The sequence below is a fragment of the Lagenorhynchus albirostris genome, chromosome 6 (assembly GCF_949774975.1).
Source record: "Lagenorhynchus albirostris chromosome 6, mLagAlb1.1, whole genome shotgun sequence".
NCBI classification, from domain to species: Eukaryota; Metazoa; Chordata; class Mammalia; order Artiodactyla; family Delphinidae; genus Lagenorhynchus; species Lagenorhynchus albirostris.
The window spans coordinates 106,976,726-107,120,904 of NC_083100.1; positions in this window are offsets into that span (position 1 = coordinate 106,976,726).

Sequence of the window (144,179 nt, forward strand, 5' to 3'; positions counted from 1 at the left end):
CGCGTGAAGGGGCTTCCTAGTGTGTGGAAACCTTTCCTCCTTCACAGCTCCTTCCCACTGGTGCAGGTCCCATCCCTATTCTTTTGTCTCTGTTTTTTCTTTTTCTCTTTTGCCCTACCCAGGTACGTGGGGAGTTTCCTGCCTTTTGGGAGGTCTGAGGTCTTCTGCCAGCGTTCAGTAGGTGTTCTGTAGGAGTTGTTCCACATGTAGATGTATTTCTGGTGTATTTGTGGGGAGGAAGGTGATCTCCACATCTTACTCTTCTGCCGTCTTCGATCATATGATTTTTTATTCAATTATTGTGATGGACTACATTGATTACATTTTTCCAGTGGTAATCTTGCAGACCTGAAATAAACTCATTTTCACTGTGATTATTTACCTTTCCTCCGTATCACTGGAGTCTGTTGTCTAAAATTTGAGACAAAAATTTTTACGTTAATGGTTACAAATGTGAGTGATGTCATTTTCCCTTCCTGCAGTGTCCTTCAAAATGAATATATATTATCATGGCCTAGTAAATAACTTAGTGTTTCTTTTGTGTAAAAGAAGACTTTGTGTAATATTCCTGTCCTCCCTTGTTGTTAGGAAGAATTCACTGTGGAAATCATCTGTGCCTGGTATTCTGTTTGCTTTATTCTGAGTTTTGTTTTAAATGGGAAAATTTATGGATGCCATTTATTTACTAGATATTATTTACTAGATTTCAATTTCTTCTGTGTCCAATTTGGTAAGTTGGTTTTTTTCTAAGAAAGTGTACATTATATCTACATTTTTCAAATTGTATTGATATTGTTGATAATATAATATTAACTATTTAATGTTTTGTTTCAGTGCACCACTTTTCATTCCTGACATTTGCTGTGTGAACCTTCACTCACACTCTTTTACTCTCTTTTCCTTGATTAATGTTATCAGGGGTTTATCAAATACATTTTTTTAAAAAAATCAGTTTTGGGCTTTGTGGATTGCCTCTAGTACAGATTGCTACTTCATCAATTTATCCTTATCAGTTTGTTTCCTTTTACTTCCTTTTTGATTTAATTTTCTCCTTTTATTTTTCAGTGTTTGGAGAGATACTTAGATTATGATTGTTCAGCCATTCTGCTTTTCTGACCTGCCTCTAAATATAGGAATTTCCCTATAAGCCCTGGTAAATTGGTAATGAATGCAACCCTATTAATAGTTTATTGTTTAAATGAGAAATCTTCTTGTAATTTACATCAGTGGCATAATTAATTTTGATATGTCATAGCTTCATAATCTTTCATTTCAAAATAATTTTATTTTCTTAAGATTCTTATATGATCCATGGGCTATTTTTTTTTTGGAGTTTTTTTTTTTTTTAACATCTTTATTGGGGTATAATTGGTTTACAATGGTGTGTTAGTTTCTGCTTTACAACAAAGTGAATCAGTTATACATACACATATGTTCCCATATCTCTTCCCTCTTGCGTCATCCTCCCTCCCACCCTCCCTATCCCATCACTCCAGGCGGTCACAAAGCACAGAGCTGATATTCCTGTGCTATGCAGCTGCTTCCCACTAGCTATCTACCTTACGTTTGGTAGTGTATATATGTCCATGCCTCTCTCTCGCTTTGTCACAGCTCACCCTTCCCCCTCCCCATATCCTCAAGTCCATTCTCCAGTAGGTCTGTTTCTTTATTCCTATCTTACCCCTAGGTTCTTCATGACATTTTTTTTTCTTAAATTCCATATATATGTGTTAGCATACAGTATTTGTCTTTCTCTTTCTGACTTACTTCACTCTGTATGACAGACTCTAGGTCTATCCACCTCATTACAAATAGCTCAATTTCGTTTCTTTTTATGGCTGAGTAATATTCCATTGTATATATGTGCCACATCTTCTTTATCCATTTATCCAATGATGGGCACTTAGGTTGTCTCCATCTCTGGGCTATCGTAAATAGAGCTGCAATTAACATTTTGGTCCAGGACTCTTTTGGAATTATGGCTTTCTCAGGGTATATGTTCAGTAGTGGGATAGCTGGGTCATATGGTAGTTCTATTTGTACTTTTTTAAGGAACCTCCATACTGTTCTCCATAGTGGCTGTACCAATTCACATTCCCACCAGCAGTACAGGAGTCTTCCCTTTTCTCCACACCCTCTCCAGCATTTATTGTTTCTCGATTTTTTGATGATGGCCGTCTGACTGGTGTGAGATGATATCTCATTGTAGTTTTGATTTGCATTTTTCTAACGATTAATGATGTTGAGCATTCTTTCATGTGTTTGTTGGCAGTCTGTATATCTTCTTTGGAGAAATGTTTATTTAGATCTTCTGATCCATGGGCTATTTTTAAAAGTATTTCTTAAATTGAAAAATATGGGCATTTTCTAGTTATTTTTTAGTTACAGATTTCTACTTAATTTCTAGTAGGGTAAGAATACATAGTCTAAATTCTTTCAATTCTTTGAATTTTGTTGTAGCTTACTTAATGGTTTAGCCAATGGTCAATCTTGTAATCCATTTTGTAAATATTCCATATGTACTTCAAACACCTGAAATGTTTTTCCAGTTGTTGGTTGTATCATCCAAAATATTTTGACTAGGTTGTTTCATTTATTGTGTTATTTATATTTTCTATTCCCTTAATAATTTCTTTTTGTCAGCTAGTTCTTACGAGTTTCTGTGAAGTATGTAAAAGTGTCTCACTATGGTTGAAGGTTTGCCCACTTTCCCTTTTATTTCTGATCTCTTCTGTTTTATATAATCTATAGCTGTATGCTTAGATACATGTCAATTCATTATTGTTATTTTTTTCTTTGTGGTTGACACGAATCATTTTAAAATCTCACTTTTTATCTCTAGCAATGCTATATGAGAGGCTTAACTCACAGAAAGCATGCAGGACAATCTATACCACAGAGTCTCTATCCTTCTTAGAATTCCCTAGCAACACTAATAATTCCCTAGTAACCCTGAACACTTGGTCCTGCCGGAGCTTATTCATCCCGAGCTTTTCCGACTACCTGGTAGGATTATATGGCTGGAGGGAGGTGTTACTAAAGTGTAAAGCAGGTACAGACATAACAGCCCAACTAGGTGATTCTGCACTGATCAGGCCTTTTCTTGCTACAGCTTTTGTATTTTAAGTAGCATTTATCTTCTAAGTCTACATGTCTTTTTTTTTGTGTGTGTGGGGGTGGGTTGTTTGTTATTTTGAATCCTCAGTCATGTATCACTCCATCATCTTTCTAATTACACCATACATCCAGGTTGTAGTGAACTTGAGTTTATTAAATAATGTCTCAAAGTTCCTGATAAATTTGTGGTTCCACTGATTTCCCATACTCTACTCTTCTTATAAGACATTTTCAAGATTTGAGGATTGTTACTATGTTACCTGAGTTGACCCTACTAACATTTTTCATTTTTGAAGGCTGCTGGGGTCCCTCTCCCCTTTTGAAGTATATGAATCTAATGTGCTACCTAGTTTATGTTAAAGCATCCCTCAAGTATTCTTTATGGCAACAGTGAACATGCTCTCTCTTCATCCGAATTTTTCTACTTATTTTGGCTTGTGAAGTCTCTTTTATAGCAGATTGTGTCACAAATATTTGTAATAGGATCCCAGCTTGAGGTTAAAGTTTTTCCATATTAGGATTCAGCTATCTTTGTATATGTTTGGGATACTTGTAGGCTAAGTCTTTTAGGGCTCTAATTATATAATAGATCATAAAATTCTTGAGAAAAATCTTTCCTGTGAGTGATGAAGAGATGAAGTTTACAAACATGGTCTAAGAACCATGGGCCTACAGAAGAGTGAAGCAGTAATTGTGAACATGGCAGTGCCAGTCCTTTCAATTATCTACTGGCCCAACTCCAAGACACATGCCTGAGATCGAGTATTTAATTAAGAACAATGAAATATAAAAAGAACTGTTTCAGAAAGAATTTGTGTCAAAACCTTCTGCAGGGATGCCTGACTGGACCAGCCGTGTTGGAAGGAGATATACTTTTTGCACACATGTGCACCTTTGATACTGAGAACACAGAGCTTTGCTCCAGAAATGGGTGAGCACCAGAAGCAGCTGTGGCAGTACTTGGAAGACAAGAGCCATAGTGGTACTTTTGCAGGTACTAACTCCATAACAGTTGAATTAGGTGTTGTAGCTTTGGTAGGTGTTACTACATAAGCCAGAGAAAGAGATGGGAAATATAGTTTATGCCATGGAACCACCAACATGGCTGGCCCATGGAGCACATAGGAGACATGCCTTAGAGAATTTTCAGAACCTTCTGGGAGAATTTAAAGGGAATACAGTTTCTTCAGAGCTGAGCCATAAAAACATAATACTATATTTATTATATCATATATTTTCATTATATTATAGCATGCTATATTTAAATGTCATACATTTATTACATATGTGTATATATTACATACACACATTTTACATATATATTGATACTATATATATATATATATATATACACACATCAGATAGATAGATAGATAGATTTGTATATGTAAGATATTTTATATATACACACACTGTAGATAACCTCTTCCCCAACACACACACACACTTACCCAGTAGGCTGTAGCCGCTTGGAAATTAATTATGTATACTTTAGACATTGGGAGATCCAGGATAAGGATCTAGCTGCTTGAAACAATTAAGATAAATGACTTCTCCGAAAAGTTTAAGAACTTGTGAATGTTAATGGTGCAAAAAATCTGAATTTTCATTAAACATAAAGCATACTGATTTTCATGTGCATGTTACCAATATTTAGATAATAAATTTTAAAAAATCAACCCCATGCTTACTTTATACCTGGTTTCTCTAAAACATAGGTTTGAAAATTGAATAAAAGTATAATAAAATGAACTAATTTATTTCTATCATTTGTCACAGTATCTTAGGATATGTGACCATTGGGATTATAAATATCACCCTAATAGATTCTATTTAGAAATGTAATTACTATACTGATCAAACACCACCTGGCTTATCAGACAGAGGTCATAAGGGAAACCCTGGGTGTTTAATTTTGACTTTTACATTTCAAATGTTTTAGCATTCAAAATGGGGTTTTCATGTAAAGAGAAATAAAAAGAAATAAGGAAAATAGTTAATCAGAAGAAAGGATTATTTTTTACCCTAATCTACATTTCCTTGTGTCTATAAAACTGCACAAACTGATCATTAATAAGACAATTCAATTAGAGACTAAGTGTTAATAGCAAAAACTTTTAGTTAATCATTCATTGTGATTAGGTTTCTCATCTTTAATTCTTTATCTCAAAACAGCATTTTTCTTTAATGTCTTCAAAAACAGAAAGAGTATCATGATATAATGTAGAATGAAAATCATGATATGCTGCTTAAAAATTTGAAAAGGAGTTGAATTCACTTAACAGAAAGAAAGCAGTAGAATCATCACAAACACTAGTCAATATTAAATTTTATTTTCGAAATACTACAGGCCAAACCACTTGCCCAAATATGTAGCAACCACAGACACTAAAACTTACATAGAGGAGCTTCTCTGGTGGCGCAGTTGTTGAGAGTCCACTTGCCAATGCAGGGAACACAGGTTCATGCCCTGGTCCAGGAAGATCCCACATGCCGTGGAGTGGCTGGACCCGAGAGCCATGGCCTCTGAGCCTGCGCATCCGGAGCCTGGGCTCCACAATGGGAGAGGCCACAAGAGTGAGAGGCCCGCGTACTGCAAAAAAAAAAAAAAAAAAACTTACATAGAAATCCTGCAACACCGACATCAGTCATTTTCACAGACGTGCTCCCCACGTTGTTAACAGGGACAAATTTTCAAAGAAAAATCTGGAAAAGAGCAGAGTGATAGACTTTAGCTTGCACTTTGCTGACTTGAAGTCATAGATATGATTTTAAATTATAGAAAGTCCATCAAATTGTGCTGGGAGTGACCACTGTGTATACACTGAGAACTCTGTGCATGGCCTTCATAGCTCTGTGGGGAAGGCTAAGGGTTCCTTACACTCAAGATGGCAAGATATCAAAGGTGTTGACTCATGATCACTTTAACCCATCATGGAAGTGGGAGCTGTTTGTACACAGACAAGCATGATTCTCCTCAACATAGTTTTGGCAGATCATTACATTCTCAAAAACTGTCTAGAAAACATTAAGTTAAATAAAGTAACACAATTAAGTCTTCTCATATAATTATCCAACTGTTTCACATCTATTAATCATGTCTATCTAAGATTAAAGACTTGGAAAGCAGGAAACATGACCTAAAGTTTTGAGGTTTTCAATTACATTTGACAAGATATAGAGAGTATACCAAATCATTCCTTTTTCTCTCTTTTGTTTTCTAATTTTTCACAATTTGATTATAATTTTCATATTATTAATTACAGAAAAATAAAGCATAGGAAAAAACATGAGAAAAAAAATTACCTGCAGTGCCATTACCCACAGAAGGGCTCTGTAATATCTTGGTGCATTTTTGAAGTTCCACACCCACCCATCCACCACTTCTAGGAAAAGCTTGTTCACTTTTTTGTTTCCTGTGTTTTTGTATAATTGGAATCATACAAATTTTTCACACATAATGTTAAATATTCTTTGGTATCACAATTATATAGTTGCATAATTATCTGTTTGTGGTAGAAACAGTTAAATATTTATTAAAGACACACACTTCTCTTTTACTGTGTAGAGTCCCAAATGGGAACAGCCCTTCTTACATCTAAATTGTGTCATGTGACTGTGTTTTGGCTGATAGTATGTACATAAACAATGCATGCCATTTCTGGTTCTAGCACATAAGAACCTCCTCCATACACTGCCACTCTTTCTTCTTCCCCTATCTGCCAGTTTGAAGTAAATGACCAGAGATATCTAGGAAAACACATGGTATGAGTGGCAGGACTTCCATCATCCTGGGTCCCTGAATGACAGCATGGAGTGGATTCCCAGCTCCTCTCTCACCTGCTGTATATACATTATGTTAGAAAACAAAATGCTAACCACTCTTTTAATCCACTCTGGGATTTGGAGTTTATTGTTAGAAGAGCAAGCATAAATTTAAATAATATACCATCATCTGTAAATGGACCATAATTTAGCTCTTTTATTATTGTTAAATATGAAGTGATTTTTCCATTTTTATTATACATAGTTATAATTATGATATTTAGAGATAAATCTTTGTGCATACATGTATCTTCAGGATACATTCTTATAAACTGCATTGTTTCAATGAGTGAACATTTTAGGCTTCTGATACACATGGCTAACTGAACTCAAGAAAAGTTGAAAGAATGTACACTTCAACAAGTTGTGTATAAGAATGCCTGGTTCGACATTTTGATGGAGATTGGTTCAAGATGGTGGAGTAGAAGGATGTGTGCTCACTCCCTCTTCCAAGAGCACCGGAATCACAACTAACTGCTGAACTATCATCAACAGGAAGACACTGGAACTCATCAAAAAAGATACCCCACACCCAAAGACAAAGGAGAAGCCACAGGGAGATGGTAGAAGGAGTGCAATCACAGTAAAATAAAATCTCATAACCACTGGGTAGGTGACTCACAAACTGGAGAACAATTATACCACAGAAGTCCACCCACTGGAGTGAAGGTTCTGAGCCCCACATCAGGCTTCCCAATGTGGGGGTCCAGCAATGGGAGGAGGAATTCCCAGAGAATCAGGCTTTGAAGACTAGTGAGATTTGATTGGAGGACTTTGATAGGACAGGGGGAAACAGTGACTCCACTCTTGGATGGCACACACAAACTAGTGTGTGCATCAGGACCCAGGAGGAAGGAGCATTGATACCATAGGAGACTGAATCAGACCTACCTGCTAGTGTTGGAGGGTCTCCTGCAGAGGTTGGGGGGTGGCTGTGGCTCATTGCAGGGACAAGGACAATGGCATCAGAAGTTCTGGGACATAATCCTTGTCATGACCCCTCCCAGAGTCCACATTAGCCCCACCAAAAAGCCTGTGGTCTCCAGTGCTGGGTCACCTCAAGCCAAACAACCAACAGGGAGGGAACTCAGCCCCACCCATCAGCAGACAAGCAGATTAAAGTTTTACTGAGCTCTGCCCACCAGAGCAACACCTAGCTCTACCCACCACCTGTTCCTCCCATCAGGAACCTTGCACAAGCCTCTTAGATAGTCTCATCCACCAGAGGGCAGACAGCAGAAGAAGAAGAACTATATTCCTGCAGCCTGTGGAATGAAAACCACATTCACAGAAAGATAGACAAAATAAAAAGGCAGAGGACTATGTACCAGATAAAGGAACAAAACAAAACCCAAGAAAAACAATTAAATGAAGTGGAGATAGACAACTTTCCAGAAGAATAATAGAAAAATGATAGTGAAGATGATCCAGGACCTCAGAAAAAGAATGGAGGCAAAGATCGAGAGGATGCAAGAAATGTTTAACAAAGACCTAGAAGAATTAAATATAATATATTGCAATCAAATTACAAATGGCATTTTTTATAGAACTAGAACAAAAAATCTTAAAATTCACTTGGAAACACAAAAGACCCCAAATAGCTAAAGCAACCTTGAGGGAAATAAATGGAACTGGAGGAATCAGACCCCCTGACTTCAGACTATACTACAAAGCTACAGTAATCAAGACAATATGGTACTTGCACAAAAACAGATATATAGAACAATGGTATGGGGTAGTAAGCCCAGAGATAGATCCACATACCTATGGTCAACTAATCTATGACAAAGAAGGCAAGGATATACAATGGAGAAAAGACAGTCTCTTCAATAAGTGGTACTGGGAAAAGTGGACAGCTACATGTAAAAGAATGAAATTAGAGCACTCCTTAACACAATACACAAAAATAAACTCAAAATGGATTAAAGACTTAAATGTAAGGCCACACACTATTAAACTCTTATTGGAAAACATAGGAAGAACACTCTTTGACATAAATCGCAGCAAGATCTTTTTTGATCCACCTCCTAGAGTAATGGAAATAAAAACAAAAATAAACAAATGGGACCTAATGAAACTTAAAAGCTTTTGCACAGCAACAGAAACTATAAACAAGACAAAAAGACGATCCTCAGAATTGGAGAAAATATTTGCAAGCGAATCAACAGGAAAATGATTAATCTCCAAAATATATAAACAGCTCATGCAACTCAATATTAAAAATACAACAACCCAATCAAAAAATAGGCAGAAGACCTAAATACACATTTCTCCAAAGAAGACATACAGATGGCCAAGAGGCACATGAAAAGATGCTCAACATCACTAATTATTAGAGAAATGCAAGTCAAAACTACAATGAGGTATCACTTCACACTGGTTAGAATGGGCATCATCAGAAAATCTACAAACAACAAATGCTGGAGAGGGTGTGGAGAAAAGGAAACCCTCTTGCACTGTTGGGAATGTCAATTGATACAGCCACTATGGAGAACAGTATGGAGGTTCCTTAAAAAACTAAAACTAGAATTACCATATGACCCAGCAATCCCACTACTGGGCATATACCCAGAGAAAACCATAATTCAAAAAGGCACAAGCACCTCAATGTTCATTGCAGCACTATTTACAATAACCAGGTAATGGAAGCAACCTAAATGCCCACAGACAGATGAATGGATAAAGAAGATGTGGTACATACACACAATGGAATATTACTCAGCCATAAAAAGGAACAAAATTGGGTCATTTGTAGAGATGTGGATGGATATAGAGACTGTCATACAGAGTGAAGTAAGTCAGAAAGAGAAAAACAAATATCATATATTAACACATATATGTAGAATCTAGAAAAATTGTACAAAAGAACCAGTTTGCAAGGCAGAAATAGAGACACAGAAATAAAGAACAAACGTATGGACACCAAAGGGGAAAAGCAGGGGGTGGTGATGGTAGTGGGATGATTTGGGAGGTTAGGATTGACATATATAGAGTAATATGTATAAAACAGATAACTAATAAGAACCTGCTGTATAAAAATAAATAAAATTCAAAAAAGTTCAAAAAATTAAAAAATAAAGAATATTAGTAGACATTTTACAATGAAAAGGAAAATAAAATAAAAATTAAAAAAATAGGGCTTCCCTGGTGGTGCAGTGGTTGAGAGTCCGCCTGCCGAAGCAGGGGACACGGGTTCGTGCCCTGGTCCGGGAAGATCCCACATGCCGCGGAGCAGCTAGGCCCGTGAGCCATGGCCGCTGAGCCTGCGCATCCGGAGCCTGTGCTCCACAATGGGAAAGGCCACAACAGTGAGAGGCCCGCGTACTGCAAAAAAAAAAAAAAAAAAAAAAAAAAAATTAAAAAAAAATAATGCCTGGTCCCCTGAAGATTCAGTCTTTCCCAAACTGATAGGTTAAAAAAAATATTTTTATTTCTTGGATTATAATTTAGGTTATATTTTTCTTTCTATTCTACCTTTTATATTATAACTATGTATGTTTCCTAATTTATGCTCAGATATAAAACCGGTATCTTTACCCTGTATGCCCTGAGCCAAATTAGACCAGGTTTGCCAATAGATCAATTTAATCTTACTCAAACTTGTGTGTTAGATTTGTTTTTTCTGCTATAGTAGATTTAGCATGCTAGTGTGAGCCTTAGCATATTTCTGCTATAACCTTTTCTTCCTCGTCTGAACTTGGGCCAAATGATCTTTCCTCTACATCATCAGCTGGGATAGAAGCCCTAACCAGACCTCCAAGATGATACCCTAACAACTTGCCTGGCCCTTCTAGTCCCTCTTCCCAGGGGCCATGTACTGTTGCACACACTCGTAGCCAATTACTTCAGTAATGTTGCCTCCTGCATCATTGAAAGTCTTGTCACTACCTGAAGACACCTTATGCTTTCACATTCATTCTTTTAATCATTCATGTTTATGAAGTGTCTCCTATGTCAGACATGTGAGAAGCATTGATGTTACTCTAATAAATAAAAGGACATGGTTCTTTCCTTCAGAAAGCATAGAATCTAGTGTATATGAAAGGAGAGAGACAAAGAGCTATCAGAAGAAACATATATTACCAAAAAATATATATATCAGTAAATACATAAGTGCCAAAGACAAAACCCAGACAAGCAAGATGATTGATTTTATCAATGTTATTATAATAGAAAGAGTATCTCAGTTTCAATGATCAGAGCATCTCAGCCAGGTGGTTTTGACTTTTATCAGGAGAGGTAAACAGGTTGCCCATGGGGTGCTTTACAGTTAGGGTTGTTGTGTAGGCTAGGGAAGTCACAGTCAGTTATCTAACAGGAAATTCTTTTTCTTATAGTTAGGTAGTTTCAGAATAATTACTTTAGAGCAAACAGTTCTAAACTTTGCTAATCAATCATGATCTTAGTCAATCATGAGACAAGAACAGGAAGTTGGCATTATCAGTAGATTCAGATGCTGAAATCCTAACACCTAATGTGATGGCATTAGGAGGTAGGAACTTTGGGAGGCAAATAAGTTATGAGCGTGGAGTCCCTGTGAATGGGATTAGCATTCTTATTAGAAGAGACGTGCCTCTCTCTGCTCTCCATCACGTGAAGATACAAGGTGAAGATGGCCATCTACAAGCCCAAAAGTGCACCCTTTGCCAAAACCTTGATTTGGGGCTTCCCAGCCCCCAGAAATGTGAGAAATAAATGTATATATTGATAGAACATTAATTAATTAACTTTAAAATTTTTTTTCTACTAATAAATTTCTTCTTTTTCTCCTCATGTTAAGCAGAGGCTTAGAACATTTTTTTTTTTTTTTTGTAAGGAAGAGGTTGCATCTTGTTAGGTGGAAGCATAAAGTTGTTGCAATTGTATGGAAGTTGAAATATGTGTAGCAGCATCTGGAAGGATGTCAAGTAGTTGAAAGGGCAGAATGTGCTGGATATTAAGCATTTGTCTCTCAGCTTCAAACTGAACTTTGCAGTGCTGGAGCTGAAACTCTGCAAACCTTATTTCCAGCTTGTCACCTGGGACCTGTCAGTTTCTGCCAGTAGGGGCTGTCAAAAGGTGATAGGAAAGCTGGAAGGCTGGAGGAGGGAGAAAACAGTTGTACCTTTTTCCTCCGTCCCTATTCCTATCAATCTTACTACAGCAACTATTCTTCACCCTTGCAGCAGGGAGCAGCAGTGGGTTTCTATTTGCAACTTTCTTCGTATTCCAAAACCGTCTTTACGATGCCTAATACCAGCCCTTGCCATCTGGCACCTCCTCCCAGGGTCTGGATCCCAGTTCTTCAGGGCACCTCCTCCAAGATCCTACCCTCCATAGTTGCTTCCTACAGTTATTTTTTCTGGGATACTCCATGTCCCCTTGAGCATTTTGAGTTCTCTAACAACTGATTAAGAAAATTTTATATTAAATTATCTCTGTTAAAGTAACTGTTGCATTTTCTTTCCTAATTGGACACTAAGTGGATATAGTAAGGAGGTTTCATGACAAGAAATGACTTTAGATTTTAATCCTGTCCATTGAAACTGGGCTACAGAATTAATTTATAGATTTCATGAATGAAAGTAACGACCCAATTTTGCCATTTTAAGCAGCTTTGCACTAATCTTGGTTCCTAGGCTATTCACTTAAACTTTACTGTGTGTTTCTGTTTTTTTCTTTTGGTGGGGCTGCTGTGGTGGTGGTCATATCTCTACCGATCACTTGTTGGTGAACTTGTACCAGTTAACAGCAAAGGTTTCAAGCTCAGACTGTCTGGGTTCAAACCATGCCTCCTCTACATACCATTTCTGTTGAACTTGGATCGATGACAACTTCCCTTTGCCTTGTCTGTAAAATGTGGGGTGCGGGGAGAGTTAATGATTGCCTCTAATTTGTGATTATGCAGTGAAGATTAGATGATATAATTTTAAAATAAAATTATAAATCTAACTGGCCCAAATAAGGACCCAGTACATTTTTCTGTTTTTATTGCCATTTGCCATGTAAACCTTGGACTTCACAATATTTTATTGCTAACGCATCTCACATGAAAGTGTGTGCATTTCTCATTACAGTTTTAAAGAGTTCGTCTAACCTCTGAGCTGCAATTCTGCAAATCATCTTTCCTTATTGAACCAGATCCATATGCTCTTAGGACAAGTTGTGTGCTGTGAGACAATTAGTGTGAGCCCTTTCTCTGTGGTCTGTGAGAAAGGCAGTGCTTATATTCTTGGGACATGAACACACTGTTTTGATTTCTTTTGCATATGAAGCATTAGTATATCAGCAGGGAAAGCATATGAAATACAAGAAGTAATTTTATTTTTTAAATTACTACATTGGATTTGTGACCCAAAGTTCACAACACAACCCTGGGTCATTGCTGTCAAATTACTTGTTGAAAATAATTTGAACAGGCTGACAAACCTGTGATCAGAGGGCAAGGTCAAAGTATGGTCCAGGGTGTGAGATTGTCTAATGTTGCCAGCAGGACTGAAATATCGTGGGAAAAATATATTCCCCAGGCTTGCCCCAGTGCCATCTCTCCCCTCCACCCGATGTAATCTGCCTTTCATGTGTCCAGTTTTCATCTAGAACTCAAAAAAGAATTTGAGCAAGTATGTTTTCTCTCTCTGTACTCTGTACTTTGTACTCTATAAACATGATTTCTTGCTAATCACTCTGGTTTACTGAGCACCTCTATATGACCTCTCTATGAATAATCTCATCACACACTTTAGACTTCTGGAAATGCAAATTCACACATAAACAAGATACTATTTTTAACCATCAAACTGGCAAAAATTAAAGAGTGAAAACAGGGCTTCCCTGGTGGCGCAGTGGTTGAGAGTCAGCCTGCCGATGCAGGAGACATGGGTTCGTGCCCCAGTCCGGGAAGATCCCACATGCTGCAGAGCGGCTGGGCCCGTGAGCCATGGCTGCTGAGCCTGCACGTCCGGAGCCTGTGCTCCGCAACGGGAGAGACCACAACAGTGAGAGGCCCACGTACCACAAAAAAAAAAAAAAAAGAGTGAAAACAGCTAAAGTGGGCAAGCATGTAGGAAAATTGACTCTCATACATTGCTGATGAGTATGTAGATCACTAACAATTTTTGTCAGGTTATCTGGCAATAAACAAAAATATTAAAATGTTCACAATCTTTGAGCTCAACATTTTCGCTTTAAAAATTTTACCATACTGGAAAAAAAACACCAGAACTTAAGAATGGAGCTATAAGAACGTTTGTTTCAGGATATTTTTTTGTGGTTGAAAAGGGAAAAATTCTGATTTTCCATAAATAAATTGTATTCAAATAAATTACAGAGCATCTAGATTTCATATTTTAGAACCGTTAAAACAGAAGTATTCCTGGGACAGATATGAAAGTTAAATGAAGAGAATGGATTGGAAAAGAGTGTGTATAGTCTGTTTTGTTTTTTTTTTAACATCTTTATTGGAGTATAATTGCTTTACAATGTTTTGTTAGTTTCTGCTAAAACAGAAACTAACAGGCCTTGCCCTGTTATAACAAAGTGAATAAGCTATATGTATACATATATCCCCATATCCCCTCCCTCTTGCGTCTCCCTCGCACCCTCCCTATCACACCCGTCTAGTTGGTCACAAAGCACCGAGCTGATCTCCCTGTGCTACGCAGCTGCTTCCCACTAGCTATCTATTTTATACTTGGTAGTGTATATATGTCCATGCCACTCTCTCACTTTGTCCCAGCTTACCCTTCCCCCTCTCCATGTTCTCAAGTCCATTCTCTATGTCTGCATCTTTATTCCTTTCCTACCCCTAGGTTCATCAGAACATTTTTTTTTTGTAGATTCCATATATATGTGTTAGCATCTGGTATTTGTTTTTCTCTTTCTGACTTACTTCACTCTGTATGACAGACTCTAGGCCCATTCACCTCACTACAAATAGTTCAATTTTGTTTCTTTTTATGGCTGAGTAATATTCCATTGTATATATGTGCCACATCTTCTTTATTCATCTGTTGATGGATACTTAGGTTACTTCCATGTCCTGGCTATTGTAAATAATGCTGCAATGAACATTGTGGTACATGGCTCTTTTTGAATTTTGGTTTTCTCAGGGTATATGCCCAGTAGTGGGATTGCTGGGTCCTATGGTAGTTCTATTTTTAGTTTTTTAAGGAACCTCCATACTGCTCTCCATAGTTGCTGTATCAATTTACATTCCCACCAATGGTGCAAAGGGGTTCCCTTTTCTCCACACCCTCTCCAGCATTTGTTGTTTGCAGATATTTTGATGATGGTCATTCTGACTGGTGTGAGGTGATACCTCATTGTAGTTTTGATTTGCATTTCTCTAATGATTAGTGATGTTGAGCATCCTTTCATGTGTTTGTTGGCAATCTGTATATCTTCTTTGAAGAAAATGTCTATTTAGGTCTTCTGCCCATTTCAGTTTTTTTGATATTAAATGTCATGAGCTGCTTGTATGTTTTGGAGGTTAATCCTTTGTCAGTTTCGTCATTTGCAAATATTTTCTCCCATTCTGAGGGTTGTCTTTTCGTCTTGTTTATAGTTTCCTTTGCCGTGCAAAAACTTTTAAGTTTCATTAGGTCCCATTTGTTTATTTTTGTTCTTATTTCCATTTCTCTAGGAGGTGGGTCAAAAAGGATCTTGCTATGATTTATATCATAGAGTGCTCTGCCTATCTTTTCCTCTAAGAGTTTTTAGTGTCTGGCCTTACTAGTCTGTTGATATCATGACACATGTTACAATTTTGTCAGAAAAAAGTAGAAGAGATAAAGAAAATACCCAGATATGACTTTTCCTGTGTGTTTAAGTTTAGAAGCACAAGAAGGATAGACACCACAGGGATACTGTTGGCCATATCCATGTGTGCGTTGGGTGGGATCCCAGATGAAAAGGGGTGTTTGAACCACTGTCACCTTTTTCTTTGTGAATATTTATAGCATTAAGAAGACTTGTCACAACACCATGCTTTTCAGTTTTAATTTGAAATCAGACAAAATAAATAAAAATATGTCATATGAGATTAAAAAAATAAATAAATCTAAGAACTTCCTAAATTTCCACATCTGATCAGGAGATAATTACATGGTATTTGAATCCAAGTCTGTATGATTCCAAAGCCATCTTAGGTGTTTTACCCACACTTCCTCTGGCCTCGTGAAACGCACATTTCAAGGGAACCAGTAGAGTCAGTATTTTGCGGGACAGCATACCTGGTTCCTTTAGAAACCACATCCCATGGGAAGCTGTTTGTTTCATGGGGGATTCCAGGTGCCTGTTGGTAAGAAAACAAGCAGAACACATTCAGCCTGGTGCTGGTGTCTTTCTGCAACATTTAGCCACAATGAGCCACATCCAGTGGCACCCGAGAGTATTGGAATAACACCATGGCACCACACGGAGCAGGCATAGAAAATCGTTACCCAGCACTGAGAAGATAAGAGGAAGAGGCCGTACTTGTTGTCACTTTGATTACTTTTTCAGGGCCAGGGCTTCCTCCTGGGCAAGCAAAAAAATCATGAGTTTGTGAGGAAGCACAGCAGGTAGAGCTATGAGCTCAGGTAAGCGCAATACGTAAATTGTATCTAACCACATACCCGTCAGCCTTCCATGTATGGGGGTTAAAAGAAATGATAGCTGGGGAAGTCTTGTTTATTCAGTGGTTTGTTTTTTATGCAAATGCTATCCCATAGGGAAAGAGGAGTCCGTGAAGAATGCATAAGCAGCCTCAGAAGCGGATGAGAAAAGCAATAAGCCTCTGTGAAAAGTCCTGCATCGTAACATATCCCCAGGGACCTCATCTTATGAGTATTACTGTGCAATGCGAATTAAATCCGCTGCACAGAGCAGCTGCCTGATGCTTTGCAGTTGATTACCATCATCCCTGGAGGCTGAGGTTTTCTACATCAGAGACCTGGCATCAAGGGATCAAACTATGGGAACCACAGGACTTACTGATCTCGGTGCCAACGGAGCTTGGCATGCCCTTTGGCTGAAGGGTGAATGTTAGAGCACAGAGGTATGTCTTGGTCTAAATTCCGATTGCATCAATTTGAGCAGTTCAGAGAGGACACGGGGTGAGAAGATACAAAGAAGGACAGTGGTCACAGAAATGATTTTAAAATCATGGTAACTAAATATCAAAGCATTAAATCAAGAGCAGCAGGAATCTGTAATGAAGTGTTCATGGAGCCAGAGTCAAAAAAATTCAGGGAGGTCCATGCAATCCATTGTGGAAAATGCTGTACTGTGAATTCAGAATAAGCAAATGAAAGGAGCAAAATGAATCCATCAGGACCGAAGGCCCTCCAGTCCAAATCTGAAATGCAAGGGGAGAGAATTTCAGATTCTCTGTTCCTTAAGTCAAGCCAATTCATTTCCCCTTGAATCATCATTTTATAATCCATGTGGATATGGGATCAAAAGGGGCCCATGAAAGGAACAAAGTCCTGTCACATAAAAACAAGCTTTTGCAGTTTTCTTTCTCCAAGTATAATCCAGAAATGGTTCTTGTTGTTAGTCGGGAAATGAAATCATTGCAGAATGAGAAAGCACAGAGAAATAGCAAACCCAGCTAAATTTCTGGTACACTTAATTGTAATTTAAAAAAGTATATGTTTGCTCTTGTCTTTAGGATGAAGATCTAAATGTCAACAAACAAGTGCTATTGTCAGGAACTGAGTAATTAAGCAACTTTTAAGCCAAAGCCAAATAGCCTCTGTATCCATAGCCCTGTGTGATTAGAGATGATTCTCATAAGGAAGTTTTTCTTCCCTTAAATAATTCCTGCCCTCAAAAGTCTATCACATCCACATCTCTCCTTTCCTGTCTTTTCCCCAACATTTCTAATAGAGCGACTAGCCAGTACATATGCATTATTTTATTTTACTTTACCTTATTTTACTTTTTAATCTAATTTTATTGTTTTATTTTGTGTGTGTGTGAGGGCATAGATGTGTCCCAAATCACACAAAAGAATAATGGAGACAATAAAGATAGAAACAAGATTTGAGTCCTAACTTGATGCTTTTCTAACTAGTTTGCAGTAAATTCTGTCCAATTCCTCTCCCTCACTCCACCTGAAGCTCCTAACAGATTATTTCTGGAGTGTCCAGATTTGTGGTGTTTGATATTTAAATAGGCACCAAATGGCAAAGAAGGCTCACAGTCTCATGCACACAAGGCAGAAAAGAAACCATCCTGTGAAGACCCACTCGTGAACTGGAGTTTGGGCAGTGAAAGGAAACCCGTCCTAGAAGAGATTTTCTCTTGAACATATTCATCTGGCGGCCCACAGAGAGAATGGGAAGGAAGCTGCTTCTAAGAATGGCCAAGGGGCAAAACCAGGCAAAGAGGCTCAAAGTGTTCCCAGGATAGCAGGTCAAACAAAACTCCTTACTGGCCCTCTCTGTCTGTGTTGCAACGCAATCAGTGGGATTATCTGCAAATTCAAAGAACACCCTCTCCATCCTCGGGGGTTCAGGCCTGCCCACTGTCAGGTCTAAGAATACTGAGGATGCCCTTCAAGCTGGCTGCCTTCAGTGCAGAAATGCAAACAGAAAGGCTAATAGGCCCAGGGACAGAGCACAGAACATTTTTGCAGACACCAGCCAGACAGCTGATATTTGTTTCTAAAGTTCTCTTCATCTTAGGGTCAAAACTCCTAGGGAGGAAATGAAAAAAAAAAAAAAAACTTCTGTCAAACAGTTACCTTTGTCTACAGAAATGGATCCCAACGTTTTGAAGCATGAAAATTTTTTTTTAAATAAAAAAGTTGTGAATTTTTCCATGACACTAGTTATATTCAACTATTGGTTAATAGCATTGATAGTGACCAAGTAACTACATAAATCCAATAACATATTAAAATAAATGCTTATGAAATTAATCACAAGAACCTCTGTATACTATTGATAAATTGTGCAATGTTTGTGTGAGATAGCATATTTATTTAGACTACAGAGAAAGTTTTGTTTTTAATTGAAAATAATTTTTGAAAAGCACATATGGTGGGAAAAAATTTTGAACTTTTTATTGTTATCTTTATTTTCCAGCAGCCTTTACCCCTAGACTATGTTTGCACACACACTGGTCATGATGTTGGGGGTGGCATTGGCAGGAGGAAACCTAGAATTGAGACATAGCTGTCAAGATTCTGAGTTCTAGGTTTTATTGGCTTAACTTTTCACTAAGGGAATATTTAAGTGTTTACAAAATCAGAGCAAAACAAAGTTATACTCGGATAGACAACACCCAGCTTCAACAACTAGATACAAATGACAATCTTATGTCATATTTTTCTGACACTTTTTTCTCATGATTTTTTTAACATCTTTATTGGAGTATAATTGCTTTACATTGTTGTGATAGTTTCTGCTGTATAACAAAGTGAATCAGCTATACACATACATATATCACCTTATCTCCTCCCTCTTGCGTATCACTCCCACACTCCGTATCCCAACCTTCTAGGTGGTTGGTCAAAAAGCACTGAGCTGATGTCCCTGTGCTATGCAACTGCTTCCCACTAGCTATCTATTTTACATTTGGTAGTGTATATATGTCCATGCCACTCTCTCACTTTGTCACAGCTTACACTTCCCCCTCCCAATGTCCTTATGTCCATTCTCTACGTCTGTGTCTTTATTCCTGTCCTGACCCTAGGTTCCTCAGAACCACTTTTTTTTTTGCTAGATTCCATATACGTGTTAGCATACCATATTTGTTTTTCCCTTTCTGACTTACTTCACTCTGTACAACAGATTCTAGGTCCATCCACCTCACTACAAGTAACTAAATTTCATTTCTTTTTATGGCTGAGTAATATTCCATGGTATATATATATATGCCACATCTTCTTTATCCATTCATCTGTTGATGGACACTCAGGTTGCTTCCACGTCCTGGCTATTGTAAATAATGCTGCAATGAATATTATGGGGCATATGTTGTTTTGAATTATGGTTGTCTCAGTGTATAAGCCCAGTAGTGGGATTGCTGGGTCATATGGTAGTTCTATTTTTGGTTTTTTAAAGAACCTCCATACTGTTCTCCACAGTGGCTGTATCAATTTACATTCCCACCAACAGTGCAAGAGGGTTCCCTTTTCTCCACACACTCTCCAGCGTTTATTGTGTGTAGATTTTTTGATGATCGCCATTCTGACTGGTGTGAGGTGATACCTCATTGTAGTTTTGATTTGCATTTCTCTAATGATTAGTGATGTTGAGCATCCTTTCATGTGTTTGTTGGCAATCTGTATATCTTCTTTGGAGACATGTCTGTTTACGTTCTGCCCATTTTTGGATTGCATTGTTTGTTCTTTTGATATTGAGTTGCATGAGCTTCTTGTAAATTTTAGAGATTAATCCTTTGTCAGTTGCTTCATTTGCAAATATTTTCTCCCATTCTGAGGGTTGTCTTTCGTTTTTTTTAGGTTTCCTTTGCTGTGCAAAAACTTTTAAGTTTCATTAGGTCCCATTTGTCTATTTTTGTTTCTATTTCCCTTTCTCTAGGAGGTGGGTCAAAAAGGATTTTTCTGTGATTTATGTCATAGACTGTTCTTCCTATGTTTTCCTCTAAGCGTTTTACAGTGTCTGGCCTTACATTTAGGTGTTTAATCCGTTTTGAGTTTACTTTTTGTGTATGGTGTTAGGGAGTGTTCAAATTTCATTCTTTTACATGTACCTGTCTAGTTTTCCCAGCACCACTTATTGAAGAGGCTGTCTTTTCTCCATTGTATATTCTGGCATCCTTTATCAAAGATAAGGTGACCGTATTTGTGTGGGTTTGTCTCTGGGCTTTCCATCTTTTTCCATTGATCTATATTTCTGTTTTGGTGCTAGTACCATACTGTCTTGATTACTGTAGCTTTGTATTACAGTCTGAAGTCAGGGAGCCTGATTCCACCAGCTCTGTTTTCTTTCTCAAGATTGCTTTGGCTATTCAGGGTCTTTGTGTGTCCATACAAATTGTGAAATATTTGTTCTACTTCTGTGAAAAATGCCATTAGCAGTTTGATAGGGATTGCATTGAATCTGTAGATTGCTTTGTGTAGTATAGTCATTTTCACAATGTTGATTCTTCCAATCCAGGAACATGGTTATCTCTCTACTTGCTTGTATTGTCTTTAATTTCTTTCATCAGTGTCTTATAGTGTTCTGTATACAGGTCTTTTGTCTCCTCAGGTACATTTATTCCTATGTATTTTATTCTTTTTGTTGCAATGGTAAATGGGAGTGTTTACTTAATTTCTCTTTCAGATTTTTCATCATTAGTGTATAGGAATTCAAGAGATTTCTGTGCATTAATTTTGTATCCTGCTAGTTTACCAAATTCATTGATTAGCTTTAGTAGTTTTCTGGTAGAGTCTTTTGGATTCTCTATGTATAGTATCATGTCATCTGCAACAGTGACAGTTTTACTTCTTCTTTTCTGATTTGGATTCCTTTTATTTCTTTTTATTCACTGATTGCTGTGGCTAAAACTTCAAAAACTATATTGAATAATAGTAGTGTGAGTGGGAAGCCTTATCTGTTCCTCATCTTAGTGGAAATGGTTTGAGTTTTTCACCATTGAGAATGATGTAGCTGTGGGTTTGTCATATATGGCCTTTATTATGTTGAGGTAAGTTTCCTCTATGCCTACTTTCTAGAGAGTTTCTATTATAAATGGGTGTTAAATTATGTGGAAAGCTTTTTCTGCATCTACTGACATGATCATATGGTTTTTCTCCTTCATTATATTAATGTGGTGTTGCACATTGATTGGTTTGCCTATATTGATGAATCCTTGCATTCCTGGATAAACCCCACTTGATCATGGTGTATGATCCTTTTAAGGTGCTGTTGGATTCTGTTTGCTAGTATTTTGTTGAGGATTTTTGCATCTATGTTCATCAGTGATATTGGCCTGTACTTTTCTTTCCTTGTGACATCTTTGTCTGGTTTTGGTATCAAGGTGATGGTGACCTCATAGAATGAGTTTGGGAGTGTTCCTCCCTCTGCTATATTTTGGAAGAGTTTCAGAAGGATAGGTTTATAACTCTTCTCTAACTGTTTGATTGAATTTGCCTGTGAAGCCATCTGATCCTGGGCTTTTGTGTGTTGGAAGATCTTTAATGACAGTTGCAATTTCAGTGCTTGTGATTGGTCAGTTTATATTTTCTATTTCTTCCTGGTTCTGTCTCAGAAGGTTGTGCTTTTCTAAGCATTTGTCCATTTCTTCCAGGTTGTCCATTTTATTGGCATATAGTTGCTTGTAGTAACCTCTCATGATCATTTGTATTTCTGCAGTGTCAGTTGTTACTATTCCTTTTTCATTTCTAATTCTACTGATTTGAGTCTTCTCCCTTTTGTTCTTGATGTGTCTGGCTAATGGATTATCCATTTTGTTTATCTTCTCAAAGAACCAGCTTTTAGTTTTATTGATCTTTGTCCTTGTTTTCTTCATTTCTTTTTCATTTTTTTCTGATCTGACCTTTATGATTTCTTTCCTTCTTCTAACGTTGGGGTTTTTTGTTCTTCTTATTCTAATTGCTTTATGTGTACGGTTAGGTCGTTTTGGGGGGATGTTTCCTGTTTCTTAAGGTAGGATTTTATTGCTATTGACTTCCCTCTTAGAACTGCTTTTGCTGCATCCCATAGGTTTTGTGTCATCATGTTTTCTTCATCATTTGTTTCTAGGTATTTTTTAATTTCCTCTTTGATTTCTTCAATGATCTCTTGGTTATCTAGTAACGTATTATTTAGCCTCCATGTGTTTGTAATTTTTTACAGATTTTTTCGTGTAATTGATATCTAGTCTCATAGCGTTGTGGTCAGAAAAGATACTTGATATGATCTCAATTTTCTTAAATTTACCAAGGCTAGATTTGTGACCCAAGATATGATCTATCCTGGAGAATGTTCCAAGAGCACTTTGAGAAGAAAGTGTGTTCTGTTGTTTTTGGATGGAATGTCCTATAAATATCAATTAAGTCAGTATTGTTTAATGTGTCCTTTAAACCTTGTGTTTCCTTATTTATTTTCATTTTGGTTGATCTGTCCATTGGTGAAAGTGGGGTGTTAAAGTACCCCAATATTATTGTGTTACCATCGATTTCCCTTTTTCTGGCTGTTAGCATTTGTCTTATGTATTGAGGTGCTCCTATGTTGGGTGCATAAATATCTACAATTGTTATATCTTCTTGGATTTATCCCTTGATCAATATGTACTGTCCTTCATGTCTCTTGTAATAGTCTTTAATTTAAAGTCTATTGTCAGATATGAGAATTGCTACTCTAGCTTTCTTTTGATTTCCATGTGTGTGGAATATCTTTTTCCATCCCCTTTCAGTCTGTATGTGTTCCTAGGTCTGAAGTGGATCTCCTGTAGATAGCATATATATGGGTCTTGTTTTTGTATCCATTCAGCCAGTCTATGTCTTTCAGTTGGAGCATTTAATCCATTTACATTTAAGGTAATTATCAATATGTGTGTTCCTATTACCATTTTCTTAATTGTTTTGGGTTTGTTATTGTAGGTGTTTTCTTTCTCTTGTGCTTCCCACCTAGAGAAGTTTCTTTAGCATTTGGTGTAAAGCTGATTTGGTGGTGCTGAATTATCTTAGCTTTTGCTTGTCTGTAAAGGTTTTAATTTCTCCATCAAATCTGAATGAGTTTCTTGCTGGGTAGAGTAATCTTGGTTGTAGTTTTTTTCCTTTCATCACTTTAGATATGTCCTGCCACTCCCTTCTGGCTTGCAGAGTTTCTGATGAAAGATCTGCTGTTAACCTTATGGGGATTCCCTTGTATGTTATTTGTTGCTTTTCCCTTGCTGCTTTCAATATTTTTTCTTTGTATTTAATATTTGATAGTTTGATTAATATTTGGCTTGTCATGTTTCTCTTTGGATTTATCCTGTATGGGACTCTCTGTGCTTCCTGGACTTGATTGACTATTTCCTTCCCCATATTAGGGAAGTTTTTATCTATAATGTCTTCAAATATTCTCTCAGTCCTTTTCTTTTTCTCCTCTTCTTCTGGGAACCCTACAATTCGAATGCTGGTGTGTTTAATGTTGTCCCAGAAGTTTCTGAGACTGTCCTCAATTCTTTTCATTCTTTTCTCTTTATTCTGCTCTGCAGTAGTTATTTCCACTATTTTATCTTGTAGGTCACTTATCGGTTCTTCTGCCTCAGTTATTCTGCTATTGATTCCTTCTAGAGAAATTTTTATTTCATTTATTGTGTTGTTCATCATTGTTGGTTTGCTCTTTAGTTCTTCTAGGTCCTTAATAAACATTTCTTGTATTTTCTCCATTCTACTTCCAAGATCATCTTTCCTATCATTAGTCTGAATTCTTTTTCAGATAGACTGCTTATTTCCTCTTCACTTGTTTGGTCTGGTGGGTTTTTACCTTGCTCATTCATCTGCTGCATATTTGTCTGTCTTCTCATTTTGCTTAACTTACTGTGTTTGGGGTCTCCTTTTCACAAGCTGCAGGTTCATAGTTCCCATTGTTTTTGGTGTTTGCCCCCAGTGGGTAAGGTTGGTTCAGTGGGTTGTGTAGGCTTCCTGGTGGAGGGAACTGGTGCCTGTGTTCTGGTGATGTGGCTGTATCTTTTCTTTCTGGTGGGCAGGACTGCATCCAGTTGTGTGCTTTGCGGTGTCTGTGAATTTATTATGATTTTAGGCAGCCTCTCTTTCAATGGATGGTGTTGTGTTCCTGTCTTGCTAGCTGTTTGGAATCAGATGTATAGCACTGTACCTTTGCTGGTCATTGAGTGGAGCTGGGTCTTAGTGTTGAGATGGAGGTCTCTGGGAGAGCTCTCACTGATTCATATTATGGGTGTCTGGGAGGTCTCTGGTGGTTCCAGTGTCCAGAACTCAGCTCTCCCTCCTCAGAGGCTCAGGCCCAAGAGCTGGCCATAGCACTAGGACTCTGAGAACCACACGGCTCAGAAGAAAAAAAAGAAATAAATAAAATAAAGTTATTAAAATGAAAAAAATTAAATTATTAAAATAAAAAAGTAATTAAAAAAGAAGAAAAGAAAAAGTAAAGAGCAACCAAACGAATAAACAAATCCACCATGATAACTAATGCTAACAATTAAACTAAGATAAACATAACAATCAGAAATTGGTCAGTTGCATACAGCAAACCTCAAGTCTACAGTTGCTCCCAAAGTCCACTGCCTCAATTTTGGGATCATTCATTGTCTATTCAGGTATTCCACAGATGCAGGGTACTTCAAGTTGATTGTGGATATTTAATCTGCCGCCCCTGAAGCTGCACAGAGAAATTTCCCTTTCTGTTCTTTGTTCGCACAGCTCCTGGATTTCAGCTTTGGATTTGGCTGGCCTCTTCATGCAGGTGGCCCTCTGGCATCTGTGCTTTGCCCAGACATGACCGTGTTAAAGTAGCAGCTGATTAGGGAGCTGTGGCTCACTAAGGCCAGGGGGAGGGAGGGGGTACAGAATGGTGGGGGCGAGCCTGCAGTGGCAGAGGCCAGTGTGACATTGCAACAGCCTGAGGCATGCCATGTGTTCTCCCAGGGAAGTTGTTCCTGGATCACGGGACCCTGGCAATGGTGGACTGCACAGGTTCTCAGGAAGGGGAGATGTGGATAGTGACCTGTGCTTGCACACAGGATTCTTGGTGGCTGCAGTAGAAGCTTTAGAGTTTTATGCCCGTCTCTGGTGTCCACACTGATAGCTGTGGCTCACGCCCTTCTCTGGAGCTCATTTAAGCGGTGCTCTGTATCTCCTCTCCTCACGCACCCTTAAAGAATGGTCTCTTGACTCTTAGGCAGTTCCAGACTTTTTCCCAGACTCCCTCCCATTTAGCTGTGGCTCACTAGCCCCCTTCAGTCTGTGTTCACACAGCCAACCCCAGTCCTCTCCCTGGGATCTGACCTCCGAAGCCCAAGCCTCAGCTCCCAGCCCCCATCTACTCTGGCAGCTAAGCAGACAAACCTCTCAGGCTGGTGAGTGCTGGTTGGCACCAATCCTTTGTATGGGAATCTCTCCACTTTGCCCTCTGCACCCCTGTTGTTGCTCTCTCCTCCATGGCTCTGAAGCTCCCCCCTTGCCCACCCCCCATCTCTGCTAGTAAAGGGGTTCTTTAGTGTGTGGAAACTTTTCCTCCTCCACAGCTCCATCCCCAAGATGCAGGTCCCATCCTTATTCTTTTGTCTCTGTTTTCTCTGTTTTCTTTTACCCTACTCGGGTACATAGGGAGTTTCTTGCCTTTTGGGAAGTCTGAGGTCTTTTGCCAATGTTCAGTAGGTGTTCTGTAGGAGTTGTTCCACATGTAGCTGTATTTTTGATGTATTTGTGGGGAGGAAGGTGATCTCCATATCTTACTCCTCTGCCATCTTGAAGGTCTGTCCTTTACTCATTATTTTAAAAGCAATTCCCAGATATGTATTTCTTCTAGAAATATTGATATTTTCACATAATGTTTTCATTGTTGTTGTTTTCTTCATTTGTTGTTGATACTAAATACAATGCCATTAACACACCTAAAAAAATTTAATAGGGGCTTCCCTGGTGGTGCAGTGTTTTAGAGTCCGCCTGCCGATGTAGGGTACAAGGGTTCGTGCCCTGGTCTGGGAAGGTCCCACATGCCGCAGAGAAGCTGGTCCCATGAGCCATGGCCGCTGAGCCTGCACGTCCGGAGCCTGTGCTCCACAATGGGAGAGACCACAACAGTGAGAGGCCCGCGTACCGCAAAAAAAAAATTAATAATGTCTTACTATTTCATAATACCCAATCCATATCCAAATTTTTCTGATTGTCTCAAAAATGTTTTTTTCTTTAAGTTGGTTTTGTTTAACTCAGTATTCAGTCAAGGCTCATGTATTGCATTTAGCTGTCTCTTGTATATCTTTTCATCTCTAGCAATTTGGGTCATCTATCTCAGAGCATTAATGTCCTGCTGGATGGGGCTGTTTCTTCTTTGTGGAATATTTAACCTGTTCCTCTTTCATCAGTAACTTCTGCAAACTGGTAGTTAGCTAGATTTAGAGGCTTAAATAAATTGTTTTCATTTTCTTTGCAAGCACAGGTGTATTTTTATTTATAATACACCAGGAATCATGTATATGTAGTAGATCCTTTTTCAGCATGCTAGATGGAGCCTTAGATTTCAGAAAGTATTAAGACAAGAGTGACTTAATGAACATGCACGGAAAAGGATAAGTGTTGCTTTGAACTGGGTAGAAGGAAGGGGAATTAAAAGAGGAAGCTAGAGTTTGACAGACTGGGACAGAGCTGGTTGGAACTTGCTTCTTCCTCAGACTGATGTTGTGAGGAGAATAGCACCAGAGCTCTATGTCAAGTTGAGATTTGAATGGGAAAGGTGGCTTACATCCTGCTTCCCACGTTGAATTCTAAGAAGGCACTTCATCTCAGAGACAACTCCCATCAGAAGACGGTAACCTTCCATAGCTTATCAGCAACTTTGGAAACACTCTGAAGTTCACCCAGTTGGGGTGCAGAAGTTAGCAAAGAGGATCAGGACATGGAAAGGAGTATTTAGACAGGTTTGCTGAAGATGTCCAACATGGAGGCAATTTCCTTACTTTCCCAATGAGATCATCTTTTAAATGCATTTTGGTCAACTCCAATGTATAAACTTTTATGGATATAGAAGAAATCATCAAATATCCACTTATAATAATACTTAATTCATTAATTACACATGTACATTTAAAATCCCATATAGCAATATTTTGTTCTTATATATCATGAGACAGTTTATTCACATTTTTGACAACCCCTTCGATATAAGTGATGAACTATGGTGACACATCACTATTTTTGGCAGAATCTAATATTGGGTTCTGGAGTACACCACCTTCACTTCCATAGAAGTTGTTTGACATACAACAAGTTTTGAATCTTGTGCAACACTGTGTTACTGGAGATAAAATCTTATCCAAGGTTCCAAGTATCTTTCTGCAAAACTTTAGAATAATTGCCTTTTTCTTTCACTGCAATTGGTGTAAATATTTGGTCTCTTCAACATAGTCATTTAAGCTTTGCTTTTCAAAGATATTTTTTAAAAGCTTACCTATATTTTAACTACTTTCAATTATGAGCTAATACCCCCAGGAAACTAAGATAAATCTGTATTAAATCATTTTGTCTATTCTGTCCATAAACACCTCAAATTTTTAATTTCAGGCTTATGTATCTACTGCACTCTCTACTTAGTATTGATACAGTGTTATTCAAGATAGAAGGGGGTAGGGAGAGAGAAACAGAAAGGGAGAAAGGGAGAGAAACTATAATATGAGATAAGGTTTGAGTGATGCAAAGTAAGATAACTTCCTCTTGGAGGAGATATGGGGATATATGTACACATATAGCTGATTCACTTTGTTATACAGCAGAAACTAACACACCATTGTAAAGCAATTATATTCCAATAAATATGTTAAAATAAAAAAAAGGTAACTTCCTCTTTTCTGAGGTATAAGTTCAGAGGAAAAAATTTGACTTTTATTTGGGAACATGTAAACAATGACTTCTCCCCATCAGCCATGTGAAAAAGTAAACCTAGGAAAGCAGAAAAAAGAAAATAGTATATTTGAGTAATTTTTAAGTCTGAAATAACTGAGGAAGAATCACTGAATTTGATTGATTATTCTTGGAAGCAACTGAATTAAATATTTTGCTATTAGGCAGAATAGAGACCCTTGGCAGAAATTAAGATATTATAGGAAAATAAAATAAATTCCACTTTTCACAAATGAGCATATGACTTTATATCTGTAACTACTCTATATATAGTGGGGTGATTATAATAGAGGAATTAATAAAATTTGCTTCAGTATAATGAAGATATATTGAGTTCCTCTTAACTCCCAGAAACTGGGCGAGAAACTAAACACAGAAAGATGGCAAGATAGATCCAATCTTAGCAGAATACCCTCATTAAAATTTTCAGTATTCTGATCATATCCTGTCCTTCCTAACACCATCTTAACACCAGACCCTAATTCTAGATTCATGCATTTGGCTGCATTCATGAATATTTTCAGAAGACTCAACACCCACCCTCTAAGCCCATCCCACTCTTATTCATTGTAACCATTGCTGATTAGAGATAGTCATTAATTAAATTAAGACTTCAATCAACACAATAAATTAAATCATTAGCTCACTGGCCTAATTTCATTGCAAATATTACTACTTCTGCAAGTAATGGCAATGGAGCGCACACAAAGAAGTTTTTAAAAAGTTGTGATGTGTTAGCTAAGCCTCAGTTTCCTCATCTTTAATTCAAGCTAATAATAATATCTAGCCTAAAGAAGTGTTGAGAGGACTGATGATAAAATGCATGCAAAGCAATTAGCACAATGCCTATGTGTCATAATTGTTCACATGGCTATGATGTAGTTCTTGTAGATATTGTTGTTGTCTAAAGTAGTGGGTCATTGTTGTCACTGCTGTTGCTGAGATTACAGTTGTTTTGTTGTCTACAAAGGTTTCTATGAATCTGGAATCAACAATACATATCAAGGACCGATTCTCTTTCCTCACTGGCATTGAGATCAGCTCATCAAACCACCTTATTTAAGTCTGACAAACCAACTTTTCTCATTGAACCAAATCCATCATTGCTTAAAATAAAGGGTATTTTTTGAAGCTTAATACGTGAAAGCATTTCATCTGTGGTCAAAGAAAGTAGACATGGCAGTGCATTTATTCCAGGGATGTGAATTCAATGTTTTGTTTCTTAAGTATATGTGGAATTAGTAATTATTTGGAAAGATTATGTAAAATATACCTAACCTCAGCTGCTGATAATTCTAATTTTTTAAGAAAAGAACGGTAATCAACTTAAAAAGCAAAGTTACATAAAGAAGTGTTTGTTGTAGAGAACTATAATACATTTCAGTCAAGTCCAACAAATTTTAACTGATTATCTGGTAAATGCCAGGCTTTGCTCTAGAAACTAGAAGTATAAAGAAGAAAGAAATACTACCCTTGATGAACTCTGAGGAATTGTTTGTTTTAACACATTCTACCATTAACAGTATCCATTTCTGATGGATGATCTATTTCCCTATCTTCAACTTGAATTCACACTCATTACCCCCACCTTCCCCTAAGCCACAGGTATAAAAAATCCTTCCTCAAAAATGCTTTCAGAATTCTAATTACTCCATTTTCCATGGCCCACCCCTTCTGTTTTAGCCACTCCTGATTCAACCGAAATCTGTAAATACAAAAATTGAATTTTGAATAAGTAAATAATTGCTGCGTTATGTCATCAGTGCAAGTTCTATAGAGATATTACTGTTCTAGAAGATAAAGTCACACTATTACTTATATGTTACAAATATAATTTATATGGTGTCATTTCAAAATTATGGTAACTGTATAAAGGCATTAACTTGGAAGTAAAATGACAAGAAAAGATCTGACAGAACAGTAAAACAGATGGAGGGAAAGAATTCTCTGAAATAGATACTCCTGCTTGAAAGAAAAAGAAGCAAAGAAGCAAAGTACCATTTTCTGAGAAACTGTCCCCACCTCTGCTAAGCCTTCATTTTCAAGTTAATCTGCATAACAATGGCATAGACTAAATGTAGTCTACTTTTAGAGAAAATGAAGCTGAAACTTAGGAAATGTATTTTAATCAAAGTTACGTAATTAATAAATGGCAGAACCAGAATTTTGACCCATGTCTATCTGTTTCTAAGACACGTTCTATTCCCATTGTAGAGAGATTACAAAAAATTCAGTTACTTTATTTTGTAGTATATTTGACTATGGTGAACAATCTTTAATCACTTATTTATGCAGTGTTTTGAAAGCATTCAGTGTGATCATATATGATAGTCATATGGAATTATTAGGCACAGGAACATTAGTCTAACCTAGGTTCTCAACAGAGGGGATTCTGGGTTAATATGAATGTATCCTCCCATCTTCAGACACTGTGAATACTGAAAAGCACATTGGGTATCACCTCCAAGATCATATAATAAATATGCAGAAGAAAGAATAAAGCCTGAGGAATAGGTGTGCTAGTCAATCAAGTGAAAAGTATAAAAGCTTCTGTATGAAAGTCTATAATGTGCAAAGCACTAGGACAGACTAGAGCTCTAAGTGTCAGAATCCTCCATCCAGAAAAACAAAAGTTGATGGAGCTATGAGCTAAGACTAAAAATTCTGAATTGCAGTAGAGAGAGAAAAAAACCTTGAAGTTTAAGAGAGTAAGTTGTTGCAAATAAAGTAAGCATTATGTCAGAAATGGGGAAGTAAATTTTTGTAATAATATCTGTATAGCTTAGTACAACCTAAACACACAAAGAACTATTTAAAATGTTTAGAAAAGCTCATGGGTGATAGAAACAAAATTATTAGAAGGGATTACCTGTATGATACAACACTAGATCCTAAAGCTAATATTGTGAAGAATGGGGTTTCTTTTTTAATGTGCCCTTCTGCTTCCAACTAGGGTAGAACCTAGGACATATTTGCAATAGTATTATCCTGATATATTACCCTTATATTTCCATTCACTTATTCAACAATCATTTATTGGACATCTATCTTCTGCTCTTTATTCACAGATGCTGCCGGTATAGACTGTGCATCTGTTTTGTGACCATGAATCAAGCTAACTGGGACACAGACAGTTCTGGAGCTTATTTCTTATTGGTGGATGTAGACACTTATCTACTAATTACACTGTTAATTATTTACTTACAACTCCTAAGAGATAATACAGCTGTGTGGCCTGATATGGTCCAGGAAGCCAGGACTCCCTGGGGATGTGAAACTGAAGTCTGAATTAACTAGTCAATGAACTGTAAATTGGGGAGGACACAAGAGCATTCCAACTGGGGATGACAGTGTTGAAACAGTCACATGAATCCCAGTCTCATTAGAGCACACACTGAGAGAGGCAGAGGAAGGTGGGAGGTGGAGCTAAAGAGATCAGATGCACATCCTTGTCGGCCACAAGAGGAAGTCTAGAATTTATACCGTGAGCAAAACAAAGCCATTGTGGGACTTCCCTGGTGGTGCAGTGGTTAAGACTCTGCCTGCTAATTCAGGGGACACGGGTTCGAGCCCTGGTTCGGGAAGAACACACATGCCTCGGTGCAACTATAGCCCATGCACCACAACTACTGAGGCTGCGATACACAACTACTGAGCCCACACACCTAGAGCCCATGCTCTACAACAAGAAAAGCCACCGCAATAAGAAGCCCATGCACCACAATGAAGAGTAGCCCCCACTCGTCCCAACTAGAGAAAGCCTGCAAGCAGCAGCAAAGACCCAACCCAGCCAAAAATAAATGAATAAAATATATATTTTTTAAAGCCATTGTGCTAGTCCAAGGGAGGCAGGAATGCACAGGTGTTTACTCTCTCTCACATTCCTCAGTAATGTGAGGAGGAGGAAGCCATGAAAAGGCAGATTAATATGGATAGAGGGTTTACAATGAGTGACGCACTCAACATGTTTTATTTATCTAATCCTCAACAAAAAATAATCATCATTTCCCTTATACTGAAAACTGAGTCTCAATACCTTGACATAGATCTTACTTCTACAAAGTGAGTGAGATGTGATCTGACTCTTTTCTGCTTGACTCCAAGCCTTGCACTCTTTCCCTTTGCATCTCCTTCTTGTACCCACTCCTTCTTAGCAAGAAATTCTACCATCTGTCTCCTGTCACTCCCTCCTCTTACCAAATCATCATCTTCACCTCACTTGCACACCAGCCACATTCCTCAGGAAAAAGGGACTTGGTCTACTTTGTTCACTGCTGTATCCCTGGCACTAATGAGTTCCTGATAACATCACATGTTTGATAAATATTTGTTGGATGAATTCCAACATCCTGTCCTCCACCATCTGTCCTTTTCCCATTCCTTCAGTGTTATTTGACACTTCTGTGCTAATAATTTACAAGTCCTCATTGTTAACCTTGGCTTCTAACTGGAGCTCCAGATTGGTATTCCTAGACACCTTTTAATGTCTCACTAGCACTTCTAGGTCAACATACTCCTCTTCTTTGCTTCAACACTTTTATCTAATCCTTCGTCATTTATTACAAATGAATCACCTTTTCCCCAGGGACTTAATCTCAAACCCTGAGATATCTTCATAGCCTTTTTGTTCCTTACTTCTCACATCTAAATAACTCAAAAGTCAAATGGGATTTCTCTACGTCTAGCATATCAATGTGAACATAACCTGAACTTTTTTCTACCAACTCACATTGTCAAGTACCTCCTAACTCTTTGTTCTAATTCCAAAGCATACTTCCTCAGGCCATTTCAACTCTGTTTCTTGTTCTGCACATGTCATCTTGATTTTATCCTCCACTGGTTTATTCTCTTGTGTTCTTCCATAATGAGAGGAGAGGCAGCCATTTAAAAGAAGGATAGAGGGAGGGGGAAGGGGAAGCTGGGATGAAGTGAGAGAGTGGCGTGGATATATATACACTACCAAATGTAAAACAGATAGCTAGTGGGAAGCCAGCATGTAGCACAGGGAGTTAAGCTCTGTGTTTTGTGACCACCTAGAGGGGTGGCATAGGGAGGGTGGGAGGGAGACCCAAGAGGGAGGAGATATAGCGATATATGTATAACTGATTCACTTTGTTATAAAGCAGAAACTAACACATCATTGTAGAGCAATTATACTCCAATAAAGATGTTAAAAAAATAAATAAAAGAAAGACTGATGTGGATGGAGTGTTTGCAAGGACTGAGAAACTCAACATACTTTATTTATCTAATTCCACTGACCACAGAAATGTTTTCAAATCAGCAGTCTTGTGCACACTGTAAATTTCCTGAGGATTTGGGAGTGTCCCATAGGCGAGACCACCTCCAGCATGAACCAGCATCTACCCTTTTGGCCCCCTCTCTTCCCACATGCTGGGAGTGGCAACTTCTTCACATTCAGCTCCCACATCCCACATACCCTCCTACTGCTTCTTCTCAGTGAGTAGCCCCACCCAGCAGTGTGCCTTCTCCTGGATTCCTGGAACCCCAATGAATGACATTTTTTCCATTTTGATACAGCCCCTTGGACTTCAGGTATTCTTCTTCCTTCTCTGTGAGGTTTTCACATTTTCATGTTTTCCATTTATCACCACCATTTCCTACCATTGGTCTGCAGAGAATCTCTTTCCAAATACTTCCATGCTTCAGAACTCTGTCCCCAGATTCTACCCCCTGTACATGTCTGTCTCTAAAACACAGATTTGCTCAGACCATCCGAAAGTCAGGACTCATTAGCATGGTACTTAACCCACCCACAAAGTGACACCAACCTCTATTTCTGTTACCTCCAGCCCACATTTCTACTGTATGTTGCTCTTCCTGTAGCACTCAAAGTGCTGTCATCTCAAACCCATTGTCATTCTCCTTCAGAGCAATATATTCACTGGTTTTGCTCATCTTTTTTCCCTTCCAAAAATGTTTTTCTTTTTTCAATTCATATCCAAACACCAATATTATTTATAGTCTTTTGAGAATTCGATTTCACTCTTTCATGAAACCTACCCTAAACCTCACTTTCCATTTATTTTTCATTATCAGTACCTTATAACTCTCCATTATAATACTGTTTACTGCTACCTTAAAGTTCACTGTGCTTTATAATTCACACTTTGCATTTTTCTCTCTATATTTTAAGATCTGTAAAGTCAGAAAATGTATCCTATTTTTCATCCCTAGTTCTTAACACATACTAAGTGTTCAATATTATTTGATTAAAACATACAGGAAAAATATTCATCTGAATACTAATAACTGTTATAGGAAAAGTTCCAGCGAATTTTCTTACCTGTAGGGCCAGAATTGTTCTCCATGAAATCAACTTCAAAGGTTAATTTGATGTGACTTTTATTTTTTTCCCAGCTCTTTCTACACATCTGAGGGGACCAGAGTCAATGGGGGTTTGGTGGGGACAGGTAATTGTGGCACAAAGAATTTGTTAAGTAACTTCAGTTGAAATGCCCTATGAGCTTCTCAGTGGTTGGAAAACCCAACCTGAAAGGCTCCTCTGTAGCCAATAATTCCAAAATGTGAAGATAGCTGCTGGCACAATTACAACTCATTACACAAAAAAATATAAATAGAAACACCCCAGGAACAAGGGAGCAATTTGCAATTGTTTTTGGTGGTGGGCAACTGTACTTCTACTTAATAAGGCATGTTCATTTCACTCAACTTGCTCTTGGTTCCCCATAGATAAGCATACTGTGTGTGTCATATGTTCACTGCTCACTGAATTACATTTAAATGTTCAGTTTCCTCTAAAACCTCATTTTACAGCCAAAACTTATAACCAACTGGATATGTTGTGCTCAGTTCTCCCTGACTCCTGTGGCTTTCTGATTTTGCATTCAGTGTGGGTTGAGTGGATGATAAGTAGATTTCAGAAGCTTTGATTTGAGTTTTTGAAATTTCTTCACTCTAAATCTTGAAGATCTCTGCTAGGCAGAAATAGCTTAGGTGGACTAAACATGTTATTTTCCCTTTTATCTGTCTATTAGAGTGTTTCCCTTCAAGCTGATGTTTTTAACGTAGTTTGGACCACTTAGTCATTGCCACTTCCTGAGTGTCCTGGACTCCCACATTTTTTAAATTTATTTTTTAAATTAATATTTATTGGAGTATAGTTGCTTTACAATGTTGCATTAGTTTCTGCTATACAGCAAAGTGAATCAGCTATACGTATACATATACCCCTCTTTTTAAAATTTCCTTCCCATTTAGGTCACCACAGAGCACTGAGTAGAGTTCCCTGTGCTATATGGTAGGTTCTCATTAGTTATCTATTTTATACATAGTAGTGTATATATGTTAATCCCAGTCTTTCAGTTCATCCCACCCCCCCTTCCCCACTTTGTATCCATACATTTGTTCTCTACATCTGTGTCTCTATTTCTGCTTTGCAAATAAGTTACCCACATTTTTAGATGTTGTGTTATCAAGTGGTGGGAACACATATCAATTGCCAAAGGAGAGATTACACTCACTCAGGTTGTTACTAACTTCTCTTTCTCCCCTTATTGCCCATATTCACATTAATTTATCTTATATGAATATGATCATTCAAAACTTATGCATATCTTTGCATTCCCACATTCACTCCAGAAAGTTATCTTGCTTTTACTCCCAGGAGAGTAATTGGGTGACCGCAGGAGAGTGTCTGCTCCATCTCAGCCATCTGCATTAACAGATGTGATTCTCCTTCTGATATATTAAGGGAAAGCAGTAGTCCAGAAAAGCATATTAAACAATGGCATAATAAAGTTTGTACTTTCTTCCTCAAGTTGCTTGATGCTTAAAGCCAAAGACAGGCTAAGAGGGACAGTTTGTTTTGTGAGTGATGGATACAGGATATGAAAAGAGGAAGAATATCTGTAAGCTACTAAAAATTGATGTTACATGCAGTATATTATTCCTTTCAACTTCCATGTTTGAAATATATTTGATATGGAGGTATAAGAAGCATGCAGCCGTCACAGCTTCAACTCATTGGTGATATCCTTCACAGGGCTCAATACGCATTATGGATCTGACTTTTCTTTGTCCCAGTATCAAAAGAGTACTTTAGCAGAACAAGATAGAATATTGAATGGCTTAGGGGATAGCAACTGCTACTTTCCTCATCTTCCACAATCGGCAGCCATCATGGGTACCTAAATATAGGCTTTAGATTATCTTGGAAAATGATACATTGTGGGAATGAAAGGCAGACTTGCTCGCTCGCTCGCTCCTTGTGTTTGCCTTGCAATCCCTAAAAGAAAAACCTATCTTCAGCCTCTTTACCATGTGGACACAGCTGCGTCCTCCCCACCACCACCCTGCAACACACAGAAGGGCTACTTATCAATATGTGGCTTGTGACCGTCTTCATCAGACTTATAATTTTGTTAAACATGCAGATTCCAGGATCCCGTGCTATACACACTGTATGAGACTCTCTTGTTCCCTGAAATTGAAATCCTCTGACTTAAAATTAACACCAAACTTTTCTGATCCCTGGAATTTACCAAAGATATATATTGTGTGTGTATGTACTGTGCATATAGATGTGTGTGTATATATCTACACACACATATATACATTTCTTCCAACTGATCAAAATATTAAAAGGGTCTCACTTCCATACTCTGTAGCCTGTTCCAGACTTTACATGCTATATCTTCTTCTTTTCATTTCTTCTTGATCCCAAATTGTTTTAATTCTTTTGTCTGTCTACAATAGCAATCATAAAAACTGTTGGTCTCTACCTTCAGTATAATAAATATCATTTTCTGCCGTAGAAAATTCTGCGTAAGTTCTGTCTGAGTTGTCTGCTATGAAGAGAAACAAGTGCATGTTGGGGAAAATTTTGTGTGACACCAGTTCATGTGTTGAAATTTTCACTCAGGTGTCAGGCAGATAGACTCTCTGAAAGGGAAGGTTAGAGCTTATGTCATTGATCTCCTGTTCACTTGTTATATCTTAAAGCATTCCTTTAAATGTATCATACCCTCCAAGTCTTTAATATTTAAATTGAAAGGAACACTGCAAAAATGTATATAAAATAAAACCAACATGATTTTATATACTTATGTGTCATATTGCTCAATAGAACACATTTTATAGAACCATAAATAGAGAAATATAAATAGATCTGATACACATATTTATGTCTATTTCTACTACAGTGAGTATTCAAATAATTACTTTGGAAGTCAAGACATGTTCATCTCACCACCTCTGGGGGTCTTTTAGTAAAATAATAAATCAGCTACCAGCAAAGATAAAAGGTACAAAGTATCAAAAGATACCTAAGGATTTTACTGAGAGACTGTTTCAATTTGCAATGAGTGGAACAATGAAGGTATAAACAGCAGGGGTTTAGATGTGAGCTCTTCAGGACCAAACAGAGTTCTATGAAAAGACTGTCCTTGGAGAAGAGGGATCATGCCCAGCCCCACAGGTGAGAAAAGGAAGGATAACGAGTTGTGGGAGGTTTTGAAAGTGGAAGGTACAGAGGAGAGGTAGGCCTCTGAGCTTTGCTGAAGAAAGGTATGGTCTAAGCAAAGTGCTTTCCCAGCCATTCTACCAGTGAGTCATAAATCCTCTGAATGCCTCCAGCAAATGGAGAATATAAGAGCTGCTGAAAATCAAACCCTGAATATACCAAGGTACAAAAGTAATCTATCTCCTTTCTATCTTAAAAAAAATAGAAAGCTGACATTTCAGGAGACATTCAGTAATGAATTTATAACTGAGACAGCAGCAATTTCTAGGCAGCAGGACTAGAAAAATCCATGAGGGAAGTTTCTGAGGTGAAAGAAGGTTTGGGGTGTTGGTTATGATAATAACCAGCGTGAATACATTTGTTAAAACTCATTGATGTGTATGCTTGAGATCTATGCAGTTTACTGTATGTAATTTTACCTAGATTTTTAAAAATCCTGTTGAATACTGCTTATAAAAATTTGCTAGGCTGCTTTAAACATTTTTTAAACATTTTTATTGGAGTATAATTGTTTTACAAAAGTGTGTTAGTTTCTGCTTTATAACAAAGTGAATCAGCTATACATATACATATATCCCCAATTTTCCTCCCTCTTGCGTCTCCCTCCCACCCTTCCTATCCCATCCCTCTAGGTGGTCACAAAGCACTGAGTTGATCTCCCTTTGCTATACGGCACTGCTTCCCACTAGCTATCTATTTTACATTTGGTAGTATATATACGTCCATGCCACTCTCTCACTTCGTCCAGCTTATGCTTCCCCCGCCCCATGTCCTCAAATCCATTCTCTACGTCGAAGTCTTTATTCCTGTCCTGCCCTTAGGTTCTTCAGAACCTTTTTTTTTTTTAGATTCCATATATATGTGTTAGCATACAGTATTTGTTTTTTCTCTTTCTGACTTACTTCACTCTGTATGAGAGACTCTATGTCATTCCATCCCACTGCAAATAACTCAATTTTGTTTCTTTATATGGCTGAGTAATATTCCATTGTATATATGTGCCACATCTTCTTTATCCATTCACCTGTCGATGGACACTGAGGTTGCTTCCATGTCCTGGCTATTGTAAATAGAACTGCAATGAACATTGTGGTACATGATTCTTTTTGAATTATGGTTTTCTCAGGGTATATGCCAAGTAGTGAGATTGCTGGGTCATATGGTAGTTCTATTTTTAATTTTTTAAGGAACCTCCATACTGTTCTCCATAGTGACTGTATGAATTTACATTCCCACCAACAGTGCAAGAGGGCTCTCTTTTCCCCACACCCTCTCCAGCAGTTATTATTGGTAGATTTTTTGACGATGGCCATTCTGACTGGTTTGAGGTGATAGCTCACTGCAGCTTTGATTTGCATTTCTCTAATGATTAGTGATGTTGAGCATTCTTTCATGTGTTTGTTGGCAATCTGTGTATCTTCTTTGGAGAAATGTCTGTTTAGGTCTTCTGTCCATTTTTGGATTAGGTTGTTTGTTTTTTTGATATTGAGTTGCATGAGCTGCTTGTAAATTTTGGAGGTTAATCCATTTTCTGTTGCTGCATTTGCAAATATTTTCTCCCACTCTGAGGGTTGTCTTTTCATCTAGTATATGGTTTCCTTTGCTGTGCAAAAGCTTTTAAGTTTCATTAGGTCCTATTTGTTTATTTTTGTTTTCATTTCCATTTCTCTAGGAGTTGGGTCTAAAAGGATCTTGTTGTAATTTATGTCATAGAGTGTTCGCCTATATTTTCCTCTAAGAGTTTAATAGCGTCTGGCGTTACATTTAGGTCTTTAATCCATTTTGAGTTTATTTTTGTGTATGGTGTTAAGGAGTGTTCTAATTTCATTCTTTTACAGGTAGCTGTCCAGTTTTCCCAGCACCACTTATTGAAGAGACGGTCTTTTCTCTATTGTATACTCTTGCCTCCTTTGTCAAAGATAAGGTGACCATATGTGTGTGGGTTTATCTCTGGGCTTTCTATCCTGTTCCATTAATCTATTTTTCTGTTATTGTGCCAGTACCAGATGGTCTTGATTACTGTAGCTTTATAGTATAGTCTGAAGTCAGGGAGGCTGATTCCTCCAGCACTGTTTTCCTTTCTCAAGATTGCTTTGGCTATTTGAAGTCTTTTGTGTTTCCATACAAATTGTGAAATTTTTTGTTGTATTTCTGTGAAAATGCCATTGGTAACTTGATAGGGATTGCATTGAATCTGTAGATTGGTTTGGGTACTATAGTCATTTTCACCATGTGGATTCTTCCAGTCCAAGAACATGGTATAACTCTTGATCTGTTTGCATCATCTTTAATTTCTTTCATCAGTGTCTTAAAATTTTCTGCATACAGGTCTTTTGTCTCCTTAGGTAGGTTTATTCCCAGGTATTTTATTCTTTTTCTTGCAGTGGTAAATGGGAGTGTTTCCTTAATTTCTCTTTCAGATTTTTCACCATTATTATATAAGAATGCAAGAGATTTCTGTGCATTAATTTTGTATCCTGCTACTCTACTAGATTCATTGATTAGCTCTAGTAGTTTTCTGGTAGCATCTTAAGGATTCTCTAAGTATAGTATTATGTCATCTGCAAACAGTGACAGCTTTACTTCTTCTTTTCCGATTTGGATTCCTTTTATTTCTTTTACTTCTCTGATTGCTGTGGCTAAAACTTCCAAAACTATGTTGAATATTAGTGGTGAGAGTGGACAACCCTGTCTTGCTCCTGATCTTGGAGGAAATGGTTTCAGTTTTTCACCATTGAGAATGATGTTGGCTGTGGGTTTGTCATATATGGCCTTTATTATGTTGAGGAAAGTTCCCTCTATACCTATTTTCTGGCGGGTTTTTATCATAAATGGGTGTTGAATTTTGTCAGAAGCTTTTTGTGCATCTATTGAGATGATCAGATGTTTTTTCCCCTTCAATTTGTTAATATTGTTTATCACAGTGGTTGCTTGCATATATTGAAGAATCCTTGCATTCCTGGGATAAACCCCACTTGATCATGTTTTATGATCCTTTTAATGTACTGTTGGATTCTGTTTGCTGGTATTTTGCTGAGGATTTTTGCATCTAAGTTCATCAGTGATATTGGCCTGAAGTTTTCCTTCTTTTTGATATCTTTGTCTCGTATTGGTATCAGAGTGATGATGGCCTCGTAGAATGAGTTTGAGAGTGTTCCTGCCTCTGCTATATTTTGGAAGAGTTTGAGAAGCATGGGTGTCAGCTCTTCTCTAAATGTTTGATAGAATTCACCTGTGAAGCCGTCTGGTCCTGGGCTTTCGTATGTTGGAAGATTTTTAATCACAGTCTCAATTTCAGTGCTTGTGATTGGTCTGCTTATATTTTCTATTGCTTCCTGGTTCAGTCTCGAAAGGCTGTGCTTTTCTAAGAATTTGTCCATATCTTCCAGGTTGTCCATTTTATTGGCCTATAGTTGCTTTTAGTAATCTCTCATTATCCTTTCTATTTCTGCATTGTCAGTTGTGACTTCTTGTTTTTAATTTGTAGTTCTATTGATTTGAGTCTTTTCCCCTTTTTTCTTGATGAGTCTGGGTAATGGTTTATCAATTTTGTTTATCTTCTCAAATAACCAGCTTTTAGTTTTATTGATCTTTGCTATTGCTTCCTTCATTTCTTTTTCATTTATTTCTGATCTTTATGATTTCTTTCCTTCTGCTAACTTTGGGGGTTTTTTTTGTTCTTCTTTCTCTAATTGCTTTAGGTGTAAGATTAGGTTGTTAATTTGAGATGTTTCTTGTTTCTTGAAGTAGTATTGTATTGCTATCAACTTCCCTCTTAGAACTGCATTTGCTACATCCCATAGGTTTTGGGTCATCATGTTTTCATTGTCATTTGTTTCTAGTTTTTTTTTTTTATTTCCTCTTTGATTTATTCAGTGATCTCTTGTTTACTTAGTAACATATTGTTTAGCCTCAATGTGCTTGTATTTTTAACAGATATTTTCCTGTAATTGATATCTAGTCTCATTGTGCTGTGGTCGGAAAGGATACTTGATGCAATTTCAATTTTCTTAAATTTACCAAGGCTTAATTTGTTACCCAAGATATGATCTATCCTGGAGAATGGTCCATGAGCACTTCAGAAGAAAGTGTATTCTGTTGTTTTTGGATGGAATGTCCTATAAATATCAATTAAGCCCATGTTGTCTAATGTGTCATTTAAAGCTTGTGTTTCCTTATTTAGTTTCATTTTGGATGATCTGTCCATTGGTGAAAGTGGGTTGTAAAGTCCTGTACTATTATTGTATTACTGTCAATTTCCTCTTTTACGGCTGTTAGCATTTGCCTTATATATTGAGGTGTTCTTATGTTGGATGCATAAATATGCACAATTGTTATATCTTCTTCTTGGATTGATCCTTTGATCATTATGTAGTGTCCTTCTTTGTCTCTTGTAACATTCTATATTTTAAAGTCCATTTTACCTGATATGGGTATTTCTACTCCAGCTTTCTTTTGATTTCCATTTGCATGGAATATCTTTTTCCATCCCCTCACTTTCAGTCTGTATGTGTCCCTAGGTCTGAAGTGGGTCTCTTGTAGACAGCATATATATGGGTCTTGTTTTTTGATCCATTCAGCCAATCTATGTCTTTTGGCTGGAGCATTTAATCCATTTACAGTTAAGGTATTTATCAATATGTATGTTCCTATTACCATTTTCTTAATTGTTTTGGGTTTATTATTGTAGGTCTTTCCCTTCTCTTGTGTTTCCTGCCTAGAGAAGTTCCTTTAGCACTTCTTGTAAGGCTGGTTTGGTGGTGCTGAATTCTGTTAGCTTTTGCTTGTCTGTAACGGTTTTAATTTCTCTGTAGAACCTGAATGAAATCCTTGCTGGGTAGAGTAATTTGGTTGTAGGTTTTCCCTTTCATCACTTTAAACATGTCCTACCACTCCCTTCTGGCTTACAGGGTTTCTGCTGAAAGATCGGCTGTTAGCCTTATGGGGATTCCCTTGTATGTTATTTGTTGTTTTTCCCTTGCTGCTTTTAATATTTTTTCTTTGTGTTTAATTTTTGATAGTTTGATTGATATGTGTCTTGACATGTTTCTCCTTGGATTTATCCTGTATGGGACTCACTGCACTTCCTGGACTTGATTGACTATTTCCTTTCCCATATTAGGGGAGTTTTCAACTATAATTTCTTCAAATATTTTCTCAGTCCCTTTCTTTTTCTCTTCTTCTTCTGGGACCCCTACAATTTGAATGTTGGTGCATTTAATGTCCCAGAGGTCTCTAAGCCTGTCATCAATTCTTTTCATTCTTTTTTCTTTATTCTGCTCTGCAGTAGTTATTTCCACTATTTTATCTTCCAGGTCACTTATCCATTCTTCTGCCTCAGTTATTCTGCTATTGATCCCTTCTAGAGTATTTTTAATTTCATTTCTTGTGTTGTTCATCATTGTTTGCTTGCTCTTTAATTCTTCTAGGTCCTTTTTAAACATTTCTTATATTTTCTCCATTCTATTTCCAAGGTTTTGGATCATCTTTACTGTCATTACTCTGAATTCTTTTTCAGGTAGACTGCCTATTTCTTCTTCATTTGTTTGGTCTGGTTGATTTTTACCTTGCTCTTTCATCTGCTGTGTATTTCTCTGTCTTCTCATTTTGCTTAACTTACTGTGTCTTGGGTCTCCTTTTCAGAGGCTGTGGGTTCGTAGTTCCTGTTGTTTTTGGTGTCTGCCTCCACTGGGTATGGTTGAGTCAGTGGGTTTTATAGGCTTCCTGGTGGAGGGGACTAGTGCCTGTGTTCTGGTGGATGAGGCTGGATCTTGTCTTTCTAGTGGGTGAGACCATGTCGGTTGGTGTGTTTTGGGTTGTCTGTGACCATATTATGATTTTAGGCAGCCTCTCTGCTAATGGGTGAAGTTGTGTTCCTGTCTTTCTAGTTGTTTTGCATAGGGTGCCCAGCACTGTAGCTTGCTGTTCGTTGAGTGGAGCTAGGTCTTAGCCTTGAGATGGAGATCTCTGGGAGAGTTTTCGCCATTTGATATTACATGAATTTGGGAAGTCTCTAGCGGACCAATGTCCTGAACTCGATTTTCTCACCTCAGAGGCACAAGCCTGACACTTGGCTGGAGTAGCAAGACCGTGTCAGTCACATGCCTCAGAAGAAACAAGAGGAAGAGAGAAAGAAAGAAAAGAAAGAAAGAAAGAAAGAAAGAAGAAAGAAAGAAAGAAAGAAAGAAAGAAAGAAAGAAAGAAAGAAAGGAAAAGAAAAGAAAAGTTATTAAAATAAAAAAATACTTATTAAAAACTTAAAAATGAAAAATAGTATAAAAAAAAAAGAGAATAAAAAGAAAGAAAGAAAGAAGAGAGCAACCAACCAAAAAACCAAATCCACCAGTGATAACAAGCACTAAAAGCCATAAAAAATAATTAAAAAAAGGACAGGTAGAACCCTAGGACATATGGTAAAAGCAAATCTCTGCAGACATAATCATACAAAGAAGCATGCACATACACACTCACAAAAAGAAAAAAAGGAAACATACACACACACACACACACACACACACACACACACACACATATATATATATATATATATAAAGGCGGAAGAGAGCAACTGAGTCAATAAACAAATCTACCAATGATAATAAACTCTAAATAGTAAACTAAGATAAACATAAAACCAGGAACAAATTAGATGCAGAAAGCAAACCCAAAGCCTACATTTGGTCCCAAATTCCACCACCTCAATTTTGGGATTATTCATTGTCTATTCAGATATTCCACAGATGCAGGGTACATCAAGTTGATTGTGGAGATTTAATCTACTGCTCCTGAGGCTGTTGGGAGAAATTTCCCTTTCTCTTCTTTGTTCACACAGCTCCCGGGGTTCAGCTTTGTACCTGGTCCCACCTCTGTTTGTAGGTTGCCTGAGGGCACCTGTTCTTCGCTTAGACAGTACGGGGTTAAAACAGCAGCTGATTAGGGGCCTCTGGCTCATTCAGGCGGGGTGTGGGGGCAGGAGGGTTACAGAATGCAGGGCAAGCCTGTGGTGGCAGAGGTCAGCTTGACATTGCACCAGCCTGAGGCACTAAGTGTGTTCTTCCCGAGAAGCTGTCCCTGGATCATAGGAACCTGGCAGTGGTGGGCTGCATAGGCTCCCAGGAAGGGAGGTATGGATAGTGACCTGTGTTTGTGCACAGGATTCTTGGTGGCTGCAGCAACAGCCTTAGCCTTTCATGCCCATCTCTGGGGTCCCTGCTGATGGCTGTGGCTCGTGCCTCTCTCTGGAGCTTGTTTAGGCAGTGCTCTGAATCCCCTCTCCTCACGCACCCCAAAACAATGGTCTCTTGCCTCTTAGGCAGGTCTAGACATTTTCCTGAACTCCCTCCCAGCTAGCTGTGGTGCACTAGCCCCCATCAGGCTATGTTTACACAGCCAACCCCAGTCCTCTCCCTGGGATCAGACTTCTGAAGCCCGAGCCTCAGCTCCCAGCCCCCGCCCGCCCCGGTGGGTGAGCAGACAAGCCTCTTGGGCTGGTGAGTGCTGATCAGCACTGATCCGCTGTGTGGGAATCTCTCCATTTTGCCCTCTGCATCACTGTTGCTGCGCTCTCCTCCATGGCTCTGAAGCTTCCCCCCCACCATCCCTGTCTCCACCAGTGAAGGGTTTTCCTAGTGTGTGGAAAGTTTTCCTCCTTCACCGCTCCCTCCCAGAGGTGCAGGTCCTGTCCCTATTCTTCTGTCTCTGTTTCTTCTTTTTTCTTTTGCCCTACCAAAGTATGTGGGGAGTTTCTTGCCTTTTGGGAAGTCTGAGGTCTTCTGTCAGCATTCAGTAGTTGTGCTACAGGAGTTGTTCCACATGTAGTTGTATTTCTGATGTATTTGTGGGGAAGAAGGTGATCTCTACATCTTACTCCTTCACCATCTTGAAGGTCTCTCTGCTTTTAACATTTTTTATGGAAACTCAATGGGTCAAATAGAGCCCAAATATCTTGAGGAAGAATTGATTTGGAGAACTTACCCTACCAGAGAGAAAGTCTTCTTTTAAAGATATATTAATTAAAATGATTTGGTACAAAGAAATACAAACAGAAATAGGAGGGAGACCCACACTTTTATGGATATTTGAGCCCTGAAAAAGTGGCACTGTAGCAGAATAATGAAAAGGCAAGCTTAAAAATAAATTATTTTTGTTTGAGTGGATAGCCATATGAAAAAGAATGACTCAAATCCCACTTAACATCATAATAAAAAATGCATTTCTGCTGGATTGTAGAATTAAATACTGTGAAAAGTAAAATAACAAAATCTTCAAAAGATAATATAAAATAATATCTCTATAACCCCATGTTTGGCAAAGATTTCTCTATTAAAGAAGACTGTAAAAAAGTAATGAACTAAAAAAAATCCAAATTGATAAACAAGAGCAAACTGAAGACAGCAAGAACAAATCCCAGAATAACAAAAGGAAGAAAAAACATCAGCCAAAATTAATGAATTAAAGAAACAAACAAGCAAGAGAGAACAAGTATAAAAGTTTATTCTTTTAAAAACCAGATAAAATAAACTTCCAGAAGTACTTTTAAAAATAGATAAGAGATATACAGACAGAAAGAGAATCATCCCCCAAAGAATATAAGAAATGCAAGAAAACTGTAAGTACAAACACAGCAGAGTTAAAAAGGCAATGAGAATTCATCATAAGAAACATTTTGACAACAAATGCAAAGACTTAGATGAAATGAATTAATCCCCTGAAAATTATGAATCACAAATTGTTGCACAAGAAGAAATAGGCCTAGCGAATTTTCTTGATAAGTTCTAACACACATTCAAAAATCTTATGAATTCTGTCTCATAATCAAGGAATTGATAATCCCCAAATTAGATAAGCTCCATTGTGAAAATAATGAAATGAAATAATCCTCAGATAATTTTGTGAGTCTAATTTATCCTTGGTAACAAAATCAAACAAAGATATTAATGAGAAAGTAATCTTATCGGTCAATCTCACTCCTGATTATAGACAACAAAAATTCCAAATAAAACATTAGCAAATAAAATGCAGACATGACTTTCTATTGTTTTAAATTAAGTACAATGTAACTAAGTGGCTTTATTCCATAAATATAAAATCACTTCCAATATTAGAAAGTGCATTAGAATAATTTTTAAAATTAGCATATTAAAAGAGAAAAATCATATGATTTTCTAAATAAACACAATAAGCAAACTCAGAATAGAAAGTAACTTCCTTAAATGGCTACTACAAACATCAATCTGACTTTTCAGCATCCTTGGTCTCTGCTTATCCCAGCAGAGAATGAGATTATCTGTGTAGCCTCTCTTGCTGCTGGATGTGATCACGTGACAGAATTCTGGCCATTAGATTAAGAGAGGAAGAAATGTGCATACTTCCAGGCTTGGACCACAAAAATCTCTCTTGTGATTTATGCACTGTCGTTCTCTATCTACCTGTTTACTGAACTGGCTGGCCGTGAGGATCAAGACCCACAAGATAGGAGTTATTAAATGTGTAGCAAAACACCTACCACCACAACTAGCAAACAGAACTAGCTTTCTCAAGATCAAGAAATAAACTCCTATCTTTAAACAGATTAAATTTTGACGTTGTTTTAGGAGCTAAGGTTATCCTAACTGATGCACTTGATAAATGATATCTAAGTTCAAAGTGAGAATTCTACTACATGTAAATATAGAGGTCGCAGTCAGCACAATAAAACAGGTAAAAGAAACAAGGATTAGAAAGGAAGAATGGTGTTTGTTTTTAGTCACAGAATGCATGACTCTCTGTGTAGTAAATTGAATCAATTTCAACAACAAATAACAAGAATAAATAAAAATCATTTAAGAAATTTTCCAGGGCTTCTATGGTGGCTTAAGTGGTTAAGAATCCGCCTGCCAATGCAGGGCACACCGGTTCAATCCCTGGTCCAGGAGGATCCCACATGCCATGGAGCAACTAAGCCCATGCACCACAACTACTGAAGTCCGTGCGCCTACAGCCCGCACTCCACAACAAGAGAAGCCACCGCAATGAGAAGACTGTACACCGCAACGAAGAGTAGCCCCCACTCACCGCAACTAGAGAAAGCCCGTGCATGGCAACGAAGACCCAATGCAGCCAGAAATAAAAAATATATAATTAATTTTTTAAAAAAGAGAGCTTTAAAAAAAAATTTCCAGATATAAGATCAATGTAGAAAAGCCTATTGCATTTGTACACACTAACAATAAACTCCTCAAAACTGAATTTAAAAAAGATACCATATATTATTGCAACAAAATATAAGTAACCTAACAATAAGTGCAAAAAAACAAAAGATACAGACATTGCAAAATTTATAAAACTTAATTTAAAAGTATTTTTAAAGTGAAATAAACAGAAAAATATACTATGTTCAGAGTTGTGAAAACTCAATATTGCAAAATACCAATTTTTCCCAAGTTATCTACAGGTTCAAAGAAATCCTCAACAAAATTGCAACCTGATTTTAGTAAGATTTGAAAAGCCCCTCTAAAATGTACATGGAAGACAAAAGTGTCTAAAATACCAAATACATTCCTGGAAAAGAATAACCATGCATAGGAATTGCTTTGAATGATATCACTTTGCTTTAAAACTAAAATAACTGAAGACATGTGGTGGTGGCACACAATTCATCAAGGAGACTGAAAAGACTCCAGAAACGGAAAAAACAGGTATATGTAAATTAAGCCAAAATTAGAGATCATTGGGTATAGCATAGAAACAATTGATTACCCATAAATATAATAATAGGTCATTTGTTTCATATATCTACACACACGCGTGCGCACACAAATTCCAAATGTAATGAACACTTAAAAGTGAAGGGAAGGGCTTCCCTGGTGGCGCAGTGGTTGAGAGTCCGCCTGCTGATGCAGGGGACATGGGTTCGTGCCCCGGTCCAGGAAGATCCCACATGCCATGGAGCGGCTAGGCCCATGAGCCATGGCAACTGAGCCTGCGTGTCCAGATCCTGTGCTCTGCAACGGGAGAGACTACAACAGTGAGAGGCCCGCGTACCGCAAAAAAAAAAAAAAAAAAAAAGTGAAGGGAAAAACATGATATCAAAAAAAAATTTTAGAAGAAAATCTAAAACAGTTTTGGATGATCTTGTGCTTAAAAAGTATAAACCATAAAGGCAGAGTTTGATACTTTCAACTATATAAAATATGAGAAATTCTGCTTATCAAAAGGAAATATATAAAGAAGCCACAACTGAGAAAAGCTATTTGGAACAGATATAACTGACAAAGGATGACTGTCTAGGCTTTTTAAAATCCTATGAATCAAAATACAGTCAACCTAAATAAAAAAGGACACAAGATGTGGACAAAGAGTTTTAAAGACAAAGCATGAATAAAGATATAAATGTAAATGATCTACTTCATTATTAATCAGGGAAACACCTTTCTTGTTTGACAAAAAAATAATAAGTCTACCAAAGCACACTTCTGAAGAAAATGAAAAATTTGTAACAAATGATTTCAAAAAGAAAGTAATATTATCTAATAAAGCTAAACATACACATACCCTACAACTCAGCTAGGCACACCCAATGCTCATAACAGCCTTTCTTGTGATGAAACACCCACACAGCTGGAAAACACCTAATGTTTATTAAAGGTAGTTGGACAAATACATTGTGATTATACATACAATGGAATATCCTACAGCCATGAAATTGAATGACCTGTGGCTACATAACTACACAGCCAATTCTCAACAGCATTATGTTAAGCAAAAAGTGAGAAGGACCTAAGAACACACATAGTAAAGTTCCATTTGTTTACATTTCAAAAGACGGAACTAGAAAATATATAGTTTATAAATACACATGTGGCAAAGCTTTAATAAAAATAAAGATTATTAAATAAAAATAAGCTTGCTGTTACCTTTGGGAGGGATGAAAGAGATATGACTGGGGAGAGATATATTGGAAGTCTCAAAGATACTGGTAAAATGGATAATGGGATTCATACTATTAATAGTCTTTAAATTATGCCTATTCTCTGTGCATGCCTTTTCTGTGATATATTTTATTATTAAAAATATTAACACAAATAAAAGCTCAAAGTATATGGAACAAAAACTCTTACTCCATTGATATTACCAGGATTTTTCTCTCTTTATATAAATGGAAGCTCGAATTTTATTTGTGTTAATTAATTGCACAAATTTAAGCCAAGAAATCAAAAGAATTTGATGGTATAACTAGAAATGGCAAACAAAAGTATGCTTAAGGCTCACATTGACACTCAATAGAACAGACTTCTTGAATTCTACCACACAGCATTTTCAAAACTCTGTTTCTGACAGGTACTGTACAGAATATTGTTGAATTTCGACATCATTTTCATGTAGCCTGTAATCATTGTATGTCAAATTTTTCCAGCCTGCTTAAAATAGTCTTACAAGCTCTCACCTTTCAGAAGTACATTAAATAAGACCAGTCTCTGAATGTGGCCCAAGAGGGAAGAATTACCCATAATTTTTGGCATTTGTGTGATTCTTTACAGGTTGTACAGATTTGAAATGTTACAGTAACAACTCCAGCCCTGGATGCCAGGGAAAAAAAATCCCACAGCTCATTGATTTATTTAATTTATCTTACTTCCAAAGGCCCCTGCCTCATCTCCTGTTCTTTGTATTGTCCAGAAGCATTTGTGCCCTGTGCATTACTCTGTGACTTTGTACCTGCTCTTTCCTTTATTGGAATTCCTCCCTTGGTGTTTCACTTATCATTTTCAACTTCCTTGGCACTACTTCTTCCATAAAGCATTGGAACTTCTCCCCTAAGCATAGGCCACTGGCCCTCAAAGCGGGGTTCCTGCAGCAGCAGCAGCAGCAGCAGCAATATTACCTGGGAGTTCATCAGAAATGCAAACTCTTGGACCCAGCCCCAGACCAGCTAAATCAGACACTCTGAGTGTGGGTTCCATAGTGCTTTAGCCAGCCCTCTGAATGATTCTGATGCACATTAAGATTTGAGAATTGTTGGGTTAGACAAAACGACTCTTCACTGTGTTTCTATACCAGCTTCTACTCACCTGTATCATTGAACACTCACCATATTATGTTAAAACCCTACATTTGACTGTCTGACTCTTTACATGTGATCCAGAGGTACAGACTGTGTCTTATTCACCTTGGTATCCAAAGCACCTGGTTCTTGGGAGACACTTAGGAAATGTTAACTAAACTGTAAGAACTAAAATGTTTTCAAGATGGCAGTCAGAGACACAAAGAAGATAAACCAGCTCCTCAGGACCCTGGGGCTCACACCAATCTTACTACCAAGGACTCCATCTGAGAGCCTCTCTCTTGAGAAGTGAGTCATCTTAGGAAAACTTTCTTATAAGAAAATAAATAATGAGTCAATGTGTTTGCAAAGGTTGGTTCCAAAGCTAGGCAAGCCTATTTGCCCAGCCACAAATGCAGCAGGAGAATGACGATTTTAGAGTCAAAGGGAATCCATCCTAGTCAAAGGCCTCGACGGAGCTTGAGGGTATGGCAATGAGCCTACTCCTCTTTTTTTCTTCTGTCACATCTGAGGCCATGAGCAACTGTGGATCACAAATCCATAGTGAGGAAACCTCTACACTGAGAGTTGGAAGAGAGGGAGAGTGTGGCATTATGTAGACCTGGAGGTTGTATTAGAATCATGGTAAATAATGGTTGAAACTAGTTGGATAGCCTGAAATTAGGAGGATGTAGATGTGTAAATTATGACAAGGCAATGTCTCAAAGTCTGGACAAGCTAGCATAAACATTCTAGAATCCAAAGGGACCTAAAAAATTCATTAGTAGGTATGAAGATCCTTGTCTCTGTCCCAATCACATATGTTTCATAAATTTCTTTAGGGAGAAGGAAAATTGTTCACATTCAGGATTTTCATAGGCAGGAGGTGAGAACAGGTAAGAAAATGCACTTGATAGAGGTTGAGGTTGGAAGCATAAAGAATCTCATGTCAGAGGCAGAATAGAATGGTTAAAAATAAAGAAAATCTGAAGACTGATTAATATCAGTATTTCTGAACATTAACCATACATAAGGAGGCAAATCTAGTATGGGTTGCAATATTGGTACTAGGTGCTGTAGCAGGCACTGAAGTCCAAAGAACCAGGTCAGATGTAGTCACTGTCCTCAAAGACATCACAAGCCAGTAGACAGGGAGGTGGGTTCCAGGCTGACGCTCCTCATCTTCACATGTATTCATTCCTCACTTCCAAACAGTGCTAATGCCTCCAAACTCAGACCCTTACTCTCCTGCCTAGACCAGGGTTTCTCAAATTTTATTCGATTGTAGTGAATTTGGGATTCATGATATTTTAGGCAAAATAACACATGTTATTTTTTACTTGAATTAACTAAAACTATCAGTTTACACTAATTCAAATAGTACCTCATGTTAGCATTTATTGTTTGTTCACCATTTATTTATTCAACCTAAATTTATTAAGAGCTTACTTTGTACTAGGTCCTGTGCAAAGCACTAGCGATATGATGGCAAACAAGAAAAACACAGTCCTTGCTCTGAGTCTCATGAAACTCTGTCCTGTATAGACAAGTGGTGGGTCATAAAATAACTGGAAGTATGCAGGAAAGAGGAAGAAGATCTACATACAAAAGAATGAGTGAGTCAAAAAATCTGCCGCACAAAGGTGATGGGTGAGTCAAGTCACAAAGAATGAGTTGCTGCTTACCAGCAGACACTGAGGACAGGGAGTAGCATGGGAAATTATTCTTGAGCTGAGAAAAAAGCAGCTCACCAGAGAGAAGAGCACCTCCAGACAAGACTAGTGGTTGTGGCTAGAAGATACTCGGGTCTGGACAGCAACAGTAGGTGAGACTAAAACACAGGCTGATGAAAAGGCCCTAGTAGCCCAGGCCAGGAGTTTGACATTGATCTTGTATGTGAGCAGGGACCACTGAAGGGTCTAACAGAGAAGTGATTTGTTTAGTTTGGATTTTAGACACAGCCCTGAAGCACTGGAGGTCTTGTGTGATGAAGTTCTGAAAGCAGGCACTAGCCAGAGACCTGAGGGGGATTTGGGGCAAAGAGGGAGGTTATTGGAGTTCTCCTGGGGTTCCTGATACCACAACAGAATGCTAACCTCACCTTTCTCTGGCCTCAGGTAATGATAGCCATTCAAGAGTGGGCACACATAGAAAGCCCTGGCTGGCTGCCTGACTATAGCCTGAGGGATGGAGGCTGGCCTGCAGACCAGCAGAGTGGTGAATAGAAGACAGACCGGTTATAAGAGGTTCTTTGTAGGGTGGAAAGGAAAGGTGTGTCTCTGCACACAATTTGCGTCTCTCTGTGTTCTGATACAAGACCTCTTCATCTCCCTTACTTACTTATCACTTACATATTTTTTCACTTTTATTGAGATATAAGTGACTTACAGTTTTGTATAAGTTTAAGGTGTACGGCATAATGACTTAACAAACATATATTGAGGAAAGATTACCACATCAGTTTAGTTAATATTCATCTCTTATAGTTACAATAAAATTTTTTTCCTTGCATTCAGAACATTGGGGATTTACTCTCTTTGCAACTTTCAAATATACCATATTATCTTCAGTGTTAACTACAGTCATGTTGTACATTACATTCCTAGTACTTATTTAACTAGAAGTATGTACCTTTTAATGGTATTGAAAATAATTTACTGGTTCTGGTCTAGTCAAGCAAGACTAGATAATATATGGTTATAATAATATATTATCTAGCACTGTAGTTTTTCAGGATGAGTTATATAATAATTACAGAGCCTATGATTTTTAATGTATGACAAAATTCCTAAGGTAGAATCTAACAGTACATTAACGGTGAATATAAAAAGCAGAGAATGTGAAATAACTGATTTAGAACCTCCACATAACCCTTTCAAACTTCTGAAATATAAGTACATCTGTGTCCTTCCTTTTGTGAACTAGGCAGTTTTATTTATTCTCTCTCATTTGAAGATAGAACTGGTTCAAATAAAACCCACGTCAAAGACAAAACTTGTTTTGTTGGGGACTTTTGGGGAGGATGTTTCCTATTCCACTAATCGTGATTCTGCAAAATGTCTATAAGCCTCTATTTCTTCTCCTTAAGGCCCCTGGGAGGGATGAGGTTTTTAAAGCTACAGAGTCATGCCAGTGGAAAGAATATTGAAATGAGGTCAGATAACCTAAACCTTTCAGTCCTTATATGGCTTTTTACAAGTTTAACATGACCTCAATTTCTAATTGATAATACTTGCCTGCCAGAATTTTTACAAGATTTAAATAAAAAGTAGCCGATAAAGTGCTCAGTAACATGTAATATGACATACATATTTTAACATCAGTATCATCATGATCAGCAATAGATACTGAAAAGTCACCATAATATATAAATAGCTCATTGGAGTGTAAGGGATCAAGGGAATGAGGAAGATGATATTTTCCATAAACTACTAAAAGCTGAAGGTCAAGTAACTCTCTGAGAAACAGGCATGGAATAATTACAATGTTCTACAACCTGTCCTGTTGTTAGCACAGTCAGTCAAAAATAAGTTATTTGCCAGATTTTAAATCTCTGTAGAAATTGAAGACTGTTCATTTAGCACTCGGGTCCATAAACCCCCAAAGACAAAATCTAAATTTTCTGTGCAGTGGAATAAATGATTGTAGGCAATCTCAGTCATCCAACAAGATTTATTGTTGGGGATTGGAGTAGATGGGCCATAAAACCCACCTCTGTCTATACAGATGAATTTACTTGGTATTTGCTGAATTTTTACCTTAGTGAGCACTGTTTAGATTGAATGCTTTAGAAATGATAGAGAAACTAAAAACAGAGGTATAGTAAACTTTTTTTGTTTATTTGTTGTTGTTGTCTCCCAATGTTAATTTTTGAGAACCACCCTTCCCCCACTTTTAGCCCATGAGCAGAGGTAAGACTGAATCAGTCCTCAATTCCTGGAGTGCAACATGTGACTTAGCCTTAAGCCAACAGGAATATTTTTCCAATCCATGTTTATCAGTTCAGAGATAGACTTGTTTCCCAGTAGAACTAAAAATATGCAATGAACTTTGAGCAGAAACTTCTAGGGAAGAGCAACTTAACCGATAGTATTAATACATTGCTGTTGAGGCTGCCTTGCTTCAAAGGGCCAAAATTTAATCCAAATGAGAATAGAGCCGGGTCAGCAAGATAAAAGTCAGGAAGAGGAAGAGAGAGAAACTGAATTCTGCAGTAAACTGTTCCTGAGACCTGTCTTTACCGCAGGAATTTTCAGATAAGCTCACCTTTTGCTTAAGCCAGTTTGCCTTGGGTTTTCTTTGGCTTGCAATGGAAAGAGATTCAAACGATAGAGAAGTGGAAAATTTGATTATGAGATTCAGAAAGTTATGAATAATCAATATTCCCAGATTTAATAGAAATCAAAATGAATCACATGCCATCAAAAGCCACTCACATCCATTCAGGCAAAGCCATGGTAAGAAATTAAACTAACCATAGAACGTTAGAGAAGAAATCATATGCTACCAGGAATCCAAATATGCAGATGCTCAGAAACTAGGCAAGCAAGCAGATGAAAATCAGATAGATTTAGCTGCTAATGGGCAAGGCAAACCCAGAGTAGCAGTTTAACAAATATTTATTTAATGATTTTTATTAAGAGTAAAACAAGTGATCAAGAATCTGTTTAGTCACATGAATCAAAAGGACATGAAAGAGCTAATAATGTAAAAATGATAAAAGTGCAACATGAAAAACAATAATAAAAGCTAGCATTGATTGTCTATTATGCCAGATATTATTCCCTGCAGTTTATATCTACATTGTCTCATTTTATATTCACTAGATCTCCATGAGATAAATGCTGTCACCTACATTTTAGGTAGATAAAGCCATGCCATAAGAGTGTGGGCTTTGGAATTAATGCTTTGTTTTCAGAAACTGTTTCCACAGTATTCTCAATTCTTTATTCCCTCCTTGTGTTAGAATAATATATCATGCCTTCAACATTGCAGTGCTTCCACTATGGTGGAGAATATATTCCCATGCCACTGATGGCAATTAGCTTTGGCCATGTGAGTAGAAGAGGCAGTGGGCCAGCTCTGGACTGAGGATGTATAAGCATCCCATGTTGCTGCTCTCTCTCTTACACTCCTGAGATCCACCATGAGAAGGATATGTTCCAGGTAGTGAAGACACAGACCTGAACTCAGCCAGAAGTCTAAAGTCCAGCTGGGCTCAACCAAGTCTTGCCTCAGTCAACCAAATCACATGCACATCCTAAGAATAAAATAAATGTTTACTGTTGGAATCCACTAAGAGGTTAAGATTATTTTTATCACAGAAAATAAAAGAGATATTGAAGCACATACCTGTTCATACCAGGAAGTGTCTTAAGGAGGTAGCCACTAATCCAAAGGCAAAACCAGAGCTGACTGACAGGTGGGATCAAGAAATAGTTCTGAACAACTGACCCTCTTTGTGCCACCAATAAATTGTGAATCCATCTACTATCAGATGTGTTTTACAAAGTGATTCAGTTCCTGTTGGAAGGCATTAGAGCAAAAGCCCAGGCCTTATTATGCAGGCAAGTTCAGTATGAAATCCAGACTCTGCCCCTTCTTAGTTAGACTATCCTGTTATGCCTTGTTTTTTTGTTTGTTTGTTTTGTTTTTGCACCTGCAGAATATGACAAATAACAGAACATCTAACTCATTGGGTTGCTGTGAGGCTTTATTGATGTAACATTTATCAAACTCTGCCTAATCCAGAGCTAGCACTTAATAAGCACTGGCTCTTTCTAGGGTAGTTGTGTCTGTCAATATTGTTTGTCAATATCCTTCCCAAACAATCATACTGACCTATTTTGACATGGGGGGTCCACCAGTGTAGTAAAGTGTATTTGAGCTGGAAAATATATTTAGCAAATGTAAATCAATTCAAAGATCTGGTTATTAGGTAAAAATTACGTTTCTGCCTTTTCTTTACTCTTCTCTTTAGATGTCGGCACCACTCCTAATTACCAAGCCCAATCTCCACTGCTCTCTACAAACATAACATGACCGCAAAGGTTGAGAGAGGGTTGAAAGTTTTTAATTTTAGCTAACAGAACTTTAACTCTTTAATTGCAGGGGTATATGAACTGACGACGGTTCTGCGTGTTTCCTTCAGAAAGAAAGATGCAAAACAGAAGCAGTTATTCATCTGGCAGTGATAGTAAATATCTTCATTCCAGAAACTCAAGTTTCTCCTTGAAGATGTTGACTTCAAATGGATTTTAAAGATTTATTTTCTTTTAGTTTTACTGTTCCCTGATTTGATTTCAATGACAAAAAAGCCAACAAGGTCAGAGGCTGTATCTTCATTGATTATAATCAATGGCTTAGTAAAGTGAGATGAACATTACAGAGATAAAATATCTGACAACAATTTTGTAATAACACAATGCTACTTGGGAGCCCAGATGACAGGTGGTTATGCCATTAAGATGTCCTTGGAGAAGGGAAGAGGGTGGGTGGAAGTGTGTTCATCTCCTCTGAGAGGAGAGTTCAGTGCTCTGATATTCTTGAAGTAAAGATGTAAATTCAAAGCGCAGTAAGAGATGCAGGAGTAGCATCACTCTATGTGAGCATTTGCTACTGGTAGATACTTCGACAAACTCTTTACCTAATGAATGATTTAATTCATACAACTGGTCTATGAAATCGATATTACTGTACCCTCTTGCTGAGGAGTGCTTTTCCCATGATTACACAGCCACTTGATCCTACATATATTTACACCAAAATATGTTTTTAAACACTTTACTAACATCTTTCCTTTTATGCATTTAGTTATTCTTTCAATAAATATTTATTACGCTCTGTCTATGTGCCAAACAAAAATCCTTGCTCTAGTGGAATTTACATTCTAGGAGGCATGAGAGAGACAGACAGTATATGAATAAATAGATTCAGATAATACATGCTATGTAGTGGAGGAGTAAAGCACAGTAAGCAGGAACAGGCAGTGTAACAGAGATTGATACTATTTTAAGGAGGTGGTCACCTCAATGCAGGCTTCATTGATAACGTGATTATTGAGAAGCTCCTAAGGAAAATGTTCCCTCCAGCCATGCATATATTTGGAATAAGATCATCCCAGGCAGAGAAATAACATGTGGAAAGGATCTAAGACAGGGCCGTGTTTGATGTGTCCAAGAAAAACCAGAGAAACCAGAGAGGGCAAGAGTGGTGGGAAGATAAGATTAGAGAAATAGTGAGAAGGCATCACATAAGGACCTGTACATCATTGCAAGGACTTTTCCTCTGAGTGATGTGGGACGTCTCTGGCAGGTCTGGAGAAAAGCCATGGCATGAGCTGACTCACATCCTAAAAGGTTCACTTTGGGCTCTATACTAACAATAGTGGGTAAGTGTAGAGGCGGGGAAACGATTTAGGAGACTACTGTGATAATCCAGGTGAGAAATAATGATAGCGTGTATCACTGTGATTGCAGAGGAAAAACCTGCAGAAGGTAGAACCGCACAATTTACTGATGGTTGGACATGAGATATGAGAAAAGGAGAGGATTCAAGGATTATTCTAAGTTGTATGGTTTAAGCAACTGAATTGAGTAAATTAAATCTGGATTAGTACGTCTGTAGGGTTAAGACATGGACTTAATATAGAAGCACCTAGACAGCCCAAGAGGTGGAAGGAATGGATGAAGGGATAAGGAGATGATGGATGGAATGAAGAGAAAAAAGGAGAGACAGATTCTGAAACCACCTATTTATTTTGACATTGAGTTTGAAAATAAGGTGGTAATATTTTTTGAGGCAACATGAAAATTCTGAATAAATTCTATGTGTTTGGAACTTTGAAAATCATTACAAAAAGCAACTTTAGAAATAGAAATAAATAAGCTGCCATTATTCCATTCAAAAGATGAATAAAGTATAAGTGAAGATTTTCATCTATTTTATGCCATTCTCAGAAGTGCACTTAAGCTGATGGTTTACATTTGCTTCCTGAAGACATGGTCCCACAGATGTTTGCCATGGTGAAGCATATGCACAGGTACATATGTGTCTTTAGAGCTTATTAATAATTACCTACAACAAATTTCATTACAGACCATCACTGATATCACTGACTGCAAAGCTTTGTTCTCATTGGTGCATATATGTTTGATTTTTACAACTATTCCAAGATGATTTGGAGGTCACCCTCATGTCAAGGTCAATCAGATCATGATGGGAGCTGAGAGTCAGAAAACAAGATGCCATCATAAAGCAATGGAACTACTCTCCTTACGTGGCTCAGAAATTATTTCCACACACATCTTGAACAACAAAATATCAAGACAACAAGCCACTCTCTCAATATGATTTCTTTTAAAAATAGCTCTACTCTGAATATATCAATTAATGTGTTATTTAATAAGCTTGACATTATGGTCATAAGTTTAATGAGGTATTGGCAATAAAAGGTGGTAAATTAATTAGTACAAATTCCTCTTATTTTATTTATTGATTTATTTTGATGAGTCTCTTGTGTAGTATTTTTAAGTGGGTAGATGCTATATTAGGGAGGCCTTTAGTAAATGGGAAATGTCTGAGATTTCAAGTTTAATCCCCGATTTAGGAGATTACTTTTCATTTACTCTAAAATGGTTTACAAAATAAAGAAGATTAAAAAAAGGAAGACACAGTGCCAGACAAACTGAGATTGGCTTTTCACTCTTTACAAAAAGGATGTTTCCTTCCTCTCTCTTGTATTTCCTCTTTATTTCCCTGGGAGAAATAGTACGAGAAAAACACATTACTCAAAATAAGCCTGAGACTGAAAGAAAATAATAAAATCGAGTGATAGGTTACAAATGAGAAAAGAGTCCAGCAAATGAAATATCTAATGACAATGAAGATAAAGAGAATGTGTAGGAGCAGACAAAAAGCAAAAGTGGTGGAAGGGAAGACATATAGATTCAATCACAGACAGGGCCTGAAAATTAAATGCCCCCAACAAAAGTTAGCTTGCAGAGAAATTAAAAAGAAAATGGGGATTGCAGATGGGAGGGGATAAGTAATGCAGTCTTTTCCTTCACAGAGTAAAACCTGGCTTTAGAGAGAAGAGGCCATTAATAAAGCTTATCCAGTCAAACAGCATCAAGAGAGATCAATCCAACATGGCCCTTCAGTGAAAGCAAAACCCAGTGTTTGCGCAGCTGACTGTGTGTCCACAATAAAGCCAACATGTAGGAAGAGCTCTGGATTGACAAACAGGAGCTCTAGAATCTAATTCCAGGTCTGTCACAGCTCACCAATGTCCTTCAGGAAATCCCTGGACCTCAGCAGCATCATCTATAAAGTGGGAGAATCGAACTAAATGGTTTCTAAGACCACTTCTGGCTCTAGTATTTAACGACCTATACAATATCTTCCATTAAACGTCAGGAATTTGAGCCAAAATTGGTAGAAGGACAAACTAATCAATGTCAGACTTCTTGATCAATGTTTTTGATTTCTCTTCACTTTTACTCCTGGAAAGCAATCTTTTCCAAAAAAGCAAAAAAAACAAAAAAAAAAAGCAAAAGCTTTTCCAAAAAAGTTCATTACCTTACTAACTTGTCCATCTTTCAAATCTCATGATTTATTAAATCCCATCTGTCTGGAAATACCCATAATGAAAATGTAATGATTCTCCCTTGTGTCTCTCTAGGATAGGATCACAAGGTGTACAGAACTGTCACTTACTAGAGCAGTATCTGTGAAATGCCAGAGTCTTCTGCATCTGGAACTTCTTAATTCCAAAGAATGTTGGAATTGGAATGATCTGAGAAAACATCTAATGATCACTTCACAAAGGATTATCAAATAATCTTTTGTAAAGAGCCACTTTCTTTAGCACATTTAAAATATGTTACATTTTACAGATTAAAACAGTTTTTAAAAACATTTTTTAAAAACTCAGTTTACATATAACTTTTCTATTTCATCAGTTACTTTAAAAAAAACCTACACTTCCCACTCACATATTTCACCAAAATTACTTATACCTGTCACATAAAGCCACTTAATTTTAAAAGATGATGATTTGTTTATGTGTCTAAAGCTCTAATGGATATAAGAAAATGCAGCAGTAAGAGTGGAGTCTAGAAATATATGTCATAAATTAGCATTATTATCATTTTATGGAATTATTTCAGTGCAAAATATAGCAAATCCAAGCATCCACAGAGGTAAATTCCCCTCTTGCCATACACACTAACCGTCACCCTATAATTTATTGAGGTATCAGATGTGTGTGTATACAATGTGCTATACACAGAATGTAAAGAACAATTAGAATAATTGAAAGAAGCTGGATGTTTATTATACTGATGACTCAAAACCAGTGAGTGTTTTACAAAATGTCAGAACTTAGAAAATTAATTTTCCGTTACCTGGGAAATTTAACTATTACCACACCTCATTCTGACCCCACCCTAACACCCCCCAGACCCCCACCCAACTAAGCCAGATAAATGATGTATTTTTGCATTACTTCCTTTAAACTTCAAGGAAAGTTCCTACATAGGTCTTGAAGAAATTATTGACTTTGAAGATCTAATCAGAAATTCAATCTGTAGGAAATTGTTCTAAAGAAATAACTATAGATGGCTGCAAATACATCTTATCATATGCATAATTAAAATTTTTTAAGTAACTACATATCAAGAAAGAATATATATATATATAGAAATAGGTATAATTACATTCATATCATGTAACATTGTGTAAAAAAAAAATAAAAAGTCTCAGACTTTTAATAGAGATGCTCACAAATCAAAAGATGCCCAGAAAATAATGTTTAAGGGGATAAGTAAATTGTAAGAATACAAACTGTATTATTCCATTGTTTTGGTTTGTTTTTTTTTAATGCATATGAAATATATACATAGCACACTATTAGCAGAGGTTGTCCTACTGTTTCTTATCTGCTTGAATATTCCTCTTCTGTAGATCTCATCATATTATTCAGGCCTTTCTTTTCTCCAAAACAAGTCAAGCAGCTCAAACACATTATCTGGTTACAGCAAAAGTATACCTTTCTATTTTAGTTTCAATATTTTTTTTATCTTCCTATAGGAAAACAAAGTCGACTTCAAATACATTGAAGAAATTGAGGTCACATACCTCTCATTTGATCAGTCCTCTGTTTCTCAAACTGTCCATTGATTTTAAATATTTAAAACCTCAAGTACTCACTTCAAAAGATCAGACTAACATAAAGGCAGTCATTTCAGGCCCAGTGCCAACCAGTTTGGGAAAGACCATAACATAGGTCAGAAAAAGGGCAGAACACTTCAATGCACCAATAGTCACAAGGACTCATAACATTTAAAGCCAATTATGTAGCTTGCCTTTCTCACCACAACATTTCTGAACAGAGAAAATTAAAGCATAAGTAACTTCTAGAAAAGGGGGGAAAGCATTAAAAATAAGATCATATGACTTTTAGGTATGACATTATGTGAAAAAGGGAATGGCATTTGCATTGGTACCCATGATGCTTAAATACAAGCCGACTTTAATTTTTCTAAGTCAAACTTTCGTCAACTCTTCAATAGAAATAATACTGCTAGCTTCATAGAATTATAGTAAACCATAAATGAGCTAATGACTCTACAGTACTTAGCAAGTACAAGAAAAAAGCAAGCTCTCAAATCGTAGGTAATGGTGGCAGTTCTGGGAATGATGATATTAAAGGAATCTTGTAATCCTAGTGTTGTTTATTTCAGTCATGCTGCTGAGAGTTAATAGAGGTAGGAGTGGAGATTATAGGTACAGCAGCAGAAACAGCCATAGTGGGAGTAGCTTTAGCAATAATCATATACTGATTATGTTCCCATTCCTGAAAACCAATGAAGGACCTAATCCCATAATGATCTATACCAGCAATCAGCAAGTTATAACCTGCCTCCTGGTTTAGTACATCCTGGGAGCTAAGAATATTTCTTACATATCTTAATGGTTGCATTTTAAATGATTATTTAAGCAACTACATAATATCCTTAACTTTGCCTCTTGACCTACAAAGTCAAAAATATTTACCAGCTGGCTCTTAAGAGGAAAAGTTTACTGATCTCCACCCTATATTGTTGATTACTGTAAAACTCCCAGGACATCCCTTATCCTTTGTCTAAATGTTCCTCATATCCCCTAATCTGACCCACTTTAACAACCACCTTCAAATACCCATACCTTAGCAAAGTTCCCTAAATTCTCAAAATCTGTTTCCCCACCTTCTTAAATCATAGATTCCTCCCTTTTCTCTTCCACACAGCTGGTAACTTTAAGCCTAGAAAGGGAAATGCTATCCTCCCTGCTCTTCACGACCATTCCAGGCTATCCTCCTTCTCTCTGAAAATTTCAAGTTTCTTTGAAGTTCATACTAATTAAGTATATTAATTAAGATGATCTTAATTATGATTCACTAACAACCAACTCAGTATCTTACTGGCTTAAATCAACAAAGGTTTATTTCTCATTCACCAAATGCGTACATCTCTGGTTACTGGAAAACTTTATGTCACTGTCATTTAGAGGCCAGGTGGGTAGAACCTATATCTGGTTACACATGGTGACAGTTAAGGAGACACAGAGACTCATTTACTAGCTCTTGAAGATTGCCTTCCAGAGGTGACATTTCATGCTCACATTAGTGGACCAAAATGACTCATATGAACAGGCATAACTTCTTGAGCGTATTTCTACCAAGCAACTTGAAAGAGGGAATGGAAACTGTTTCTGAACTTCACTAGAACTCTCATACTCCACCATCTGCTGTCCCTCCTTATGGCACTCAGCTGCAGATCTCAAGGTCATTGCCTAATTCCCTGAAGTTTTAGCACATGGTCCATCTCTGTCTTGTCCTCATTTTTCCCAATACTTAGCTTTTTAATATCTACTACTCAGTTAGCTGGCTTTATTATCATTCCACCTCTAATATTTATCCCTATGGTTATAGCCTAGACTGTGAAATTACTATAACTCCAATCCCTCTTTAACCGCAAGCATGTCATACTCCCATTAACACTTTCAATCTTTCCATCTCAGTCCTTCTTGTCTCCCAACCCTAACATTCTCCCAACCACTGGAACCTCCAATCCACTGACCCTACCAAATTTTCACTGTTGATCACTCAGTCCCTATGTCTTCATTTCTTTCTCTTTTGTTCTTATATTTCATAGTCCATCATTATAATCATTCTCTTGCATACTCTGTCAGCTCTTTTGTCCCTTTCCCCCTCCTTCCTACACTCATTTAGGAAAATGCAACCCAGGTTCAATCTTGATCTCTACCTACGTCACACCTGATCCAAATAGCTAAGTGACCTTAGAAAAACACAAAACCTTGCTGACTAATCTCACTTTAAATTCATGATCACAAATTTTATGTGGATATTTAGAACTTCCCAGAGATACAAGACTATTCCCCTGGTCAATTTACTCTGCCATCTCTCCTAGGTCCTTGCTACTCAACGTATGAGTAGCAGAATAGGCAATGCCTGGGAACTTGATGTTATAAATGCAGAATCACAAGATGTGCCCATACTCAAAATGTCAGAATTTGCATTCTAACAAGAAGAATCAGGTGGTTCATATGTACATTAAAATCTAAAAATCTCTACCCTAGATAACTCTTTCACATCTTCTTTGAGGATTCCTATTTACCTAACTTCTAACATTAGAAAGCCATAGGACTCACTCTTCAGACATGTCCTACATCTTTACTCAACACCTTAGTTTAGATTATCTAGTCTCATCCCTTTAAATACTTTGTAAAATCACAGTGGTCAAACATATACCACCAGTCATATCCTCTTCCTTATGCCTCAGATGTTTGCATTCAGTTGTCTTCTACTGTATACCCCTACTGGCATGTCTAATAGGAACCTTAAACTAAAAACATTATAAACAAGATTCTTGAGTCTCTGTCCACCCTTCCCCATCTACCAATCTGTTCCTCCAAGAGTATTCTCTATTAGTAAAGGCAGCTTCGTTCTTCAAGTGGGTCAGACCAAAATATTGGCATGATCCTGACTCCTCTCTTTTGTTCTTTATATCAAATCCATCAGAAAATCCAGTTGGCTGTATTTTCAACTACATCTAGAATCGGACCATGTCTCACTTCCTCCATTGCTACCCTAGTTAAAATTATCATTATCCTTTACATGAATTATATCAAAAGCCTCCTAACTGGTCTTCTTTCTTCTACCTTGGCCTCTTCTGCAGCCGATTTATTAACTCTGTAGTTAGTTAATCCTTTTGAAACCAGTCAGATAATGTCAGTCCTCTACTCAGAATTTTCTAAGGGTGTCCCATTGTCACTCAGAGGAGAATACAATGTTTTCATGGTCTACAAGGTCCTATATATTCCAGCTTCAGCTTTACTTTTTACCTTTTTCCTAATTTTTACCTTGTTCAGTTCTTTCTAGTCATGTTGACCTATTTGTACACCTTGAACATGCCAAGGCCACTCTCAACCCAAGGACCTTTGTACTTGTTCTTCTCTCTGCTTAGAATGTTCTTCCCCCAGATAGCTGTAAAGCTGACTCCTCATTTCCTTCAAGTTTCCTAATAAAGGCTTTCCCTCACCACAGAAAACATAGCATCCCAACCCCATCACTTTCTATTACTTTATTTCTTATACCCAACATTTACTTCTCATAATATTTTACTTATCACTACCTGAGATAATTTGTGGTGCATGTGTATTTTTGTGCTTTGCACATTGTGGACACTCAATATATATAATTTTATAAAATAATGAACAAATAAATTATTGGGCCTAATCAAGAGGTTCCTGAGGGAAATTTCAATATTTTTTAAATAAAATGGTATATGGCTTTGTTTCTGACTTTAAATGTAATAAATTACTAATTTATAAATATTAGAAACTACAGAGGGAATATATATTTAGGAATATGATACTAAGTTTTTTTTTTGAAGAAAGTGATTATCAGCATTTTGATATGTGTTATTCTCATCTATTTTATTATAAATATGTGTGTATATATATATATATATGTGTGTGTGTGTGTGTATATACACAAAATTGAGACTTTTATATGTATAATATTCTATCCTGCTTTTCTATCTCCCATTATATCATAAGAATCTTACAAAAATTATTTAACAGCCATATAATAATTCTGACTTATAAGCACCATAATTTATTTCACCATTCTCTTACTGTTAGACATTCAAGATAGCTATTCCTAAATTTTCACTATTTTTAAAATGTCTAAACAAACTCCTTGTACCTAACACTCTAGTTATTTATTTAAGACAACTTACAGTAGATTGAATTACTGAGTCAAAGGGAACATTTGAAAGACTTTTGATGTATATAATAAAATTAACCTTTATAAAATTTGCAGTAATTAACATTCCTTTAAGAAGAATCTGAGAATTTAGATTTCATTGCATCTTTGATGGTCCAAACTTCTTCATTTATTTTTTTAAAAATTGCAAATAATATAGATAAAAATGCTATCTCATTATTGTTTTACTGAGAATATTTTTATTAATAATGAGGTTGATCAGTTGTCCACATGTTTCGAGACCAATTCTTAAGTCCATGCTTTGCCCAGCATTCCTGACTCTTGGGCAAGGCATCTGTCCTGGAAACATGAATTCTGCTTCTGCAGTAAGAGAAATCACTTTAATTTTATTCATTAGAACTGGTCTGTAGCCAAGCAACCCTTCATCATTCTTTTTCTAATGTTGACCTGACCCAATGTTGTCTTGCAATTGATCCAGTCAACACCTAATTAAGGAGGTGAGTATTGATGGTAAATAGCCACACTTTAATTTATAATGACTTTATTTCAAGAATTGTTTACCTGTGGGAAAATGAGATTCCTTCTCAGTGAATTCAAACAGTGACTATCAGAATCTCCAAATCAACTCAAATAGATTTGCCACAAGTATTTTATGTTTCAGATTTCCCCAAGGCAACAGACCAAAAGTACAATTTATGCATAGACATGATAAGCTGTTACTTGTTTCAATGTAATTTGCAGGCCATGTTAAATCTTTCCTAACCAAAATAATTTATTTAACTTACCTTCTACAAAATGACTTAAATTTTACCATTATAGAGACCCCTTGGCTAATGAATTTCAATGCTTTCAGGTGTAAATTTATGGTACCAAGAACCAGCATTAACACATGAGGTTCTTTTAATTCACTATCAGCCTAGGCCTTTTTGATCCATCTCTGAAGAAAATGTATAACTGAAGAAATTGTAGGTTGTAAGGAAGGATACTTCAGAATGCAAAGCAATATTCTAGAGAAAGTAAATTTTATTGAGATTCCAAAGTTAGGGATGAAAAGTTGGAAGTATACTCTGAGACTAATAATGTATTGGGAAATAAATTAGTAGTGTTTGCCTAAAGAGCTATAATAAAACATATTCCAGAACTAGACACAGATATAGTAGGAAATACTACAGTCATAAATGAAAACTTCCAACATGGGTAGAGAAATAGGAAGTAACATTACAGATGCTCTATATTTGACTACAGTAGGGCAGTGGTTCTCAAATTCCAGATTTCATTAGAGTTTCCTGGATGGTTTGTTAAAACACGTTTCTGATGCAGAAGGTCTGAGTAGGGCTTGAACATGTTTATTTTTAACAAATTCCCAGGTTATGCTGATGTTGCTAGGCAGGGACCACACTTTGACAACCATTGGCCTAAGGTGTTACATGCCATCCACTTCACATTGGACTGAAGAAACCTAGGAAAGGAACATGGAATTTCATGTCTATTATCTTTAATATCTTTAATCTTTGGAAGATTATACACATTTAAACTGTTCTTAGACCTGTACCTGTAAAGCCTCATATAATACTGTTATAGTACAAGAAGTTCTTAGAGAAACTCTTTCTTCAACTTCTTAAACTAGAGTTGTCAGATTCAGCAAAATAAAAGAAAATCATATATAGACACATATATATGTATAAGGTACATATGTGTATACATATACACATACCCACTTATGTATACATATATGTACATATATATACAAGACATCCATTTAAATTTGAATTTTATATAAATAATAATATTTTTAATTATAAGTATGTTCCATGCAATTAATTTGAGTCTTCTCCCTGTTTTTCTTGATGAATCTGGCTAATGGTTTGTCAATTTTGTTTTGGTTTGTCAATTTTGTTTATCTTCTCAAAGAACCAGCTTTTAATCTTATTGATCTTTGTTGTCATTTCCTTAATTTCTTTTCCATTTATTTCTGATCTGATCTTTATGATTTCTTTCCTTCTGCTAACTTTGGGGTGTTTTTGTTCTTCTTTCTCTAATTGCTTTAGGTGAAAGGTTAGGTTGTTTATTTGAGATGTTTCTTGTTTCTTAACATAGGATTGTATTGCTATTAACTTCCCTCTTAGAACTGCTTTTGCTGCATCCATAGGTTTTGGGTCATCATGTCTCCATTGTCATTTGTTTCTAGGTATTTTTTGATTTTCCCTTTGATTTATTCAGTGATCTCTTGGTTATTAAGTAGTGTGTTGTTTAACCTCCATGTGTTTGTATTTCTTACAGATTTTGTCCTGTTATTGATACCTAGTCTCACAGTGCTGTGGTCAGAAAAGATACTTGATACAATTTTAATTTTCTTAAATTTACCAAGGCTTGATTTGTGACCCAAGATATGATCTATCCTGGAGAATGTTCCAAAAGGACTTGAGAAAAAGTGTATTTTGTTGTTTTTGGATGGAATATCCTATAAATATCAATTAAGTCCATCTTATTTAATGTATCATTTAAAGCTTGTGTTTCCTTATTTATTTTCATTTTGGATGATCTGTCCATTGGTGAAAGTGGGGTGTTAAAGTCCCCTACTATGATGGTGTTACTGTTGGTTTCACCTTTTATGGCTGTTAGCATTTGCCTTATGTATTGAGGTGCTCCTATGTTGGGTGTATAAATATTTACAATTGTTATATCTTCTTCTTGGATTGATCCCTTGATCATTATGTAGTTTCCTTCTTTGTCTCTTGTAATAGTCTTTGTTTTAAAATCTATTTTGGAGAATTGCTACTCCTGCTTTCTTTTGATTTCCATTTGCATGTAATAGTTTTTTCCATCCCCTCACTTTCAGTCTGTATGTGTCCCTAGGTCTGAAGTAGGTCTCTTGTAGAGAGCATATATACAGGTCTTGTTTATGGATCCGTTCTTCCAATCTGTGTCATTTGGTTGGAGAATATAATCCATTTACATTTAAGGTAATTATAGATATGTACGTTCCTATTACCATTTTGTTAATTGTTTTTGGTTTATTATTGTAGGTCTTTTCCTTCTCTTATGTTTCCTGCCTAGAGTAGTTCCTTAAGCATTTGTTGTAAAGCTGGTTTGGTGGTGCTGAATTCCCTTAGCTTTTGCTTGTCTGTAAAGATTTTAATTTCTCCATCAAATCTGAAAGAGATCCTTGCTGGTCAGAGTAATCTTGGCTGTAGTTTTTTCTCCTTCATCACTTTAAATATGTCCTGCCACTCCCTTCTGGTTTGCAGAGTTTCTACTGAAAGATCAGCTGTTAACTGTATAAGGATTCCCTTATGTGTTTTTCCCTTGCTGCTTTTAATATTTTTTCTTTGTATTTAATTTTTTTTTTTTTTTTTTTTTTTTGCGGTACACTGGCCTCTCACTGTTGTGGCCTCTCCCGTTGCGGAGCACAGGCTCCGGATGCACAGGCCCATCAGCCATGCCTCATGGGCCCAGCTGCTCCATGGCATATGGGATCCTCCCAGACCGGGGCACAAACCCGTGTCCCCTGCATTGGCAGACAGACTCTCAACCCCTGAGCCACCAGGGAAGCCCTGTATTTAATTTTTGACAGTTTGATTTATATATGTCTTGGCATGTTTCTCCTTCGATTTTTCCTGTATGGGACTCTCTGTGCTTCCTGGACTTGATTAACTATTTTCTTTCCTGTATTAGGGAACTTTTCAACTATAATCTCTTCAAATATTATCTCAGTCCCTTTTTTTTTCCTCTTCTTCTTCCAGGACCCTTATAATTCGAATGTTGGCACATTAAATGTTGTCCCAGAGGTCTCTGAGATTGTCCTCAATTCTTTTCATTCTTTATTCTGCTCTTTAGTAGTTATTTCAAATATTTTATCTTCCAGGTCACTTATCCATTCTTCTCCCTCAGTTATTCTGCTATTGATCCCTTCCAGAGAATTTTTAGTTTCATTTATTGTGTTGTTCATCATTGCTTGTTTCATCTTTAGTTCTTCTAGGTCCTTGTTAACAGTTTCTTGCATTTTGTCTATTCTATTTCCAAGATTTTGGATCTTCTTTACTATCATTATTCTGAATTCTTGTTCAGGTAGACTGCTTATTTCCTCTTCATTTGTTAGGTCTGGTGGGCTTTTACCTTGCTCCTTTATCTGCTGTGTGTTTTTCTGTCTTCTCATTTTGCTTATCTTACTGTGTTTGGGGTCTCCTTTTTGCAGGCTGCTGGTTCCTAGTTCCCGTTGTTTTTGGTGTCTGTCCCAGTGGCTAAATTTGGTTCAGTGGGTTGTGTAGGCTTCCTGGTGGAGGGCACTAGTACCTGTGTTCTGGTGTATAAGGCTAGATCTTTTGGTGGGCAGGTCCACGTGTGGTGGTGTGTTTTGGGGTGTCTGTGGACTTATTATGATTTTAGGCAGCCTCTCTGCTAATGGGTGGTGTTGTGTTCCTGTCTTGCTAGTTGCTTGGCATAGGGTGTCCTGCACTGTAGCTGGCTGGTCATTGAGTGGAGCTGGGTCTTGGCATTGAGATGGAGATCTCTGGGAGATTTTTGCCGTTTGATATTACTTGGAGCTGGGAGGTCTCTTGTGGACCAGTGACCTGAACTTGGCTCTCCCACCTAGTGGCACAGGCCTGACACCTGGCTAGAGCACCAAGAGCCTATCCTCCACATGCCTCAGAATAAAAGGGACAAAAAAAAAGAAAGAAAGATAGAAGAAGGTTAAATGAAATAAAATAAAGTAAAATAAAATTATTAAAATAAAAAATAATTATTAAGAAAAAAATTTTTAAGTAATAAAACAAACAAAAAACAGACAAAACCCTAGGACAAATGGTAAAAGCAAAGCTATACAGACAAAATTACACACACAAGCATACACATACACACGCACAGAAAGAGACAAAGGAAAAATATTTATATATCTATATATATATAAAAATAAATGGAGGAAGAGAGCATCCAAATCAATAAACAAATCTACCAATGATAATAAACTCTAAATACTAAACTAAGATAAACATAAAACCAGAAACAAATTAGATGCAGAAAGCAAACCCCAAGTCTACAGTTGCTCCCAAAGTCCACTGCCTCCATTTGGGGATGATTCATTGTCTATTCAGGTATTCCACAGATGCAGGTACATCAAGTTGACTGTGGAGATTTAATCCACTGCTCCTGAGGCTGCTGGGAGAGATTTCCCTTTCTCTTCTTTGTTTGCGCAGCTCCTGTGGTTCAGTTTTGGATTTGGACACGCCTCTGCGTGTACGTCGCCTGAGGGCATCTGTTCTTTGTTCAGAAAGGATGGGGTTAAAGTCGCAGCTGATTCGGGGGCTCTGGCTCATTCAGGCCGTGGGGGGGATGGAGTGGTACTGATGCAGGGCGAGCCTGCGGCGGCAGAGGCCAGCATGACGTTCTACCAGCCTGAGGCACCATGCATTCTCCCAGGGAAGTTGTCCCTGGATCACAGGACCCTGGCAGTGGTGCACTGCACTGGCTCCCAGGAGGGGAGGTGTGGAGAATGACCTGTGCTCACACACAGGCTTCTTGGTGACAGCAGCAGCAGCCTTAGCATCTCATACCCATCTCTGGGGTCTGATCTGATAGCCACGGCTTGCACCCATCTCTGGAGCTCCTTTAAGCAGTGCTCTGAATCCCCTCTCCTCACACACCAGGAAACAAAGAGGCAAGAAAAAGTCTCTTGCCTCTTCGGCAGCTCCAGACTTTTCCCGGACTCCCTTCCGGCTAGCCGTGGTGCACTAAACCCCTTCAGCCTGTGTTCACGACACCAGGTCTCTCCCTGCGATCTGACCGAAGCCCAAGCCTCAGCTCCCAGCTCCGCCTGCCCTGGTGGGTGAGCAGACAAGCCTCTCGGGCTGGTGAGTGCTGGTCGTCACCGATCTTTTGTGAGGGAATCTCTCCGCTTTGCCCTCCGCACTCCTGTGGCTGCGCTCTCCTCTGTGGCTCTGAATCTTCCCCCCTCCGCCACCCGCAGTCTCCGCCCACGAAGGGGCTTCCTAGTGTGCGGAAACTTTTCCTCCTTCACAGCTCCCTCCCACTGGTGCAGGTCCCATCCCTATTCTTTTGTCTCTGTTTATTCTTTTTCCTTTTTCCCTACCAAGGTACGTGGGGAGTTTCTTACCTTTTCGGGGGTCTGAGGTCTTCTGCCAGCATTCAGTATGTGTTCTGTAGGAGTTGTTCCACGTGTAGACATATTTCTGATGTATTTGTGGGGAGGGAGGTGATCTCCGTGCTCTTCTGCTATCTTGAAGCTCCTCCTTCAATACTGTGATTCTTATAAGATTTTCTCCTGTGAACTAAAACTCTTAGTCCAGAAAAGTCCAAAGTTGTGAGAAAGGGAAACAAACATGTGTGAGTGTTTTATTAGGTGCATTAGTGACATAGGTCATTCTTGCTTCCACTGTTAACATCTAGACTTTTGTATTCTCGTTGAGAAGAAAACAGCATGACATATTCATCACCGGGTCAAAACATATATTGCATCCCGTTGGAAAACAGCCTAACCATACAAGGTGTTGTCTTTCAAAACACGTCAAAAGTGGCCTCTCATTCTTTAATGCCAGCGGCTTCAGAATGTTGTGATAAATGCTGTAACCAGTGGCTTCCACAAAGTAGGATTGCCAGAGAGTCTGACTCACTTTCTCCTGCAATTTATTTCTGTGTTGAAAATCTGAAGAGACCAACCTCACATAGAGCACTGTGGTTTGAAGCTAAGATACTGATGCTACTACCACACCAACTGCCATCACTGATTGGAGACACCTTCTTTTCTCCTCGACCTACCTTCCAATCTCCTTCCAGTACTGCCCATTGGCAGAACGTAGCAGAAATCTGTCAGGAAAAAGAATCTGAAATGTAATAAGCAGTCTTCTGGCTCCAGTGACAGAGAAGAGTCTATAAAATGACAAGTATGGAGCTGAGGAACAACAAAAACCATCCAACACAGGCACAGTCCTCAAAGAATATCAAGGTGACAAATTCATAATCATTCATTCCTTCTCCCAATCTCAAAATTACTATTAACTATTTAATCCAATTTTCTTGATCTAAAGCCCAGTCTAAAGCCTAAGAAGAAGGAAATGTCTAATTTTTCTTTTCAAGGACAAAACAGAGTTTTACAGAATAAAAAATGAGGCTACTATATCAGTAATCTAAGGATTACTGAACCCTTAATACGGACCAGGGACTTTTCTAAGCATTTTACTTCTATTGCCTCACTGAACTTTCAAACACTCCTGTGCTTAATCATGATGGCCCTAATCTCAATGATGAGGAAACCAAGTTGCAAAGAGGTTAAATATTACAATTTGCCCAAGGTCACTGGTTTGTGTTGGTTTCACTCTATCAATAACCTGTGTTGTGTCTGGACCAGCCCCTGTGGTTCTTATTATGATTGCAAGGGGCCCTTCATCAATAACCATCAGGAAACTTTGAAAAAATTTAAAAAAGTTTATTAGTCATAGGTCCTGGAAAGCACACGGCACACCTGGGACCATCAAGCAAGGTCAGGGATACAGAGAGAAAAAGAGAATGCACAGGCCTGGGGTGCTGATTTTATTAGAGTTGAGGATGGGGACCGAGGGATTCAAAGACTCACTCTTCACTGGTGAATTTAAAACATAAGAACAGGAATTTACCACACAGGAAGAAAAACAAAAAGGAAAGTGGCCAGAACGATCAGTTATCAAAATCAGCCAAGATCTCTAAAACAAAGTGTCTGTGTGTTGGGGGGTGTATAGGGGAGGGTGAGGTTAGCCTGACTCTTTATCTAGTCATGTGGCTGGCAGTGTGTTTATTCCAGATAACCATCTTTCTCTGAAGCAGATGCCTCTTTGAAGTGGATGCTTCTACAATCAAAGCTCAAGTCAGGCACTCACAATACAAACAAACAAACAAACCTATCAGGTCTTACAGTATAGTCACCCAGGTAGCAAATGGTTTGAATACAAGCTCAGCCTACCTGGCTCCAAAGTCCATATGCTCAATGACTATAACTACCCTTCTGATTTCATCTCACTTTAACATGCAGGACCCCTTATAACCAAGCTGACATTTTTTTGAAGCAGTTTGCTAGGACTAAATTTAGCTTAATTGTCCTATTGAGCTTTATTATCAACATACCCAAATGGACTAATGAATTAAATGAACATATACTAGTGTTGACCTGAGACAAATAAACTGTCAGATGTTTCGCCAGCAGAGATGGGTCTATTTGGCATCAGCAAAGAATTGCAATTTGGGGTCTAAAACCATGGTGAGCCATGTGCAATTTCCCAAAGGGCAAGGGAACGAGAACTCTTTTACGGAGGTGAAAAGGAAGTGGAAGGGCTCTAGTAAACAGAGTCCATGGTTTTTTATTGGCTGAGTCCTTGCCAGGGAAGAAGAGGAGTCTTTCTTCTTCCTGTTGGACTCTGCTATTGTCTCAGGGTGCTCTGCCTTCTGGTCTCCTGACCTATTTAATTGAGGTTTCTTTTTATTAAATTTTTACATGAAACTCACAACCTCAGCCTGATTTCTTGCTATATGAACTTGGGCCTAAAACACAGGTAAACTGAAAGGAATAGCTAACAATAAGTACATATTATATGAGTGGATTAATCATTTCTCTCTGCAAAGATGTACAATGTACCCACCATGTTTGATACAAAATAAGCCCACTCTTATCTGTACAGTATATAAGAATCTTCAAATATGAGGTATTTGGCAACTTCCTCTTCTGTTCTGTACCAAAGGAAGAAGAGCTACCAGAGTCCAATGTCTATGTTTTAAAAGGGAGAAAGGCAAAACTTACCATCTCTCTTAAGGAAGCTAGACAAGGTTATTGGGTTACAAAGCCCAAGAGATATTATACTGGCATTTTCTGAGGTCTGACACCGTGGAAGCAATATATCAGGGAGCCCTGAGTAAGGGTTTGACCTTTGGTGCCCTCTCTAAAATCTTGAACACACTTTAATTACCTTTGAGTTATGAATAATATTGAAGCCAATTAGAATCAGGTTATAGTTTCAAGGGTGGACCCATAAAAAGAAGGCTCTCATTCTTACAGCAAACACCAAGAGAGTCTTTAGATGTCAGATTTTCCTGGTCCAGGACTTACATACAATCAGGAGCCCAGCATCTCCTTGTCCTTAGCTAATAAAAATTGAAATTGTAACATGGACCTTATTAACCCTCCATGAAAAAAAAATTAATGAATATCCTCATTGTCCTTCATCCTAGAAGTGTATCTGGACCGGAATAAAAGAAAAAGGAGTCCTCTGATAAAATTGGTAAGATAGAAACAATGTCCCAAAGTGTCCCTTCTTCAAGTTATGTTTTTTCTTCTTGTCATTCTTCTCTTCTGCAGCTCCCATTCCCGCTTTGTGCTCTTACTCTCATTCACTGCAAGACCACTTTAATCCTGCCATTAGTAAGAAGTTACTGAGGATACATCATTAACTATAACTTTGGCTCCTTTTCCTACTATGCTCTATCAAATACCTTCATGAACTTCTCCTGTGCTCTTCATCCCCAACCCTAACCTAACCTAGACAGTTGTGTCCTCATGGTATTCTCTTGGAAAATGACTTTTAATATGCCATCAAATCCCTAGTTCACTGTTCTCTTTCTGGTCCCTAAGATACAAAAAAGTCAGACTGAGAGAGTGTCTAGTCTTTAATCTGAAGAAAATCTGAATTTATTGACCAGTTACCCAGGTGCTGATCTTCTATTTTATTCCCTAAAGCATCCATGTTTTGATGTTTTTTAAGGAAATCTTAAGACATACGCTTCATACCTAAACTACCAGCTGCACCCCCACAGCAGGCATCTCCTTAATGTGACAGGCAAGCATATTATGCTAAGTAGATAATCACAACAATTAACTGAAAAGCTTATAATTTCATCCTGTTGCATACAGTTGGCCTGTCAAAAATAATTAGGTTAAAATAGATCTCAAGACAACTAAGAACTATTAAGTTGGCCAAACGAAATGTTCTGTAATTTCACTGCTGGCTGAAACACTAGAGAGATATTTAGTAGAAGAGTCCAACTCAATTGGAAGTGTTTCACTTCTGTTTCAGTGATTCTCAACATAAATATTGAAAAAAAAATCTATGTGGCAGAATTTCAAGGCAGAAGGGCTGGCCAAAAAGATAATCTCTCAACATTCACAAGCAAATAAGAAAACATATAGAAGTATATAGCAATAGTTTTATTAACAGTTCTGAATCCAACCTTCAGTTTTGCTTGCCCTCATGTTTGGCATTTTAATTGAGCAAGAGCCAGCTGTTTGCATTCTGTTCTCTTGTCTCCTCTCACAATCTAATTATGTGTGGGATTTGGAGCACCTTACTTTACCTCTTTAGTTGCTACTTTCATTACTGATAAAATAAAATTCTCAAACTGAAGTGTGAAAGTATTACCCACTTTAACATTCTTTAATTCTACTAAAATTCTCTACACCAAAGGTGAACGAACAGACTTTAGTGACAAAAGTTTGACTCAATCACAGCATGGTCACTGCCACCTGAAGAGAGATTTTCATTCTTCAAGAATAATGCCATTCCTTATTTCTTTCAATTCCCACTTTATGTCTTGCTATTACAGGTAGAATATAGATCATCATTATCTTCAAATGCTTGCCCCCAGAAAACTTTCAGTATAGTTAATGAAGCAGAATTGAAACACATGACACAATTAGAGAAACAAAATAGAGTGGAAAAAATATGTGAAAGTAAATACTAGCATATCAAAATCTGGCTAGTCTAGGAAATGAAAGATCACTGTGGCTTAAATCATCAACTGCTTGGAAATTTCATTAAATATTTTTTATATCCTAAAACAAACCATGTATATTGTATTTAAATAATTTGGACACTTATATAGTGTGAAAGTTCACAAAAGTACAAGAAGAGTAGTATAGACACAAACTGTATTGATGATGCCTCTTTTCACAGAGATTATTTTTATAAGTTTTCTTCTTGTAGGGTTTTTAAATACTGTTAAACTCTTCTTCCTGATTTTTTTCAGAAAGAATCTGAGGATGTGTTCTTTGCCTTTTGAATCTATTTCTCTTCCAAAATTTCCCCATCAAACTTTTCTTTATCTTTTACAAAATCATGATGACCAAAACATGATAATTTCCTATTTTCAACTCCTAGATCTATTTGTATGTTTGACCTGCCTATTTTCAACTGTTTCTCATGCTTGCTACTAAAGAAATCTATTATAGTCCGTAACACACCAAATCACTCTGCATGATACATTCTTTATTCATGGGCCCTGACAGTAAACTAGGACCTCCATGAACACAAGGATTCTGTCATATTCATCTTTAAACCCCAGTTTCTGTACAGTGTTTTCCATTTAGTAAATATTAACAGCAGATACTATTGGTTTCCTACGTAAGAACGATTCTTCCCCCTTTGGCATTTCTAACAGAGCTTAGAGTTCATTTAAGCACCCACTCTTTTCTACATTACCATGTGCTTCAAGAGATGAGTCATCACCCCAGTCCCAGTGAGTAAATCACATTCTAAAAGGAACAATGGTCTCATTCCCTTTGCCAGTGGTTGAGGTTAGGTGGTAATTGGAAAGAACATTTTATCTCACACAATAAAAAATTTCCATGGTATGGTATTTCTAAGGTCAGTTAACTGAGCAATGAAATGAGGTCATTGAGGACCCAGGTTCTTTCTATCTTTTTCCTTCTACTATCCTCAGCAGGTTGGCTTTCTCCTCAGACTGGATCTGCTTCTTTGTAAGATGACAGTTCCCAGTTCTCTGATGTAACCTACAAACAGGAAAATGCAGAACAGAAATTTTAGCTAATGAGTTGCTAAGAAAAGTGCTTTGGCATTATGTTAAAGATTTCTCTTGCCAATTAAAATAGACACAGAAAGAAAAGGCCACTCTCCTCTTCTACATATTTGTGTTCTTCATATGTGACATTTGGAACTATGACTATCATTTTACAACCCTAAGTAGATCCAACTTGAAGACAGAACCAACATGTTGAGAAAAGCAGAGCAGAAAAATAGAATAAGCCCTGCTGATTTAACCAAACTTGACAACTGCCCCACCTCAGGATTTACAATATAAATTTTCCTTTTTTGTTTCATTGTCTAGGGTTTTTATCTTACTGTCAAACTCACCACAAAAAATATATTTTAATTAATGAAAAATTTCAATCCTGTAGAAATCACTGGAGTGTAGAAAGGAATCAAGATACATTGCTTAAGCCAGGGTTTCTCAACTGCAGCACTATTGACATTTTGAGCGAGAAAATCCTTTGTCATGGAGGTGGTAGGAGGCATTGTACAATGTTTACGAACACCCTGGCCTCTACACACTAGATGCCAGTAGCTGCCTACTACTCAAGTGTGACAACCAAAATGTCTCCAGAAATTGCCAAAAGTGCTTTGGCACAAATATTTGACCCCAGTTGAGAACCACTGGTCAAAACCTATCATTTTGTAGATGAGTAAACTTAGATTCAGAGAATGAAGTTTCTTTCTTCAAGAAACTTTCTCAAGATCACACAACTATAAAGTAATAGAAGGAATAGAAATCCATGTGTGGCAATTTTCAACAAATGCACATTGTGTGGCTACTCCTCTTTCATCTATAGGCCACTATGTTTAATGGATTAATGAATCAATCAACAGTATGTGAATGAAATTATGGAGATGTACTAGCATTAGGTTTACTGTTCATGACCAAAAGTCAAAATAAGTGTTTCAAATAAGATTTTTTTTCCTCACATGAACCACGGCCTAGTAGGAAGATTCTTACCAGGACCCTAGTTTCTTCTGTCTCCTTGTTTTATTAACCTAAACACACAGCTTCTGCTTCAAAGTCCAAGATAGTTTCTCTAGTGCTGGCCATCATATCCTCATTTGAGTCATGGGAAGAAGGAGGAAAGAAGGCAGGAAGTGGTCACAGCATCCCACCTCCAATGATGTATCACACTTCCCACACCATTTCCATTCCCTCCCATGGCATAGAACCCTGTTGCAAGGAAGGCCAGAGACAGTCATCTTTATATGGGGCAAATGTCTCCAGCTTGCATTAATTGTTCTACCACTGAAGAATAAAGGGAGACATGATTTTGAGGGACAATGAGTGTCTGAGCTACAGGAAGAATGAGAAAGATAGGAAGACAGAACAAAAGAAAGCAGAAGGGGGGAGGAAAAATGAAGAATATTAATGTAAACTGCATAGAACCTAGTAGATCCTCAATAAAGATGAGTTATCTTTCCTCTTCCAATCCTCCTTTGGAGTTGATTAAGTACTATCACTAGCTGTTCTGATTATGAGAGGAAGTGGCCAATTATTTAAAACTAATAGTAAAACCTAAATGCAAAACCTAAACTAAATTTAAATTAAATGCAGACCAGAGTGCAGAGAGCAGAAGCAAGAAGAACTAAAAAACTGCAGCCTGTGGAGGAAAAAACACATTCACAGAAAGACAGACAAGATGAAAAGGCAGAGGGCTATGTACCAGATGAAGGAACAAGATAAAACCCCAGAAAAACAACTAAATGAAGTAGAGTTAGGCAACGTTCCAGAAAATGAATTCAGAATAATGATAGTGAAGATGATCCAGGACCTTGGAAAAAGAATGGAGGCAAAGATCAAGAAGATGCAAGAAATGTTTAACAAAGACCTAGATGAATTAAAGAACAAAGTAACAGAAATGAACAATACAATAACTGAAATGAAAACTACACTAGAAGGAATCAGTAGCAGACTAACTGAGGCAGAAGAATGGATAAGTGACCTGGAAGACAGAATGGTGGAATTCACTGCTGCAGAACAGAATAAAGAAAAAACAATGAAAAGAAATGAAGACAGCCTAAGAGACTTCTGGGACAGCATTAAATGCAACAACATTCGCATTAGGGGTCCCAGAAGGAGAAGAGAGAGAGAAAGGACCAGAGAAAATATATGAAGAGATTATAGTTGAAAATTCCCTAACATGGGAAAGGAAATAGCCACCCAAGACCAGGAAGTGCAGAGAGTCCCATACAGGATAAACACAAGGAGAAACATGCTGAGACACATAGTAAGTGAATTGGCAAAAATTAAAGACAAAAAAAATTATTAAAAGTAGCAAGGGAAAAATGACAAATATCATACAAGGGAACTCCCATAAGGTTAACAGCTGATTTCTCAACAGAAACTCTACAAGCCAGAAGGGAGTGGCATGGTATACTTAAAGTGATGAAAGGAAAGAACCTACAACCAAGATTACTCTAGCCGGCAAAGATCTCATTCAGATTCGATGGAGAAATCAAAGCTTTACAGACAAGCAAAAGTTAAAAGAATTCAGCACCACCAACCCAGCTTTACAACAAATGCTAAAGGAAATTCTCTAAGTGGGAAATATAAGAGAAGAAAAGGACCTACAAAAACAAACCCAAAACAATTTAAAAAATGGTCATAGGAACATACATATCGATAATTACCCTAAACATGAATGGATTAAATGCTCCAACCAAAAGACACAGGCTTGCTGAATGGATACAAAAACAAGACTCATCTATATGCTGTATACAAGAGACTCACTTCAGACCTAGGGCATTCAGACTGAAAGTGAGGGGATGGAAAAAGATATTCCATGCAAATAGAAATCAAAAGAAAGCTTGAGTAGCAATACTCATATCAGATAAAATAGACTTTAAAATAAAGAATGTTACAAGAGACAAGGAAGGACACTACATAATGATCAGGGGATCAATCCAAGAAGAAGATATAACAATTATAAATATATATGCACCCAACATAGGAGCACCTCAATACATAAGGCAACTGCTAACAGCTCTAAAAGAGGAAATTGACAGTAACACAGAAATAATGGGAGACTTTAACACCTCACTTACACCAATAGACAGATCATCCAAAATGAAAATACATAAGGAAACAGAAGCTTTAAATGCCACAATAGACCAGAGAGATTTAATTGATATTTATAGGACATTCCATCCAAAAACAGGAGATTACACTTTCCTCTCAAGTGTGCACGGAACATTCTCCAGGATAGATCACATCTTGGGTCACAAATCAAGCCTCAGTAAACTTAAGAAAATTGAAATCATATCAAGCATCTTTTCTGACCACAATGCTATGAGATTAGAAATGAATTACAGGGGAAACAACGTAAAAATCTCAAACACATGGAGGCTAAACAATACATTACTAAATAACCAAGAAATCACTGAAGAAATCAAAGAGGAAATCAAAAAATACCTAGAGACAAATGACAATGAAAACATGATGATCAAAAACCTATGGGATGTAGCAAAAGCAGATCTAAGAGGGAAGCTTATACCTATACAACCCTACCTCAAGAAACAAGAAAAATCTCAAATAAACAATCTAACCTTACACCTAAAGGAACTAGAGAAAGAAGAACAAACAAAACCCAAAGTTAGTAGAGGGAAAGATATCGTAATGACCAGATCAGAAATAAATGAAATAGAAACAAATAAAAAAAATAGTAAAGATCAATAAAACTAAAAGCTGGTTCTTTGAGAAGATAAACAAAACTGATAAACTATTAGCCAGACTCATCATGAAAAAGAGGGAGAGGACTCAAATCAATAAAATTAGAAATGAAAAAGAAGTTACAACAGACACGGCAGGAATACTAAGCATCCTAAGATACTACTACAAACAACTCTATGCCAGTAAAATGGACAGCCTGGAAGAAATGGACAAATTCTTAGAAAGGTATAACCTTCCAGGACTGAACCAGGAAGAAATAGAAAAAATGAACAGACCGGTCACAAGCAATGAAATTGAAACTGTGATTAAAAATCTTCCAACAAACAAAAGTCCAGGACCAGATGGCTTCACAGGTGAATTCTATCAAACATTTAAAGAAGAGCTAACACCCATTCTTCTGAAACTCTTCCAAAAATTTACAGAGGAAGGAACACTCCCAAATGAATTCTGGAGGCCACCATCACCCTGATACCAAAACCAGACAAAGATACTACAAAAATAGAAACTTCCAGACAAATATCACTGATGAATACAGATGCAAAAATCCTCAACAAAATACTAGCAAACAGAATCCAACAACACATTAAAAGGATCATATACCATGATGAAGTGGGATTTATCCCAGGGATGCAAGGATTCTCCAATATATGCAAATCAATCAATGTGATACACCATATTAACAAATTGAAGAATAAAAAACATATGATCCTCTCAATAGATGCAGAAAAAGCTTTTGACAAAATTCAACAACAATTGATGATAAAAACTCTCCAGAAAATGAGCATAGAGGGAACCTACCTCAACATAATATAGGCCATATATGACATACCCACAGCAAACATCATTCTCAATGGTGAAAAACTGAAAGCATTTCCTCTAAGATCAGGAAAAATACAAGGATGTCCACTCTCACCACTATTATTCAACATACTTTTGGAAGTCCTAGCCATGGCAATCAGAGAAAAAAAGAAATAAAAGGAATACAAATAAAACTGTCACTGTTTGCAGATGACATGATACTATACATAGAGAATCCTAAAGATGCCACCAGAAAACTACTAGAGCTAATAAATGAATTTGGTAAAGTAGCAGGATACAAAATTAATGCACAGAAATCTCTTGCATTCCTATACACTTATGATGAAAAATCTGAAAGAGAAATTAAGGAAACACTCCCATTTACCATGGCAACAAAAAGAATAAAATCCCTAGGAATAAACCTACCTAGGGAGACAAAAGACCTGTATGCAGAAAACTATAAGACACTGATGAAAGAAATTAAAGATGATACCAACAGATGGAGAGATATACCATGTTCTTGGATTGGAAGAATCAACATTGTGAAAGTGACTACACTACCCAAAGCAGTCTACAGATTCAGCGCAATACCTATCAAATTACCAATGGCATTTTTTACAGAACTAGAACAAAAAACCTTAAAATTTGTATGGATACACAAAAGACCCCGAATAGCCAAAGCAGTCTTGAGGGAAAAAAATGGAGCTGGAGGAATCAGACTCCCTGACTTCAGGCTATACTATAAAGCTACAGTAATCAAGATAATATGGTACTGGCACAAAAACAGAAACATAGATCAATGGAACAAGGTAGCAAGCCCAAAGATAAACCCACGCACCTATGGTCAACTAATCTATGACAAAGGAAGCAAGGATATACAATGGAGAGAAGACAGTCTCTTCAATAAGTGGTGCTGGGAAAAGTGGACAGCTACGTGTAAAAGAATGAACACCATACACAAAAGTAAACTCAAAATGGATTAGAGACCTAAATGTAAGACCTATAAAAGACACTATAAAACACTTAGAGAAAAACATAGGAAGAACACTCTTTGACATAAATCACAACAAGATCTTTTTTGATCCACCTCCTAGAATAATGGAAATAAAAACAGAAATAAACAAATGGGACCTAATGAAACTTCCAAGCTTTTGCACAATAAAGGAAAGCATAAACAAGATGAAAAGACAACCCTCAGAATGGGAGAAAATATTTGCAAATGAATCAACAGACTAAGGTTTAATCTCCAAAATATATAAACAGCTCATGCAGCTCAATATTAAAAGAAACAAAAACCCAATCCAAAAATGGGCAGAAGACCTAAATAGACATTTCTCCAAAGAAGACATATGGATGGCCAAGAAGCACATGAAAAGGTGCTCGACATCATTAATTATTAGAGAAATGCAAATCAAAACTACACTGAGGTATCACCTCACACCAGTTAGAATGGGCATCATCAGAAAATCTACAAGCAACAAATGCTAGAGAAGGTGTGGAGAAAAGGGAACACTCTTGCACTATTGGTAGGAATGTAAATTGATACAGCCACTATGGAGAACAGTATGGAGGTTCCTTAAAAACTAAAAATAGAATTACCATATGATCCAGCACTCCCACTACTGGGCGTATACCCAAAGAAAACCATAATTCAAAAATACACATGCACCCCAATGTTCATTGCAGCACTATTTACAATAGCCAGGTCATGGAAGCAATCTAAATGTCCATCGACAGATGAATGGATAAAGAAGATATTGTACATATGTACAATGGAATATTACTCAGCCATAAAAAGGAATGAAAATTTGTCATTTGTTGAGATGTGGATGGATCTAGAGACTGTCATACAGAGTGAAGTAAGTCAGAAAGTGAAAAACAAATGTCGTATATTAACGCATATATGTGGAACTTAGAAAAATGGTACAGATGAACCGGTTTGCAGGGCAGAAATTGAGACACAGATGTAGAGAGCAAGCATATGGACACCAAGGGGGGAAAGCAGTGGGGGGTGGGGTGTGTGTGATGAATTGGGAGATTGGGATTGACATGTATACAATGATGTGTATAAAGTGGATGACTAATAAGAACCTGCTGTATATATATATATATATATATATATATATATACACATATATATAATTAAATTCAACTTTCCTGGTATTTTTATTCAAACAAAGAACTAAGGGTTTCATCTCATTCTCTTTCTAACAGCTTTTTCATGTGAAACATCGTTATTATAATTTTTTTAATTCTAGAGTTGTATTCTGCTGCTTTCTGACACTAATTCATCATATCTGCTGTGCTTACAGCCTTTACTTCTAAGCTGATTTCCCCTCAAAGCTGTAGGAACACAATATATTATTAATTTTTTTGAATCTCATGCTCATTTCATAGCAGTTGGTGTAGGAAATATATTGCATGACAAATGGTTATTAAAGAAGTTTGCTGGTCAATCACAACCCATGTGGACTTTTTGTTTACAGGTCTGATCATACACTGAAAGGATACATTTAAGGAATTCTCAGAATAATTTACATTGTTTTCAACAACTAAAACTTGAGGCTGAATTACTTTTCAGTTACATATTTATGATGGATAATTTCATTATGTTTTTGGTACTTAGCAAACTATGTATCAAGAAAAAAATACTTCATACATTTATTCTATTCACTCAAAAAGTTTTCACTGCGTATCAGACGTTGTTCTAAATGCTGAAGAATATTGCATCATATTGAGAGCAAATGAAAGGTAGAGATAAGACTCTCAGATCTGCATCATCTCCTGTAGAAGTTTCTTCTGGACCCCAGGTTTGAGGTTGGCATCCTTCCTCTGCACTCACACATCAGTCTACCCATGACCCTCTCATGGAACTCTCCCCACAGAATCACAGTGCTGGTTCCCTTGCCTGTCCTCCTCTTAGTTTGAAAGCTCCTTGAATAGAAGAATCATCTTTGTCACCGCTAAATACTGTGTACCTAGCACTGAACACAAGTTGGTTGGATGAATAAAGAAAAAAAATCACAACAAAATTTACAACTCGTATTTTATTTAATTCAACAAAAATGCAAACTATGGGAATATACACTAAAAATTATTAAAAGAAACAAGGAATGATGTAGATTTGAGAAGCCATGAAAGGCTTCAAGAAAAAAAGTAATGAAAATCTTTATCCAAGTAAAGGTATTGGCTCTGTCTCACAAGGAACCATTCTCACTACTCTAATATTAAAGTTTTAAGTTGTCTGTAACTTGCATTGTCAAAGGAAAAGGAAGCTCTGAGATAGTCAACTCCCTCTTCAGCAAGTAAAATTCTACATTTGCAACTCCTAAGAACTGGCTCTTGAAAAGCTACCATTTTCTAAAGAAATAGCTATGTAAGAGATACCTACTTGAATGGCTAATGCTTTCTCTTTACTCTGTTGGATAGTTGTCCTGGGATGGCTGAATTCACACTGGCTGAGAGGTTGACAGCTCTGCAGCTGCAAATGTCACCAAGAGATAGATCTGATCAGGCAGACTTCACAGTGACCTGGTAGGAGATGAATCAAGAATGATGAAATGATAAATTACTTTGTTTTATAACAAAAAAAATTAAACCAAGTGAACTGTTATGCAAATTTAGCACATTTTGCAGACATTAAAATTTGATATTGGAAATAGTTTAAATGGCTTCAAAACTCAGTGCTTTTTCTCTAGAATACTGTATTGTGTTTTACTCTATATTTATTACTAATATAATGCTATGAAAAACACCCAGAATTTGGGAAACTGTACTGTGCAATGTGATTGCACTAACAGATTTTGGAGTGCTTGGTAGGCAAGCAGTAGGGCACTAGAGCAAGCCAGTAGAAATTTATGCCTTCTTTACTTCTCTCCATCATATCCTTTGTTACTTTATTTGCAACTGATTGTAAGATGTACTTTGTACTTTTACCCATTTAAGTGACACTTCTGAAGAAAATAATTTTTGCATTTTTCTATAAAAGTATTTCCTTTGCAGCCAAAGCACAGACCTACTGTTTCATTCATTTCCTTTTTCTCTCTCTTTCCTACCACTCATATTTTTATTCAATGGGCATTTATGACACACTTTTGCATAGAACCATGCTTAGTCATGCAAAAGGCAAAGAAAACACATATATTCCTTTTAGTTCAATCTTGTCTGAGATGTTAACTGAAATATTTCCTGTTGCTCCACAATTGGTGACCAGAAACCAATGGTGAAGGCAAAGGCATGAAATGCTCATTATTCTGAAGAGAAACCCAACAACCAGTGGGAGACACCATCTTTAAAATATTTTGAAAGGCCATTAAATGAGTTGTGCTGCTCCATCTCAGCCACTGCCCATCTTCCATCCCATTCTGTATTTGAAGACTGGGAGAGCTAGAGAAAGGGTAGGAGCATTATAGTTATGAGTTATTGGCTATCTGTAACTGCTGGAGCTTGTTCCTGACTTTCCAGGAAGGAGAGGAAAAGGTGCTTCCTTGACAGAAAAGTGGAGGAGGGAATCGCTAAGAAACACAACCGAAGACTTAGGAAATCTCTTAGAGTTGGCATGGATAAGGAGATAACAATTAAATGCAGTGTGTGATCTTGGGTTGAATCCTAGAACTAAAATTTGATGTTAGTGAAAAAGTGGTAAGATTTGAATACGGAATGTAGTATAGTTAACAGTATTGTACAAATATCAATTTCCTAACTTTGACCATTGCACTGACTGTTATGTAAGGTGTTGAAATTAGAGGAAGAGGGGTAACATATATATAAAAACTCCCTGTGCTAATTTGCATCATTTTTAAAGTCTAAAATTAATTTAAAATAAAATAATTAAAATAGGTAATGTTGATACAAGAGAATATATAATATATATTAAATATGTACATATATAGTAAATTCACTCTCTCTCCAACACACACACACACACACACACACACACACACACACACAAACACACACACATGCATGCACTTGCCATCCTAAAAACAATTCTGCTGCAAATTACATAGAAAATCAAGGTAAAATACAACAGCATATTCTCAAAGAAGAAGTTGAAAACCAGAATGGTAAGCATGAAGTGTCCTGATATGCCAGCTTTTCTGAGAGAATTTGATGATCTCTATCACCAAGAGCAGTAGTTCTCAAGCATCCGTGTGTATCAGAGTCACCTGGAGAGTGTTAAAACACACATGGCTGGGGCTCACTATCAAGGTATCTGACTCAACAGGTCTGGGCTGGGGCCCAGAAATGTGCATTTCTAACAAGTTCCCTGGTGACACAGATGCTGCTGGTCCAGAGAAGACCCACTGAGAACCAGTGAAGTGAGAAATGGGGAACTAAGAAGTAGAGCAGATGCCAAAAAGGATTTCATACACATGACTCCTCCAACACAGTCTTGTCAAGGTAATCATGACCTCTATGTTTAAAAAAAGTGAAACCCCAAGGATCAATTCTATCCCTCACCTTACATGAGCTAGCCTTTGCCACATATGTTTTCTCTTTTTGAAATATTTTCTCACGTTGTGTTCTACAACACTAACTCTCTTGATTTCTTTTTCTAACTTCACTGACCTTGACTTCTCAGTCTCCTTTCCCTGTTCCTCCACATCTTCCAAGCTTTAAGTGCTAAAGCAGTCAAATAGCATCTTAGGCTAAAACTCATAAATGTATACCTCCAGGCTAGACCTCTCCAGTGAATTCCCAACTCATATATTCATTTTTCTCCCTAGACATTTCCATTTAGACGTCTGATAGATTTATAAAACTTAAATGACTTTGTATTTGTCTCCCCATAAACTGCGTGTTCCACAGGATTCCCTATCCCAAAGAGCAGCAATTCAAAATATTTCTAGTTTTTCAGGGAAAAATGTTGGATTTAGTTGTTCTTCCCTGTATTACATTCTGCTTTTATTGGTCTCCCAGCTTCACCTCTTGCTTTTTTCCTTCTACCAATCTCTTTCCTCCCACCCAAATTCGCCCTCTTTGTAGTTCTTTAAATTTATTCAACTTGCTCCTCCATTGACAGGTACTTGCTTCTCTATCTGCCTAAAACATTCTTCTCCCATTCCTTTAATCCTTCAGGACTTTATTCAAAAGTTGTTTCAATAGGCTCTCCATGTCTACCCTGTACAAGATCGTCAGCTTCCAAGACTCCTTGTCCCTTTTGCTATGCTTTATTTTTTTCCATAACATTTCTTGCAAACTTACACACTATGCAATTAATTGTACATTGTATATTTCTCTCTACAGAAAAATAGAAAACAAAGACATAAGTATCTAACATCAGGGACTTTGTCTACATCTTTCACTGCTCTATTCCCACACCTTAAATAGTTCCTGGCATACTACTGTTTGTCAATAAATATTTGCTAAACGAATGAAATTACCCAGATCGCAGATCAGATAGACAGATGAAAAATCTCAAAGATCGGTTAAGAGATATGGAAAACAAAATGAGTAGGTCTAATATTTGTCTAATAGGGGCTCTAAAGAAAGAGAATTTGTACAATGAGGCAGAGTCAATATTTGGAATAAATGGCTGATAACTTTACAGAATTTATATAAGGCATGAATCTTCAGAATTAAATAATGTAATGAATCTCAAATAGCATAAATAAAATGAGATCGTGTACACTTTAAAAGGTTATGGTGAAACCAGAGAACATCAAAGACAAGAATAAGATCTTCAAGGAGGTCAAAGAAAAAGGTCAGAATAGCTACAAAAGAAAGCTAGACTACAGCAAATTTTTGACATAAAAATGAAGGCCAGAAGACAGAGATATTAGAATAAAAGCATTGAGATAAAATGATGGTTGTATACTAGCATCTTGCAAGAAAAAGAAATGAACAAAGAAATTTTTTTATCAAAAAAAAAGTGATTCACCTGTAAACCCTCACTAAAAGATAGACTTTAGGAAGAAAGAAAGTGAGAGGGAAGAAGAAATGATGAGTAAACAAATAGGTACATATTTGGTGACTAAAATATATATAAAGCAGAAACCACAATGTCTTACAAGATCAAAAATTATTGAAATAGAATACTGGAAAAATTACATGTAAGGCTAAGGACAGTTGAAGAAAACTAATTTTCTATTGTTCAGGAAGGAATAGACTCACTTTATAATTTGCCAAGTATTTATGTAACAATATATTAAAAATAGAGACAGAGTGGGAGAAAGGAGATACAATGTTTTAAAATTAACCAAAGAAAACAAGAGAGAAAGAGAGAACTAAAGAGAGAGAAGCCTACAAAAGCTGGAAAATAAAAAAGCACAAAATATGGTGACAAAACAAATCCATACACAAAACAAATAACAATAATAAATGCAATAAATGTAAATTATTAAAAGCACTAATTTAAAGAAAGGTTATCATACTGGATTCAAACATTAAGTAATTACTCCAAAAACATAAGTCCATAGAAATGTTGAATGTTTAAAAAAAAGAAGAAAATATATATATTTGTCAACTTCTAACCAGAGAAATTAGTGAGGTTATATTATTAGGCAAAATAGACTTTGAGGGGAAAAGCATTACTAGAGATTAGTAGGGCCAGTACATAAGGATAAAACTAGTTGAGGAGAAAAAACAATTCTAAACTTGTGTGCCAGAATTTCCGGCCAATGGACCCAGAACATTGGGGTACCCTGGTGACTCATTGTTGTACCATGCAATACTGATGAATGTATATCATGATAAAATTTTAAAGCAATATTTGCAATAATTTAAAACTTTACAATGGCTAAATTATATTTGGCCATTATTAGTATGACTTCCTTTGTAAATTATCTAAATTCAAACACTCTTATTTTATTTTGTCACCTTGATCACATTTATATCTCTGCACTAAAGAGTGCTCTGCACTATCTACACCACATAACACCTGCTCTTGACCTCTGGCTTAATCACCCCAACTAGTCCATTTGTCACTTTAGATCTAATTTTTAAAATACTCAATTAACTTCTTTGTACTGTGTTTGCATGTATACATTAATATCCAAAATAAGAATCTTTAAATTTAATTTGCTTTCAGCTTTTACATTCTCCCTAATATGCACAGCATGTATGATTGGAAACTGAGACCTTACTGTTACTGGCATTGTTAATTTTTTTTCTCAAGCATTTTTTCTTTATTGTTTATTTTTTTAACAGCTTTATTAGGGTATAATTGCTTTACAATGGTGTGTTAATTTCTGCTTTATAACAAAGTGAATCAGCTATACATATACATATATCTCCTCCCTCTTGCGTCTCCCTTCCACCCTCCCTATCCCACCCCTCTAGGTGGTCACAAAACACGGAGCTGATCTCCCTGTGCTGTATGGCTCCTTCCCACTAGCTATCTATTTTACATTTGGTAGTGTATATATGTCCATGCCACTCTGTCACTCGTCCCAGCTTACCCTTCCCCCACCCGTGTCCTCAAGTCCATTTTCTACATCTGTATATTTATTCCTGTCCTGCCCCTAGGTTCTTCAGAACCATTTTTTTAAAATTGATACAGCCACTATGGAGAACAGTATGGAGGTTTCTTAAAAAACTAAAAATAGAACTAACATACGACCCAGCAATTCCACTACTGGGCAAATACCTGGAGAAAACCATAATTCAAAAAGAGTCATGTACCACAATGCTCATTGCAGCTCTATTTACAATAGCCAGGACATGGAAGCAACCTAAGTGTCCATTGACAGATGAATGGATAAAGGAGATGTGGTACATATATACAATAGAATATTACTCAGCCATAAAAAGAAATGAAGTTGAGTTATTTATAGTGAGGTGGATGGACCTAGAGTCTGGCATTGTTAATTTTGTTATCTGCTATTAGAAGTTCCAAAGTAGAATATAAGCTATATTTATTTTTACTTCTTAATTTATTTGGTTTTGTTTTCTTGTTTATTGGCTTTGATATGGTGAATAGCTAAAGTAGGAAGGAATCTGATTCTATGAAATTTCTAATGAATTATTGTTTGCTTGTTTATTTTTTAGAGTACTTTCAGATTCACAGAAAAACTCAGCAGAAAATACAGAGAGCTCCCATATACCCCCCGAACCATCCCCTCACACATACACAACCTCCTTGCTATCAACATCCCACATCAGTGGTCCATTTGTTGTAATCAATGAACTTATATTGACACATCATTATCACCCAAAGTCCATAGTTTATATTAAAGTTCACTTTTGGTTTTGTACATTCTATGGGTTTTAACAAATTTATAATGACACATATCCACCACTACAGCATCATACAGAAGAATTTCACTGCCTGAAAATCCTCTGTGCTCTGCCTGTATATCCTTCCTTTCTCCCTAACCCCTAGAAACCACCTCTCTTTTTACTGTCACCATAGTTTTGCCTTTTCCAGAATGGCATATCATTGGAATCATGCAATATGTAGCCTTTTCAGACTGGCTTCTTTCACTTAGTAATATGCATTTAAGTTTCCTCTATGTCTTTTTATGGCTTGCTAGATCATTGTTTTTTAGTGCTGAATAATATTCCATTTTCTGGATGTACTAGTTTTATACATACATTCAGCTACTGAAGGACATCTTGGCTGCTTCCAAGTTTTGGCAATTATGAATAAAACTGCTACAAACATCCATGTGCAGGTTTTCATGTGAATGTGTTTTCATTTCATTTGGGTAAGCACCAAGGAACACTGCTATTTTTTGCTTTTAAAAATTAAAAACATTTTAAAATAAATAGCTAGTGGGAAGCAGTCGCATAGCACAGGGAGATCAACTCGGTGTTTTAAGACCAGCTAGAAGGGTGGGATAAGGAGGGTGGAGGGAGGGAGATGCAAGAAGGAAGAGATATGGGGATATATGTATAAGTATAACAGATTCACTTTGTTATAAAGCAGAAACTAACACACCATTGTAAAGCAATTATACTCCAATAAAAATGTTAAGAAAAAAATTTAAAACATTTTACAAAAGAATATTTGAAAACAATAAAATACTTATTAAACAGGGCTCTATCATCTGCTGTTTCAACTATAGTATATTTATCAAAAATAGTTTATTGTACATGAATTAAATAATATTCATATTTTGTGGATTTTTATCTCAAATATGGATTTATGTGCTTCAATAAGTCTTCTGTTCCTCAGCCTAAATTGTTCCAAACAAACTATACCAGCACCTTAAACTCAACAAGCTATTTGAAGCAGAAAAGAGAAAGAGAGAGAGAGACAAATAATTTTTTTTAAGTGTTTGCATTTACAAAGTATAAAACATATTAATTTAATTAGATTGCTCACCGAAGTATCAGGTCAAATATATAAAGCAACAATGAACTGAGTTACAAAGAAAAATTGATAAATCTACACTTCTCTCAGTAATTGATAGATCAAAACTACCTTCCTCATCACACACACACAAAAAAAGACATCAAAGATGAAAACAATGCATAAGCCCTCTATTTCTTTGTACACTATATTTTCCTATTTTATTGGGTTTTATGCTTACAGTAGCTCCAAGCCATTTCTTTTGCCCTTCTGCAAGCAACTTGTATTATTGTGTCATTTCTTTTTGTCAGATCAAATTACACTTTTATTCTGTTCTGCATTCTAATCCTCACAATTGTCTTACTCTAGCTTCTATACTCAGATATTTTCAATGTTCCGTAGCTGTTCTTTTTCTTTAGTTCCCGCTTCCTCTAGCATGAAAGTTTTATTTAAATTTATTTCTGTCTCTTTTTTGATGTAAATTTATCTTAACTATTATTTACAATTTACCCATATTAACTTAATATACCATTTTATTTATTTCAAACCAAACTACCTATTTAAATGTTATATTTTTAAAGCTTAAAAAAACTAAAAGCATAACCAAATCATATTTAAACAAGTTCTAAAATAATGTTCATAATAGTTGACCCATAAAATACAAGTCATTTTATTTGGGACTTTAGGGAGAACAAATGTACACATAAAAGATTAAATAGATAAAACGTGCAATGTGATTGTGTGAAAACTCTGCACCTATTTCTTTTGGGACCAAAAATATTGAATTTAGTTTTACAGTATATTAGTCTACATGATACTCTCTGTTAGTAGTATTTTAATACAGTACTAGTTATTTGGGGAAAAAAAAAAAGTTTCAACCTACAGTTAGGAGATCTCTGGAAAGAAGCCTGGTATGTAAACAAAATATTATATAAGTAATAAATTAGAAACTATTCACAGAAACAAGTTTTTCAGATTTTGACTAATATTTTTTTTACCTTTTTAACATTATATCCAAGTACAAACCTAGATTTTTTTCAGTATAAACATATATTTGCTAGTGGCTGAGGTGGGCCCTAGCACTCTGAGTTCTAACAACCACCCCCAGGTGATTCCGAGACACTAGGGTAGATTATATCAATACATTATCCACAAAAGGGTATTGTCCAGAAGGGTGTGAAAATTATTACTTGGGAGAGAAAAAAAACCTTCAGTATTACAGGGCTTACGCCAAAGCTCTCCCTTACCGAACAAGATCTTATTCCTTAGTATTTAATTTCATGGGAGAAGAGCAAATGTCCAAAAATTTCTCTTATGAGAGCATAAGAAAAAAAGTTGAGAAACATGGGGGTTGATCAACAAGGATAAGGGAAGCATGAAAGCCTTTGTAGATGAAAAGAACACTGATCCGAGCCCTTTAAAAAATGAGTAGCACTGAGAAAAGCAAAATGCAGAAGAGGAAGTGAGTTCCAATCAAATCCACGCCCACTTCTCAACTGCACTGACCAGAGTAACTCTAGTACGAAAACGGGGTCAAGACAAGGGTAAGATCAAAAACTTTAATTCAAAAGTTATTGGGCCGGTTCATTATCTCAAAAGGACAGAAGTAGTTGTTGTCTCAGAAGTGAGTAGAATAAAATCCTAGTTAAAACTGCCGGTTGTCCAGAGCAGTATGTAGAAGTGGCACTGAGCATGAGATCCAAAGTGGTTGTGCGAATCCCACTACTGGAATCAAGACACTGATAGTTTGGGATTCAGGAAAATCAGAATAAGTTTGGGAAATGAGGTCCAAGATACATGAAAAAAAAAGGATTTAGAACATATAGGGTGAACAATAAAGGAAAAAGAAAAGTTCACTTTGGGTACTAGTTGTCTGGAACAATGAGTGTGTGTGTGTGTGTGTGTGTGTGTGTGTGTGTGTGTGTGTGTGTGAGAGAGAGAGAGAGAGAGAGATGTACAGTGATTGCATAGATCAATATGCAATCTGTTATTACTGGTTTGTTCCCTTTACCAGTATAGAATTCACTTGTTGCTGGTTTACTACTATATCTCCATTATCAAGCACATAATAGACGTTCAATCAACATGTGTTGAAGGGATAAATCTAGGATGTGGTAGGACTGCCATTGCTGTCCTTGAAAACCTAGCTTTGTCCTTTAGGCCTGCATATATTAACTTTATGAGACAAGGAACATTTCAGAATATAACGAAATCTGTACCATGCATGTGTACCTGTTTGTGCACAATTTCTGGGGATCCCCAGTTGCCTAGTACCCTTCTACAGAAGAGCCAATGTTGCAAGCACTCGGGGACTTTGACATTTCTCAATAATGACTGCCAGTTGGTTAACATCAAAAAATGCTTTTTACAAAATGGCAAAAATCACAAGGACTGATTCTATCTTTGCAGTGGCATTTAAACTTGATGTTCCTTCAGGCCATTTCCTTGTCCTTCCCTTGGCCTAGTGGTTCCTATACTACCCAAAATCTAACACCCAGAATTTCACACTAAGAACCCAGGAGGAAGTCGAGAAGTTTTTATCAATTAGTGATCGCTCCCAAACTGGGTCAATTTTATGCTCAGAATCATGACCAAAATCTAAAATCAAGCCTGTCTCTCCTTTCAAATTAATATGAGGATCTTGGACCCCTGTCTGTGAAAGTTCTATCCTAGAGTTTGTAAACCATGTGCTTTTAAATAATTTAAAACATGAAACAATAGAAATCTCCAGCAAAGCCACATAACCTTTTCGCTAGAAATCACAATAAAACTTCTCTAAGTACATACATTTCACTAATTACAACAACCTGAAAGGATTTAGTGTCACTTCTAACTGGTTGGCACATCAAAAATGATGCTTGTCAGGCCTAACAATCTTTTCATATAACTCTTGAAAGAGCCACAGCAAGATGAGAATGGAAAGCACATAACACAAAGCTTTCCTTCTCCTTCATTTTCGTCTCCCTTTTAGTTATGTCTCATACTGGCTAAATCTTTTCAGAAAGAGTAATTTAAGGACTTACAGCTGCAGAGGTGCAAAGCCAACTGCACTCTGTTTAAAGAAAGAGTGAGTCTAAGTACTGCATTCCACACACCGGGGCACCAGGGGAGGACAGACGTTCATAAATCTCACATTCGTCTAAGGAAGTAAGACTCTGGTGCATGATGGATGTGTAACAAGCTTCCCCCAAACCTCCTTCTGGAGGCACATGTCTACTTATAAGAGCAAGAGGCCCAGGGTTGTGTGATATAACACTTGGTCACACATTCAACAAGCTTATTTAGCACCATCTGTATGCAAGTCACTTTGTGTAACCTGGATGATTTAGAAGATAGCCTTACTAAGAGCTGCTGCCTGGATCTATCCTATGTGTAGAAAGGGGCAATGGTTGTTAATATATCATGATTTAAAAGATACTAGAAGGCCTCCTCTGCCTAAAACTACTGCATCTCATGGCCTGGTATGGCTTGAATAAAAAACAGGGAACTCTGACTACGAGACCTTCTGACCAGGCAAATTCCTATCTCTGTACAAAGCTGAGGACTTTAACTTTATAGCAGTACCTCCATGAGAAACAAGGGGATTTAGTAGGCTACCATGTAGATTGCATATGTATTCTCTGGCATTATTTTTTTGTTGATTAAGTCAAGCAAATAATTTCAGTTAAGATTCAGTCATCATTCTCCCCAGACATTGACAAGGGCAAGCATTCTAGTTTAGCCTAACTCAGTATAGGAAATATGAAATCCCAGCCTAGAAGCCTGCTCCCTTAATTGGAGTGTAGTACCTGAATTCTTTCCAGGAAGCCATGGAGCATAAACCCCTAGGCTGTCTTCAAATGATGTGCTGTCTCCAAAGCACAGCCATTATCGAAATTTCAAATCACTAAAGATAGATGACTTTGTCACTGAGAGAGGAACAGTGAGATCCACTAGGAGATAGGAGAAGCTGGCCAAGATATTTAATATATGATTTTATGGAAATTAAAGGAAGAAATTAACTGTAATCAAAAACTTTAAGCAGGTATTTCCAGGGTTTTATTGCACAGAATGTCAATTCTCAAGGCTTAAATAATTGCATCTTGGCAGACTACCCAGTAAAAAGAACATGAGTTCTGATATCTGGCAGATCCAGTTTGACACTTAGTAATGTGACATATTCTCTTATTTTCTCATTCATACCACAGATATTTATTAGAGTTTAACATGGATCTGTGAGAAATACAGATTTACATAGGACAAACACAGCCCCTACCTTAATGGAACACACTATCTAGCTGGGAGAGAATAAAACCAGCTGTTTTTAAATAATATACAAATATATAAATATAAACATTTATGAGACATATTAAAGAAAATACATCATGCTCTACAAGTATTAATGGGGGCATCTGATTTAGATATTTAAAGAATCTCCATCTTAGATTGGAAGGATAAGGAACTAATTAGGCAATTCTGGGTGTGTGTGAAAGAGTTCCAGGCAGAGAGAACTGTCTTTGCAAAATACCCTGTACATTTTTCATCTGATTGGTAAATATCACAGTTTGGTGATACTCTCTAGTGAATTCATGGAGAAAAATTTCTCTTCTATACTGCTCATGTAAATTGGTAAAACACCTATAAAGAGCAATTTGGAAAAATCAAAGTAAATTATTAACCCACACACCTTTTGATCTATTAACTCAGTGTCTGTGACTATAGCCTATTCATGTACACATATGGCAATATGACGAATGTATTTGTAATAACATTTTGTAATAACAAAATGTTGTAGCAACATTTTGGTTGATAATTCAAAAATATGGAAACAATTTAATATTTATCAACTGGGGGGCTAGATCAATAAAATATAATAGATTCACCCAAAGGAATACCATGACACAAAACATCATGTAGTTATAAAAAGGAATGATGTAGTGTTAGAGGTATCAGTCAGTTGTTTTCTCTTCAGGAGACACTGCTGGGATCCTGCCTAGAGCCTCTTCACTGGGTTGGTGGACATATTCTCAAACTATGATGAGTGCCAGCTGCTCAGGGATGTGACCTTCCTGGAGAACTACCTTCAGCCAATGAGAGCTTCCACTTCAAACAGATATGCCTGGGAGATTATACACCCTCCAAGAGTCTAAGGGATGGTTGTCTACAGCCAACATCTGACTGATTTAAGGGCATAAAAGCCAGCCCCCTTTCCTCAAGGTAAAACAATTAGTGATGTGATTATTACTCAGGACTTCTTGTGGGAACAGGTTGAAGCTTGACTTCAGAAGAAGCCCAGATGTGTCCATCTTCTTCTCCTGCTGTACTCCATCCCTCACTTATAGGTTTCCCACCTGAGAGTACTTGTTCAATAACTCATTAGAACAAAAATATCCATTTCAGTATCTGCTTCAAAAGAACCTGAACTAAGAGGGTTTTGTTTTGTTTTGCTTTCAAGATCTCCCAAACCATTAAATATATAAAACCACATTTCATAAGAAGATCATAAGTAATTGAGAAAGAAGGGGAAGTGGTTTGAGATGTGGATAGTTGATCAAAACAAAAGATCCATCCCCTTTTCCAAAAAAGGCTTCAAAAACAACTCAATTTACTCTGCAAGCTGAAAAATCCATTTTATTCCTTAAATGTTCTAATCAACTAATCCCTACTACCTCAAAACTATGATCAAGTTTTCTGCAGCAGTTCTTGACAACCTGACACCTGTCCTGAGGGAAAGTGGATTCCTAGAGCCTCTCAGAGCAGATAAATATGGCCCACATGCTCCCTAACAGAGCCCACAACTGGGATAGATGGAAAAAACAACCCAAAATAAACCAAAACAAAAGGAAACAAACACAAAATCTCACCCCCGAAACAATCTCCACTGATTATACTCAGAAACAAATGGCTAGAGATACAGTGTATAGTCATTTCCATTAATTCTCTTCTGATTCCCATTCCATTGTGAAGTTACCTTCCATCCATCCTTATAAGCTTCCAAGTCACATTTCTGGAATTGTTATTTCAAGCTTAACATAAACATTCATTAAACATTCTTGCCCATTGGGAACCTATAACTGAAATGATCATTTCCACAGCTGCCTTTAGTTTGCCTTAATCCAATGGAGTTGAGCCACCATATGTATAGTTCACATTTTTGGTGCAAATTTGAAAATTACAAACCACACCTGATGGTATATGAAGGTCTGCTCCCTTATCTGTGTTTGAAAAACCTATTTTGTAAAAGTCCAGGAATATCATGGCCCTTTAATATTGTGGGTCTCTAAACAATGGTGATTGATTTTGTTTGGTCTGGCAAACACAAATTATCCCATAATCATTTTAGCCTGCCAGCCATGCTTACACTGATTTGTTTGTGTTTTAGAGAAGAAAATGCAGTGACTGTTATGCAAAATGGAAATGGTTAGAGGCAAATAAAAGATTTCTCTGTGCTGAGGAAAAATTCAGCTACTTTAATTTTCTACACTGAATGGGTTTCATTTGATATCAGAGTAAAGTGAATTTGAAAATAGAAAAGGGTACTTCACTTTTCAAGTAAACTGGTCCTTTAGACATCCATTATGAATTTTTGCTTCACAGGCTTGCTCCATGCAAAAAAGAAAAAGCAGATGCTAAATGGGATGACAGTTTCTACCTTTCCCATTCCCAAAACAGTGCTACTTATAATGACACCACAAAAATTCAGCAATGGGTTTAACACACACACACACACACACACACACACACACACACACACACACACACACACGTAAAATATTTTCATAAATATTTTAGAGGGAAGAGGAAAAAAAAAGAAGGAAGGAACAGAGGAAAGAAAGAAAGGAGGGGAAAAAAGGAAGGGATAAAATAATAATCTTTGTGTCTGCATAGCTGATCCAATGACATCTGTTATCAGATAAAGGATAGTGTAACACTGTGGAAACACTAGGTCTTCCTTATGCTACTAACTAAGTCTAAGACATTGAAAGTCAGTATCCTTTCCTAGGTATCTATTTCCTCAACTGAAAATGAGCAAGCAGCTCTACTTCTTCTCTAAGTCTCCTCCTAGTGTTGACCTCCTATGATTTTAAAGTAATTTCTGCAACAGCAGGCATTTGATAAATGTCCCTATAGCACCAGCTGGAAGGTTGATAAAAGACAATAGGGTACCAGGTTTCCAGAGAACAGTGCATAGTTTGAAAAGTAAAGAGTCACTGAAATGTTCCAACAAAGAAAAGTGTCAAGTCAGCAATGTGGAAATACCCTTTTGGGTAAAATAAGAAACAATTATCCTCCATCAGATATTTCTGAGTAGTCGCCTTGATGGTTCTTCACCATTTCAGCTTTGTCTCTGAAGCATATACCTCCCACATTAGATCTAATTACACTTCACTTTGGATACTCTAAGTTACTCTGACTTGGCTACAAAGTTTAAATGCAAAGTATCATCTATTTTCACAATGTTCATTTTTATTGTTTGACTCTTCCTTCATTTAGAGATGGGGATAATATGGCCAATTGTGCAATGTTCTTATTAACAAACTCTTTATATCAAAATAAAACAAACAAAAATACACATGCCAGGTATTTTTGGTATTTGCTGCTGTTGAGATTGTTTCAGAAACTGAATCTGAGTAGATATCTAAGTTTCCAGTATCTCTCTCTATAGCCCTGAAAATTTATATATTAGTTGCAGCATTATTGTCCCTAATAACACGAAAGACAGTAAACCCCATGTGAATCTCATTGAGGTCTGTATATACATTCAAATTAGCTCAACATTTATTGAGCACTTCATATGTATAATGATCTCACAGGGAAATTCTGGAATAGAATGATGTGGAAGATAGCAAAATTAAAGCATAGGGTTCAAGTTTCAATGAAATTATAATTTTCTGTACTTTACTACTCAAAGGTAAGCCATATCCATCATCTATTTTGGTCCTTTAGTCCTAAAGGTCTTTGGATCTTTTGTGGTAAGCAGTGCAGGAATTCTCTCTTTTCATAGACATAAAAAACTAGATGATTATGACTTTCCCAAGTTGCTTCAAACTTGTGGAAGAATCAGCAATAACACACAAGGCTTTATACTAAAAGCAAAACCTCTCTCTTACACATCAGATTAAACCCATAGGCTACCAAACTTGAGTTCAAGGAGACAAGCATGAAACAATACTATTAAAGACAATAAAATATTGCATACGTGTGGCAGATAAAACATCTGGTTTAACAATTCAACAAATATTAATTGGGAACATAATATGTGTCAATTCCTATACTAGGCATCAGGAATAAAATGATGAATAAAATGTAATCTATATCCTCGAGAATCTTCAGGTCATTTCTATTATAAAAGTCAGAATAAACCACAATTTAGAAAACAAAACAGAATAATTATTATAGTAATATTTAAAAATTAAACACAGTTGTAACCTTAATGAAATAATCAGTACCAGATTTGTCCTATGGTCATTTAAAAAATAAAACCCAGAAAACTATACAGAATGTACAAAGCATCTATTTTTTTTTTTAACATTAGACAACATGCAATATAGGACTGTGATCCCTGAGACAAGGTTAACCAATAAGTTGAGCCCTACAATGGCTCCGGCTTTCTGCCAGGAGGTACTTTCTGGACCACAGTGTAAGATACAGAACAAAACAGACACTGGCAGTTACAATGAGTTTAAAAAACAGATGTCAGGGTTCAGGAAAGTGGATCCAGTTGATAATTGTGAGGCAGACTACTGGAGAATAGATAAGTGTATAGGACAAACATCCCCCAAAGTACAGGAATCTCCATCGGGTTTATCTTGAATCTTTAAGTCTGAGGATGGAACAACTGCTAGACAGCAGTAAATTAAAAAAAAAAAAAAAACTTCTAGAGATCTACAGATTCCATATGATCTTTATCAACATTCCAAAGATCTTTTTTGAAGAAATAGAAAAGCCAGTCTTCAAATTTATATATAGAATTGCAAAGAGCCTTGAATAGCCAAAACAACATTGAAAAAGAACATAGCTGGAGGACTCACAATTTCTGATTTCAAAACTTACTCCAAACCTATAATAATCAAAACAGTGTGGTAATGGTAGGCACATACACTAACAGAATAGACTTGAGAGTCCAGAAATAAATCCTTAAATATAGGGGCAGTTAATTTTTTACCAGAGTTCCAAGTCCATTAAATGGGAAACGAATAGACTCTTCAAAAGGTGTTTCTGCGACAGCTGGATTCTCACAATCAACAGAATAAAGTTTGGCCCCTAACTCACATCATATACCAAAAGGTACTGAAAATAATCAATGACTTAAATATAAGAGCTAAAACCATAAAATTTTTAGAATAAAGCATAGGATAAAATCTTCATGGCCTTGAATTAGGTAATGGATTCTTAGCAGGAGCAACAAAAACAACAAAAACAAAAAAAATAGATAAATTTGATTTCATCAAAATTAAAAACTTTTGTGGATCAAAGGATATTATCAAAAAAGTGAAAAGACAACCTATGTAATAAGAGAAAATATTTATTATCTTCCAACTTTCCTCTAAGTCTTTGTGCATATTCCAAACTGTTTTAAAGGCTTTGTCTGCCAGTTCCATCACCTCTGTCATTTCTGGGTTTGTTTCCATTGTTCAAGTTTTTTTCCAGACTATGGGTCACATTTTTCTACTTGTTTCACATATCTCAATTTTTTAATTGGATATTGAATAGTGTGAATATAGAATGTTGAGTTTTCTGCATTTTGTTGTATATCTTTATGCATTGTCAGATTTTGTTTTGGTAATTAAGTTACTTGTATATCAGCTTAATCCTTTTACATCTTGTTTCTTAAGCTTTGGTAGGCAAGATCTATAACAGACTACTATACACAGCTAATAAGGTGTAAAACTTCTGGTGTCCCTGTTGAATGTCCTGGGTTCTCATTAAAATCTTTTTCCTCCGGAGAGTAAGAATTGTTTTGTTTGTTTTGTTTTAGTGTAAATAATTTGTTCATAAGAACATTGCACAATTGGCCATATTTTCCTTATCACTAAATAAAAAAAGAGTCAAACAATGAAAATGAACATTTCTGACTTTAATTATTGCATCTTCTCTCTTTCTTTCTTTGTCAGTTTAGCTAAAGGTTTGCCAATTTTGTTGATCTTTTAAAAGAATGAACTTTTTGTTTTATTTTGTTTTTCTGTTCCGTATTTTATTTACCTCCACTTTAATCTTTTATCATGTTCTTCCCTCTACTAGATTTAGACCTACTTTGCTCTGGTTTTTCTACTTCCTCAAGGTGGAAAGTAGTTTATTGATTTGAGAGCTTTCTCCTTTGGAGAAAAATTCCAATTCTGATTCAGAGAGGAATTCTGACTGAAGACATTCTATCATCATTTGATTAATTCATCTGCTCAGGCAATCATAATTTCCAATACATTTAGATATTTATAAATTTAAAAAAATTAAATAAACCTTCACCTACACCCAGGAAGTATAGGTAAGATGGATGGACACTCTACTTGTAGGTTTCATAATCTAATGTAAGAAAAAAACCAATCTCATTTAATGAATATTCTCCCCTAAAAAAACAACTTTGAAGCAGAAGAACATTGCAAAATGGCACTCCAAACTGAACTAAATATCCTCAAACATTTGGAGATACATATTTATTTAAAAGGAAAGATAAAACTAGAATCAAAAATTTGAAAATTAAGAACAAAAACTGATCTGTACAAAAAGGAACAAATTTAATGAAATTTATTAAGCTCAGAAGAGAAACCGAGAAAAAGGCAAACTCATCTAAGAAATAAAGAATAAATTACAAATTGACAAGGAATAATAAATCTGAGTTAACATTTAATAGAGTGCTTTAAAGAAAATTAAAATACAAACACACAAGAAAATTAAAATAAGAGAAAGGAATGAGAACCACAGAGAAAGTTGTTAAAATGGAAGACAAACCAAAAATGTCCAACATATATATATATATAACAGCTTCTAAAAATGTGTGCAGTAGCAAAAGAACAGGAAAAAATATAATTCAAGGATGTGTTACAGAAATAGAGAAAAATGTAAATCTTTATATTGAAATGTTCCACGATGTACCTGTCAATATTGACCTAAAAGGATCAGTGCTCAGACATTTCCTCATGGGAGGAAAAGGATAATATCTAAAGCCTATATTCTGAAAAAGTAGAAAGACCACAAGCCAAAAATAGGGGGGAATAGGAAGAAAGAAAAGTAGATAAGTTAATTGATTGTTGTGGAGGAAATAGGTGGAATCAGATATTACCATTTAAAACTGACACACTATATAGTAAAATATCAAGTAAGAAAAAAAGGAATTGAGGACAGTATGTGGTGTAAAAGTACAATATACTTTAGAACCAAAATGCAAACTTCCAAAATAAAGTTTTAGATAATAAATAAGATCCAGCAAATAGGAAAAGAAATATAGTAAATTAAATGTAATTAACACATTAATATAAAACAAAATAACAGAGTTGGCACTAAACATATCAATCATATCAAGAAATGTGATTACATTTAATCAACTTATTAAAAGAAAAATTATTTTCAAATTCACTTACAAAGGAAAACCTATTTATTTGCTATTTACAATAAACATACCTTAAACAGTTATTTAGTAAGAATCCTCACAGCATGGGAAAAGTGATGGCTCATTCTAAGTGAAGCTGAAATGCCAGAATTGCTCTGGCAGACACTGGAGAAAGGCAATGAAAGGCTTGGTTCTTGGGAAGGACCAAGTTCCTTCATTTATTAAGACCATAAGTATATCACTGGTAAAAAGAAATTAGTGCCACCCTAAGTATCTAAAAAGTGATGAGGAGGAACCTATTATATCCCCATTTATTTCACAAGGCCGGCTCCTGAAGAAACCAGACATATCCTGGTGGGTGATAGTAAATGATCACATACTCAAGCAAGTAATGTTCCCTATTATTGCAATCACAGTGCCAGGTGTAATATCTTTGCAACAGCTGAGTAACACGGCCTAAGATATGTGGTCAGCAGCCATTATCTGGTAAATGCATTATTTTCTCTTGATCAGAAAAGAGAATCATAAACAGCTTTTATTTACATAGAAAGGACAAAAATATATATATTTTCAGTTTTCCCTAGGGCTAAATTAACTATCCTACCTATATTATACTCTAGAGATCTGGGCATCCCATAAAATATCACATTAATCTATTACATTGATAACTTTACATTGATTAGGCCAGATAACACAAGGTTGCCAGCATGCTATAAGGCTTTGTAAAGCACAAGAGCTCCAGAGGGTAGGAGATAAACCCTATGAAGTTTCAGAGACCTGGTGGGACTCTGGGTTCTGGAGACTGTGAAGTCCATATCTAGTGATACTGGACTAGAGTTTGTATATTGGGTGATGAAAATCTTCCAACTTTGATTTAGGGCCTGGAGCAGGAAAGGGCTCTGGGAATGGTCCAAAGTAACATGTAGGCAGTCCTCTGGCATGGGACACAGAAGAGCAGATTATATGGTATAGGATGTATCAATGGTAGAAAAAGAAGTGGTTTGAGGTTTGTGGCAAGCCTCAGTGGGGGAATCACAGTAAATGTGGTGTTCTAAAATAAAACCATGACATCTCTTAAAACCTTTTAAAAAACAGTCCCTGCTCTCATAGAGACAGAATTCTTGACCATGGTTCATTTAGTACTATTTCTTGATGACACCAACCCCCTTGACTGCACCAGGCCCTCTTCATTCTGAAAGGGACAACAGTTTTTCCTCATGGATATAGATACCTGTTCTGGGTACAATTTCACTTTTCCTGCCCACAAGGTGTCAGCATCATCATTTTCCAAAGGCCTGTGCCATATTTTACTTACCAGCGTGGAATCTCACTTAGCATTTAACAGACCAGGGAACCTACTCCAAAGCAAAGAATGGGATTATAACTATGGAAATCCCTGGTCATATTAATACACTGCACCTGAAAGCTGCTGACCTGGTAGAGTGTTTCCTGCTGAAGTCATAGCTGAAGTACTCCATAGTTTGAAGGCAATACATGCAAATACAGTGCCCTCCTCCAGAATGCAGTATATGTGTTGATTCAAAGATCTCCATATGGCAGTGTGTCCACAATGGGAAGAGTACAGGAGTCCAAAAAACAGAAAGTGGGAGCAAGAATGACCCCACTCACCATTCTTCTCAATATTCCACTGTGAGCCACATACTTCTTGTTCCTGCAACTCTAGTTTCCTCAGAGTCAGAAGTTCTCATACTTAAAGGGGACACACTCTCAGGAGGAACAAAGCAAGAGAACCATTGATTTGTAAGCTACAGCTGTTGACCAGGCACCGAAGGCCCCTTGGATCTAGGAACCAGTGGCAAGAAGAGGAATAACTGTCTTAGCAAGAGCAAGAGACCTGAATTATCAGGAGGAGGGAAGTTTGCTGATATACTATGAAAGCAGGGAAGAAAATAGGTAAATCCACAGGATTGACTTGGGCAGCTCTTAGTACTGTTTTTCCCCATTGGGACTGTAAATGTACAAGTATAGTACCCCTGATCTCATATTGGAGCTCAGGGATCCCTGGCTTTTGGGAACAGGGGCTTAGACTCTTCATATATGAGGCTGTAAATCACAGTACTAGTAAATCACAGAAGTCAGCAGAGGTGGTAGTGGAAGGTGAGGAGAACCTAGAATGGACAGTGGAGAAAGGAGACAATAACTATTAATTGTAGCCCTGAGACTCTCTTACATGTTTTATTTCCCATAAGGGACAGAAGTTCACTGGTCTCCTATAAAAGCTGCTTTCTGAAGGTATATGGAGAAGGAGATCTAAGTATTGAGAGGGATGGGATGTGATAGGCAACAAAAAAAATGTTACTTTTTTTTTAAATTCAGATCCTCTTGCAAGGAAAGATGGACCATGAGGTTGCAGAGATTGCAGTCAGGAGCCTCCAGTTCTTAGCTCCTTTAGCATCTGCCCCAAATGCAGACCCAAGCTACCTCACCCATGGGCATGGACTTCCCAGGAAAACTCACATCTGGTAACTGAGCTAAATAGGTAAAATCTCAGCCATTTTTCTTGTTGCAGGACAGATCTGACAGGTAAAATAGAATCTATCTCAGCCTCTTGTAAGAATCAACGCTATGGCACTTGGATATTTCCAAAGGCAAAAAACAAAATATTTACTAAACAATGGTCTTCCTGCTCTAACACTTATGCAACAAGCCTAAAAATGATCTTGTATGTTGGTCCTATCACAATGGAATTTTTGCAATGTGGCACTTTTGTGTGAGGAAAAATGATATGAATTCAATTAATGATATTCAGTGGTATATGTCATTATTTTAATGAGTTGAATTATAATGGAGTTGATTTTTACACTCCAGGATGATTTTATAATTGATAAAATCACCTTTCTCAAATAACCTCCTCTCTTAGCTACTCAATTCCATATTGTTGGTTTTCTTTCTCAGTTACCCTATAATACGTATCTCATATTATAAGAATGAGAAGTAGTGTTCTTCCTATACAAAAGTAATCCTTAAGCAGAAGTTTTTGCTGCCAGTGGGTTAGAGGCCCTTTCCTTTGTAAAGTCAGCCTGGGAACACTGATTCATGGCAATGATTCGAGACAGAAGGTTAGACTTAAGGAGTCCAAAATTCTTATTCTATGTATGATCTTAAATTTATTTAATGTCCCTGACACATAGTAGCCTTATCTTTTCTATAGAGATCATATTACCTGCCCCATAGGACGATATTATTTTTGTAGGATCTGAAATGTTCTCATAAGAAAGTGCACGGAAAAGTTAATGATAGAGAGAGACCTTCAACATGGTGGAAGAGTAAGACATAACTATCAACCTCTTACCCACAAATACATCAGAAATACATCTATACGTGGAACAATTCCTACAGAACACCTACTGAACGCTGGCAGAACAGCTCAGACCTCCCAAAAGACAAGAAACTCCCCATGTACCTGGGTAGGGCAAAAGAAAAAAGAAAAACAGAGACAAAAGAATAGGGATGGGACCCGCACCAGTGGGAGGGAGCTATGAAGGAGGAAAGGTTTCCACACACTAGGAAGGCCCTTGGTGGGCGGAGACTGTGGGTGGTGGAGGCGGGAAGCTTTGGAGCCACTGAGGGGAGTGCAGCAACAGGGGTGGAGAGGGCAAAGCAGAGAGATTCCCGCACAGAGGATCGCTGCTGCCCAGCACTCACCAGCTCGAGAGGCTTGTCTGCTCACCCACTGGGGCTGGCGGGGCTGGGAGCTGAGGCTCAGGCTTCAGTCGGATCCCAGGGAGAGGACTGGGGTTGGCGGTGTGAACACAACCTGAAGGTGTTAGTGCGCCATTACTAGCCGGGAGGGAGTCTGGGAAAAGGTCTGGAGCTGCTGAAGAGGAAAGAGACCATTGTTACGGGGTGTGCGAGGAGAGGGCATTCAGAGCGCCGCTTAAAGGAGCTCCAGAGACGGGCGTGAGCCACGGCTATCAGCACGGAGCCCAGAGACGGGCATGAGACGTTAAGGCTGCTGCTGCCACCACCAAGAAGCCTGTGTGCGAGCACAGGTCACTCTCCACACCTCCCTTCCAGGGAGCCTGTGCAGCCCACCACTGCCAGGGTCCCGTGACCCAGGGACAACTTCCCCGGGAGAACGCACTGCACACTTGTGCAACATCAAGCCGGCCTCTGCCGCCACAGGCTTGCCCCGCATCCATACCCCTCCCTGCCCCCGGCCTGAGTGAGCCAGAGCCCCTGAATCAGCTGCTCCTTTAACCCCATCCTGTCTGGGCAGGAACAGAGGCCCTCAGGCGACTTACACGCAGAGGCATGGCCAAACCCAAAGCTGAACCCTAGGAGCTGTGCGAACAAAGAAGAGAAAGGGAAATCTCTCCCAGCAGCCTCAGCAGCAGTGGATTAAAGCTCCACAATCAACTTGATGTACCTGCATCTGTGGATTACCTGAATAGACAATGAATCATCCCAAATTGAGGTGGTGGACTTTGGGAGCAACAATATATATGTATTTTTCCTTTTTCTCTTTTTGTGAGTGTGTATGTGTATGCTTCTGTGTGTGACTTTGTCTGTATAGCTTTGCTTTTACCATTTGTCCTAGAGTTCTGTCTGTCTGTTTTTTGTTTTGTTTTGGTTTTGTTTTTAGTATAGTTTTTGGCACTTGTTATCGTTGGTGGATTTGTTTCTTAGTCTGGTTGCTCTCTTCTTTCTTTCCTTCCTTCCTTTCTTCCTTCCTCCCTCCATCCCTCCTTATCTCCTTCTTTCTTTCTTTCTTTCTTTCTTTCTTTCTTTCTTTCTTTCTTTCTTCCTTCCTTCCTTCCTTCCTTCCTTCCTTTCTTTCTCTTTCTTTCTTTCTTTCTTTCTTTCTTTCTTTCTTTCTTTCTTTCTTTCTTTCTTTCTTTCTTTCTTTCTTTCTTTCTTTCTCCCTTTTCCTCTGAGCCGTGTGGCTGACAGGGTCTTTGTGCTCTGGCCAGGTGTCAGGCCTGTGCCTCTGAGGTGGGAGAGCCAAGTGCAGGACACTGGTCCATCAGAGACCTCCCAGCTCCATGTAATATCAAATGGCGAAAGCTCTTCCAAAAATTTCTATCTCAACACTAAGACCCAGCGCCAATCAACGACAAGCAAGCTACAGTGCTGGACACCCTATGCCAAACAACTAGCAAGACAGGAACATAACCCCACTCATGAGCAGAGAGGCTGCCGAAAATCTTAATAAAGTCATAGACACCCCAAAACACACCACCAGACACAGACCTGCCACCAGAAAGACAAGATCCAGCCTCATCCACCAGAACACAGACACCAGTCCCCTCCACCAGGAAGCCTACACAATCCACTGAACAAACCATAGCCACTGGGGGCTGACACCAAAAACAACAGGTACTACAAACCTGCAGAATGCAAAAAGGAAACCCCAAACACAGTACGTTAAAAAAAAATGAGAAGACAAAGAAACACACAGCAGATGAAGGAGCAAGGTAAAAACCCACCAGACCAAATAAATGAAGAGGAAATAGGCAGTCTACCTGAAAAAGAATTCAGAGTAATGAGAGTAAAGATTATCCAAGATCTTGGAAATAGAATGGAGAAAATGCAAGAAATGTTTAACAAAGACCTAGAGGAACTAACAAGCAAACAAACAATGATGAACAACAAAATAAATGAAATTAAAAATTCTCTAGAAGGAAACAATAGCAGAATAACTGAGTCAGAAGAATAGATAAGGGACCAGGAAGATAAAAGAGTAGAAATAACTATTGCAGAGAAGAATAAAGAAAAAAAGAATGAAAAAAATCGAGGACAGTCTCAAAGACATCTGGGACAACATTAAATGCACCAACATTCGAAATATAGGGATCCCAGAAGAAGAAGAGAAAAAAGAAAGGGACTGGGAAAATATTTGAAGAGATTATAGTTGAAAACTTCCCTAATAAGGGAAAGGAAATAGTCAAGTCCAGGAAGCACAGAGAGCCCAATACAGGATAAATCCAAGGAGAAACAAGCCAAGACACATATTAATCAAACTATCAAAAATTAAATACAAAGAAAACATATTAGAAGCAGCAAGGGAAAAACAGCAAATAACACACAAGGGAATCCCCATAAGGTTAACAGCTGATCTTTCAGCAGACACTCTGCAAACCAGAAGGGAGTGGCAAGACATATTTAAAGTGATTAAGGAGAAAAACCTACAACCAAGATTACTCTACCCAGCAAGGATCTCATTCAGATTTGATGGAGAAATTAAAACCTTTACAGACAAGCAAAAGCTGAGAGAGTTCAGCACCACAAAACCAGCTTTACAACAAATGCTAAAGGAACCTTTCTAGGCAAGAAACACAAGAGAAGGAAAAGACCTACAATAAGAAACCCCAAACAATTAAGCAAATGGGAAAAGGAACATACGTATCAATAACTACCTTAAATGTAAATGAATTAAATGCTCCCACTAAAAGACATAGACTGGCTGAATGCATACAAAAACAGGACCTGTATATATGCTGTCTACAAGAGACCCACTTGATACCTAGGGACACATACAGGCTCAAAGTGAGGGGATGGAAAAAGATATTCCATGAAAAGGGAAATCAAAAGAAAGCTGGAGTAGCAATTCTCATATCAGACAAAATAGACTTTAAAACAAAGACTATTACAAGAGACAAAGAAGGACGCTACATAATGATCAAGGGATCAATCCAAGAAGAAGATATAACAATTGTAAATAATTATGCACGCAACATAGGAGCACCTCAATACATAAGGCAGATGCTAACAGCCATAAAAGGGGAAATCGACAGTAACACAGTAACATAATCACAATAAAGTAGGGGACTTTAATACTCCACTTTCACCAATGGACCGATCATCCAAAATGAAAATAAATAAGAAAACACAGGCTTTAAATGATACATGAAACAAGATGGACTTAATTGATATTTATAGGACATTCCATCCAAAAACAACTGAATACACTTTCTTCTCAAGTGCTCATGGAACATTCTCCAGGATAGATCATATCTTGGGTCACAGATCAAGCATCTGTAAATTTAAGAAAACTGAACTCCTATCAAGTATCTTTTGCGACCACAATGCTATGAGACTAGATATCAATTACAGGGGAATAAATGTAAAAAATACAAACACACGGAGGCTAAAGAGTACACTATTAATAACCAAGAGATCACTGAAGATATCAAAGAGGAATTAAAAAATACCTAGAAACAAATGACAATGAAAACACAACAACCCAAAACCTCTGGGATGCAGCAAAAGCAGTTCTAAGAAGGAAGTTTATAACAATACAATCCTAACTCAAGAAACAGGAAACATCTCAAATAAACAACCTAACCTTAACCCTGTAACACTTAGAGAAAGAGGAACAAAAAAAAAAAAAACAGAGTTAGCAGAAGGAAAGATATCATAAAAATCAGATCAGAAATAAAGGAAAAAGAAATGAAGGAAACAATAGCAACGATCAATAAAACTAAAAGCTTGTTCTTTGAGAAGATAAACAAAATTGATAAACCATTAGCCAGACTCATCAAGAAAAAATAGGGAGAAGACTCAAATCAACAGACTTAGAAATTAAAAAGGAGAAGTAACAACTGAGAGTGCAGAAATGATGAACAGACCGATCACAAGCACTGAAATTGAGACTGTGATTAAAAATCTTCCAACAAAAAAAAAAGCCCAGGATCAGATGGCTTCATGGGTGAATTCTATCAAGTAATTAGAGAAGAGCTAACACCTATCCTTCTCAAACTCTTCCAAAATATAGCAGGAGGAACACTCCCCAACTCATTCTGAAGCCACCATCACCCTGATACCAAAATCAGACAAAGATACTACAAAAAAAGAAAATTACAGGCCAATGTCACTGATGAACATACACACAAAATTCCTCAACCAAATACTAGCAAACAGAATCCAACAACACATTAAAAGGATCATACACCATGATAAGTGGGATTTATCCCAGGTATACAAGGATTCTTCAATATACACAAATCAATCAATGTGATACACCATATTAACAAATTGAAGGAGAAAAACCATATGCTCATCTCAATAGATGCAGAAGAAGCTTATGAAAAAATTCAGCACCAATTTATGATAAAAACCCTCCAGAAAGGAAGCATAGAGGGAACTTTCCTCAACATAATAAAGTCCATATCTGACAAACCCACAGCCAACATCATTATCAATGTTGAAAAAGTGAAACCATTTCCACTAAGATCATGAACAAGACAAGGTCATCCACTCTCACCACTATTATTCAATATAGTTTTTGAAGTTTAGCTACAGCAATCAGAGAAGAAAAAGAAATAAAAGGAATCCAAATTGGAAAAGAAGAAGTAAAGCTGTCACTGTTTGCAGATGACATGATACTATACATAGAGAATCCTAAAGATGCTACCAGAAAACTACTAGAGCTAATCATTGAATCTGGTAAAGTAGCAGGATACAAAATTAAGGCACAGAAATCTCTGGCATTCCTATACACTAATGATGAAAAATCTGAAAGAGAAATTAAGGAACCACTCCCATTTACTTGGAAGAAGTGAGAGAGTGGCATGGACTTATATATACTACCAAATGTAAAATAGTGGGAAACAGCCGCATAGCACAGGGAGATCAGATCAGTGCTTTGTGACCACCTAGAGGGGTGGGATAGGGAGGGTGGGAGGGAGATGCAAGAGAGAAGTGATATGGAGATATATGTATATGTATAGCTTATCCACTTTATTATAAAGCAGAAACTAACACACCATTGTAAAGCAATTATATTCTAATAAAGATATTTAAAAAAATAAAAATTAAAAACATATATATATATATATAAAGAAAAGTTAATGATAATATAGTATAGAGCAATTTTAATACCTCAGATACAACCTTGGAAAAGTCTGAGCTATTAACTCATTCTTTATATTTAAATAAAATAATATTTTGAGTTAATTTTTTTCTAAGCAATAAAAATGTTGATTTGGCTAGAAATGGGGAATAATTGAAGACAAATAATAATAAAAATAAGAATGCTATGGGAATTAGCTCATGTTCATGCTAAAATGTGTGAGATTATTTAATTAATGCAAGAGAGAATAATAATGATAACAAGCCAAGCTTTTTCCAAAATAAACCAGTATCCAAGAAATTACTACTTAAAAACTAGCAAATTAGATTGAATTAGTCTTTTATATTACAATGAAAAAAGAAATAATCAACAGACCTTGAAAAGGCAGAGCAATCATTAGATATAAATTACATAGGATTACCCCCACCCCCAAATTATATTCAATAAACTTTATGGCTATGTAACTATCATTTCCAAAATAATGAAGAAAATGCATCATGAACTGTGTATTGGGATATTCCTAAAGTATTTGATTGTCATGGCTCATAAAAGTTTACTGGAAAAAAATTAGTAAAATTAGTTCTATATGAGCAGAGGACCACGGCCTGAAACCCTGGAAGAAAATAAAGGAAGTCAGATAGGACAGTAAGTTGAGATGTGCCCAGTGGCTCTCGGTTGCTTATCTGTAGAGCAGCTGCATAAACTCTCCTGGGCCTTTGTTAATAAATGGGACATATGTGTTCATATATGCCCATATACACATACATCTCCTAACAGAGAATCTCTGGTGAAACTGAAGAATCTGTATTTTTAACCAGATGCTGGTATGCATCCATGTTTGTGGATCATTAACGTGGCCAAATTTGTTGGAAAAGGGATAGCCTAAGCTTAACCAATAGCCAAAATGCAAAGTTTATTTAAAATGTTTATGCAAGTGTCCTATCTGGAAGAAACAGGAAGAATAATTGTCTGAGCCTCTAAAGCAAGACTGTGCTGCCAAACCAAATCCATTAGCTTTGGGCCCAGCTCCACTTTCCACCTGTCAATCAACACATTCCCGGCTGATTCATACTTGCATGTGACCCTCTGATTGTACCAGTTCTGCCACAAGAATGCACCCTTCTTACTCCTATTGCATCAGAACTATCATTCTAGTCCAGTACTTCTCAAAGATTGTTCAAGTGTTACATGAATAAAAATGTTTGGTGATTAAATAAATATGAGAAACTTGGTTAACAGTACACTATGGAGCTCCAAACATAAATTATAAGAGGCGGTGTTTCCAAATCATAAATAGCCATGGAACACTTTTAAATTTCATGGAATGTCTCTTGGGTCTACTTTTCTGTGGAACACATTTTGGAATCACTGTTCTATGTACAAATTTTCTATTAACATAGAATTTGAACATAGAACTGTTCTATGTTCTATGTTCAAAATCCTAGTTCCAATTGTGAAGACCTCAGGTCCCTTGGCACCTGACATTGTGTACTAGTCATATTTCATTTTTTTTCTGGTTTCCCATCATCCAAATCATTTTTTTGTTGGAAAAAAATTCTAACTTCGTCAGTCTTGGTGGGAAACAAAGCTTTGATTCACAAAAGCCCTGCAATTGTCTGATTTACTATTGAGTTAATCCTTTGTTCCACTCCTGACAGTTATATGATGATAGTGTGTTCTAGGCTCAGCTAACTGATACTTCCATCAAGGACTTTGTGATAATGAATCAATAGTTCATACTCACTGAGGTAAGAATTAATCCAGGACAATGACATTTAGTGTGTAATAAGAGCAGTGTGTGCAGTAGTGGTGTGAGTGGTGCCCGGCAGACAGTGTCTCATAGTGATGCTCCTATGAGCTCCTCCAAGTCCTACAGTGCAGCCTTTCCTATGGCGCCAGTTTTTTACTCTCCATTTGCTGCTGCTTATCTTCTAATCTTAGTTCTCCAGGTCATTAGTAGCTTCATAAATCACTCAATGAAATCCTGGAAATAAATTTCCTTACTGCTTAAGTTATATTGTGTATGATCAAGAAATATGATACATTCGAACAATCAGTCATTAAAGACTGATTGCCATAGCATTCAGTTTCTTCTCATAAGGTAATGGAATTAGATCTTCTAGTTTTAACAGTTTAAGGTTACTAGTTTCTTCAAACCTGGTTCTATTTGATTTAAAATCTTTAAAATTTTTATACCACACTTTGGTTTTTCTAGAAGAATATATATATTTGAAATAAGAAACATCAAAACAAAACCCCCAGAATAATACATCATTATTAAAATAATTCAAGTCAACGGATGTTTAGGACATCTACTTCCTTTCAAAATAGGGTAGTAAGGACCATATATCTTGCCATGATAAAAAAAAAAAACTTAAAAAATGGACAATATGTGAGAATCAATGGCACTAAAGACATTGGAAATCATATAACGAAGATCTTAACTCAAGTTGACCTCAGATTCCACCTTATAGAACTAGAAAAATAAGATCCCGTCTGAAAATATATCTAGAAATTACATGAAATATGCCACAAATAATTAAACAATTTAAAATAAAAAAATATTAAGAGATTTGGATGGTATAAAAAGTGTTGATATGCTTCTAATCAGTTGCAATAATTTCTAAACAGTCTTCCTTAGGATAGAGAATGATAAGACTGTAGAAGAAAAACTATTCAAAGAAATAATGGCTGAAGTGTTTCTATAACTGGTAAGAAGTATGAATTTTGATTCAGAAGCACATCAAATTCCTAGCAGCATAAATAAATCGAAGAAGTGTCACATAAATCAGGTAGTTGTAAAGCACAGTACAACAATGTTAATAATAATTTTCAATATTGTGTTTAAACTGCTCTAAAGCATTTTCTGAGAATTTTCTCTATACACTAACCTATTGATTCCCTTCTGTAAAAGACATCATTAATTTAAGAATATTTAAAAATTAATTCTACTATCAAAAATATCACAAATAACAAAAGTTGGCAAAGTGTGGAGAAAAGGGAGCCCTCGTATACTATTGGTGGGAATGTAAACTGGTGTAGCCACTGTGGAAAACAGTATGGAGGTTTCTCAAAAAACTAAAAATGGAACTACCATATTACACAGAAATTCCACTCCTGGGTATATATCCAAACAAAACAAAACAAACAGTAATTCAAAAAGACACATACACCACAATGCTCTTAATAGCATTATTTAAAATTGCCAAGATATGGAAAAAACCTAAGGGTCCATCAACAGATGAATGGGTAAAGAAGATGTGGTTCATATATACAGTGGAATACTACTCAGCTGTAAAAAAGAATGAAGTTTCGTCATTAAGTTAAGTGAAATAAGTCAGAGAAAGACAAATACTATATGATCTCACATATATGTGGAATCTAAAAATTACAACAAACTAGTGAATATAACAAAAAGGCAGCAGACTCACAGATATAGAGAACAAATTAGTGTTTACCAGTGGGGAGAGGAAAAGGAGGAGGGGCAATATAGGGGTAGGGGATTATGAAGTACAAACTATTATGTATAAAATAAGCTACAAGGATATATTGTACAACACAGGGTATATAGCCAATATTTTATAGTAACTATAAATGGAGTATAACCTTTAATAATTGTGAATCACTCTATTGTACACCTGTAACTTTTATAATATCATACATTGACTATTCTTCAATTTAAAAAATTTGAAAAAAAATTCACTTAAGAATACTCAGAAGTGTTGTAGTATAGCAAAAAGAAAAGTGAAGCTGTATTCAGAAGACCTAGGTTGAAATCTCACCTGTACTACTTACCAGCTATTTACTACTGCTCCCTTTACAAGCAAGAAGCAGTCATTGTCTGAAGGACAGAGATAGAGATATTCATCCCAATTCTACCTATAATTTTTAAACTCATCACCAGTAAATCATTATTCTTTACCTGAATTTTTTTTTCTGAAAAATGCTTTTAAATTACCTTACCTGTTGTTCAGGGATATCAACAGAAGATAATTATATTATTCTAATAATATTTTAATAATAATATTAGAAGATAAATGCTAAAAGACTTTGAAAACAAGAACACAAAAATGCTACCTATTGCTTGAGAATTTTTTTAATTGAATATTCTGGTCTTGCTAGCTATCATCTATAGAGACAGAACCTTCTACTTTTGCTCCTGTTTCATACGTATGATGTATGTTGTACTAGATAAGAATTTGGGAGACTGCTTCTAGGAGGGCATACTTACTTTACCACTTGCTAGAAAAATGCCTTGAGTCATGTAAGAGAATCTCAGCATTGGAAGGGATGATAAAGGTCATATTTAGGGCTCAAGTATTTATTAGTAAACAATGTATTTATTAGTAAACAATCTAATCTTCTCTACTAAAGTCCTGTCAATGTGTGGTTAAACTTATGATTGAATATGTCTCATGATAAGAAACTCAATACTGCCTAAGGAAGCCAATTCTGAGTGTTAAAAATTATTCAACCTATGTGAGATTTATTTTCCCCCCAAAGAATAATGGAGTGATATTGGGTTGGGCCAAAAGTTTGCTCATGTTTTTCCATAACATCTTACTAAACACTGGAATGAACTTTTCGCCCAACCCAATAATTGCAACCATTTATCGATTACCTACTATATATCAAGCATGGAATTAGGCACTTTATATAGTTAAATTCTAATCATCACAAAAACCCTGCAAGATAAATATAACTATCCTCCTTTGACAAGTGAGGAACCTGAGATTCAGATTTAAGTGGCTTGCCTAAGGCCATGAACTTCTCATTAGCAAAATCTAACTCTTGCTTCTAGTCTGCCCAAATTACTGTAACAATCTCAATGAAATCATAAGAAAAAGATTTGCAAACTGAAAAAAAATTAATATAAGCTGCTTTTATAATTACAGAATATGCCTGTGTGGTAGAAACAATGTCCAATTTCATAAAGGCAAGCTCTGTTCTTGGCATGACAGAGATACTCAATAACAGTTTATTTAATTGAATCTTGAAAACAGAACAGTGCCCTATTACATATATTCAGTAATGCTGAGATCTACTGAGCCTTCATTCCAGCAAGGAAATTCATAAACAAGAAAGGCAGCATTTCCATAAAAAACAAACATTTTCACTACCTCTAAAAATGAGGAAATACTGTTCTTTCAGAATCATTCTGATGATTTGGGTTGTAAGTATTTTGAGGACATATGTTATATTTTCTATTCTGATTTGAAATTAAGAATTTAGGAAAGAGTCCAGGAAAACTCCCGACTTACCCAGGACATACCATTATGGAAGACCATCATGATTTTTAAAGTCTTAGGTTTCAAAACTGTGAGAAAGTGTCAAGAGGGTAGCTTTTAAGATTTCAACTTAAAAATAATTTTACTGTAATATTCCCTATCAATCAATATTTTACTGACTGAATGACAATTCCAAAAAATTATAAAATTGTGCACATACTGACAGGCATAAAATTTAAAATTCCTCAGAGAAAACACCAGGAAGGGAATAAAACAAAGAGTTATCATCCTGCCTTTACTCTCCCAGGGACTCCACAGACACCTCCAAACCTGAAGGTACATTGAGGGCTTCCTGCCATTGGCAGGTACACCTCAGGTTTCTCAGACTCCTCCTCTCCATTCTTACCCAGACAATCACCTTGGGACCATGATCTTTCATCTTATAGACTTCTTAGTCCATAACTTTCTGCCTTATTCCCATACATCTGACCTTAGTGGAATTCACCACTTGAGTCTGTCCAGATTTTTCAGTTCATTTTAACAAATATTTTTTTCAAGTTTACTATTCCCCAGACTCTTTGCTAAATCATGAAGATAAAATGATAAACAAAAAGCAGAAGGTCCTGACCCTCATGGAGTCCAAAGTCTGGTGAGAAATGATCACATCAATAAAGGCAACATTAGCACTTAAATAAGTGCTTTAAATGAGAGGGTCATGCAGCCAGAAGTACCTTCAACAGGGGCAATTTGTCATTCAAGGGGGTCAGGAAATGTTAAACCTGGAGACATGACAAATGTGCTGAGATCAAAACAAATTTTTTAGGAATTAAATGTAAAGAAAGCCTAAATCTATAGTGACTGAAACAAAAAAACAGAAAAATATATTTATATTTTTTTGTTCACAGTTCCCTATTTATGTGCTTTATCAATGTACTAGTTTCCTACTGTTGCTATAACAAGTTGCCGTAAACTTTATGGCTTATGAAAACACCTACTTATTCTTCTACACTTCTGGAAGCCAGGCAGCTTACCACAAAAGCTCCCAGTGCCTGTAGAGAGAGCAGACTTCTATTTTAAAGGAGATATAAAGAAATTCTAAGCTCCTTACAATTTGGTTAGAGCCAGTAGTTCTCTATCCTGACTGCACATCATTATCACTGGGGACTTTTAAAAATGAATTATGCATCAGCTACACAACATGAATTAAATCAGAATGACTGGAGATGGGTTCAGGTATATCAACTTTGTAAAATCCCCCAGATGCTTGTAATACGCAGCCAATTTGGTGAACTACTGTGTTAGTCTACAGGTAATGAAGTCACTCAACAGGTAAAAGGAGTAGAGAGCAGGGGTCCCATAGGCTGGTGAAAAGGTAAAGAAACTAAAGCCAATCATCTAACATCAGGAAGATCCAGGATTCAAGGCCAAGCTATGGATCTTGTCCACCACTTTCACTGTGCACACTGCTATCTAGAATAGAGACATTTATGTCATTACTTGCTTGATATTCCTATGTCTTAGAGAGTAAGTGTGGCAGGCTAAATATGGCCCCCAAAGATTTCTATGCCTTGATTCCCAGACACTATACATTATGCTACCTTGCATGGAAAAGGAATTTTGCATATGTTGTTAAGTTAAGGATCTTGAGATGCACAGATTATTTGAATTCCTTATAGCCACAGGCAGAAATAACTCTCATGTCGGTTTCATCTTCCCACCACTCCTGCCCCGTTCTTCCTGCTGCAGAGGATATTAGGAACCCAAAAGGCTAGACAAGCATCAAGAAGTGAAAAGCTTGACTGTGTCTTGAATTGTAAATGGGAGTAGGTCAAGTGCAGACTGTTAGGGAGTGGTTGAGAAAGGCTTAAATGTGAAGTGGGATTAGGTTGGACAGGTGGAGACAAAAAGACAAGAAACAAGAGAGAAATGAGAAGAGGGCTTTATAAACAGTGAAAAGATGAAAAGTAACACAGAAGGAAAAAAATGAGTATGACTGGAACAAAGGATATGTTGAAGGAAAACTTGGAATGATAACGTTTAAGAAGTTACCAAAAAAATCTGAGCTTAGATTTGTTTTGATAGAGATGTTTCAGATCACTGAGAAGGGAAAATGATATGTCACCAAGAATGCAATTCCAAACTCTCCCCTGCCTGACATAAACCACTGACCAATATAGAAGTATATGCTCTTATTCTTTCTCAACAAAGGGAAAACCTTGATTCAGGCACAGGTATACACCCCACAGGACATTAGCATGAGTCAGCTCCAAATCCATGCTCTCCATGTTTGTCCAGACTTCCTCTAATTCAGTCTGAATCAGGTCCAGATATGCCTCATGGCAATTCCATGTCTTGGGCTAAATGCTAAATTCAACCTTTCTCTGGCACCAGTGACTGAAGAGAAAGAAGGAATATGGTCCTAGGTAGACACCTTGCCTTCAATGGGTCTGTGGGGAAACCAACATGTCGACAACTGCAATACAGTGTGGACATTTCTGGGATGGAATTTTACACATATGTACTCAAATGTTAGTCCTATTCTCTGAAATTAGATTGCAGCCTCCTTGAAGTTACACTTTACTCTCTCCTAGCATCTAGATTCAGGCTGATAATTCATTATTTATTGAATTCATTATTGAATTCATTATTTATTGAATGCAGAGACAGAAAAACAGAAGTTTTAATGTAATTATTAAATTAGTGCAACTTGTCCTAAATAGAGCCAACTGCTCATTTTTTTCAATAAAATTACCATTGTGAAGAGTGAGATGCTTTTCACTCTAAGCTTTAATAATGATTAGATTATACTCACTAATGTAGAAAAGCAAATTCAAATGAATCAAAATGTTTTTCATTTAAAGGTGATTTAGGAGATTGGTTCAAGATGGCAGAGTAGAAGAACATGCACTCACTCCTTCTCGTGAGAGCACTGGAATCACAACTAACTGCTGAACAAGCATCAACAGGAAAACACTGGAACTCACAGAAAAAGATACCACACATTCAAAGACAAAGGAGAAGCCACAGTGAGATGGTAGGAGGGGCACAATCACAGTAAAATCAAATCTCATAACTGCTGGGTGGGTGACTTACAAACTGGAGAACAATTATACCACAGAAATCCACCCATTGGAGTGAAGGTTCTGAGCCCCATGTCAGGCCTCCCAACCTGGGGGTACAGCTACAGGAAGAGGAAATCCCAGAGAATCAGACTTTGAAGGCTAGTGGGATTTGATTGCAGGATGTCAACAGGACTGGGGGAAACAGAGACACCACTCTTGGAGGGCACACACAAAGTAGTGTGTGCATAGCGACCCAGGGGAAGAAGTGACCCCATAGGAGGCTGAACCAGACCTACTTGTTAGTGTTGGAGAGACTTCTGCAGAGGCAGGATGTGGCTGTGGCTCACCGCAGGGACAAGGACACTAGCAGCAGAAGTTCTGGGAAGTAGTCCTTGGCATGAGCCTTCCTGGAGTCCACCATTAGCCCCACCAAAGGGCCTGCAGGCTCAAGTGCTGGGTCGCCTCAGGCCAAACAACCAACAGGGAGGGAGCTCAGCCCCACCCATCAGCAGACAAGTGGATTAAACTTTTACTGAGCTCTGCCCACCAGAGCAACATCCAGCTCTACCCACTACAAGTCCCCACCATCAGGAAGCTTGCATAAGCCTCTCAGATAGCCTCATCCACAACAGGACAGACAGCAGAAGCAAGACGAACTACAATCCTGAAGCCTGTGGAACAAAAACCACATTCACAGAAAAATAGAAAAAGTGAAAAGACAGAGGACAATGTACCAGATGAATGAACAATATAAAACCCAAGAAAACAACTAAATGAAGTGGAGATAGGCAATCCAGAAAAAGAATTCAGAATAATGGTAGTGAACATGATCCAGGACCTTGGAAAAAGAATGAAGGTAAAGACCAAGAAGATGCAAGAAATGTTTAACAAAGACCTAGAAGAATTAAAGAACAAACACGTAGAAGAACTAAAGAACAAAAAAACAGAGATAAACAATACAATAACTGAAATGAAAAATACACTAGAAGGAATCAATAGCAGAATAACTGAGGCAGAAGAATGGATAAGTGACCTGGAAGATAGAATGGTGGAATTCACTGCCATGGAACAGAATATAGAAAAAACAATGAAAATAAATGAAGACAGCCTAAGAGACCAATGGGACTACATTACGCACCAACATTCACATTATACGGGTCCCAGAAGGAGAAGAGAGAGAGAAATGACACAAGAAAATATTTGAAGAGATTATAGTTGTAAACTTCCCTAACATGGGAAAGGAAATAGCCACCCAAGTCAAGGAAGCACAGAGAGTCCCAGGGAGGATAAACCCAAGAAGAAACATGCTGAAACACACAGTAATCAAGTTGACAAAAATAAAAGACAAAGAAAAATTATTAAAAGCAACAGGGAAAAAATGACAACATACAAGGGAACTCCCATAAGGTTAACAGTTGATTTCTCTGCAGAAACTACAAGCTGGGAGGCAGTGGTAAAATATATTTAAAGTGATGAGAGGAAAGAACCTACAACCAAGATACACTACCCAGCAAGGATCTCATTCACATTCGACAGAGAAATCAAAAGCTTTACAGACAAGCAAAAAGTAGGAGAATTCAGCACCACAATACCAGCTCTACAACAAATGCTAAAGGAACTTCTCTAAGTGGGAAACACAAGAGAAGAAAAGGACCTACCAAAACAAACATAAAACAATTAACAAAATGGTAATAGGAACATACATTATTGATAATCACCTTAAATGTGAATGGATTAACTGCTCCAACCAAAAGACACAGTATCGTCGAATGGATACAAAAACAAGACTCATAATATACTGTCTACAAGAGACTCACTTCAGACCTAGGGACACATACAGACTGAAAGTGAGGAGCTGGAAAAAGATATGCCATGCAAATGGAAGTCAAAAGAAAGATGCAGTAGCAATACACATATCAGATAAAATAGACTTTAAAATAAAGAATATTACAAGAGACAAGGAAGGACAAAATAATGAACAAGGGATCAATCCAAGAAGTTATAACAATTATAAATATATATGCACCCAACATAGGAGCAGCACAATATATAAGGCAAATGCTAACATCTATAAAAGGGAAAATTGACAGTAACACAATAATAGTGGGGGACTTTAACACCTCACTTACACCAATGGAAAGATCATCCAGACTGAAAATTAATGAGGAAACAGAAGCTTTAAATGACACAACTGACCAGAGAGATTTAATTGATATTTATAGGACATTCAATTCAGAAACAGCAGATTACACTTTCTTCTCAAGTGCACATGGCACATTCTCCAGGATAGATCACATCTTGGCTCACAAATCAAGCCTCAGTAAATCATATCAAGCATCTTTTCCAACCACAACATTATGAGATTAGAAATAAATTACAGGGAATAAAAAATAAAAAAAACACAAACAGATGGAGGCTAAACAATATGTTACTAAATAACCAAAAGATCACTGAAGAAACCAATGAGGAAGTCAAAATATACCTACAGGCAAATGACAATGAAAACACAACGATCCAAAACTTACGGGATGCAGCAAAATCAGTTCTAAGAGGGAAGTTTATAGTAATACAATCCTACCTCACGAAATAAGAAAAATCTCAAATAAACAATTGAATGTTACACCTAAAGTAACTAGAGAAAAAAGAACAAACAAAACACAAAGATTTTTGGAGAAAGAAAGTAACCATAAGGATCAGAGCAGAAATAAATGAAATGGAAACAAAGAAAACAATAGCAAAGATCAATGAAACTAAAAGCTGGTTGTTTGAGAAGGTAAATAAAATTTATAAACCTTTAGCCACACTCATCAAGAAAAGGAGGGAGAGGACTCAAATCAATAAAATTAGAAATGAAAAAGGAGAAGTGACAACAGACAATGCAGAAATACAAAGCATCATAAGAACTACTACAAGCAACTCTGTGAATAAAATGGACAACCTGCAAGAAATGGACAAATTCTTTGAAAGGTATAACCTTTCAAGGCTGAACTCGGAAGAAATAGAAAATATGAACAGACCAATCACAAGTAATGAAATTGAAACTGTGATTAAAAATTTTCCAACAAACAAAAATCCATACCAGATGGCTTCACAGGTGAATTCTATCAAACATTTAGAGAAAAGCTAATACCCATCCTTCTCAAACTCTTCCATAAAACTGCTAAGGAAGGAACATTCCCAAACTCATTCACTGAGGCCAGCATCAGCCTGATACCAAAACCAGACAAAGACACTAAAAAAAAAAGAAAACTACAGACCAATGTCATTGATGAACATACATGTAAAATTCCTTAACAAAATACTAGCAAACAGAATCTAACAACATGTTAAAAGGATCATACACCATGATCAAGTGGTATTTATCCCAGGAATGCAAGGATTCTTCAATGTATGCAAATCAATCAATGTGATACACCATATTAATAAATTGAAGACTAAAAACCATATGATCATCTCAATAGATGCCCAAAAAGCTTTTGACAAAATTCAGCACCATTTACGATAAAAACCCTCCAGAAAGTAGACATAGAGGGAACTTACCTCAACTTAATAAAGGCCATATATGACAAAACCACAGCCAACATTGTTCTCAATGGTGAAAAACTGAAAGCATTTCTTCTAAGATCAGGAACAAGACAAGGTTGTGTTCTCTCACCACTATTATTCAACATAATTTTGGAAGCTTTAGCCACAGCAATCAGAGAAGAAAAAGAAATAAAAGGAATCTAAACTGGAAAAGATGAAGTAAAGATGTCACTGTTTGCAGATGACATGATACTATACATAGAGATCCTAAAGATGGAACCAGAAAACTACTAGATCTAATCAATGAATTTGGTAGTGTAGCAGGATACAAAATTAATGCGCAGAAATCTCTTGCATTCTTATACACTAATGAAGAAAAATCTGAAAGAGAAACTAAGGAAACACTCTCATTTACCATTGCAACAAAAAGAATAAAATACATAGGAATAAACCTACCTAAGGAGACAAAAGACCTGTGTGCAGAAAACTGTGTGATGAAAGAAATTAAAGATGATACAAACAGATGGAGAGATATACCATGTCCTTGGATTGGAAGAATCAACATTGTGAAAATGACTATACTACCCAAAGCAATCTACAGATTCAATGCAATCCCTGTCAAACTCCCAATGGCATTTTTCACAGAAACTCACAATTTTTATGGAAACAAAAAAGACCCCAAAGAGCCAAAACAATCGTGAGAAAGAAAAATGGAGCTAGAGGAATCAGGCTCCCTGACTTCAGACTACTATATAGCTACAGTAACCAAGACAGTATGGTACTGGCATAAAAACAGTAATATAGATCAATGGAACAGGACAGAAAGCCCAGAGATAAGTGCAAGAAAGCCCAGGCAGCTATGGTCACCTTATTTTTGATAAAGGAGGCAAGAATATACAATGGAGAAAAGACAGGCTCTTCAATAAGTGGTGCTGGGAAAATTTGACAGCTACATGTAAAAGAATGAAAGTAAAACACTCCCTAACACCATACACAAAAATAAACTCAAACTGGATTAAAAACCTAAATGTAAGACCAGACTCTATAAAACTCATAGAGGAAAACATAGGCAGAACACTCTATGACATAAATCACAGCAATGTCCTTTTGATCCACCTCCTAGAGAAATGGAAATAAAAACAAAAATAACCAAATGGGATCTAATGAAACTTAAAATCATTTGCACAGCCAAGGAAAATATAAATAACACGAAAAGACAACCCTCAGAATGGGAGAAAATATTTGCAAATGAAGCAACTGGCAAAGAATTAATCTCCAAAATTTACGAGCAGCTCATGCAGCTCAATATCTAAAAAACAAACAACACAATCCACAAAGGGACAGAAGACTTAAATAGACATTTCTCCAAAGAAGATATGCAGATTGCCAACAAACACATGAAAGGATGCTCAACATCACTAATCATTAGAGAAATACAAATCAAAACTACAGTGAGGTATATCACCTCACACCAGTCAGAATGGCCATCATCAAAATATCTACAATAAATGATGGAGAGGGTGTGGAGAAAAGGGAACCCTCTTGCACTGTTAGTGGGAATGTAAATTGATACAACCACTATGGAGAACAGTATGGAGGCTCCTTAAAAAATTAAAAATAGGGCTTCCCTGGTGGCGCAGTGGTTGAGAGTCCGCCTGCCGATGCAGGGGATACGGGTTCGTGCCCCGGTCCGGGAAGATCCCACATGCCGCGGAGTGGCTGGGCCCGTGAGCCATGGCCGCTGAGCCTGCGCGTCCAGAGCCTGTGCTCCGCAATGGGAGAGGCCACAACAGTGAGAGGCCCGCGTATCGCAAAACAAAAAAAAAAACAAAAAAAAAACAAAAAAAAAATTAAAAATAGAACTACCATACGACCCAGCAATCCCACTACTGGGCATATACCCTGAGAAAACCATAATTCAAAAAGAGTCATGTACCACAATGTTCATGGCAGCTCTATTTACAATAGCCAGGACATGGAAGCAACCTAAGTTGCTTGGACAGATGAATGGATAAAGAAGGTGTGGCACATATATACAATGGAATATTACTCAGCTATAAAGAGAAATGAAATTGAGTTATCTGTAGTGAGGTGGATGGACCTAGAGTCTGTCATAGAGAGTGAAGTAAGTCAGAAAGAGAAAAACAAATACCGTATGCTAACATATATATATATGGAACCAAAAATAAATAAATAAATGGTTCTGAAGAACCTAGGGGCAGGACAGGAATAAAGACACACATGTAGAGAATGGACTTGAGGACATGGGGAGGGGGAAGTGTATGCTGGGACGAAGTGAGAGAGTGGCATGGGCAAATATACACTACCAAATGTAAAAGAGATCTCTAGTGGGATGCAGCCACATCACACAGGGAGATCAGCTTGGTGCTTTGTGTCCACCTAGAGGGGTGGGACATGGAGAGTGGGAGGGATACGCAAGAGGGAGGAGATATGTGGATATATGTATGTGTATAGCTGATTCACTTTGTTATAAAGTAGAAACAAACACACCATTGTAAAGCAATTATACTCCAATAAAGATGTTAAAAATAAAATAAAATAAAACATGTAGGAATAAACATACCTAAGGAGGTCAAAGACCTTTACTCAGAAAACTATAAGACACAGATGAAAGAAATCAAAGATGACACAAAGAGATGGAGAGATATACCATGTTTTTAGGTTGGAAGAATCAATCTTGTGAAAATGACTATACTATCCAAAGCAATCTACAGATTCAATGCAATATCTATCAAATTACCAATGGCATTTTTTACAGAACTAGATCAAAACATCTTAAAATTTTGTACAGAGACACAAAGCAATTTTCAGGGAAATAAACAGAGCTGGAGGAATCACAGTCACTGTCTTTAGATTATACTACAAAGCTACAGTAATCAAGACAATATGGTACTGGCACCAAAACAGAAATATAGATCAATGGAACATGATAGAAAGCCCAGAGATAAACCCATGCACCCATGATCAACTAATCTATGACAAAGGAGGCAAGGATATACAATAGAGAAAAGACAGTCTCTTCAATAAGTGGTGCTGGGAAAAGTGGACATCTACATGTACAAGAATGAAATTAGAACACTCCCTAACACCATACACAAAAATAAACTCAAAATGGATTAAAGACCTAAATGTAAGACCAGACACTATAAAACTCTTAGAGGAAAACATAGGAAGAACACTCTTTGATATAAATCACAGCAAGGTCTTTTTTGACCCACCTCCCAGCGTAATGGAAATAAAAACGAAAATAAACAAATGGGACCTAATGAAACTTAAAAGCTTTTGCACAGTAAAGGAAACTATAAAAAAGACGAAAATACAATCCTCAGAACGGGAGAAAATATTTGCAAATGAATAAATGGACAAAGGATTAATCTCCAAAATATATAAACAGTTCATGCAGGTCAATATTAAAAATACAAACAACCCACTCAAAAAATGAGCAGAAGATCTAAATAGACTTTTCTCCAAAGAAGATTTACTGCTGGCCAAAGGCACATGAAAAGCTGTTCAACATCACTAATTATTAGAGAAATGCAAATCAGAACTACAATGAGGTATCACCAGTCAGAATGGGCATCATCCAGAAATCTACAAACAACCAATGCTGGAGAGGGTGTGGAGAAAAAGGGAACCTTCTTGCACTGTTGGTGGGAATGTAAATTGATACAGCCACTATGGAGAACAGTATGGAGCTTCCTGAAAAAACTAAAAGTAGAATTATCATATGACCCAACAATTCCACTACTGGTTATATACCCAGAGAAAATCATAATTCAAAAGGACACACGCACCCCAATGGTCATTGCAGCACTATTTACAATAGCCAGGTCATGGAAGCAACCTAAATGCCCATCGACAGATGAATGGATAAAGATGTGGTACATATGTACAATGTATTACTCAGCCATAAAAAGGAACGAAACTGGGTCATTCATAGAGATATGGATAGACCTAGAGACTGTCATGCAGAGTGAAGTCAGAAAGAAAAAAACAAATATCATATATTAATGCATATATGTGGAATCTACAAAAATGGTAGAGATGAACCGGTTTGCAAGGCAGAAATCGAGACACAGATGTAGAGAATATATGTATGGACACCAAGGGGGAAAGCAGAGGCTGTTGTTGGTGGTGGTGTGATGAATTGGGAGTTGGGATTGACATATATACACTAATATGTATAAAATAGATAAATAATAAGAACCTGCTGTATAAAAAAATAAAATAAAATTCAAAAATATAAAATAAAATATAAAGGTGATTAAAAAGGATCTACTTATGCCTTTTATCCATGAAATTCAATGTTCTGTATCCTCATGTTGTCAAAATAAGCTCTGTGGATTTTCTTCAATAGAATCCCCTGAGACACTTGAGAAAAATGTAGATTCCTGGGCCCCATAGTGGAACTGCTGCATGGGATTCCCCGGAGAGAGAAGGGTTTTATATTTCACAAACACATCAAGTGAATTGTTACACACTAAAGTGTGAAAAACACTGCCAAACATTCTATATAATTGGTGTTTGTCCCTATTTGTCCAGCTAGCAGTCAGCTTTACTCCACTCTGAACTGAAAGAAGATAGCCTTTCTTGTCTGAAAAACTGGAGATTATATAGTAAATAGAATGTTAAGATCTCATCTTTTTATTTTTGCTTGAAGACTTCGTATTTACATCTAAGATGTTATTCCCAACTAAAATTGTTAGAAGTGACTAACTGACCAGGCAATAAAAACTAAATGTATTGAATCACTGATAAGTGCTAGGACTGTGCTAAGACTTTTATCATGCGTGATGTATAGTATTACTTCTCTTTTCTCATATTAGAAAACTTGTGCTCATATAGTTTAAGTGCATGCCTAATATCACACCATACCCTTAATAACTGGAACAGCTATTCAAACTCAGTTCCAACATCTTATATATTCTCTACTTATATTATCTAGAGGGTCGGACTGTCCTCTGAGATCAGTCTCAGATTTAAAAAAATAGGAAAGAAGGAAGAGAGGGAGGGAGGCAGGGAAGGAAGAAAAGAAAGGAAAACCTCTAACAATTTTACAGAATCTATGTGTATTAAGAACCAGAGTATAGGTCAATTCAGACTCTTCAGCCCCTGAATATTCTTCCCTTGATGCTCCCCTCATCTCTGGGGCATGATTTTACTTACTTGTTATGGTCACAAACGTTCATTGTATATTTGGAAAGTTTTGTCAATTAGAATGAAGCCTTCCTGGGCCAATAGGTTAAGAAAGATATAAAGAGACTTTTAAACTGTGGACCAAAGGGTCCAAGAATTTCCTTAACAATTACTTTAATAATTGGTGTCTTGGGCTCAACCACTGAATATCAGTGTGACAGGTTAGATTTATTCCTTTTAGTTTGTGTGTTTTCATAAAGAAGAGGGAAAAAAATATCTAATATGCAGTATGTGGGAAAAGAAAAGTCTGTTTCGGTAACAAAGCAGATTAACTTTAAAATACATGTTCTTTTCTGCAATCTGCAAAGTCCATACATAAAGCAATAGAGAAGACATACATCAATGGGGGCAAATTATATTTTAAAATAGGTCAAGTTCTATGGACTTGATTAGGATTATCAGATCAGCAGTTTTTTTTTAATTGTAGTATAATTGCTTTACAATGTTGTGTTAGTTTCTGCTGTACAACGAAGTGAACCAGCTATATGTATACATATATCCCCTCCCTCTTGGACCTCCCTCCCACCCACCCCCATCCCGTCCATCTAGGTCATCACAGAGAACCAAGCTGAGCTCCCTGTGCTATACCGCAGGTTCCCACTAGCTATCTATTTTACACACAGTAGTGTATTTACCAGATCAGCAGTTTTGAATGTCATTTTTTATAAACTTGGTTTCCTCATATGTTGATGATATTAATCGTATATTGTTTTATTTATCCTGAAAGGAAATTATATGTTGGTCCTTCGTTTACATGCTAAATCCACACCAAACATTCACCCAGCAATCATTGCACCTAACAGCCATTTTTGCAGCTCCATCCCACAACCTCGTATCTTCAGGTATGACCCAGCCAGAATCTGCTGATATCAGTCAGTGCTTCCCATGTAGGAGACTACAGACTACAGCTCTATGAGACTGAGTCTCCTTCCGAACCATTCTTTTATTAAGGATCAAAAACGTACATGAGGTAAATGAATAAAATAATGATTGATTTTTCTTCAATCCAAAAACACTAGAATTTACACATCCACATTCAAGATGCACAGCAGGGGAATAAGCAATATTCTCAATCCACCAAATTTTATGAGAAGCCTCTTTTGGAATTGGATTTAGAGCTATTTCTAAACCCCACAAGAAAATTATCTTACTATTTTATAGCTACACTAGTTGGACCCAAATTTGTTTACCCAGCTAACACTACTTCTAAAATCACAAAGAATAAAAATGCACCACCATCGTGGCTACTCAAAAGAAACTCTGAGGGCAGTTCCAAAATCAGAGTTCCCCAAAATGCTGTGAGCAACTCGTTATAAGCACACAGCAGGGAAATCTCAGTTCGGAAAGTAACAATGCTCATTTGGAAATAGTATGTCTCTTAACTCCTGTTTACAAAAATAAAAACAAACATGAAGAACCTAGTTTGGCTTTAAAGACTAGTTACACCTAGAGTCATTAGAACGGTGCCCAAATGAAATACAGAAAGAAGGCATTTTAGACAATGGACGGGGCAATGGGAATTGAAACTGATAATGGCTCTGGTGATGACAATGGCATAATAGATAACTGGTAATGGCATTGGAATGAGTAAAAAGTCACCCTCCTGTTTTCCGGGGGTGTGTGGGGTGGCCGTGGCTGCCGCGGCTTTAAGCAGGATCTCAGTTCCCTGACCAGGGATTGAACCCAGGGCGCAGGGCTGCCCTGGGTCTTTTTTCCCTTTGGAATGGAATTTCAACAAAGAGACGGAAAATAGTGAAGTAGGTAGAGTGTTTATTAAGAGAGGAATACGCGCAGATAGACACACAAGCAGGCTCAGTAAGAGAGAGAGAGCGACGTGGGCTTTTGGGGTGGATTATATCACTTACACGGGGGCAGTTCTTCCAGGTCTTTGTTTTCCTCTGGCAAATCATCTTGCTTTGTTCTTTGTTCACTTAGGGCCCTCCCCAGTAGGCAGGCACACCCTTTAGCCAAAATGGATTTCAGTCCGAGGGTCCCCAGGAAGTTAGCAAAACTTAATATGATCTGGAGTCTCCTCCTTTTTGACCTGGAGGAGCCTTTTTGCGCATGTGCGGTCGAGGCTTCCCTGACCCCAAGGATGAGAAATACGTGACCTCTTTACCTTTCACCCAAGCAGGGCTTAGCCCCTCTCTGCCCCTTCCAGTATTCATATTCAAAATATGAATTTCAAAGAATTATGAAGGATGATTAAAGGAAGAGGAATGATACTTGAAATATATCTCCAAGTTTTTAATTGAGGCAGCATAGACAGGAAGACCAATAGATGGAGAGAAAGGAAACCCAAATGAGCTCAAGCCCTACCACTAAGTAGCTGAATGCTTTGGGGCAAATTTCTCTTGAGCTTAATTTCCTAACTTGAAAAATGAAGAGATGAACTAGTCAATCCCTTATATACCTTTTATTGCTGTCATTTTCTTATTTGGGGACTTCATGAGAGGAAGAAGGAAGAAGGGATGACAGTTGTATACAGCCTACAGATGGCCCAGAAGGAGCAAGGATGTTTCCTAAGAAAGAGAGTAAATTGATGCTCACGAGTGATTTTTTTCCTGAGCATTGCCTTTCACAGAGAGAATAACTCTGGGAGTCAGAGTCCCCACACAAGCCTGATTACAGTTTGAAATATTGACATTTGGTGACATCACCCCACTACAGCCTATCCAAGATTTTTGCTGTAAGATGCAGCCTCTTTCAAATATAAGCCAAACCCATATCTTTAGAGCCCATGCTGTTTCTTCTTGTCTCAAATAGCAACCAGCAAATGGATGTTAAATGTACAATCCATCCAGCCTAGATTTGTTTCCTCTGGTGTCTCATGTATTTTATGATCAGTATATCCATTACGTGCTCTCCAACAACTTCATTAACTCTCTCTCACCTTTTAGAAGCCTCTCATTGCCTTCCCTGACTAAAATCATGTTCCTATCTGTGCCCTAGACTCTTCAATTGTATACAAATATGTTTCATTTGTTTCTAACTGGAAGGCACACATTTTCCTGTGACGTATACCACCTTTTAATACCAGTGTATTTCTTTCCTTCATCTCCTTCCTCTTTCTATATGCACCTTCCTCCAGTTAAATTTCTCTCCCACGGCACTCACTGATGAGCTGATGAGGCTTCAGGTTGCACTGACTGTGTAGCTTATTTGTTCCACAACTGCCTGGCACGGAATTGCTCCCGATCAGAGCAGTTGTGCACTCAACAAGTCAGAGACAGTAGCAACTTCACAGGCAGTCAGTAGCTCATGCGTGCTGTCAAATTAACGTGGCTGAACTAGCACAGGGGAGCCAAGTCTTTGCTCTCATGGTGGTGTTCTGGTAAGGAGATAATATGCTGCATCCTAGTCTCTTTATTTTTCCTGTAGGACATTTGAAGAGCTCTTGGGGGAATTTCTTAGCACTCCTGCAAGTTGTTCTCAGCCAACCTTCCTATCGTTTCTAAACTGTGTCCTCAAAAAAAAACAACACCGGACCTTCCCTGGCAGTCCAGTGGTTAAGACTCCGCACTTCCACTGCAGGGGGCACGGGTTACTTACCTGGTCGGGAAAATAAAATCCCGCATGCCACACGGTGCAGCCAAAAAAACCAACCAAACAAACAAAAAACAAAGAAACCTCAATGCCGTTCTAAGATTTTCACAAAACAGAGCCTAGAGTTAGAAAATAGAGGAGCCAGAAGAGACCTGAGGTGTCTTCTAGCCCGGACAGCTGGTTTGTCAGAAGGAAATCAAGGCGGACAGAGGCGAGCTTACTTAGCCAAAGGCACCTCCTCAATCAATACCTTAATTTTTCCCAGTGGGCACAGGGAGAATTTAAGCTAAAATAAATGTTTAATGGTTGATCTACCTCAATAAAGTGTTGACAAGATAAGTTTCAAATTTATATGAAGCTGGCAGAGTTGCAGGCTACTAGCTCACCCATCAGAGCAACTCAGTATGCACCAGTGGAAACAGAAGAAGCATTTTCAGTGAGGTAAAGATGAGACATTCCCATGGGAAGTGCTGTTGGTATCGCAGCTGCACCTAGGCTGGGTTCTGGGTAGAACCAGCCTGACAGCAGGGCTGTTAATAATGTAATGCAAATTGCTGGAGTATCCAAGAACCACATGGGTTAAAGGTTTCACTTTTGAGCTTAATTTTTTTCTTAACCAACATATGTTTATTGACATGAAATATGCTAATACACACATATTCCCATAGACATTGTTTTCACACACTGGGAATAGGCAGTTCTCTTCTGCAACTCTGCTTCTTTCACTATGCAATATACAGAGGCTGTGCATTCCTCCCAGGCTGCACATCTAGATCTACTGCATTCTTTTTGTTTGCTGAATAGTATTTCAGTGTTCATATAACCATATTCATATATTTACTTTTTTAAACTAGTCTTTTTCTAATAATAGAAAAAGTACAAGACCTTATTAAATAAAAATAATTTGAATGCAGGAATAAAATAAAAGTGAAACAATCTTCCTTTCCCTCAATCTTCTTCCTACTCCCCAGATCTCTGCCAAGACTTTTTGTTTTCTGTTAACCTTCATGGCTTGAGATAAAACACTTTGCCATCTTTTTGAAATTTACCAACTTGAGAGCATTTACTGATGCCCTGTCACCAAAAATGAGGAACTTGGTCTAGTTAATCTTCCTTTGTCACCCCTCTCATGATCCATGAACTCCTCATTCCAATGTTACTGTGTTTATACTTTCAATATATACATTCTCAATGTTTAACATATTACATTTTAAAATGAGACTATAATTTAGTCTTCTATACTTTGTATTTAAGGTGTTGCTAAAACTCTACATTGGGACTTCCCTGGTAGTCCAGTGGTTAAGACTCTGGGCTTCTACTGCAGGGGACATAGGGGACATGGGTTCCATCCCTGGTTGGGGAACTAAATCCCACATGCCACGTGGCCAAAAGAGAAAAATCAATCAATCAATCAATCAACATTTTCTTTATTATGACTTTGTAATTCTATACCAATAACAGTTTATTGGTAGAAGAAAAAATTTTATGTACCTTTATTCAGAAAATATCATATTTTCTCTTTCATTTCTTTGACCTCTTTTGGGATATAGTTAACTGCCACTGTTTCTGATATCTGATGTTTTCTTTTCCCAGGATTAATTTTTCCTTTTCTTTTTTTTTCCTAGAGAATGCCCTAAGGTATACTTGTTCATATAGGATGCCTAGGAGAAAAATTTTCTGCATTCTTACATGTCCAAAATGATTTTTATGTTTTGCTCTTAAGCTTATTTGAGAACTTTCCTAGAAATAGAATTCTAAGTTCAACATTTTTCTATCAGATTTTAAAGATGTTGAAATATTATGCTCTGGTGTTCGATCTGTTATTGGTCTGATTCTTAATCCTTTGTGATTAACATAACTTCCTCTTAATAACCTCCAGTTACTAATATTATGAACAGTCAAATTTGTATGATTGGTTTGTCATCATTAAGTTCAGGTTAAATTCACACTCTTTCTTTTCTTTTTTCAAAAATTGAAATGAGTAGGCAATTTGTGGACTTTAACATTATGGATGTATTCTGTTCTCCAACAGCATTTTACCTTTGACGACCTTTGCCTGAAGCAATTTTCATAGTGGTGAATTGCAAAGTAGCAATTTTCTAAATTGTTCATTCCTTCTATTAAAAAAAAAGAAGCTTTTAAAAAATTCTTTCCCGCTTTCTCTCTGCCTCTGTCTCTCTGTCTCTCTCTTTCTCTCACACATACACACACACAAATATATACATATATACACATGTATATATGTATATCTTGACTATTAATAAGGACTCATAAAATTATCTTTATTCAATATTTACAATTCAAGTTCTGATTTTAGTAAAGTGGAAGTAACTTGTTTTGTACTAACCCTTCCAGAAATAACAACTATAAACAATGGGAAAATATAATAACTGTTTGAAATCCCTGAAGGCAGAACTTAGAAGGAATCTGAACCTTGAAGGGCAAGAATCATACTGAGTGAGACCCAAGTTTATCCACCCTTTCCCCAGAGAGCATCCCCCAAGCACAGGGCATTGCACAGCTAGAATTCAAAAAGAGAGCTCCAGTATCATTGGTCTGAGGAATCAGAGGAGGAGTATGGGACTCTCAGAGTTGCACAAAATTGAAGGGAAAATCCTAGAAAGAGGGAAAACTTAAGGAATCCCCAAATCTACATATAAACTCTTGTCAAATCCTTGGCCAACTCCTGAACTTACATCTTTGGAAGAGGCCTGAGAGACCAAGAAGAAAAGAACAGCTAAAAAGCTGAGACAGCTGAGTAGAGGTGTCAGCAGGTGGACATAGAATTCAGAGTTCTAGTCCTGCCATGATAGAGGGGCTTGGTAAATACCCCAAGTGTTCTGCTGAAATCTCACAAGGCCCACACATTAAAGACATAAAATAATTAAACAGATTTGCTTTAGGACTAAGGGAAAATCCAAAATAGACTCACACTAACAATGCATAACCCTAAAGATAAAGAAAAATATCTTAAAAGGTGCTTAAAAAATATGACACATGATTTACAAAGAAATGACAATAAGAATGACAGATGATTTCTCATCACAAACAATGGAAGCCAGAAGATCATGTTTTGACATTATTAACTTACTAAAAGAAAAAAAAATCAACCTAGAATTTTGTATTCACAAAAGACAAAATAAAGATATTTTCACGTAAATGAAACTAATGAAATTGTTACTAGTAGACCATCATAAAATGTATTAAAGGCCTCTATTCAGGTAGTAGGGTAATGATACCACATGGGAAATTAGATCTAGGGGAAGAAAGGAAGAACACCAGGAAATACATGTGTAAACATAAAAAAATTCTTTTTCTTTATTTTTTTTAATTCTTCAAAGGTGAACTAACTCAAAACAAAAATAATAACACTGTATTGTGGAGTTACAACATATGCAGACATAAACTATATGACAACAATAGCACAAAGGATAAGAGAAGATGTACATGGGTCATTCTGGTGTAAATGATTGTTACTTTATATATAATATTATTTTACTAATATTTTATTTATTTTTTACTGCAATTCAAAATTAAAATTGAGTTGGTTTGTAGTTTTCGTTTTTGTGCTACTTTATCAGGTTCCAGTAACAATGTTGCACTTCTTTTGTATAAATAATTTTCTATACTCTGGAAGTACCATTTAGCATTAGAATTATCTAGTCTTTGAAATTTTGGTACAATTACCGATGAAACCATGTGGGACTGTAGAATTTTGGGAGGCTATTTTCAAGAAAACTTGCATTGCTCAAAAGAAACAAGAAATTTGAGAACAAGTGTTGAGGACTAAAGGTCAGGAGGAAATCCAGCAAAGAGAGCAGCACACAAGAATTTGACTTTTCTATTAATTCTAAATTGAAAAGAAATCTAAGAAAATGCAATAATAAAGGAAACAACTGGCCTACTCAGAAGACTGACAAAAAACCACAAAAACTAGAGGAGGATAGTCTAGTAGGAGCCATTCAGTCAATTACAGACACCAACATGGTGGAAGGAGGAAGTAAAGCCTCTGGCACAGGATGTCCTCAGGGAGAGGCAAGAGAGAACTTAATATTTATTATAGATGGTGTACCAGGTACTGTATTGGGACTTTCACATGCATTTTTTTCTTAATGCTGACAACAACCTTATGCAGTAAATAGCATTATACTATTTACTAGTATAATAATAATAGTATCATTACTTCCTTTTTCTAGATAAAGAGAAAGGCGTAGCCAAAATTAATTAACCTTCCTAAAGTCACATAGCTAACAACTGTTGGCAAAGCTGAGACTTAAAGTCAGTCATGCTTGACAAAAACCCTTCCTTTCTGTTTGCCTTACATTTTTACTTTTTTCTTACTTTTTTATTGCCTCTTGTCTCCACAAGACCAGTGAGACCAATAAAATTAGGCATTAGAAATGAGAATGAATACTGCAACATATAGATATTCATGGATTAGAGAAGCACTGCTCTGCTCTAGAGGAAAGAGACCAGACAACTTGTCATGAGTCATGAGCACGTCCCTCATGTCAGAGCCAGAGCGGAGTCTTCCTTGGTTGTAGATTTATAGTGGCCTTCTTCCTCTGATAGATTAGCATAATTTTATCAACATTTTAGGTGCAACCCCTTTGTTGTAAGGTAAATCTTACAAGGAAAATAGCATTCCAGCATAGAGCTTGAGCTTAGAGGCCCTGGAACCCAGCTGCCCAGTTGCACCACTTACTAGTTATGTGACCTTGAGCAGGTTACTTATTCTTTCTCTGCCTTACTTTCATCATCTGCAAACTGTGGACAGCCATACTACCTAATTGTAAGGTTTTTTTAATTAAATTAAACTAATTGAGTTTATACCTGTAACGTAGAAAGAGCAGCTTCACACATAGTAAGCATGCACTGGTTAAAGAAAGGTGAATATGCATAGAATCTTCAACAATGACAATGTCTGTGTAGATTTTATAGAACCCCTTAAGATACCACAAAGCACAATCATAAAGCGCTGTTCTCAACCCTCTCATTTATAATTTTCTTGAAATGGCCCAACATAACACGGAAACAGAAAAATAAAACCCTCTCTCCACCTTCATGCATCAAAACTGAGAGAGAAATCTTAAAATGTTTTGTAAAAAGGTCCAGAACACTAGGACAGGCAGTTTTACAGTTACATTTTTACCAAGTTATAAGAGAATAAAATAATCTCTCTTGAATTAAAAAAAAACTGTTGCAGAAAGTATAAAAACAAAAGATTAATCAAAAATGAATTAAAGGATAGCAAAATAAGAAAAAAAGTGTTAACTAATCTCATGTAAATATAATCATCACCAAAAAAAAAATAATCATCACTTATAATCTTAGCTTTCATTATATATATTCAGGTATTTTATGTCCTTCAAAAATATTTTGTATTTTCTGCATAGATGGCTTAAACAAATTTGTAAAACTTATTCTAAAGAACTATGTATATTTGTTGCTATTTTTAAATAAAACTCTTGAAGATTAAAATCCTACAGTAAAACACTATTAAATATAATTCACCACAGTAAAATTAAAATTCATGTTTCAACATCAGAAAATCTATTAACACCACATTAAGAGAGTAAAGGGGAAGATCATATAATCTTCTCAATAGGTATAAGAAAAAATATTTGATAGAATGCAACAGATGTTCATGGTAAAACTCTAAGCAACCTAAGGATGGAAAAGAAATTCTTTAGCCTGAAAAAAGATATCAGTATAAAGTTGATATACTATCAGCTTTAGTAGGTAGTATACATAACAGTGAAAAGGAATGTCAAAACATTCCCATTAAATTTAGGAAAGAATTAAACATGCCCTCTATTCCCACTTAGAATCAGTATCACACCAGTGGTGCTGGCTAATGCTTTGAGTCAACAGAAAGGAAAAGGAAAGCATAAGAATTAAAAGAGAAAAATAGAAATGTCAATATTTTCAAATTTATGATTATTGCTATAACAAATCCAAGAGAACCTATAGATAAACTATTGACATTAATAGCAGTTAGCAAGATTCCTGGATACACAAACCAATTATATCCATGTATACCACTCCCAATCAAATATAATCAATTATATATAACTGACAATAACCAGATATCAAAAGCACAATATTAAATAAAATCCTAAGTTACAGAGTGGTATATACAATATTTTATTATTTAAAAAACTTAAAAACGTGTATGATTTGGGAGTGTATACATAAGTAGATAAAAGCGTAAAAGCTTCATGAATATGACAACCAACAAATCAGGCAAGGGCGGGCTACAGGAACGGAAGAGGAAAAGAATGGGAGTAGGGAGGAGTATACCGGGGTCAACTGTTTCTGTAAAATGGCCTTTGAAAGAAACGAAGCAAATGGGACAAAACGGTAAGTTTTGATAAAGCTGGGGGTAAAACTGACTTCATTGTATTGATCTCCATACTTCTCATATATTTGTAATATTTCCAAGATACTTTTACTACACCCCCGCCCCCCAAAAATGAAAAGAAGTAGTGCAATAAGGGAAAATGTGTGCTAAAATTTTAAATAGCATTAACCTCTCTACACAGGTGGACCTATTACAAGCTCCTGCCAGAAGGAGGGGTCTTCCTCTAGCTCTATCCAGGCAGTACCAATCTGTAGCTTTAGAAACTGACATAACATGACATTTGCAGCAACATGGATGAACCTAGAGATTGTCATACCGAGTGAAGTCAGACAGAGAAAGAGAAATATCATATGATACCGCTTATATACAGAATCCACAAAAAAGTACAAATGAACTTATCTACAAAACAGAAATAGAGTTACAGATATAGAAAATAAACTTATGGTTACCAGGGGGTAAGGGGGGAAAGGATTAATTGGAAGATTGGGATTGACACATACACACTATTATACATAAAATAGATAACTAATAAGGACCTACTGTACAGCACAGGGAACGCTACTCAATACTCTGTAATGGCCTATATGGGAAAGAATCTAAAAAAGAGTGGACACATGTATATGTATAACAGATTCACTTTGCTGTACACCTGAAACTAACACAACATTGTAAATCAACTATACTCCAATAAAAATTAAAAAAAAAATACAGAGGTTTCCCAACCTTTGCCAATAACTCATATTCCAAGGCTACTGGAGAAACCCACAGGTCAGCACAGCTGCCAGAGCAAGTGAGATCTGCGGTGCCTCGGCGGTACTTTCACCTCTGGCCATGGATTGTTGCTTCTCTTTTTTCCCCAGAGGAAAACAAGGGATCAATAGATGCATTGCTGGATGAAGACAAATGACTTCATTGCTTGGAAAATAAATGACTTCCACTACATGTTTTATGCTTTTCTCGTTTTGCATTGTTGTCATTCCTCCTGTCCCTAGAACTTGTCTGTGTCATTAAACCCTAGGAGTTTCTGAATATTTGGAGAATATGGAGTACAGTCCTTTATCTTCCATCATTTAATAGAAATCCTGCAGACAAATTCATTTTGTCTTTGTGGTTATCTGTCATGGAGACATGAAGGTATTTTCCCACAGTCTTCCCTGTGTGATCCCTTTTAGACACAAAGTGTCTCTACCCTTCGGGTATAAGACAGCCCAAGCAAGGCCCCCTGATACAAACCAGGATGTAACTTGGCATTACCCTCAAGAGAGCTCAGAAAACACCCACTGGATGAAACAAGTTAGACAAGCAGAATCAAAGGCACACTCCTGAGGAGCTTCATGCTGAAATACAAAATTTCAAGTTCCTAAGGGCAAGGCTCACATCAGACTGATTACAACATTTTTCAAATCACTTCAATATTGAGAGCTCCCTAGTCAAGGTAAGAGAAAATGCATTTCTATCACATTAGGTGTCCTCACCTCTTGGTTCATATAAATACCCAGGGGGCTTAGGTGAGATGGGGAGGAGTCTAGTTCTTAATCCTTGGCTCTTGGCACCATCATTGCTCCTTCTGCCACTTGGGGATCCTGGTCTCAGCATGTTGCACCACGTGTTGGGTCCTGATGTTCTCATCCGGTTCAGAGATGGCCTCACATTTATCCTTCTGCTGACTTCAGACCAGGCCACCCAGAGGCCCATGGTTCTCTGTCACACATGTGCACCCTGCAGTCACCCTATTTCTGCTCAGAAACCCTAAAACCCCAGCCCCAGTAAATGGTCTCTATCCATCCTCATACTGTACTGAGCCACTGTAAAACCTGATTCTCTTTTCTTCCTCATCATTTAGGTCTCCACCTCTTAAAGTAGTGGAGTAAAAAGGGGATGTAAAAGGGGGATGGTAAGAAATGATGGTAAAAAGGGATGGTTATTATAAGTGCCTGGCAAATTCTAGTATTGGTCCTCAAGCACATAGGCACATGAAAAGTTTAGAGGCACAATGCAAGTGTTGGGCATCTGATGTCTCAGGAGCTGCCTCAATAAAATGGGAGGCTTTGGTTAAGTCAGTCATTTATAAATTGTGATCCTTGGAACATTAGTGTTTCCCGAAGTGCCTTACACCTGCTTCAGAGGTCAAGTGTGGCCAAGTCAGTTGGGATCCAAGACCTCCCCTCTTACTTTCCAGGTTCTCTCTTTAAACCAGAGAAGTTTTGTTTCACGTACATAATTTATATAAATTTCACTTAACAAATGAGTACATGTCCTTTAGCTCTCATAGTTTAACATATGGGACAGATTTGCAGACAAATCTAGATTAATTGATCTCCATGTGTCCTGGATGTCAAAAGGAGCTCTGTATTGTTAAAATCTACCAGACACTATAGCATCTGTAAATCTGTGTAGAATATTTATTTTTATCCTTTAACATACCTCCAAGTTTCCGTACCAATCCCAACTGTACAGCATAATACTTTTAACTATAATATTTTCTCTTTATAGACATGGCCAAGTTTATCTGAATAGAAATTCAGTGTCACAGAAGATTATCCAATGCACTTTTTTTAAAAAGTAGTGAATTAAGGTGAGAAAAAAAGTATGAGTATAGCCCTTCTTTCACTTACAATGCAGTCAGGAGCCAAACACGATTGGAAGAAAATGTAAAAACATAAGGAGTTGTGACATTGCATCTGACTCCATATATTCATCCCATCAAGTGAAGTCATAGAGCAATTGTCTGCTAAAGAGCCATTGTAGCCAGCCACAACCATCTTCATCTGTTAAATTTGATCTGCCTTTATCTGATTCTTCACTTGGTGCCTGTTTTCTAGGAAACCCTATGAAGAAGAAAACATTCCCAGCAACAATGTCAGCCAAGTGTCTCTGGCTGACAGTTTGTATAGAACTTCTCCAGTTTCTATAGCCACACTCCATGAGAGAGAGAGAGAGTCTCCATTCTGAGAACTCTAATTCTATCATTTGTCATGGATGTCGGAAGCTAATTTTTATAGCTTTGCAATAAGCAGCAGTTTGTAGATTACCCCATGGTAAAGCCCTTTGGGATTTTCTAATAAAGGTAGTACAGCAAAAGTTTAGGCCATGCCAGAGCATCAGTCACTACATTGGTATCATCCATGTGCCCCCAGAGAAAGCCTGAGTAGATTAGAAAGAGATCTGGAAACGGAGGATGCTGCATATTACAGATCTGGACTTCAGAAAAGAATGTTCTTTGTCATATTGTGCTGATAATGTTATCTAGTTTATATGGATATCTGGTTTATATGCCTCTGGAAAGCAAGCAGGTCTCTGGTCTGTGGACCCAAAGCAGACACACCTTGTGTACTGGGTAATGAAGGAAAGCCAGGCAATTTGGAATTGCTCTAAACTGTTGCCTCAAGGCCATTTTCGTTTGCTGCACTTAAAAGACACAGCGACTTGATGGGACCTAACAAATTCAAGAGTAGTTATGTTGGCATCTTAAGACCTGTTAAAATGAGGAGAAGGAAAACCATACTCGAACTCATTCCTTCTTCAAGGAAATCATACTCAAACTCTTTTAATGGCAGCCAGTGGATATTTCAGAACATCATGAGAGAAATATCAGTTGAAAGGTATTGTGTATTGTTTCTTGTTTGGTTTTTCACTGTCCCATTATTTTCTGTAAATTACATTGCTAAACAGTATATAAATTTTCATTGTGTCTGGGAGAGATATTTGTTTGAGTAACCAAAAAGTCCTTCTATCAGGATTATATGTACCTCTATGTAAGAGAAACCTTACATCACTGGCTTAAAAGGGGTTTCTATTTCTGACATGACAAGTAGTCGAGAAGTAAGCGATTTGCACAGGTGCAGTGGCTTTACCATGTTACCAGGAGTTCGTGTTCTTCTATCTTTCTTTTCCACAACCTTCATTTCAGTATGCCCCTCGACCTACAGTGACATGATAGCAACCTGCCTATGTGTTTCAGGAAAGAAGTAAGCACAAAAGGTGAAATGTGTGTGATAGCCAAATCATCCTTTTTTTCCCCTCAGGATAGTAATAGATCTACTGAAACGTCCACTAAGTCATCTAAGTCTCAGATGCCAAAACTGGGACACAGGGCTGTGCCTAGCTGCGAGGGAGTCTGA